Here is a 108,036-nt window from a genome sequence, read left to right as displayed (position 1 = left end):
ACCTGCAAGTCTTCACACACCCACAGCTCACTGCGTGCCGTTTGGGGCTCTAAAGCAACAAACTTAACTCTGCCCAGCTGTGTGCTGTGAAGGTCACTGCCCCACCTCGTCACCCAATTGCACACGTGGTGTTTGCAGGGCCATCTTGCTCTGATGGCCTCTGAACACTCGCTGCATCTAGGGCTGGTGTCTTTCACAGAGTGGCAACAACTTTAAAACTGCAGTGTGTGGCTTTGCACTTGCTGCAGTTATGTAGAAACCTGCGTGTCAGATGACCCACGTTAAGCCAAAGAGCACGTTATGGGAGTTGTGCTAACAGCACGAACACGCCAACCCAACGCTGACAGCCTGACTAGGCACGATGCTCGAAGAGGGCAGGGCCGCGGCACTGGGGCTGGAATTCAGCTTTAATTAGGCCATTACCTAACCTTCAAAGCGGGATTTTCGGAGGAAGGGCTGCTGGAGAAGACAGGAAGAGCCCTATCTGATCCTTATCGGGAGCGGACGAAAGCCATGCGTTGCTTTTTCCTTTTGACGTGTGCAATTAGCTCGGCTCGTGTAGAAGACCCATGTCAACGGCAACTGGCGCGCTCTCCCTCCCGCGCTGCTCCCAGCCGGGCCCGCCGCGTGCCGCCCCACAGGCGCCGCTCCATCACCTGCAGGCCGCGGCAGCCCCTGTAGAGCGCCGGCACCCCGACTGCGGCCTGCAGCAGCAGGGCCGCGCGGGCTCCTCGTAAACCCCTGAGTGAACCCGTGGGTCTCTCTGTGCGTTTGCCCGGTGCCGCTGCCCCCGCCCAAAGAAGCCTCGCTGTTTTTATGGGGCGATCTGTCTGCCGGTGGCAGACTACAGCTGCGGCGTCCCCGAGCGCCGACCTCCCCACCGGCCCTGAGCCTACTTCGGACATAAGGGTGACGCGCACAGCAGCGGCTCTTTGCAGTTCCACGGTGTTAAAGGTACTTGGTTTTTGTATTAAGGGCAAAATGGAGGTAGCGGAGGCTCCGGGAGCGAACGGCCAGCGCCGTGCCCGCTGCGGGCCCCGCGGGCCGGCGGTACGGCGCTAGGTGGCGCGCACGGAGCGGCGCTGAGGGGCCGCCGCCCCCCGTACATGGCCGCCCCCCGCACGGCGCCCCGCGGGGCAGCTGCGGGCGTCGCTTTGGCGTTCTGCGTTCAGGTTTCCGCCTTGTTTTAAGCAGAACTTTCTGGAGCTTTTCTGTGGCTGGTTTTAGCGGTAAATTGAGCCCAGTTACCTTACTAAAACGAAGGGCCGCTTTAAGTAACCACCCTGGTGTTGTATTTATGTGAATGAAGAATTAACCTTAAGAGGTTGCCCTTCTCAGAAAATGGATTGCGCGCTCGGTTCTCCCTATTGATTAGTTTGGGTATTTAAAGTGCTGTGCTTTATCTCCCAGCTGCACTGTGAGTTTGTCACGATGATGCTTGAAGGAGCACATTGACACTGTTTATTTTCCCAAAGCGTTTTGGCTTAGCTCTCAGCTTCTCAGTGCTCCTTTGAGCTGTATGGTGTTGTATGAAAGAGCAGTGATAACCCTTCTGCGTAAACAAGCGTGGGGTGGAATGTATCTCTATTGGGCAGGGATGCTGCACTGCAAACGTGCATTACACTGCAGCCAGCCCAGCGAGGCTGGCGGTCCTGAAGGATTTTTCAGGAGTCTTCCCATGTGAAAGGACAGTGGGAGGCTTGTCAGGAGATCTGCTCTTTCCAAGAGTTCATTTCTTGTTGGAGCTGCAGGTAATGGAGCTGTCCCGATAGCTGCAAGGATGCTTCTGGACTGGTCGGTGTCAGGGCTGTGGATGGTGGGCTTGTGCCAGGAGCAGGAGGTGCAATGCCCTGCCATGGCCAGGCCCCACGAGAAACACTGGCCCATGCCGGGCTCCTACTAACTCGGGCCATAGTCATGATGGGCACCAGGTCCACCAAGGCAGCTGTTTCAGCAGCTGTTAGTCTGTAACCCTCCCTCTGCTTCCCGCTCTGGTTTCTCGTTTACAGATCTGCTTTTGGTCTCTAAACGGGTGCCCGCCACCCCTTTCCTAACCTGATATCCTGCTCGGTGGTGGGAACATGCATGCTGCTTAAAATCCCCAAACAAAATGGAAAGGCTTTGGTTTAGTTGAAAAGGACGTTGAATTCTGCTCGCGATCTGTAATGCAATTAGTGTTATTTGACTTGGCAGCCTTCGGAGGGCCTGCGTGGGCTGCAGGCTGTGCGGGCCTGGAGACGGCTTCGGTCTAGGCAGCAGGGCTGGGGGGAACTGGGGGTAATTCACATTCCCAGTCCCTCAGTGCGTTCTCTCCCATCTCCTCTTCTGTCCGCCCTTAGTGCTGCAAGGCTGCAGCCCAACCCCAGCCCCTGGCTGCCTCCACTCGGTGCTGCCCCACCGGCAGGAAAACAGCCCTGGGTCAGAACCCACATCTGTGTTTCTGGGGCTAAATCATTCCTTGTAAGGGAAACAGCGTTTGGCTGGTGTATCTGGCTTGCTAATTGCTTTAACCAGCTGCAAAGATTTCAGTCTGTTCTTGAGCTGTCTGTGCAAACTTACAGCGTAGCCCGATTTTCAGATCCTGCCCTGCCCACAACCAGAATGTATAAACAAGTCCTGTTGTAGGAAAGCAGCACCAAGTTCTGAGTTATGCTTGCAGAGGTTATGAGAGACAGGAAGTTATGGGCAAATTGATTTTGGCGCTGGAAAACCAGGGATTTCTCCCCCTTCCCCCAAGTAATGACTGTAAAGCATGCTAATGCTATTCAACATTAGTGCATTAAAGAGTGGTCTTATTAATTCAAGACATAAAGGAAACAAAACAAGCTGTTAAATTTAAAATATAATACACACATAATGAGAAAAAATGTGTGAAAGCTTTATTCGAATGAAAATGCAGAATTGTTTGAGCTGGTGAAGTATCTTTTGTGCTGAGTTATGAGCATATGTAATAGATTTAATTATTAATTTCTCCATTGTTCTATGCACACAGACAGGGTTCAAGGCACAGTCATTCTTTGGCTTTCATAGATCTAATTTGTATAATTATTGCCTGAATAAAAGATTGCGCCAATTCCTAGCTCACTCCTTCACTCTCTGAAGCGCTACCTCGATGCTGCTCTCCAAAAGGAGAGCACCTGCCAGTTCTTTGGGAATCAGCTGATCCTCCCCGTGATGAGGCACGTTCCCGCTGACGCTCCTTTTTGAGCCCTTTTTGTCTAAATGAATTATCGTGCATACTTTTTAATTTTATTGAACAAATTACATTTGTCAAAGTCTAGCTTTGTAAATAAATAGCTAGAGACACACAGATGCATATTGCTGCTGTTCAAGGTCCCTTGTTCTATTTATGGAAGCCAGATGAATGTGAAACAAAAGAGAAACTTTTCTCTAAAAGCAATTATCTTTCCGCATTCCCATCAGTATAATTATATTGCTGAGAATTTTAAAAAGTCATACAAGTAGAATTGAATACTTAAAATCGTGGCTGAGTCATTATGCAAAAGCTGAGCAGAGCGCCTTGCCTCATGCTAACAAAGCACACCGGGACTGGTTGCTCTCTTACACCTTCACACCTGCGATGTGCGGATAAGTCCTGAATTTCTGTCAGTTTTGAAGTGCTGGTATTAGTGGGTTGAATTCATTATCTCTCAGGCATTTTGAGAGTTGAGGCCCCGTTCTGTGAGTATCTTTAGTCGTGAGTATTTTATTCAACTTTGGAGTCGTGTTGTGTCACTGAAAGAGACAACCATTGTTTATGGGAAGGTTTTTCTGTGTGGTGAAACGAACAAGATGTGGCACAGTTCAGCTGCATCTGTGAAGAAGTTTAGTAAAGTTGTCGTGTTGGCCAGTATCGTTTGGATGCCAACTGTTAGGACATTTTAGGAAACAGCAGTATCTACATGATTTGTAGAAAGTGCCATCAGTTTGGGAAGGAAGTAGTGAGAGATTGCCAAGAGAGATAATTTTCTATCCAATGTCCCATCAAACGTCAACTTTTATTGGAAGTATAGTTTTCTTGGGGAGGTGCTGTCAAACAACCAAGAGACAAGGTGTGGAGATGTTGTGTGGGTGCTCTACACTGCAGTCAGAGCAGCAGAAGCTGCAGGGGTTCTGCCTGTGAGGAGCAAGACCAGCTTGGCCCGAAGCCAAGGAGGCAGAGCTCCTGCAGCAGAATGTCAGCTGCTGCTCCGTCACAGCTGGTGTGAGCTGCTGCCTCGTTTTACAGAGAGCTGCTGTGGAAAGGTGAGAGCATGGTTGTGCCATTAAAGGCCGTTAGGCAATACTTGTAAGAGAAAGCCAAATAGAAGTGGCAAAGAATAAGCATAGGTTTCCAGATTTGAATTTGCAGCCTATATGTTAAAGAGTATACTTGTGTTTAATATGAGAAGTTAGCTGGATCCTTCTAGTATCCAGCATTGCCTTTTACCTGTAGTTTTGCCCCTTTTTTCCTCTTCCAGCCTGTCTGGGGTTAAACAGGACTACGTAATTCAAACATTTGAAACCCAGCTATGGAGAGATGAGGTATTCAGCCCAGCTTGGCACACAGCTCTGGCGAGTCAGGAAACAGTCATAAGTCCCCATACTGCTGCAGACGGCTAGAGCTGTGTGCTGAGCTGTGCCCATCCCATGAGGGAGCAGCTCCGTGCTGCACACCAGCATCAGCTGCAGCCCAGTGTTTTCTTTTCTGTGAAAGCCATTTTGACTGCCATCTGTTTGCATTTATTTCCTTTCCGGCTCCGTACATGACTCATCTGCATCAGGACAGAGGAGCAAGGGCAGAGCTGGGCTGCTGAGGAGCTCCTTTCCCTGCTTCCCAGCCCTGCTTTGGGCAGCTTTCTGCAAAGGTTTCCCTTGGCAAGGAGCCATGTGCTGGGCTGCAGGATTTAACCTGCTGGGTGCCCATCATCTGAACTCGATGTCACCTTACAGAGCAGGTGTGCCAGGGCTGTCCCCTTCCAGTGCCATGAGATAGAGACAAAAAACTTCTCCGTCTGTAAAGTGATAAGAAGGTGCAGGAAACCATAGTTCATTCTGGCTTTGAGCTCTGCTCTTCCCTGCAGGTTACCCTCAAAAAGTACAGCCACAGATCTGCTGCTCCTAGGTTTTAGTTCAATCCAAACCTAACCTTTTCTTCTTTCTCCAGAAGCCCCATTGGCGCCAGCATTTTCTTGTATTCAGCCATGGGTAGGAGTAGTAAGTGGTTTCCTCTTGCTTCCCTCTGGGATCCTGTGCCCGAGCAAGAGGTTTACTTCCATCTGAGGGTCTGCCTCAGGACTTCATGGGGGTTGTGTCTGAACCATAGTAGTATTTTAAGGGACTTTTGTTTTTTAGTAAATTACCCTCCAATAATCTGCAAATCTGGTACCAATCAGAATATGATACGTATCCTCAGCCAGTTCCAGTGGGGCCTATTTCTATTACATCTGGCAGTGTGTCCAATGGGAGAGAAAAAGCCTCAACCAGAACTAGCTGCACTGAAATCAACTGAATTTTGGATGTGTTCAGCCTTTTTGGCCAGACTCATTCTGGTTCATGAGAAGTAATTATCTCTTGAGCATCACATTAATATTAAAGATCCATAGGCATTAGTGTTTAGGCAATATACCTTCTTCTTAGCTCCAAAAAAAAAAAGATGTGGGATAATTGATCTGAACATGCTCCAAATGTGCATATGTCTTTATTTATGAATTCCAATGTGGATTGTTTGGGAGAAAAAGAAAGAATAAGGAAAAGCAGGCAGAAATGTCGATACTTCTCCTCTCCCTGGCCATTTATGTGAAGAATGGTTATAATTCCCTGAAAATGAGTTGTGAAAGCTAACAGCGTGTTAATAACATGTGTTACAAACATAAAATCCCTTTAGTTGGTATTTTATATTTATACCTTTTCCTCTTTCTTAGATGAGGAGCTCCTGTTGGTTGGAGCTCCTGCCGTTGGCTGTGGGCACGATGGTGGCCCCAGTGGCTCCTCCTCCTGCATTGGTGTGAAACTACATCCCAGCTTCTCTCTGCTGAAAGAGAAGTGGCCCTTGGAGCACCCAGAACACTGTCTCCTGTGGGCTGTTCATCGTTGGCTGCAGGGCTGCTGGGGTGACCCATCCCAGATGTGGAGGTGACAGTGGCTGCGCTGTGGCCTGGTTGTATCCCCAAGACCGTGTACAATTGCCAGCCAGCAATTATGTGAAATAGTAGGGAAGCTTTTTCCTTACTGAGTTTTTTATTGTGTTCAGCTTCTCACAGTAGGGGAAAACAAGCCTATAAAGGTGCCGCCAGCTTGTTTCAACTTCTGCACGTGGCATGGCCCTCCTTGTTTTAACGCCCTGGTGAGGGGTGTCAGCACAGCCCGAGCGGACACGCTCTGGCCCAATTTCCTGCAGAGCACGGCAAAGGCCACAGATATCAGCTTCAAAGGTAAACAATTACCTTTTATTATCACACATGGCTTTAGCTCCACCAGTTTCGAATAGCACATAATCACAAGTCTGTGATAACATTTACTCCTGATGAGAGAAAATTTACCAAGTACTAAATTGCTGCTGAGATGACGGGAACACGAGCCAGGCAGGAATTAGCTCCGATGATGAGTCAGCAGACGTTAATGTCTTGCACCATGCTGGATGCATCTGCCGAGCCGTCCAGTGTTGAATCATCTTAAATATTTCTGTCTTACTGCCCTCCAGGAAGAGGCATCGGAGAACTTTTGTCTGTCTGTGTTATATATGCATAAGCTATTTTAAAATAAATATATGCAGGTGTATAACAAGTGTATGCGTTTAGGTAGGTAGGTAATTTTCAGCTACGGGAAGGATGAGCAGCCGGCAACTATTTAAAGTAAAACATGCATGGAAATGCTAATAGCAATTGCCTACACTTGGGGTTTGGAAAATGATAGCTTTGCTCAGCTGTGGCTTTGATAAGCCTGGGAGGGTGACCTGGCATCCATGCCACACACCCTGGGCCTCCACAGAGCCCAAAATGAGAGCTGCAGGTTCAGTTGGTGCTGTGTGTGTCAGAAATTATTCCCTCCTGATCCAATGAGGCAGCTGCAGAGTGCTGTGCTCAAGTCTATCTCCTCTTCAACTTTTTCCCCCATACACCCAGAATGTCAGTGTTGGATAAATGTAGTATCTAGGTCCAATCAAGAACATCAAATGAATTCAATGGAGAGGGGCAAATAACTTCTTAAATGAGATCCTTTTTCTCTGAGGGCCCACAGTTGGACCATCATACACTGCCCTTGTTCTGTGGTGGATGTTTAGCAGATGTAAGATGTGCCATGTAACTGAGGATGCAGAAGGGCTTTACTCTGGACAACGCAACTGTTGCACAAAGGAAGATGTAAAGCTTTTATTTAGTAAATTCTGTGTTGTATTTTGCTTAATTTATTGTGGCAAAGCAAATCAAGTTGTTCCAAAGCACATTGTCTATTCTGGCCTTAATGTGTATATGTCATTAACCAACTGTATGCATGTGAGAACTGCAGTAATTTAATGCACACCATGCAGAACTGCTTTTCTGTTTTGAAACTCTGACTCTCTGAGGTACAGAGGTCAAAAGTTAATTCTAGTGAGAAATGTGAGAGTTGTCTGTGTTTGCCAAAAGATTGTTGTTTCAGGCATTCTGCAGTCTGAGTCTCACCACTCCAACTCATGTTTTTAAAGTTTTCCCACCTCTCCCTAAGTTTCAGATGCAATTTAAAAAAAAAGCCAACAAAACAAAACCCGTTAAAAAAGCAGCCAAAACAGCCAGTGTTTTAGAAAGCTTGGTGAGGACAGTGCTTGGCTGTTGCAATTGGAGGTGGGAAGCACAGACTGACTTCACGGGACAGTGGACTGGTACAGCCTCCCAGTGTCCATCATCCCTCTCCTGCTCTTCTCCTCACTGCCACTGACCTGGGGCTCCGCCTATGGTCAAAGCGAGCTGGTGGCCATCTGCCATGCGTTGAAGGTGCTTCCATTCACCTCCCCTTTTTCCTTGGATGGGTGCAGGTCCTTGCTGGTCTGAAGACTTCGGGATTTCTGAACGTTTTCAATATTAGGTGCTTAAAATAGCCCAAAGGAAACAATGTGAACATTCCCTGCACTGTGAGTTTTGCACTCCAACACTGTGTTTTTCAACAATTCACTCTTTTTGAGATTCTCTAAAATAACAGCTTAGTATTTAATGAATATTAAGGGAGAATTAAATTAGTCTAAACAGTAGCTTGGTTTCAGGCTTCTCAGTAGTGGCTGCACAAAGGTAAGGCAATGTTTTTGGAACAAATAAAAAATCCATCCTTTGAGGATTAGTTTATAGTCCTCCAAAATTTTCCACGGGGTTAATAAGCAAGAGAAACGTTCTGGCGGAATGATGGCATTCCTGCTACTGCCCTGCCATTAGCACGGTGCGTCAAGAGGTTTTGAGTCAGTTGCATAATTTTTCTTCTACAGCTGAAGGTGACACATCTCCAAACCTATTTGTAAATCTTTCTCCCATTTTTCTTTGCATCCTGAGCTTCTTGGGCACAGCATATTAGCCCTTGTTGAAGCACAAAATGAAGACTGGAAGTGCCAGAACCTTTTAGTCAGTGATTTCCAAAAACTATGGAATTTCCTGCCCAGCTACATCAGATCAGCCAACAACTTTGTAATTGCTAAAAACAGCCTGTTGATTTTTCCTCCCAAGTGCTTCAGCTGGCCTGGCTGAGCTTTCTCTTTTCCACTGTCTTGAGATGTTTCTCTCATTGTGCACTACGCTGTATTTTTATGGTCAACATATCCTATAGCAAACAATTTCAGGCTGATGGCGGAAGGGAGATTGGATTCAGATTGGAGATTTGAGCCTGGGATGGGGAGCCAGGAACGCCTCAGTTCCTGGACCAGATCTGCCACTAAATCAGGAATCCACATAAAGCAAAGCCACATGACGAGCGACTGCAGGATGATTTGATTTTCTGTGCAGAGGAGGAAGCGAGTGTTTGAACGCAGCTCTTGCCTTGGCGCACCCGCTGCAACCGGAGCTGCCATTACAGGTGGGCCGTGAGCTGGGGCAGGTCCCAGGGCACAGGGCTGCGATGGGACGGCTGCTGTCCGGATGGGGACTGCGAGCGCTCACTGGTGCGGTGCTCAGGCTGGCGTCTTGGTAGTAAATGCAAATAAATTAGTTAAATGCACCCATATGAAATTTTCCTGCTGAAAAATTCATTCTATAAAAACATTTATACTGTATTCTTTATTGTCAGCTAATCCTGCCCAAACTCATTAAATGGCAGTGTGTGGGTTACTTGCTGTCAGTGAAATTATCAAAGGCATTTTTCAGCTGGTGCACCGGGAAAGCATGTGCTTCAATGCCAACTAAAACAATAACGAGGAAATGTTATGATCAGAATTGACCAAATGACCTTTCCCATTTTAGATTAGTTCTTAATTTCAGCACAAGGGTCATCCTGTGAGAATACTCACAATAAGTCACTGCTCACCCCTCACATGAAAAAGAAGTGACTTATTAGAAATCTCACTGTACTCATTGCAGTTAATGAGATGTGGAAAGCTTTGTAATTTGATTTGCTGGACCATATGCTGTAAAGGGATACTGCTGATTTCATTCCTCCACGTTTAATTTAAGCAGTATGCAATGGCTTCTTCGTATGGCTACTTATATAATAAAAATTAACTTGAAGTATAAAAAAAATACACCATTGTGGGGTTTATTACTCTGTGGTTGAGTTTCAAGTGTTTTTCATTGAAACATCTGTAAGTAATGTGTAGGTCTAATTTTAAATCCTGGCAAATATTTTCCATTTAACATTTGGTTTTTACTGACAGGCTTGGAGTGGAGGTTTTCAGAGCTTGTCAGTAACAGATACGTGTTTTCAAAGATAAACATTTTTTTAATTGAAGATAACTGTAATTCAGTGCTCACTTTTCCGATCCATCCTGTGTTCCAGCAGCAGTGCAGACGCTCGTCCCCTTTCCTCCAGACCCCTGCAGCAGCCGGCCCGTTCCCGCGTCCCGCTTGTCCTCACTGGCAGACTTGGGGCCATGGGGTGATAGTGGGGTCAGCAGCAGCATCATCTTTCGGGGATGTTCCTTCTGGATGCCCTGTGTGGGGCATTTCACTCCAGAAGGTGGATGTGTGCTTGGTGCAGGATGAAGCTTGGCAGGGCTTGGACCACAGTGGCTCACTGTCAAGGCTGTATTTCAGGTTATTTGATTTTTCGGCTGCAGACAAAATGAAACAGCTTGAACAGACAGGCTGGGCTGTGCTGCCCGTAAACTTGGAGACCGGGCTGCATGGTTGGGGTGTGCTGCCCTGCCATGAATGGTCTCCTGGTGGCAGTGCTTCGTGAGAGAGATCCAGCCGTGGCTGAGCAGCAGGCAGGATGGACATGCTGGTGTGAAGGGCCTGTCTGAAAAATGGACACCACAATTGTTTTCAAAAGGAAGCATTGGAAGCCTGAGAATGCCAGACACTCACTGATTTCAACTGAAAGTAATGTTGTGGCATTGTTTGCAGTTATGGCTGAGGTGTCCATTGGTTCTGAGGACTGCACGTGATTTAACCTGTTGGTTAAATCTGACACCAAGCCAAGAAGTTCTATTTGGAGAAGTGTGGTGGAACGTGATGAGGGAGCTGGGAAGGCCGTGGTCGTGCTGTGGCAGGGTAGGTGGGTGGAGATGGCCATGCTGTGAGGTGGGTGGGCACGTGGGGTTGGTGCCAGGCAGGCTGCTGCTGTGCTGCATCTCCTACCATGTGAGCTCTGCTGGTCTCTCACTGCATTTTAAAAAGTTGAATTCTGCTTCTATTGAGGAATAATAATAGTGAATTATTTCCCTTCAACCAGTATTGTCGTTTTGTTGAACCCTGAACCACAGCTGCAGAAAATTAGGCCTGGGAGCAGAGGGATGAGCAGTGGTGGGGAGGCCTGAAGGATGCCAGCAAAGGCACTCTTTCTTTACTACTAAAGAAAGCCCATTTCTTTTTGATTTGAAGACTGCCTTTAATGCTTGGTGAATGAACATGATTTTGGTTCAGCTGCTGTACCAAAGACAAAGGCTCAAGTCAGCTCTTTGGGAGCCCAAGGTTCAAGCCTGCCTTGGGTCAACCATGGCCCTTTGTGCATGGAGCTACAGATTAAAAAAAAAAGTAACAGCAAAATCAGGCTTCATTTTTAACATGTTCCTGTTTTCTTTCATCAGAAGTTTTGAAATGCTTCACAGGAGGCTGTTGATAGTCATAATCTCAACCATCGTGATTTCTCATAAGCACTGAGAGAAACTGCAGCTTTACTGAATATAGCGTCTGTTTTAAATGGCGGGTGGTTCACTTCTTTTTAATATGAGTTCAAGCACAGAGGCAAGTAAAACCTAATGAAAGTGCCTAGAAGATTTTGTTTTGATACCCCACAGCAGCCCTTGTTTATACTGAAGGGGGAAAAGATTTCTTTATAGCCAGGCCTGCAGAAGCCAGAAATTTAATCTTTCTATACAACTTATTTTATTGCAATTTTAATTTTCTCTTGCATTACTATGACCCTTTTCTATAGCTTTTGACGCCTGGTGCTTAATTACTTATCATTAGCAGTGTACATGGGGGCCTTCCTGCATATTTAGAAATGTGATCATTAGTACGCGGGAAGACAAAGACTTCTTTAAGACCGTCATTAGTTATTCTGTTTTCATAGAAATGTTCATTAGAGAAACTACCCACCTGGTTAAATAATTATAATTAAGAATTGGTAATCTCCTTTGCATTTTTAACTCAATCTTCGGGATGTGTGTGCATAACTAAAGGAGCCTTGTTTGGCCATCATACTATCTTTTCTTTTCAATTTGAATTTTCAAGCAGGTTTAAATGCTGTGTTTTGAAACCATATACCCTAGGAATGATTTATGGAAATATAGGTTATTAACAAGAAAAAGAAAGAAAGAAATCAACCCAGCAATTATCTCTGAATTCATTAACTGTGCACTGGCAGTGAGAGGTTGTATAAGCCATTTACTGTTATGCGCAGTATGGAGTTAAAACAAAATGTCACCAGGGCCTGATTTCTCTGCCCCATCTGCAGTTCTCACTGCAGACACCCAGTCTGCTGGGCTACGCTTCCACAAGGGTGTGATTTCCATTTTCTGATCGGGTATTGCTTGGAAATGCTGACAGTGAGTGCAGTTGTGTTGGTTATCCTGCTTGCGGCCGTCATGGGGAGCTGGTGGGAAACCCTCCCCAAAGAGGTGTGTGTGCACCCATCCACTGTGTGGAAGGGAGCATGGGCAGAGGGAGGGCTCACCCTACTGAGCCACAGGGATGGAAGAGCTCGTCAGTGGCATAAATATCATCTGTAAACAATTAAGCAGCTACTGCTCATTCAGGGCAGTTTTGAGAAGCAAAGGAAGTCTGCAATCAGTTATATCTCCAATTACCATAAAAATATATTAGCCATTCATTCATTTATTAATGATTCATCAGTTAACCACACATAATGAGCAAATAATTAGCAATGCTGTACGGTTGCCAAAATTGAAGAAGTGTTGGCATTTTAAAGATGAAAGGTTGCATTTATGTAAAAAGTCGGGTGGTGATAAAGTTAATGCAGAAGATAATTATAAAAGTGACTGTCCTATTTTAGAGGCTGAGGTCCTGTAAAACTTGACTAATTGAACTGAAATTAATATTCTTCAAAAGCACGCATGTTACGGCATACTAGCTGCTGAATTTACTTGGAGATCTCCCTTCAGTGAGGTACGTCGCACAATACAAGTTAATAAAATGCCAGACAGCAAGACTGCCTTCTTTGTTTGCTTGGTTCAGGGCCTTGTGGAAAACAATAAATTGCATTCATGTCAGCCGAGGCCCATCCCTTTGCTAATTACTGTTTGGTGCTGAAATGACTTCTGTGAAATTGGGAGCATGAAGAAACACACAGCCGTACAAGGGAGGCTTTTCAGACTACAGCAGTAAATGTGAGATAGGCCTTAGGCGCACAGATGTTAAAACAGTGAATTCCCCTACAGATTACACTAATGGAAACCCTGTCAGGGTAAGTCAAATCCGGGGTCTGCGGTCAAAATCTAATTAACGTTTCTGTACTTAAAAAGAATATGAATGCCTGGAGGTGAGGAAGAATGTATAAGAAACTTGCTTGTTTGTAAAATTGCTCATGCGAAGGGCAAGCAGCACCGAACCCGTCCTTATGAAGCAGCACCTGTAGCCAAGCTGCTCGTGTCATGTAATGCAGCACCATGGGGCTCGGCCCCTATGGACAACAGTGGCTGTTAGTGGCCATGTCCCTGGTGGGCACTTCTTGGCATCTCGAAACGCTCCGTTTGTTTGGCACAGTCGAGGTCTCTGTTTGGGAAGTACTCCTAGCTGAAGCTGTAAGACAAGGCCAGCGTCTCTTTGTGTGAGAAATCAGGCTGCTCCATGTAGGCTGGGCTTGAGGACACTACTGGGGCTCTTGCAGCGCTTTCACAGCTGCACTGTGTATGGCCTGTGCTATAGCAGAGGAAATTAATTTATAATGCAACAATCTCTTCGTTTTCTCAGCACAAAAATTCCCCAAAATACTTAAAATAACACTCAAAGTGGGACAGACCTTAAATTTTGAATAAATGAAACCCTAATCCAATGCATTTCTGAAACAAGCTTGTTATTAAAGAAATAAATTTGAAACAGCAAGTGGTTGGAGAATTTTGGATTTAATTATTTAAATCTACTTAAGATAACTATCTAGCACTGTGTTTGGGTTTCCTGGTGAGAGAATGTTTTCCAGGAAAGGAATCCCACCCAGTGCCTGGCCAGTGTTAACTTCCTTCTGCAACAGTATTCTCAGTAGCAGAGACAAATAATTAATATTATAATAAGGCAAAGCATTGTATGATTATGTAGTGACATCAATTTCCTTGACATGTTCTGCCATGAAAGCTGCACGGAGCTATGTGTGGAGCTGGAGACACTGCCGCGCTCCTTGGCTAAATGGTACAGCCATTTAGCTGTGCTCCTTAGGTACCTGAGAGGGAAAGTCCCTCTGCAGTGCTGCAGAGTCAGTGCAATTGTTAACACCTAGCTTGGGATATTATGTGTGGCCACTGAATAGATAAATGTTGAGTATTGGATTTTGTTCATTGGCGGTTGTTGTACACATGAAGAGTTATACCTGCGGATGTGCGTTTTGGTCAAAATCTATGATGTTGTCTTTACGATGCAAGATTGCTTCCCAGCATGGCATAGATAAAGAAGGCAACAAATCTGCCTTTTCTTTTACAGTACTGTAACAGGAGCTTGCTGGATCTTGGCTCTCTATTTAGAGTGAGAGTGAGAGAAATTGAGGATGTCCCTGTTCTGTGCAAGGCCCAGGAGAAGGACGAGAAGCAGGAGGAGTTGCCTGTCTCCAGCCGAAGTGCAGGCACAGGGGACGGAGGCGCACCGAACAGCCACTGTGGCACAGCTGACTTCCTCCACAGCCAGAAGTGGTGGGAGAAAACTCTGGCGCTGAGTCACATTTCCTTCCTTTGGGCTCGTGCTGGGATGGATGGACATGCCTGCACTGTGCCAGCAAGGCCTCACTGTGTGGCTTCTGCTGGGTGAGTGTTGTATGTATGCTGCGGATAACATGGATGGTGTTTTTGTGTTTGTATGTTCTCACGAGTGAGTTAGTTCTGAGTTCTAAAATACACAACGGGTGCGAGGATGGTGTTTGAGACCAAAACCTACACGTCTGCTCTGTTCTCCTCATTCAAGCACGCTCACTGGCTTACCATATGGTTATTAGCAGCTTTTTCTTTTATAAGTCATTTTATATTTTCAAGAAAAGATAGTCCTATAAATATTCTTTTCTTGCAACGTAATGCCTATGCTTATGTGTTACATGAGGCAGATGCTGACTTCAAGCTTAGTTCTTGCTCAACAGATCTTTCAGCCCACCAAAAGGGGTTGATCAGTGTCCCCCTGCTGAACCATTTTTTTCCTCTGTTGCTTTGACCCATTGATTTAATTAAGGTCTAATAAAGAGAGGGCTGAAAGATTGTTAAAAATCTTTCCTCTTTTTTTCATGGGTCTGACCTATGCTGGTCTGTTGGTGCGTATTTGACTTCTGTGTGCCCTTTTTAATATGTAAGCAGAGTACCACAGAGCTTGTATTCCTTAGAGCCGGTTGTCTTTTTTCCTCAGTGGTAGATTAGATTTAGTTTTGGTTTTTACCAAAACAGTTGCTTTTCTGGAGACTTCTTATTTTAGTTAAGTAGTAAAATATTGAAAGTAAGTCACGGTATCAAAAGGAAAGACCTCGGAAAGCTTAGGAGTGACCCTTTCCTTTTCTACTTCCTTTCCCATCTTCCTCTTGCCAGCAGAGAAGGAGATAGAGAAATAAAAACTCTGGTTTTGCTTTCCAATTAAGTAACAAGAATGACTGAAAGCTCACTAAACATAGAAGTTTTTTCACCAGAAGTTCTTGCTGTTTTTTCAGCTGACCCTATTTCTTATAACTTTGTGTCTTACGTAGGTCAGTGTTAATGCTCAAGAACATGCTTTATGCTGTTTGTCATAGTGGCAGTCTTCCCTTTCCCTTTTCCTTTCCCTTTCCCCTTCCCACCAGCTCTGCAGTCGTTACTCTAGGTTGAGCTTTTCTCAGCATGCTAATTTTGCTTCTGAGCAGGCTCATCTGTATCCAGTGAAAGGGAGATTACCACCAACGTGCCCCCACTTCACCAGAGAAGTCTCCAGTACCGGTGCTCCCTGTGCTTTTTGGGCACACTGAGACTGCGCTGACAGTCATATTAAGAAAAAGGAGTGGAGAAAAGACCAAGCTGCAACTTCAGGAAATGGTTCTGACATGCTTTCTGTGGCTTGAAAGAACAGCATTGCTATCGAGAGTGGCAATTTGTGACTGTGAGCCCTCCTAGACAGCTCTTGTGCTTGAGTTTCCACGCTGCAGCTCATTAGCAGAAGAGCTGCCTGCAGGGCTGTGCAGGTTTGCAGAAAAGCAGGATGTGCACTGAAATAAAAACCTGGTTTGTGGGGCTGTGGTCCCGGAGCCGGCTGGGCGCTGGCACTTCACCCTGAAAGAGAATAAGCCACCTGGATGTTGGGACCACAGAGATGTGACACACCGCTTGCTGGGGGCCATCCCTGCCCTGTAAAGCACTAAAGCAAGTGTATAAATCCTCCTGTGTTCACTGGGATTTAGGCATCTGCTTAAAGTTAAGCACTTGTTTAGAGAGTTTCCTGAAGGAAAGCCTGACAATTGTGCCCAAGAGTAACTTTGAAATTAGTTTTAATTTGCTCATCATAACCAGCTGTCATGAGGCTGTGTAAAAAAGCTGATTGTGGAGAGATGAAAGACTTACCAGGCCTCCAGCTTTGGTGTCAGCGCCTTGCCCAGCACCCAGCCGGGTCCAGGCTGCACCTTCCAGCCCCAGCCTTGCTGGGGATGTGCTGTGCTCTGCTTGGCCCTTCCTGCAGGGAAAGCACCCAGCTGCTGCCCATCTGTGGCAACCTCTGCGGGCGATGGTGGAGGGAGGGAAGGTCATTTCTCTGTTTAGTTGGAAAGTGCAAAGTGAAGGAGGGCAGAGCATGCAAGGAGGGTAGGAGCTCTGTGTCCAGGCTAAAGGTTCAGCCAGACTTCCTGCTTGAAACACAGTCAGTGCCACATCCATTTGTGTCACCTGAGTCAGAAGCCTTCAAGACCCCTTGCTTTTAGGGTATATTTTCTTGGTAATCCCTTCTTTCTCAAAACAAATTTGAAGGTTAAACTTAAAAATGCAGCAATCAAAGTAAAAAATACCCAACACACACTGACTGCTGTTTAGCTCTGTATGTTTATATGGTTTACATGTGTCACTTAAGGCAAGCAGGATTCTGTCCATGTAGCTTGGAGATATCTTATTTTTTGATAAAATACATGGTTAATTTGTCAGGGGATTATAGCACCATTGTCTGGCTCTCAGAAAAACTACATTTTCAGTGAAGATATTTTAGAGCTTTTTTTTGTAGAGTGCCTAGGTAATTAATCTGAAGCACATGCACATTTCCATATATCCATGTGCTGGAGCAGTGGTGGTTGATGTAGTAGCTAAGGTCAGGTAGAAACCAGCCATGCATTTAGTCTCTTTTCCAGTGCTTCACTCAAAATTCCCCCAAATCTAAATTAATCTTCCAGAAATGCATAGGAGATTTGGTTTATGATGGGGAAAAAAGAGCCTTGCATTATTACCGTATCCTATCGGTCTTCCTCAGCGTGACTTTGTGTAGAAGACTTCTGCTGTGATAAAGCACAAAGCCACAACTGCTTCTGCATCTTAAAGCAAATGCCAGTTACAGGGGATGCTGAGCAGGGGGCATGGTTTATCACAAAGCAGCCTTTTTGGGGTATCCCCTTGGGGTGGAATGGGGCTCAGCCCTGCACTGCTGGGAGCCAGGGGCAGGCTGGTGAGAAGGGCCCAAGGACACTGGACACAGCTGGGTGTGATCATGGCTGTACTGCTTGTGCCCTGCCACAGCACTGCTGTGCTGTGATCCCTGCCCCAAAAATCCCCACTCTGGGCTGTGGCTTCCCTTCTCCGCCACCCGAAACCGCTCCCTCCCTTGCAGTTTTCATTCCTTTCCTCCTTGCCAAGAACGCTGACTCCAGCCTGATCTGAAAGTTAATTTTAACAAATAACATCTTGGGCCGAGCCAAGTTAGGATCTGGAGATAGGACACACTGCGGGAAGGGAGCGGGACTGGGACTAGAAGAGAGCATGAACACTCAGTCTTGTAATATGTGTGAGAGCTGATGCTCTCAGAGCAATCGAGTGCTTATTATTATTTCTCTTGGATAGGTCACCTGGGAATGGAGGAATTTTTCATTTTAAATTAAAAAGAAATCTTTTATAATGCTCATTTCTAAAAGGAAAAAAAGAAAAGCCACCTCATCATGGAGGCAATTAGATGGAGGACACATTGGAAGGAGTGACTAGTTGTTAATTTTTGAGCTGCTGACCCTGACAGAGGGGTTTTTTTGACGTTTTTTTTTTTTGAGGGGTATTTCAAATGCCTACAGTCCGTGGTTACTTCTCATTCAATAGCAATTACCGTATATCCATTTTGTGCTAGGGACTGCTCGAGGTGGGTGCAGTGGTCCCTGTCAGATGTGTGCCAAATTGAAATGCCAGCAGCTGTGTGAGCAGTGGGATAATCGTATCTGCTGCTTCTCTCTTCCAAGTCCTGGTAAATGTTTTAGGGAGTAACTTCCCCTTGCCTTGACACGAGCTGAAAATGCAGTCCTCTGTTTTGCATCGCAGATCCCAAGTCAGCCGTGTCAAGGTTTGACCAAGAATCAAGGAGGATAATGGGTCAGATGTAATTAAGAGGCAAAACTACTGGTGTAATAGCTGCACATTTTGGTTTCCTTTATTTCTGCCCATCAGATTACAAACCTCGGTCCCTTTACCACTTTAAAAACCAAATATGTAACTGCAACCCCTGCCTAACTGCTCTATTTTATCAGATGGAACCCAACTAGCTAGACACCACAATACAAAAAATAAGCACATTGTACTTCAGAAAAATATGGGGCTGAAAACTGAGAGAAAAAACAGTCTTGTTAAAATATGGATGTGGTCCAGTGATGGAATGAGTAGAGAAACTTGAATGGATTAGAGTCAAAAAACACTCTGCTTAATTCTTGGGGTTTTTCATTCGCCATTCAGCTTACATCAGTGTTAACATCTACAGAGAAATGCAGCCATTTACAATTTGCAGTTCAATGTGTTACTTTAATTAGTATGAAAATTAAAGGGCAACTATAGGCCAATGTGAATGATTATGGAAATACATGTGCATCACATGCAGTGCTCTCATTTAATTAATCGTCTTGTAAACTATATCGAGCACTTTAAGTCAGCTGCTGAGTATAACAACTCTATTTTAAATAACCGCTTAATACTTAACAGGATGTGGAGAAAACACTGTAGCACACGACCGCTTCTCAAGTTTCAGCGTCTGAGATTTTTTAAAGCTGACCCAAGTCAACCGAAGGAATGTTTAACACCCCGTGTCTGAACACAAGAAACTCTGTGATGTGCAGACATTCAATTACATTTTTTAAAAAGTGAGAAGCGTTTTGTAAAATAGTGACTTTAGAAAACTAATTGGCAGCAGCAAACCGGAGAGTGAAGGCCAAAGTTAGAGGGGAACTTTTATTACAGTAACTCTAGTCAAGGAAAAGGGACATAAAGGCATCTTTGTTTCTCAGTCAAATTATCTGATTAAGAAATAAAACATTTTAACGTGCTTTAAATGCAGCATTAATTATTTATATGAAAAAAAATTAAAGCCAGCTTCCATGAATTACACTTTGTGTGTGTGAATTTAATGTTACAGGAATAGTAATCCTTTTACATTCGTGCCTTACTTCATTAGGCAAAATGAAATATTAAGGGCTCCATTCATTCAAAAAAATTCTTAAGCATTCAGGTCACACTTTTGCTGTGGCCTTTTTTTTTTTTTTTTTTTTTTTTAAGAGTACAATTTACAGCACTGATTTTTAACTGTGAGTCAGAATAAGCAATCTGCTCCTGCAGGATGGGCTCTAATAAATGGATGAGTTTGGGAAAGAGCAAAAGTACTGTGGTGGGTCATGTCGTCAGTGAAAAGGCCCAAGGTATGCGGTGCTGTGAGGGTTCAAAGCTACTTGAGTATAATAGATCATCAGATGCATTGCTGGCAGGGAACCTCTGAACTGCATGAACCCCTTTTCCTGTAAATAATATTCCCTCTCACTGACTGTTTGCAATGACTGGGCAGTGCTGCATTCAGGTGAATGAAGAACAGAGGCTGTTACAAGGGCGTATGTGTTCAGGGATGTACTTTTCTATTTTCCAGGCATTCCCATTTCAGCAGTGGTGTGTCTGTGTTCAGCTCCGCGGGAGGAAATCCATTGACTGAAGGCATGCTGATGCCTGGGGGATGTGGTTACATGCTCATCAGTCACCTGTCTGACTGCAAACCCACTGGTAGGGCGGTGGTGACTTAATGTGTTGTTTTGCTTATGGGGATGTGAAAAAACATAACAGAACTCTGATGGTTTATCATTTCTGTTGTTTCTTATTTTTTTGTTTCTTTTTTTTCTTTTTCTTTTTTCTGTCTGAATGGAGAAACAGCCAGAACTGTGCAGTGGTGTTCACCTCTAGCTTTCAAAATATTTACAAGATTCACTTAATGTTAAAATAATCATTTAAAAAGAGAGATGGGGGAAAAGAAACCCAAAATCCAAGAAAGAAATGATGAAAAAAGGCTTACCCAGAAGCTTGCAAATCATCAGCTGGCCGAATTTATATAAACTTTTGGGAAATATAGGAAAATGGGACAAGGCGTCAGATGGTTGGGTAAGATTGATGTATTTAATAGTTCAGTTAATATGGATCAACATCTGCATTTGGTTACATCTGCATAAGCGCCTAGCTTTAGCAGAGTTGTGCTGTTGGAACCGAATTTGGACCAGTGTTTTTAAATAGGCCCTGGTGCAGAATACCTGCTGAGAGCTCAGTGCTGTTGTGCCCGGTGGCCCTGCAGAGAGGGTGTAATGCAATCTGTTAGTGTTTCTCCTGTAATTTTTAAAACACGTTGAGGAGTAATATATTTTTTTATAATAGGGTACTCCCTGTCTCTTTAAGTAACTGTCAGATGTATGATGTCCTCGTGCCAAAATGCTATGGTCTGCTCCCTCTGAGCAATTGTTAATTAAATCCATCCCTTATTGTAGAGCCTGCCTAGTCTCTTACCCATTCTGCTTATCTGTGACACCAGATGATGCTCAGTAATTCATGGCCAACATGCTCCCACCTTCAGCAGGGCCTCCTGTGCACTGACCTTAGCCAGCTTCACCTTTTCCTTATTCCCAAAGAGAATGCAACGCTGTAGGCAGCAGTATTTATCAACTTCTCCTGCTGACCAGATGAAGGCTCAGTGATAAATAAACGTCCTCCCACCCACTGCAGCCTCCCAGCCCTCACCGTCCCCCACTGCCCACCAGGATGCAGAGCAATGGGAGAACAATGGACTGTCCTCAAAGAGGACCATGAGCTGCATTGCCGGTGGGGAAGAGCTGCTTCTACTCAACCAGGTAATGTTGCTGTGTTGGCTGGAAACTCTGCACTGGTCCTGGGCAGTGCCACCTGCAGATCCCTGCACCTACTGGTAAGGCTAATACACAGGAGCTGGTAGGAATACTTTCATAGCTGACAAGCTGTTTCCCATGAACAGTGTCAAAGATTTAAAAGCCACTTCTGCAAATGGGACTTTCTGGCAAATACACGCTAAGCAAATCTTTTATTATTACCATATGGCTAGGAATACTCCCAGAGTTCTCCTGGAAATGGGTACTGTACCAGCAGAAAGCAATATTCTGTTGGCCTGTGCATTGCCTCAAGGGTATTTACCATGGTAATAAGATCAGTAATTCATCTCCTAAAATCACTGGGAGTACAAATGCTTATTTAAGTAGATGGTATCTTGATTGCAACTGAGTCAGGAGAGCTCTTAAAGCTGCCTATTTAGGCTACAGATCTTCTGTTAAAGGCAAAGGGCTGGTAGTTCTTGGTAAACATAAGAACATTGCGTTTCACAGCTACCTCACATTTTCAGCAACTCAGGGTAGATGTATAGTACATCCCTTGGTGAAATGAACTCATACAAATCTGTTAGGAAATGATGCCTCTTGCTTTTTTTTCCCACTATTTTTTGTTTGTTTTTTTACTTTCTATAGAAATGTAATGGGAAGAGATACAAATCTCTCCATCCCCAAGTGGTTTGTTAGAAGAAAAGAGGCAGAGAGAAAGCCATCACTGCATATATTCCAACAGCATCTGGGGTCACCTGAACTCCACTGCACTAGGTGATGCAGCACCAACAGAAATTAAGAGGCAGTCTTGGCCCTGAAAGGAAAAATCTGGGGAGTAAAATTATTTACTTTGTCACAGAGTAATCCAGTGCCAGGGAGTCTGCAGACTCAGTGGCCTCTGCTGCAGAAGTCCTGGAGGCTTCCAGGCTTGCTCAACTGCTTTTATTTTGTGTACAAAGTTGATGAAGAGAAAACAGGTTTTTATAACAAAGGCATACAAATGAAAGTTGAAAGACCTGACTTCTAATCCCAGACTGCTGCAGGAACTCTTCATAGAATGAATGATATGATCCAGAAATAGACAAATTTGTCAAATTGTTTTATTTGAGGAAAACCATAATGTGTCCTCTGAGAATCCAGAATGAGTGCCTATAGCCCTATGGCAGGAAAGTCTCAGGTGGTCCACAGTGATTCACATTGGTGATGTGGTAATGGAGGTGAATCACAGAAAAACTGAGCTAGAAGTGCCTGAACCAGATGTTTTCTAGTTTGCCAAGAAACCTGAGCAAGGATTTGTGGCTGAAATGGAAAGCATTAGGCATTTTCCTGCAGAATGCTTTTCTGTGCTTTAACTTTGTCGATACTCTTCCTTCTCCTTTCAGTTATTAAGCTAAATATCACTGAGGCATGTGCAAATTTGATGAAAGAAATATTAGTTTGTACTCTCTATGTGAGAAATTAAGGATTTTTCAGCAGGCACAATTCTTCCTTGTAAGACAGAGTTTTCGCCTTAATTTTTTTTCTGCAGTCATAGATCATAACAAATGTTTGAATTAACTTTCACCCGTTTGATCACTGTTGTCAGATAGAGTATGTATGCAAATGAGACCAATACATTTTGGTGAAGTTCTCTGGATTCCACCAGAATTCATAGAATGGTATTTCATTATTTAACAGTGCTTAACACTTTAGGTAGCAGTTTCCATCCTCAAGCTTATTAATCAATGTAACACTTCTGAAAGGAGCATTTCTATGTACTCCAATTAGAATGAGAAATTTAAAATGTATGGATGCGTTCTGAAGTGTTGGTCAAACAGTGGAAGAAACCCAGGTTTTGAATTTGGGAGTTTGTGGTTTCTGTCCTCTGCTCAGGCCAGACTCCTGTGGCACACAGGTCCCTTTATGTGCTTAATGGATCAAGCTCTGGATTTAGAGCCACACATCAGTGTGGTGGTGCTCTGACTTCGAAATATAGTGATAACAGAACTGATTTTTATAATTGCTGCGTAGAGGACCTGAGATGAGAACACGGCATGCGGCTGCAATTTGCTCTTTCCAGCTTTAACACTTGCAGGAGCTGGAAGATTAGTTTCTAGTGCGCAGTAAGTAATGCAGTGCTAAGTGACCTCTTCCTTCTTTCATGCTAATAGGTGTTACAGTGTTGGGTTAACAAAGAGTTCAATCCTGATATAGCAACAATAATTTTGTCTGGAGTGAAATCTGTTGAGTTCCCTCATCTCTTTCCTATGCTTGCTATTGTAGGACACTGACGGTACTGCTGCTCTATTCTTGTAGCCAAGACAGTGTCAGATGAATGTTTTCTGCAAGCAACTTATAAAAAAATGTATATTTTATCCAATAAGCTTGATTTAGGAAACGAGGTTTGTTCACTGTTACCACCATTCAAGTGCAGCAAAAGAGGCCTCCTGTAAAGGGTATAATGAAAGACAAACCATTCCAGTTGGTTACTAGAGGCATATCAGTAAAGATTATCTCCTGCATACATCAAATGATTGATAGCAAGTTTTAAAGCTTTTCTAGTTCTCTGCTAGCGCTATCCAACTGCAATAAAACACAAGGATTTCTCTTATACCCTTCCATATAACCCCCCTCATGCTTCATGTAAGAAGAGCTTCAAGAATAGTAAAGAATAAAAAATCTCAACAAAAAGGTACAAAGAGTTATTACTTTTAAGTAGCTCAGTCCATTGCTTTTAGGGTTGACTATCTAAAGAATAGCAGGAGAAGAACTGTTAATATGTTGTTCCTTTGCTCTTGGTAGGCAAGCCTCTGAGGCCTTGTCAGCAGCCCAACATAAATCAGCTGCTGTGGCTAGCAGCCCAGAACATGCCCTGTTGGTGAAGAGAGATGATCTGGGGATGACCAAACATCTCTGGCAAAAGCTCAGCAAGCATGGCCCCTGTGCTGGTTGCCTTTATGGGACAAAGCAGGGCCACAGGCTAAATGGTGATTTCTCCATCACACCTACCTGTGAGGTGCAGGTTGCAGTCTTGTTCTTTCTCCCTGTCTCCTTGATGGCTGAGTTGCTGGTTCTACCCATGAGTAGGGCAGAATGTCGTAACTCTCTAGGGGAATCCACGTCCATCAGACTCCAAGACCTGGGAAGCACCTTGAAAATACTGAGGCTTATCTGCCTCTTACAGACACAGCCTGCTTGGAAATTAGCCCCAGCTACTAGATTTGGAATTGGATCTGTGTCCAAATATCCCTTAAATTTAAGGGATATTTGTCCTGTTGATGTCAATGATATTTCTACCATTGACATTACTGGCTGAGGGTTCTAACACTGTGTTTTAAACCACAGAACTATAGTTTGATCTATATGTAATGTAAAGATAGGTATTAACTGGGAAGTCTAAATTTCTGGAAGTCTCTCTCTAGTAGTTCTTATTAAATTCACTACTCCAGCATAATGTATCTTTCTGTTCTAATCATAGCATTGCTCTACTTGGGCATGGCACATCAAAGGGGCTACCTTGCTCTTGCAGCAGAATTCTCCTTAGGTTCAGTCACTCTGGGGACCTATACCAAATTTCCCCAGTTCTGTGCACAGGCCAGATTTTCAGCTGCCTTTTAATCTTTGGCAATTTGAATTTATATAGAGAACTTGCAGGTGACAGCCTGGCTACATTGAGACAAGTAGGATAGAAACCATGTCAGAACAGTCCCTGAAAGTCCTACAGTGTGCTTAAAGCATTTCAAGAGAACCCTTGATCCAAAGTATCAAAGGGTTACAGTAAGATCAAGAAGAATTAAAACTGATGGTGTGCCAGAAATCACGTGCAGCACAAGGTCATTACTCACCCTCGTTAAAGCGGTCTCAGTACTGTGGCCTGATCTGAAGCTTAATTGAAAAGTTTCAAATGATGCATTATAACGAAGACAAGACAGCCACTGCCCATTCCACGACCTCTGCTAAAAAAGGCTGATCGGTAATAGGGCAGAAATCTAAGCAATTGCTTGAGGATAATCAAGGCCTAATGAGGTATCCACTTCAGTCTTTCAAAGGCATTGGAACCTCTCCCTGATGCTGGAGAGAAGGCGAGGGCTGATGTGAGCAAGCTTCTGCATCCAGAGAACAGGCTGCCTGGACAGGGTAGTCACAGGTCCTTGACATCAGAGGGAATACCAAGGGCAAGGCTCTGTCTGCAGTGAGGGCTGTCAGCTGTGTAAAAGGTTAGTGGCCTGGCCTAGATCAGCCTCTTCTCAACCGCTCTCTTTTGCAATCATTTTCTGTTAGCCCAGACTGTGAACCAACATGGTAATTCAGGCACGATGGACTCCTCATGATCAAGTTGTGCTAGGAACCAAAACAGTGGCAATAGCAGATAGCTGAATGCTGATGTTATCAATTCTCCCTAAAAATTCAGAAAAACACGTAACTCCTTGATGCTCCACTTGAGCATGATAACAAACTGCAAGTCACAATTACTTAAAGAAATCAAATATCTCCTTGGCATCTTCCTCTTTTTTTTTGTCCTATTATCTGTTTGGCAGAGAGGTCAGTGCCCATATCCATACGATTATCTCCACATCCAGCTGCCAAATTGTGCAAGTTGCTCTTCCTGGGCTACCGCTTGAGCAGCCATATTAAAAGGCCTGTGCTTGCCCCTGACTGATGAGCACTCACAATTTGGGATCACCTTTCAGTCTGCAGAAGCTGAATGGTTTTAATCTTTCTGAAAAAGTCAGCTCAGCCATTTTAACCTGTATTTGTAGGCTCTGCTTTTGTGAGGAGAGGGTGTCACAGGTTCGTATCTGTTTGCTAAGCAGGTTTGCTTGCTGTTCCTAATCTTCCCTGTCTCTCTTGCATTTTGAGATAAACTAGCCATGGGAAGTTAGACCAGACAAAAACATAATATAGGCTTTCAGGTTCAGTGTCAGAGTACAGCTGTTAATGGTGGACTTGCTCAAAGGCATTGTGCAACTTACCAACTTACAGAAATTCATCAGCAGCGCAGACCATTTTCTTTGGCTTTCAGATTCCTCCTTGATTTTAAGTACAGTTAAAATCTGAGTGCTGCTTTCTTTGTTATGAAGTCTTCTTTTTCATGTTATTTTCTTCAACTTTGAAGACAGACTGAAAAAGAAGGCCGAAATAAATAAACAGTTAAAGGAAAACAATCACAACCGCATTTATGCAGTCATTCAGGTAGCTGTCTTAAAGACCATCAGAGGTATAACTGGCCGCATTGGGACACTCTTGGGCTGAGCATCATACCAGTGTGTTTTGCTGAAGTAAGACCTCCAATGTCTGACATACAGCACCAGCTCTGCAAATAGCACCAGCTGGCAGGAACCCTGCTCCTGTCTGTTGCTTGCAAATTAATACTGAGTCTGTGCAGGGAAATAGGTTGTCATCACCAGTGCCTGTGGTCACTCTGGGCTGAACCGACCAGTGTGGAGACGTCACATCTGTACTTTCCTCTGTGTGCTAAGCTGCTGCTGCTATACCCATGAAAGCTGTGCCCGAGCACTTCCACTGTGCTGTCCTGTCCTTAGGGAACTCTAGGCCACCCCGTTGGGCTGAGCACTGCCAGCTGTTGTGTGGGGCTCACATAGCAGCCCACCTGGCTCTATGTTGGCTGGTTGGCCTTCCCCGCACTGCATCAGCAGGGTGAGCAGTGAGGGGCAGGTTGCCCGAACAAGCCCAAAAGTACAGTGTCAACAGGCAATTCATGATTGTTAAAGGCTATGCTTTTGCTGCTCATCTCAGCTGGGCTAATCTTTTTGACTTCAGGGCTGCATTTTCCTCATCTGTTGCTGGGAACATGCTGGCTCACACTCACTGTGGGTTGGTGAGGCATTTAGAAGCAATCTGGGTCTTTACTTCCTGTACAATATTTTGGCCTACTCAGGCTGACCTTAGTAGGTCTGTTCTGCAAGCACTGTGTGTGTGTGTTGTGTGTGTGTGATGCCCCATGGACTGATCATTCCTGGTTTGGCTGTGAAGGATGAGGAAAACTTCCAAAGAAGCTAAATTTGCTATCGAGTGGGAAAAGGGGCAGAGGGAGTGAGAGAGGAGCCAGTGAAAAGCTGTATGCAAGCCATTGGCTCAGCTGAGTTTTAAGTAGTGATGGGAGAAAGATTCTGACATTTAAAAAAATGTAGATGGCATCCATGTGGCAAGAAATAGGGCAGTTGAGTTATCGGTATATGATGAGAATATGAAAAAAGTAATTATTGTACAGTTCTATTAATGAAATTGCACCGCAGCACAAAAGAAAAAAATCACAAATAAAGGCCACTGAGTTACTTCAGGGGAAAAAGAAATCTTCTATTATATGAATAGCAATATCATCTCGTTAGCTTAGCAGAGGGCTCTGGACACTTAAGAAAATTCTAAACATTTCCATATATCCTAGTCCAGGATGAAATTAAACTGTTGTAAAGCTTCCCTGGAAGCCAACGTTTATCTAATATGTAAGCATATTTAGATTTCATTTTGAAATGGCTGTTAAATGCTATCCTTTGGCTGCACTCTATCCTTCACTGTAACTTTTTTTAAAAAAATTATTGAACACTGAGATTCTGATGCTTTAAAAAATGTGCTTTCAGAACTAGAAATGCCTGAATGACCAGTTACAACATGAACTAACCCTGAGAGATATCCGTTGAGTCTGCTCTCCTCCTTCAATTTGCTGGCTGTTTCTCCAGTCATGCCTTGCATTAATGTTCTACACTTAGCTAAACTGTGTGTTATATTTTAGGTCTATTTTTGTTTTGTCTAAAAAATTTCCAAATTGGCATTAAGTATTCAAGATGTAATCTCTGTAGCAGAAAACTAGTTATCAGATTCGTACAAAACAACTGGGCAATAGAAATAACTCTGAGCAGAATGCATTTTTTCTTAGAATTAATTTAGAGAGAATATAATGGCTGTGAAAGGTGCTGGATTGCAACATCAGAAAACCGAAGCTACTATTTAACCACAGAACGGTTACAGGATGGGAGATGGCTTTACAAGATTCTCAATGAGGTTTGACAAAATAGTTGTCTCTGGTTTGGTGCCTTTCATCTCACTGGAACAGGCAGTCTTTCATGTGGCACTAGCAGTCACTCTCGGCTTGTTGGCTTCTGCTGGGGTAGTGGAGGAGCCCTTCTGTAAAAAGAGAGTGATTTTGCTGTGGGGATTGCTAGCTAACATTTGAAGTGTGGTTAAACCTTAGGGTGGACACTGTGACCTGCACCCCAGTATACAGTCTGCCACCATCTTTGTCATGTCCCCAGGTACCACAGGCATAGCACTGGGCCCAAGCTTTGCATCTTTTGCTCTCTGAGACCACCTGTTTCTTGGAGGAAGGAGAGAATGGACATGAGGTGCTACTATTGCAGCTACAGCAGAATCAGGGCCCATTTGTCATTTTTCCCATCTATTTTTTTTTTACAGATCCAGAATAGTTATCTCTGAAAGCCATGTGTGATCCAAATGGTTTGAGTGTCAGTTCTTGGTAATCAGTTAGTCAGGTAAGAATTTATCAAAAAGTTGGCAATATGTTGTATTCTAACTGGTAGTCTTGCCAGCAGCAGGAGCATTTTTCATGATACACATTAAGCTTCAGTTTATATTTGCCACTTGGTTCATTCTTGGTGTTGACGGTTTTTACTGACTTCGCGAGGAGTGGGAGAGCCCTCAGAATAATTTTTACTAATTTCTCTCAAAGGGAGAGGCTTTCCATGGTCCAGTGTGCCTCCCCACAAGCTCACCAGGGAAACAAAACCATCCTTGGGGTGCTTCATGTGTGGAAAGGAGAGGGGGCCTATCCAGTGGGCCCTCTGCCATGGGGAGGCCTACAGAAGCACAACTGACAGGCCGGTTACCTCATTGCAAAGCTGACTCGTGCACTAACCCACTAGGAACCAGTTAAAAACTTTCCTCCAAAGCTACATTCTTCTGCTTGTTGCGGTATGTTGGATAGGAGGCTGCATTCCCTTACGCTGGAATTTCCTGAATTAGCACTGCACAGGAGTGGATTTATTTTGTAGTCCTTGAGATTTGAGCTTCATGGATTTTACAGCCTTTATGTGCCACAAAACAAAGATTTGGTTTCTACCGAGGCTTTGCAGAAAGGATTACCATCTGCTGACTTGTTGGTCTACCAAAGACTGATGCTCTCCAAGACTGCAGGTGACCTTGACCAGGATTATCTCACTGAAGTGAGTATTATTGATGCTGCTCTCATATAGCTTCTGTTGGGTTTGGCATCAAATGTTGCTTTTTGCACTGATTTTTAGAGCTAAAGAATTTTTTTCCCTTTTTGTTGTCACTTTGCAATGTAAACTGCTGAGGGAGCTCATGTTGCTTTTGTTGTAGCAGGAATATGTTGATTACAATATGTACAATAGGGCAGAGTGTAAAATGGAAGAGTGTAAAATGTCTACCTGGTTTTGGAAATACTTTATAGTGTTATTTAGATGCCAGATTTTTCATTAGGCCAGAGTATGGACATCCTTCTTTGGTATTTTCCATCCTAAACAATCCAAGTGCTTTCTGGGAGTAAGGGTTCAATACCTTGAAAGAATTGTCATAGATTCATCCTGTATTTGGGGATTTTACAGATGCCTATGGAGTCTTACCCTTCTTTTAAACTTACCTCAGTCCAGCCCTGCTGTAGTATTCCCACTTCTTGATTTAATCAGAATTAACCTTCAGATATGTAACTCCTAGATTTATAGCTTCAATGAAATGGAAGCAGGTTATATAAGACATTCTACGTTAAAGTGTGCTGTGTGTTATACTCTACTTGTGGAAGAGTGTAAAATGTCTGCTTGGTTTTGGAAATACTTTATAGTGTTATTTAGATGCCAGGTTTTTCATTGTTCTGATAACGTCTTCCTAATCTGCAAGTTTTAAGTAGCAAATCATTAGATTGTTGTGATTTTTAAATATATGTAAGAGATTTTGCACTGTGGTGTTGATTCAGGTCTTAGACTTGCACAAGAATCATGTGGGAGCTGTGATTCTGTCAAACAGGTTTTCCAGAATTGTCTAGGCCCCTCTTTTCACTCACCTTTCTTTTATGCTCTTACCTCTTTCACTTCCTTTCAAGGAGCCATTTTTCTACAGACTCTGAGTGACTGCTGCCATAGACTGTTTCCTTTGAAAATTCAATTTCCCTAATATTATTTGTACTTACTAAGATAAATTATTGATTCAGGATTTTCAAAATCTAAGTAAGGATACTTTCCACCTTAGTTGCATACTAATTAACATTTTGCTTTGTGGAGGATTAATATTATACAATCTGTAGCCCTACTGTAGCCACCTCTCTCTTCTACCTGTAATCCAGAAAACCATTTTCTTTTGTCCAAAGATGACTGCTGTGCTTCCCAGTAGCCAACATGTGTTTTCACAAACTTGTCTTAGAGCTCCATGAAGAACAAGTCTCCACCCAAACATTCCTCATGGAGTCTTTCTTTTATGCTGTTACAAGCTATGTGGTTAAATTAGCCTCAGTAAACAACACCTACTAACATTTGTGGAGTATCTCAGGTAAGAAATTTAATGAGACCCTCCCTTAGAGAAACACTGTCATTGTATCCCTGCTGCAGCTCCTGGTTGCAGCGCAGGAAGATGTTGCAGTGCTGGCTGATGTAATCTCTTGAAAGCATTAATTTCATTTGCAAAATGCTGTGGTTTTTCTGAAGTGTGTGAACTTTCCTTACTTTCCTTTCTTGAAATGTGAATTAATGCTTTGTTTTCATCTGTATGGCCTTGGTATGTATCCTGCCTTTGTACGCAAGCCTTTAAAACTGTGTGGCTAGGATGGCATGTTAAAAAAAATCACTGTTAGAGTAATTAAGTTTTATTTTCTGCAAGTCCTAATGATAAAAAATATCCAGTGGTTCTCACTGCTGGCACCCACGTTGGTGCTCAGCTACCAGCCAAGCCACATGTCAAAGGACCAGCTCAGCCACTGAAAACAAACTGAAGGTAAAGATGAGCAGTAGGAAACAGCTTAACCATAGTATACCCTCCCCTGCAGATGGTAATTCAGACCACATCTTGTGTGCTTGGGCTGTGTGCTGGTGATGTGCTGCAATGTAAACACAAACAGAACTGTGGTTATATTTAGAATTGTCGTTGAACTCTTAGTTGTTCCTCTCCAAACTTCATCCTCACCATTCGTATTTGAAACCATATGGCCTTTACTTCCAGAGTTAGCATTGATCCATGCAGTGTCCAGGTTGAGCTCTTTGAACACCCACGATTAAAGTTCCCCTTGTTTTATAATTTCAGCTGAATTAAATGTTAGTCACTCCTTGTCGGGAGACGTTGGGCTGCTCGTCACTGAGAAGCTTCAGTCTGGAGGCAAGTCCGCTTCAGTGCCAAGGGAAATAATAACCGGATGGATGGAAAGCATCTGGGATTGATGTGGTTTAAAGGTGCTGTTCGTGCAAGCTATTATCAAGGAAGGAGTTAGGGAAGAGATTCACTCTTAAAATGCAGGTGCTCTAGTGCTTTCCCTGACAGATTTGTTCCAACAGTGTTTTGAATTCTGTTTAAAATTTGAAAGAGCTAAACCTTCAGGCTCTTCTCTTCCTTTCTTAAATTCATTTCCCTGTTTAGATGAAAAAGAAACATTTTGCAACTTACTTTAAACTTTCTTCAAAAGACCTGCTGGAATAGGAACATTCGTGTGCAGCAGCGCACAAGCTGTAAACGAATGTTAAGCACAGCAGATGGAGCGATTCTAAGTGCACTAATGGGCAAGCATTAGACTGCAGGAATTTACCTAAGAGAAAACCTCAGGTGAGGAGGGACTGCCAGACGGGGATAAAGCCCCAGTGAATGCACCAAATGATAGAAGAGTGTTACCAGAGTAAAGAGCTGCATGTGTAAAATAAATATCGAAATGGGGAAATAGTGCCAACAAAGATAATGAAAGGTAGAGAACATTTTGGTTAAGTAACTGGTAGAGCAGCATGCGCACACAGCCTCTGCTGCTCCCTATGGGATCTTAGGGTGTTTGTCTCTCTCTCCCTCCCCCTCATTTTGGCATTTTTTCTCTCGCTAATGACTGCAGCTTAACAGAGTTAACAGCATTAATGGGCAACTCTCCTTCCATCCAAACACGGAACAGACTCTTTTGTAGCGCTCTGTCAGACGTTTTCAGGTGCGTACTTGCCTCTAAATTTCTGACAAACTGTTTTCCTCATAATTTTTGACTAATGCTGTTAGGATCCTGGCTGCTGGTTCCTTTCCCTGGCGCTGGGGAAGTAACAAAACAAATGGGTTGAGGTTTGCATGATTTGTGAATATGAAGGAAAAAAAAGATTTGTGTAAAAAAAAAATACCCCACAGGAAAGAAATAATGGGCAATATGTTTCCTTTTGAACTTTTTTCAGAACAACCTCTGGAAAAGGTGTCATAAAGCCCCCAGAAATGAGTAACAGCACAGGGACAAAGAAAACTCTGTTACAGATGTCTCTGCAAGTCTATGAGCAAATTGTTTTTTCTAAATAACTCCAGAACATTACATGGCCTTAACAAGTTTCCCAGGACAGGAACTCCGAGTTTATTACTTACTCACATTGTCATCAGAAATTAATTTTGTCCCTGAAAGACAAATTGGCTGGTAGCTTATGAAGTTAAATGGAAAGAACAAGTGAGCATCTGTTTCTTCTGCATTTTGTCTCCTTGGTGTCTTACATATAAATGAATCAGAGTGTTCAAACTTAAATTAAGATCTTTGGCTAGATAAACAGTTAAAACTGGTTCCCATAGCTACCTCTCACACATAGCTGTGATTGCATTATAATCCCCTAGTAATCAGGTCTAAATGAAAGAAAGATGATAAGGGTGCTATTTTCAGTTTTCAGTACTGATTTTTATTAGCGCTCAATCAGATCAGGACTGCTTTGCCTTTCATCACATTGTGGCAGTGTTTGTAGAATCATTAGAGTAATAAAGTGTAAATCTTACTGAGGTGCATTTTTCTTGAGGTGTTTTATATAACGAAAACTCCAAAGATTACACTGGCGGGTACAGGAAAGATTTGTTTCTGCAACTGAAGTGAGGATGTAATGTGTGCTATATTCATTTATTCTTTACCCAAGCGAATACCTAATGAATTACCTCGCCAAGGTAAAACAAAAAATAAAAATGTCCAAAGAATCAGCCTGTCTGAACATGGTCCTAATATACCATATAGTGCAAGTACCGAGTTTAGTCATTTTTTTAATTTGCCTTATTATCTTGTATCATATCTCTCCCTGTGCATTACCATGCAGAAATGAATTACAGGCAAAACCACAAGCACTGCTATTACCAGCCTGCTGTTTTTAGTAAACTGGTGCAGCCCAATAAAACATCATGTTGCAGCAATATATAAGTATTTATTGTAGAGTAAATTTCAGCTGAACAAAAGCACATAGGGAGGCCTGATCCTGCTTGTTCCAAAAGCAGTAGCAAAGCTGAAGCTTGGCTTATGCATCATGTGTGCTCACCTGTACCCTTGGTTTGCAGTGTCCTTTAAGGTGAATTTTACTTAATAGCATTGCTGCTGAAAGTCTCCTGACTGCCAAATTTAGACCAGCCTTCACCCAGCCCATAGAGGTGTTCCTGGGTGTTTCTGCATGCAGACCTATCCTTTAGCACAGAGATTGATCTGTGTAGTGTTGCAGGAGTGTTCACAGAGTTTGCAGGTGTGCCCCACATTTGCAATTAACTCTCAGTTTCATACTGATTTTACTTTCCCATGCACTTTTTTAAAAAATATTTGGTGAGTGTTTTGATGTATCATTCTGTAGCATAACTATCAATGTCTCCCCATTTTAAATATTCAATGCCTTGTATATTTGAGGAGTAAACTGTCCTAATAATTCAGTGCTAGATATTTACAGTCATCCACACAACTGGGGGAGTATAAGGTAGCAGCAGAAATTAGTTCCAACATTATTTTTTAAATTATTTTTTTTAGAGCAGCAGGCAAACCACTTTTCTGTTTTTAAGTGTACCTGATGTAGGGAACGATGCCAAATATTAGCAAGCTATGCTTCCTTTCTTTTCTTATAAAAGGTGATTTTTTTGAGCCATCAAACAGTGCTGTTTATGAAGTTACCGAAGGATTGAATACTGTCTGATGTTAAAACACAGAGTATTTTAGAATGGGGACCATTTCATACATATAAACTGATATTTAAGATAATTAGCTATTGGGATTCACGTCAGGCAAAAAGGAATAAATCAGTCCATATGATGTTGTAGATAAGGGAACAAAATTTATGTTTCAAACTTTAATCTGTTAAAATTTACAAGATGCAAAGAGTCTCTCAGTCTAAAATGATTAATTTGCTACTAATATTTTAAATTACAAAAAGCTCCAACTCAAATGCTGTTGCATTAGAATTTAGGCAGACGGTATTTTGGTCATAAAGGTTTTGTGTGCGTTTGTATGTTGACACGCAAATGTACTATGTCTAGAAGATGTTGCTATGTCTAACGACACAAAAGAGAGTAAATTGTAGAGCCTGATTATCAACAGATAACAAGACATACTGTATATAAATAAATGCTCAGCATCAAAACCCATTATTGGATTAGCTATATAATCATGTTTCAGGCTGTAAGTCTGTGCTGACAAATGAACACTTTTCATTTGGCTCAAGGTCCTCATCAGCAACGGAACTAATTTTACATTCTCACCCATTAAGTGAATAAGATGTGGAAAAAGCTGTCTGCTTTTTGAAGTGTAAATTTGCTGCTACAGGCTGTGCAGACCAAAGCTCTTTTGAAGCAGTGAAATGAGATCATCTCTAGGGACATGTGAACCTGACAAAGTTTAGGTCATTTCTGTGGAAGGTATGGTGAGGGGGGAGAACCATTTGGATATGGTTTCAGTAGTGACTTATATGGGGCAATTTGGAAGATGCTGAACTTTACAAGGTTTTTGTTCAAATTTGTGAGAGAACTTGAACTGGAAGCACAGATGCAAGCTTTCAGCCCTCAGAGAGAAACTTCCATAAACATCCAAACTGGGTACATGGCCAGCACAGTTTGGGAACACTCAGCAGGCTGCGTGCTGAGTTTCTGCTGCTCAGCAGAATGTAACCAAGCAGTTGTTAGGGTCTGGATGCTCCCCTTGCTTTCTCCACTGTACGTATACCCAGTGGAGACTCAAAAACGAACTAGACCATAACATCTCCCTTTCCACTCCTGGGAAGTCCTTCAGGAAAGAGGAAAATCATGGCTCTGTTTCTCATCCAAACACCCTGGCCCCCTAAATCATAGCCTGGCACCTGTGTTGGCTCACCCTATAGAAGCTCCTGGCTGTAGGGGAGCACATCCTGTGTGGCCAGAAAGGGACAGGAGAGAGGGGCTCAGCAAAGGCCCTCCATCAACTGATGCCTGGGGCAGGTTACAGTAGGCCTTAGATAGAGCACAGCATCGTCATCAACCACAGCAAAGATGATGAAGACATTGCTGACACCAGCTTAGAAGAAAAGAATCTCATGAAAACCACTTTTTTTTTAAGATTTCCAGACACGCAAAGTAGTGTTAAACCACTTTTTAGGATCATGAAAAAAATATCCCCAGGCAGTGCTGAGTGTCTAACCACAGTGCTTTTCATTTGCAAACCAACTAAAAATTAAGATAGGCTTTGATTGTTCATTCGTTAATTTGATTTTACCCCCTTCTCTTTCTTTGCTCCTTCAGTCTTGCTTGAAAAAAAATTTGAAGTTGTTTCATCCACCTCTTTCTGATGTTTTATGGCCTACCAGTGGTTCATGGACTGCAAGCTGAGAGATGCTGGCAGAATGCTGGGTAGTGCTGTGAGCGTGTAATGAAGCAAAAGAAAATTACGGGAAACATAGCATGAAAATATCCATCCTTGGAATGCCCGTCTAAATGGGACTAGTTGAATCTTAGTTCAAGCACTCTGAGCATATGGTTTTGAAATTGTTTCTCTAAGAGTAATGGCTATCAAAGAGTAAAGATGTTTGTCAGGCTCTTCTGTAAGGAACAACAGGTTTTTAAAAAGATCCTCTGGGAAAATGATTGAACTGCTTTCTCCCATGGCATTTTTAACCAGAGGTATTAATGTGTATTGTAGGAACACCTGACCAGAAGAACTGAGCAGAAACCTAGGTGAGAAGCCTCACTAGACTCCTCATCTGAAAAAAAAATGGAAATAACATGACCCAAAATAAAGTGAGATGAAAGAGAGATTTTGCGCTCTCTTCCTGAGCTCACCATTCTGAATTTGCTGCTGCTGATGTCCTGATGGAGCCAGTGCCTCGTGCCCTCAAGCAGGAATAATTCTCTGCTTTCCTGAGCACTTTAGCTGTTGAAATAGCTCTCCTGCAGTCAGTGGTGATTATTCAGGACTTCTTCTTCAGTTTCCACATCAAAATAAAGCTATTAGTAATATTTCTATACTTCTCTGGCATATTATGAAAGTTAATTAGTTAATGTCTGCAAAAGACTTTGAAAGTATAAAATGGTGTGGAAGTTTCAAGTGTGATGCTGTGAGGGTCTGTCTCCCTTTCCCCAGCTGAAGGCAGAATGAGTTAAAGTTAGCCAAAGGGGGTAAGAGAAACAAGAGAGTCTTCATGAGTGTATCAGGGGAAAAGAAAATACTGGAGAGAAAATAGACCCATTAGCAAATGAGGAAGGAGATGGAGTTAATTATAATTTTAAAATGGATGAGCAATACAACCACTTTTTTTCTTTTTTTTTTTTTTTAAAGAAAAACTCAGTCTTTAACAATAAAAAAAGTAAGGCAGAAGCAAAGACCTTGTGAAAACAGGTGTTTGATTAAAAAGTGAGGGGGAGAAAACCTGTAAAATGGGAATATATGTAAATGAGCAAGTCTAGATGAAACTCATCTTAAGGTCTTAAGAGCAATGCGAAACTAATGCATTTTTTAACTATTTACAAGTAGTATGGAAAAAATGTGGCAGATGGGGAAGAATCATATCAGAAAAGAAAAAGTAACAAGCATAAAAAAAAAAAAGCTAATTTGTTTGGAAAAATGATACCAATGGTTACTGACTAGTAAGTATTCCTCTGTTGTGAAAGTGAGAAATAAAACTGGAGTAAGCAAAGGAACACCGCATCTGTTGGGTTATAAAGCCACGCTACACAATGGAAGTTTCATGACTGGGTTACAAAGTACAGCAATGAAGAGCCCAGTACATATGTTGGGTCAGATTCTGAGCTGCTGCTCTGCCCCTTTACACCTGCAGGTCTATGTGTAACATCTGAACTTGAGTAAGTTATTTGACAAAAATACCTTGCAGACACATATCTGAGAAAAGAAATCCGAATGAGCTTTGATAGGAAAGGTGTCATTTGGACTGGGAATGGCAGTATGAGGCCAAACGAAAGTGATCTGAAGATTAAAAAAAAAAAAAAAAAAAGTCTGGTTGTAAATATATTATGATTATTTCAGCACAAAGAATGATTAAGACATAATTATAAAAAGAATACCAAGTTCTGTGTGAGCAGCAGAACTAGGGCACCATGGCTCCCAGTGCGTTCAGATGCTTGTATTCATTTGTATTCACTGGTGTTGTACAGGTTTTCTCCATGACAGCCCCTCCACAGTCCAGGCAGGCTGGAGTCTTGCTGGGCTATGGCCTGTGGTGGGGACAACCCACCTCTGCCCACCAGGGTCAGCTCTGTGTCACCTCCAATGGGCAGTGGTGTTTGAGTGCTACACAGCTTTCAGATGCAATCAAAGTCAAAATGGCCAATTTTCCCAAACTCAGAGAGTAATCACATTTCCCATATCTATTTATTGGGAACTCAAATTTAAATATCTTGAGAAAGGATAAATTCTGACTGAAAACTTGAACAGAGCTCAAGTTACAAGCGAGCAAAATGCACTGTATTTTGAGACTCTGTCCCTCTCCTTTATATCATGTCCAAAACACTGTGTCTGATCAGGTGGACTGCATATAGGTAACGTCTTTATTTCTCAGATACCTACTTCTTAGATACTATTTTAGAAGTTTCCCCCTCCCTAAAAACACTAACTATTTTTCCAGTGAGCTACCTACTCCATTTCAGTGTAAAGGTTAAGGAAACAGGGAATTTCTAGACTGATTATTTTAGACTATGTTATTTTTTAAAACCACTGTTCATCTCTGACTGTTGAACATCCACACACATCTCTGGTCAGTAAACACTGCTTCTTGCAGAGAATGAGGCATATAAAATTTCAGACAGGTTAAATATGCCTCTCATAGAGAGGGGACCAAAACTAACTTATAATTTATTATATTCAACCTCCAGAATAATGGCAGGCCTGCAGGTTCTGCAGAATAACAGGGTAATGTCTCCATTGCTGTAGTAGAAACTGAACTGGTGACAAGAGCACTATTTCTTGTCTGTAAGCTGAAAGTATCACTGAGTTAAATGGAGCACCCAGTAGCCTCTTATATGAGGACAGAAGAGCACAATTTGATTTAAAAATATTGGCATAATATCATAGTGCTACCTTTTTGTGTCTGTTTACTATTCTTCTCTGTTCATTAATACCAAATTTTTGAGAGGATTCTAACACTATTCAGTTTCACAGGAAAAAAAAAAAAAAAGGTGTCATACGTGGTTTCATGGCAGCAGGGAGGTGACAGCACACATGGGCTGAGAAGCAGAAATCCCCTTAAACAGCAGAGACTATGTAAGTAACACCTCAAACAAGGTTTTGAGAAGAGTGACCTAGCAGTTTTCCTAGCTATAAAGCTGGCTCACAGTTGCATGGAAATCTATGTAGAAATATGGTGCCATGTTTACCATCAGGATTACAGAGCCTAGAATGGAAAATGTGGAAGGAATAGTGTGAAAACACAGTTAAGCACATGTTCTGTAAGAGTGGTGAGGCTCAGAGAGCCCATTTCACAACTACAGCCCTTCCCATCGCTCCAGCCCAAAGTTGCCTTTGGAGCAGCAGCTTTGTGTGGAGGATCAGTGCACCCCCAGAGTCCTCCACCTCCTGTCCCTTTGGATCTCATTCCCAGAGAGCATTGTACACCTCTGCCTGCCTCTGACGAGCACAAGAATGCAGCTTTGTGCACACCAGTTCCTTCTGTGTTCCTTAGGATCCTGATTCCCATCTTTCCCCTGATTTTCTTGCTTATTGCTTAATACTCCAATGTAGTATATTATACATTTGCTGGGAGCCTAAAAAAAGCAACAGATTTTATCGTTTGGATAGTAGATATCTAATGCCCATTATGGGCTGACTAAATTTAGTAGAATGGCAATCCACCAGACTACTAAATGTAGTTAAGGCTGTCCAGTCAGATCATTTTACCTAGCTTAATACTGGACCTCATAAGATAGGGCCTATCAAACAGTACGTCTCCAGCTTCCCTAGCTGCAGATAACATTATTGTTATAGCTTTTCAAAACATTCATGCTGGCATTTTTAAAACCTTGACTTCTTTAATTTGTATATTATGTTACAAGTTTGTAAAGTTAGTCAAAATTCATTTGGTCTTCACTGAAAAGATCACTCCTCAGGGAAAAAAAAAAAAAAAAAGATCATGCTGATTTTGTTTTAAACAAAACCTTTCACTTTCCATTTTGCAATTTAATTTCAATTAGAATAGAATGAATTTTATCGTCAAAGGTAGAGTCCAATTTGTAGTGAAATTTTGCATAATATTTTTCATTGTCTTCATGCATTTCTAGTTACCGTCAAATCTCAATTCTGTTCCAGAGAGTAAAAAGCTTTATGAGAATCCAGACAATCTGGAATATGACATCTCATTGCAATAAACACAAAATTATCTTGTGCAGAAAATGAGATCTTGGTAAGGATCCCATGCACAGCAGCTGGAGTTATGGCTGTGGAATCTCATATGACTAAAAGAATAGTGTGTATACAGTAATCAGCTCTGCTGTAATTCTGCCATGGTATATGGAAAGGAAATTGCAGTAGCACTGTTCTACAGACTTTGTCTTTTTTGGTAGGTCTTGAAAGGGAGCCAGTGTCTCCCCATCCCGAGTCAACCATTCCCTATCTAAGTAAAGTGAACTGAGATCATCTAGATACTGGTCTTCATTTCTAATGAGCTTTCCCAGTAAAACAGGAAATGTTAATCTTGGAAGGAGAAAAAAATGGTCAAAAATCAGCCAGAGAACATTTAAAGGTTTGTTCTGTACTAGCAGAGCTAAAAAAAAAGGCCTGAGAAAAGTGTGTCCTGGGATCACTCACAGTTAAAGCACTGATTAATTAAGCAGAGGGTCATTCTTCAGAAAGACTGGAGGGCAGTTTGGGCCCTGGGGCTGTAATTTGGACACTTCTGGAGTTCTAGATACACTGAGCTATTCTACACTGGGCCTGTGAATATGTGCATTCTTTTGGCTGAACAATGGCATCTTTATTCAAATGTGAGCCACTAAGTAAGTGGCTGTCTCCTAATATGGGTGGTATTTCTTCCTGCTCTGCCTCAATCTCCGCTGCTTTCCCATTGCCTTATCAGTGCTTTGTAGCACAACTGACAAAATGGAATCTATTCACAATGCTAAAAACCTCCCCTTTCAGAGACACAGAAAAAAGAGCCCCAAACTCTTACATATCCTCCAATTCTATGGCAGGGTGTTTACTTCTTTAAATTTGGTTGTGCTTATCTGACACTGTTTTCGAAATTAATAAAATGGTGCCTGGCTTTTATTGTTTTGACAATGGGAAGGAAATTAACCCACAACTGTTAAAAGTGTTTGATGCAAACAAGCGGAGATAAATCCAGTTTCAAGAAGCCTCATTCTCTGTTTGTCAGGCATCCTATTGCACCTTACACGTCTGAATTATTCCTCTCACTTTTAGCAGCAACTATCTAGGTAGATGGTGCTCCTTCATCTTGCTTTGTGCAAGTATTTCTTCAGGGTAGCTTTATTTGTTGTACCTTAACCACTGTTTCTTCTTACTCACTGGCCTTAGCTCTGCCAGCAGGTAAAGAGGCTGTTTGTCTGAAGAAACAAGGGTGTGGTGGAAAAACTTCATGCTAGTCAAGTCGACCGAAATACTGAGTTACAAAGCATGCTGGAAAATTAAACAGAAGATCTGGGCCTGACCTGTGCTCTCCCAGGAGAGACCGAGAGTTCTGAGAGCTAGGAATGCACAGTTCCCTGCAGGTAGGTCTGCAGAGGGAGGCAACTCTGACAGTGCTTATGCAATGTTCCTTGGTACTAATAGTGAGTTGGGTGACAGCAGGCTGGCTGTGATATTGCACTGCAGAAATCTGGTACTTTGCTTATCACAGCTGCTGGGCTGTGATGCCATGCACACAGCAGACCCGTCCCAAAGCCCACCGGGAGTAACTAATTGCTGTTGGTGTCATGGGGATCAGTGTGACAAGACCAGATATGTTCTGTGCTTCCATCACCAGCAGGGACCAAGCATCTCTGGCTGTATCTGCCTCCACAAATAGCTCTTCCTAAGTTACTTCTGACTGTCCTGTATCTGTATAACCACCAGCTGACACTGTTCAGAGTCCTGAGCTGGTGTTTGCATGACTGTGATGTAACATACCAAACAGACCATCCTCACGGTGGGGATCTCCATGAGGGCCGAACACTGAGTGGCAGCCACTCCCCACACAAGCCCTGCTCCTCTCCAAGCTCTGGAGCGCGGCAGCAGCACAAGGCAGCACTGTGATACTCAGTTGTATGAGTTTTCACCAACCTCCTGACTGAACCTCGATGGAAATATTTGGCAGCATCGGAGATGGGGACAAAATGGGAAGACAAATGACTGGGGACGTCCTCAGCTGCTGGCTGCTAGGCCCCTCTGACCTGCGGGGTGTTGTGTGTGAGGGTTCTGTTGGCCTGTGCCTACTGGGGATAGAAGCTATGAAAGGGCCACGATGGAGCCCTGAGAGTAGAAGTTTTGCATTAGCAATGAGCTAGGGTAAGTTACCCATGTTTAAGTAATACTGAGCTCTGTGGAAATTGAGATTCAGACCTGAATGAGATGGATTGGCAAAAGTCTGTTGTTACTGTCGCATGTCTGACCTCTTGAAAATAACATTAATTCAGAAGTTAAATTTGTTCAGCTGACAGTGATGGAGTGTTTGGGTTAAGGAGGAGATTTTTCAAAGGCACAAAATCAAGTTAGCTGTGTGTTAGGGCTACACACTGCTATCCTGCAGTAGACCGAGTGCAGCAGGTGTGGGCTGCCAGCTGCCAGAGGCACACATTGCACTGAGGGATGTTGGGTGATACCTTCCCAAAAGAACTGCCGTTCCAAAGGTGGTTCTGAAGATACGTGATCTTTCTAGACACTTTAAATACAATTACATAGGGAATTACTTCTCCTGGTTTAGTATCGAAGTGGTCAGTCAGACCTGGCAGCTGCAGACATGGATCTCATAGCAGGCTTGGATGGGAGAAAGCATTGTTGCCATGATTTGGGAGGTATCCCTTTCTTTTCTAAACTACACTGGCAGCCCATGATCCCAGCATGTCAGAATGACATTCACTCTCTATTATGCAGAGCATATAAAAGTCTGTGTTTACATTGTGTCTCCTTTGCCCTTTTCAATTTTGCTTTATTTTTTTAGTTCTGTAATTTAAGCAGTACATATTTGGGGATTTTTTTTTCTATGCCTTGTCTAGCTTTGTGGCTTGTTCTGGCTGAGGCATCCTTACATGATTTGATTTTACAAGAAATATAGGTTAGTAGATATGTATGTAATTGTTCCACAGTGAACCAATCTGTCTGGAGCACTGAGGGAAGATGCATATGAATACTTTTTTTCATGCTATTTACAAATAAAATATGCTAGAACTACAAATGATGCAAAGTATTAGGAACAGCAACAATAAGACTTGTGCTAGTTAGCAGGAAGCATAAAAGTAAGCCAGAGAAAAACTCATCAGAGTAATATTTTCATCAGAAATAGAATCTATTGTAACCAGAGAGAAGCATGAGTAGGCAAAACTGACTATGCTTAGAGCCAGTATGCAGAAGGAGCTACAAATCACACACTGCTGAGTGAAATCTGAAAAGCCAGTCTGTTTTTTCTACCAGGAGAGTCTTGCTGATGTGCCTGGGTGTTGGGCAGGAGGCAGGCAGTGGTGTCTGCTAGGGGCTGCTGAAATACCCTGCATCAAAAGCACAGAGCAGCCCATAGGAGAGGTTAAGTCATATCCAGCTGCGGGTGACCTGCCACGTGGTCCTTATGCTGGTGGCAAGTGGTCCCCTGATACCAAAGTGTTGAAGCAAGCAGCACAAAGCCACTTAGATGGAGAGCAGGGAACCTTCATGGAGTAGCTGCTGAGCCTTTGCCATACAGAGAAATCTGAGAAGGCTTTGGTGTTTCGAAGTGGACCAGTGGAGAAAACAGGTGAGAGTTGAAGCTGATGCAGAGCAGGAAACTGCTTAATAGAGGGTGCATTGCAGTGGTATCAGCAGTGTGGTGTCAGGGCTGCAAGTGCCGTATACTAGGGCTTATTTAAAGTGGCTACTGTAAAAGTCTTCAAGCCAGTTAACTACCAGTTTTTGTTGTGTCAGAAACTCCTTGAGTTAAAGCAGAAAGAAACTGTTCATGAATATGTTTCAGTTCCGTAGTTTAATGGGACAAATTAAAAAAAAAAAAAAAATTGTGGGGAGAAAAAAACTGATAAAATGATTTAGCTCATGGAAGGACTGAAAAAGCTGAAATTACATACTATGCCCCATCTACTCTTGTATAAGCCATTGAAATGGCTGGAGACTTAATTGGACTAATCTTCCATTGCAGTTATGCGTCAGCCTTAGGGAGTGCATGGGGTGCATATGGGCCAAAGCACCAGCCTATGAAAGCAGGATAAATTATCCAACAGCATTTTTGAAAATAGTAGTGTCCAGGTAAGAACAGCCAAGAGGCTTGACTTGCATTTGAAAAGCATTAATGGCAAGTGAGAAATTTAATTTGATTTATTCATCCAGTGGACTTTAAGAGGTGTGAAAAAAGGGTAGAGGTGACTTCAGGCAAGAGAAAACTTTCAATGGAAAGCAAAAATCTATAAAGGACTTTAATATAGACTCATTCCCTTCTTGCTTACATTGGTTTTGTTTCTCTGCAGCTCCTAGTTTGCTGTGAGGTTACTGATAGACCTTGCCACTGCAAGTGGATTCAGGCCTCAAAATTCTGTCTGGTCAGAACAAAAATGATATTGCACGCTGCATACTGATTCGAACTGCAGATATTGGAGCAAATGAGAGTCTCATGCTGTCAGTATTCTACAGACATTTATTTTGCTGCCTTCCACTGTTTAGAACACTGAAATCACCAGCACATTTACTGAATTGAGGTTTAAAAGCAGCTCAGAAACAGAAACGAATCACAGTTTTTAGCACTGCTGAAGGTTGGAAGAATTCTATTACCAAGGGTGTGCTTTCTGCATGCATTTGAAACCTCTGAAATGACCCATCATGTATAAAAGTGTCCTAGTTTTTTTCACAAAGACAGTTTGTTAAGAATTAAACCTAACTCTTGGGAGAAAAAATGAGTTCAGCATACCAGAATACCCATCTTCCTAATTCTTACCACGCTGCAAACTGAAATCCCAGACCTGCCTGTATATTATGAAACTTCCTCCATCTTGAAGAAAGCTTTTAATATGTAGTGTCTATAAGCACAATAATACCTCTGCATATTGAGACAATGCAGAGGATACCAAACCCCACCTGTTAGATCGTTTCCTCTGTATTGGTGACATCTTCTTGGTTCTGATAAACATCTTGGTGCTTGGTTTTCCAGAAATCCCCTAAGACATAGAATCATAGAATGTCTTGGGTTGGAAGGAAGCTCACCCAGTTTAAACCCCCTGTCTTAATCAGGATTGCCACCCACTAGATCAGACTGCCCAGGGCCCCATCCAGCCTTGAGCATCACCTGGGACGAGGCATCCACAACTTCTCTGGGCTACCTGTGCCTGTGTGTCACCAGCCTCTGAGTAAAGAATTTCCTCCTAACATCTAAAGTAAATCTCTCTTTCAGTTTAGAACCATACTCTCTTGTCCTATCATTATAGACAGTGTAAAAAGTTGGTCTCCCTCCTCCTAATAAGCTCCTTTTCAATACTGGAAGGCTGCAGTGAGGTTTCCCTGGAGCCTTCTCTTCTCCAGGCTGAACAAGCCCAGCTCCTTCAAGCTGTCTTCATAAGAAAGGTTCTTCAGCCCCCGATCATCTAAGTGTCCCTCTTCTGGACCCACTCCAACAGATCCATATCCCTCCTGTGCTGGGGGCCCCAGGCCTGGACACAGTATGTCAGATGGGGCCTTACAACGGCAGAGTAGAGGGGGACAATCACCTCCCTCTCCCTGCTGACCACCCCTCAAGTCTGTTGGCCTTCTAGGCCACAGGAGCATACTGCTGGCTCATGTTGACGTTCTTGTCCATCAGAACCCCCAAGTCCTTCTCCACAGGGCTGCTCTCAAATGAGTTCTTCTCCCAGTCTGTACACATAGCTGGGATTGCCCTGATCCAGGTTTAGCACTTTGCACTGAGCCGTATTGAACCTCATTAGGTTCACAAACATGGCATAGATGATAATTGTGTGTGGTGTAGGGCCAACCACACTTCTGTCATTTCTGCCCCCTCTTTTCAGGGCTAGTTTCCTGCCTGATCACCTGAGGGCTCTGCTCAGTCTGCCAGAGCCCCTCTGCCACGTGCCGAGTTCCCAGAGTTCAATTTGTGAGGTTTTTGCTCTGTTGTTCTTTAAAGTGCTAGCTTGGCCTTTCTAATACATTTTCAATGGTTGGGATTAGCAAAGCTTGTAAGAACATAACAGACCTGTCAGGTCTACAAGTCCACTTGCCACCTCCACCCACTTACATATATTTTTAAATAGCTAATTAGGAGATAATGCCAGTGGAACCAAATACTGTTACAAGATAATGATCTCACACTGCTACAAAAATGTTAAGTGGGAATGTTTATTTTCGTGTGCCTAATCCTATAATTCTTAAGCAAGTAAAATTCCTGTAGATTTCAGCAAAGCCTGAGGTGACAACATCCTATTACTATGATAGTATTTCTGGATACCAAACGGCTGTGAGTGATGCCGTCATTTTCTCTAAATGATACTGGTGCAGTATTGGAACAGATGTTTCCCTTACCTTTATTAGTCTGTTGTATCTTCTAACTTGGAGGACAAATTCTGCATGTGCTTCATTGCACCAGCTTAGATGATTTTTAGATGTGCTTTAGGAAGCACTGAGCTGTGGTTTGGATGAAGTTATGCTTATTTTTAACTTCCTGACAGCTCGTAATGGTGATGCGCAAGCCAGTGTTGCCTCTGCAGGCTCCCTTTGGTACACTAAGGATTACCTAGATTTAAATCAGAGGGCTTTTCCTCAATCCTGCAGGCAGTTCAGAAACAAAGGCTGTGTTAAACTTGCCTTTCAGGAATAAATCACCCCATCATTCTGGAGGGATGAAGGAGTACACATGGACAACAGGCACAAGTCCATCAGCTGTTTTGACATAACTATCCCATGCCGCTCCTTCCAAGTAAGAGATGAGCTACAGTTTGGGGCAGCCCGACCCCTCTGTCAAGCTCATCCTGATGTCTGTGTTCCCATTATAGTATTGTTGGGGGCTGCTCCGCGCAAATCCAGCTCTGGGTCTTCTCTGGCTCTGCGGTGAGGCAGTGCTTATGGCATGGTTTCATCTGCCTTCACTGCTTTTTTCCTCCAGCCTCTCTTTAGATTCAGCGTTGTCCTACAGACAGGTGAACACTGCAGTGGGAACTTGAGGCAGGTGTAGAGCTGCTTTCAGAGAAAAACCTGTCAAAGTATGAAGGTTTATCCTGGATCAAATCTACTTTCATGACTTGTTAGTTACACTATAGGGAAGGTGGCCAGTGGTTTTTAGAAATTACTGCTGCTTTCACAATTAATGAAGATTCATCATTCCATTAGATCATCTCTAACCTGCTGTAATTGTTCTCATTTTTATTTTTTACCTCGTTCTTCAGTTCATGTCTAAATACAAGAAGATGTTTATATTGCATACATTCAGCTTTAATTGGCCCTTAAAAGAAGGTGTTGATTAGAATCTTCTCAACATCAACAGCTCGCTCGCACAACATTCTCTAATTACTGTTTATTAATTTAGTTCAAGTGGCATAGTTGAAAGCCCTGCTCAGATGGGAGAAGTAAATTGTCACTGGTATTGAATATGTAAATTATGTGCCGGGTAAGTTTCCATGAAGAATGTTTAAAGTTAAATGCTACGCACATAAAGCCTTCTAGTTTCATCTAACCCAATATGACAGCTTTGCAAGAATTGTCATGAAAATTTACCAGCCCTGGCAAAAAACTGCTTGCCTATCTTTTTTTTTATTAACATAATCATGATGATAGTAGCAATTTATTTGCTAGTCAAAAAATAAATAAAAATCATTCACACCAGCTGGATGGAGGTTTGCAAGGCTGCCAGTTGAATGTGAACTATGCGTTGCAGTAGTATAGACATTCAGCAGCCTGGATTTGTTGCCCTAGTGCAGTGACCCTTCCTTCTCTTTAATTAGCTTATAAAGTCAGAATTTCTTAAACAAAGTACTCATTAAACATTGCCTTGTTATATTACTTTAAAATGCAATTAAAAGTTTTAAGATTGCCGCAGAGTTTGTGTACCATTGTCAGTGCCCATGTCACTCGCTATCAATTTCCACCCACTCACATAGATTGGAGGCTTCCTGTTAAATATAGATGGCACTCCATAGCCTTTGTGTATAGAGTAGGCATAAAACAATGTACTGATGAGGATGATGTGACTGCATTATATACCTGAAGGAAGAAGGTAATGGAGGGGAGGATATTCTCAAGGAAGGAGAAACTGGGAGTTTTCATTGTCCTTCACTCTGCGCTTGTCTCTGTGTGTCCTTTTGCATGGGGAGTAGCTGTATGTTCCTGAGAAGTGCGCTGCTTCAAATCTTCCCAAAGAAAGTTGCATGGAAATACTTTGCAGTTATTGTATTATGCAACCAAAGCAATGAGACAAGACAGTGCTCTAAAAGGGAAAGAAAAATATCCAGTGCCTGAATTGTGCGTGGGCCTTCACCCAGTCCTCACACTCTTGCTGGCTGCTGTTATCATGAGCAGAACTAATCAATTCCAGGAAATCTCCACACCATGCATTATGTCACATGTGGTTACATCATTCTCTCTAACCTCTAGGGCTTCCTGTTGACATCTTTGGAGCACTTCTACTACCAACTGGTATAAAAAGAAGTGCCAAACAGTATTTTTAGCCATTTGAGTCTGCCAAAAGGAATCCAAATGTCTCCATCTTGCACCTTTCACCTGCTGGATCTCATCTTTGCTCTCAAAAACAAAGCAATGCTCTGTGGGTTTCCCCAGGTGTTTATATAAAGGATGTCAGGAGCTTGTGAGAGGGTTTTTGAGACAGAAGGTGCTAACGCCACTGCAAAATTTATTTATTTTTAATGCCTACCAGATTGCTAATCCAGCCTGTCAGTTGTGTAACTTCTGTTGTAACTTCCACTACAGGAGGTTATCTCTTTTTTTTTCTGTATTATTTCCTAGGAGATGCTACTTACCAATGTGAGTTATGTTTCGCTTGAGGGTTGACTTCCAAGTGCTGTTCAGTGGGGCATTTCCCCCTTCCTCCCTGCAGAGCCACCTCACAGGTGTGCAGGGAACAGCTATATGCTACTGCTTCTCCTGCCAGAGCCACTTTCCCAGCAGTTCAGTTGAAAGAGGCAAGGCTCAAACCCTATGCTACAAGATTATTCCTTCTTGAAACCACTGCAATGTCTCTTGGTTTGAGTCTTGTTTATTATGATTATTTTCTGGTTTATATCTTCCTTTCATTTGAACAGTTTGATTTTTGTGGCTGTTTCTGTGTTTGTTCAGTGCTGCAGTAGATAACAACAACATGATTAAATTCCAGCTCTGACTGTTACAACGTAAGCGCTCTGCCTTCATTATCCTTGGTGCCTAAAACTATTTGATCTCTAATAAGTTCGCCTGCAAGTGTGCCTCATTTGCATGATGAGGCTAACTGGTGCAGCCTGGTTGCATATTGGTCTCTGATTTCTGTTTCTCTTCAATCAGATGCATCAAACAGAAGGAACTATTAGAATTGCCAGCAACTGTAATTTTTTTCTACGAATCATGCCAGAATAGTAGGAGTCTCAGGCAGCTTTACTAGGCTGGACCAATAAAAGGCATGAGAGAGATTCTCATGTAAAGCCATTTACAAAGCAGGGCTGTGCTGGGGATTGCTGGCCTGCTCTGATGGCACAAGCTGTTAAGACCAAATCCAACAGCTGGGCACCCTCCTTTGGTAAGCAACACTTCCCATAGCCACTGGCCTGAATGAGGGACGGAGCTGTGTCACCTAGCAGAGACCACTCCCTGTGCCCAGCACAGCCAGGTCTGCCTTCAGCTTCTCTGAGGGTCAGACTCTGCCCCAGCTTGTGGCCACCCTGCCTGGGTGCTCAGACCCAGCTGACACTTACTTGGCTGTAGGGGCTCCTTGGCTTTCACTGCCCAAAGTTTGCAGGGAGAGAAAACATTTTTTCTTTCCTCAAGCATTTGGGAACATGACCTTTCTTTGTGAATAAAATTGAAGCAGAAAAGAGCTAAATGCAAATAGAGAATAGAGGCTCAACGGTCCTGAGATTCATGGCAATAGCACTGAAAATGTTTCAGGTTGCCTGTTTCCTTTCAGGATCATGCTTAGGGTAAGCTGGTGGGTTCTACATAGTTTTCAGTATTATCTTAAGAAATGTGATTTGACCCCTTGCAACATCTCTTGCTTCTCTGATTACAGAATTTTACTTCTTAAATGTTGTAATGTATACCAAAACCTGTATTTTCATTTAAGGCCATTTTTAATTGAACTAATGATCTTTGCGAACAAAGAAATGTTTCTTATTGACTCGAATTCTAGATTGAGTCTTCATTTCACACATAAGAATGACTGCTTTCTTTTGTTCTTGGGATAGGGCAGATACCAAGAAACCAAATGGTGCAGAGGCAAACAAAAGAACCCTGAGGATCCCATCAGCAGTGATTGCTTTGCATACAAACAGTATTTCTTTCCTAGCATATACTTCCAAGAATTTTTTAAAATGTCATTCATATATCATCTGCCCTAGCAGACAATAGTTGTTCCAGAGAAGCTGTTGCTCTCTATTAGGTCAATGATCAGTGAACTAAACATTTTCTACTTAGGCCTTCATATGATAAAAGCCTAAGAGCTTTGAAGGAGCCATTACAGACTATTGTCTAGAAGAAATATCCATTTGAAAATTCTGCAATTATGTACTTCTATAATAGCGTGTAAAAGGAGCTCTGGACCCATTATGGGTTATTGAGTAAATAATGTATTTTTAAAAATGTCTAAGTAATTTATACAATAGCCTATATTGGCAGCAAAGAGTGATTGTAGAATAAACATTGTGTCTTCCTTTTAAAAAAAATCTCATTTAAATCCCTAAATAGCAATTAAAAAAAGAAATCCCTGATGCAGTTTCAGTTTTTCGATAGTAGTCAGTAGCTAATGTCTCTGACTTTACTCCACCATTTTGCACTGAGCCAGTTTTCTCTGGTCTGACATTTTTTGTGTTTTGATTGGATAAAAGAGGAGGCTTCATTATCAAATACAATACAAAGGTGTCCAGAGGCCTCTGAGAGGTCAGATCTACAGTCATCAGATGTGCTTATAATCAGGAACAGCCACTCATCAGAAGAGCCAAGAGTCCAGAGAGAGAAGCCATGAAGCTGTCAGTCCCTGTTTCAGTGAAAAATTGAGAGGAAATGTGTTGTGTGAGATCACACAGGAGACAAACCTCTACTCTCCTGAGCAAGTTTGGTTTTCTGGCTTTATGTTTAGACCTTCTGTAGAAAGGCACCATGTGAGGATCTGTGGATCCTCAGTGCTAATGCCTGCAACAGTTTTACTCCTTTCTAAGATGTCCACAATAGCTTTGCTTTAGACCACTGCGCTTTCAAGCACAGACGCTGGTCAAAGCAGATGTGAAAATAGTGCAGTTCAAAATACCTATATTGCAACAACAGTGCTAGAAAGCAAACTTCTATTCTGTTCCTATGTGCGGCGTAGTCCTTCATTTTATTTATCACATTACTATCTGCTGTGGTGGGGGGAGTTTATCTTCACATCTCCAAATACCTGTTAGGCCAAGCAATTTGGAGCTGCCACGTGGAGACTACAGTATTTATATATACTTTAAAATCATACAGTGATCCTTACCTGAGGGTACAGAGTTCTCTGCTTATGGTGATGCTCCAGCCTTAACTCTTTTATGCAACTTTCCCTGGCATAAGTTAGAGATGAAGTCACTTAATTTGTTGTTCTTGAATCTGTAGGTCCAGACCTGTAAGTGGTCTTGCTCAGAAAATACCCTAAAAATCAGCAGGAAGCAGACATATGTTAATAGGACTGCCAGGGGTTCTGAATTCCCTTTTTAGAGGCTATGTAATACCTATTCCTGCTGTATTAATCCATGTGCATATTTAGAACAGATCGTGTGCTTCCCATAGCTGTGCTGGTCAGTCACACTTCAAGAACATAGTCTTTAGATCTAAATTTGAGTCATTGTATACGAAGTGTTTTCAATACAATGAACAGAAATGTGGCTTTTTGGCTGCCCTCTAAGGAGATTACAAGAGATAAGTATCTGTAGCAAGGCCACCAACAGATGAGATTCTCTTTTTTAATGTATTTGGAAAGCAAAAAAAGAGGAAAGAAAGAATAAATGCAAGGATGCCAAATTACAGCTCAAAAGATACAAATGAAAAGGAGTGCCTTAATGAAGAGACAGTAAGGTGGCAGGAAGAGAAAAGATGAAGTGAAAAAATGGTGAAGGGGAGATAATAAAGCTAGAAATTAATTGAGAAGAAACAAGGTGAAAGGCATAAATACATTTAAGTTGTAAGCAAGATGTCTCAGAAATAAATCAGTTTCTCACTATTCAGCTGTATTTGTTACTTAGGAAGTGTTGGGATAATTGACTGAAGAGGTGATGAAGTCTTCATCAACTGAGGATTTCAGTGACAAAGTAGTTAAAAACATGGGTAATACTATCAGCTATTGTACCTTCTATGATTTCTTCCACATCCATTTTCTACAACCCCACCATCCCAAAGAATGTATTAAACTAGGAATGACAGTGGTACCTCAGTTGTGTGATTATGGGAGACTTCTTTCTGGCTCTGTTAACTCCTGGCTGAAGTTCTGCAAGGTCACAGAGTAAATACAGCATATACTTTGAGATGAGGAAGATGAACATACAGGGTAAAACCAAGAAAAGGAACTGGTTGATCCAAAAACATTTTCTTCTCAGATGTGGACCAAAGGCCACACCCCTTACACCTTCCTACTCATACTGAAGATCTCTATTCTGCAACAAATACATAGTTTGGCTTTGATACAAAATCAGAGTCCTCATAACATGAGACAAAAGATCCTGGGCCCTTCTTGCAAGAAGAGAGTTATGAACTTCTCTGATGTGCTTTTATCAAACCTAAATAATTCTACTTTTTTTTTTTCAAAGAAAATTCCTCATAGTTTTAGCCAAAATCATTCTTTACTTCCTCCGCTGGCTTCTCTTGAATGGTGGGTGAAGAGAGGTCGCAGGTATGAAGCGATTATTGATTATTGATTATTGATATGCAAACCAATAGTCACCATTGCAGACTAAAACAAAATGTTGAACAGGCTTTTAAAAGTAAGTCTGGGCAGGTATCATTTTAAAGGTTAATTATCCCATTTTGTTCATCTTTTTCAGGGCTTGCTGGGAGGACTGACCAAGCCTCAGTGTGATAACATCAGTGCTCCTCACCTGAAAGCAGGAAGTGGATTGCTCTACTATTGCCATAAGAAGGCACCGACTTTGGAAGCAGAAACTCGTTCCTCTTACAAATTTGCAGTGTATTCTCCTTTTTTCCATTCTGTACCATTGAGCGTGTTGACGGTAACTGAAGGAAACTTTTGTTTGTTTGTTTCTGTTTTATTTTTCCCTGACTTTATTTTTGAGATTATTTGAGGGTGTGTATAAGATTCTGGAAGCACATTTTACATCTGCTGTGCTGTGAGATATTTGGTATGGTATTGACTCATCCATTGGCACCTGAGAGAGGTTTGGGGAATTCAGCAAGCTTTCAACAATCCAGTTTGAGAGATTATACAGAATTATGGCTCACTCAAGTTTGTCCTAATTTTATTAGATTTCCACCATTTCTAATTGCATAAACATATGCAGCCAAGTATACAGATGGGGACTGGGAAGATGTACAAGGACACTCAGAGTCTGTAGTCAGCTAATTGGTGGACTAAGTAATAGGGCACTTGGAAAGACTGATAATTTTTTTCAGAGCATTTCAGGAGAAAATTCTGTCCCCATTAAAACTGTAGCAATCAAGAGAAGAAAGATTTTAACAGTAGGTTTTTTTTGGAAATGGAGAAAGAGATGAGCGTAAAAATGTGATGCAGAAAAAATCCAAGATAAAGTATGTTGTTATGGGCAAGAACTGCTATTAGCCATAGGAACAAAGATAGAGTGTCTCAAAAACATAGAACTGGCTTGATCCATATGGTAACATCAGAAATCTTTTGATCAGGGCTAACAGTTTCAAATATTGCCTGGGTAAATGAGAAGTCATTTTGTATGAACACTGTTACTGGTAGCAAATGCCAAATTGTATGTTTTCAGAAATATTTTATATTTTCTTTTAGAAAATAAATGTTTTTGCTAGGGCTAGGAAAGGTCTTGGGCCACAAATCTCATTTCTGGTCAAACGATACCAGCTGAGGTAATGGCTGTTTATATGAGTACCTTCACATAAAATAACACTGCTGTCCATTCTTGTTCAGGAGACGCTGCTGTTGGCTTATTCCCTACCATCACAGCAGACGCGGACAGGAGGGAAAAATCTTTGCTCAGTTTTTTGTTATGAGCCATCTTCATCCATAATACGACATCTGCACTATGGTATTCCCCCTGAATGAAAGAGAATGACAATGTCTTCACCTCCTGAAGACAGGGCACAGTTCTCAGACAGAATTAGCCGCAGCTAGATAGGTTTTTGAAATCTCCACACTTATCAGACCTGGAAGATTTTTCCATCATGCTGGCCTGGGCTAGGCATTTGGTGGGTGAGTAAATTATAATTTCTTTTGGTTTTCCTTATGAAGTAAGTGTAGAATATGCCAAACTAGCTGATCACATATTTGGACCTGGGCTTCTCACAAAAGTTCTGCAAAACCCTCTCAAATTTCTGAATATTTACTAAGTAGATCATTAAATATTTTCCAACAACAAAAATACAAATACAGAAATACAACAGAATAATCATTTTGGGATGTAGTTATGTGCTAATGACTTTATTTTCTTCTTCCTCCTGTTCAGGCAGTAACGTGCAAACTGACCACATCACTGTAGTAAAATTGCTGATTAACCTTTAGGCTCTGACAATTGGGACTTCTCTTAACACCACTTGGTAATGCAAAAGACTATTAGTAGTTAATACTGGGACACCCCATCTCCAGATTTCAAAAGGTTAATGAAAAATCAAGTATCTTGCTTTTACTTGGAAACTTGGAAACCTTCCCACCAAACATTTCATTTTTTGTGATAAATAAGCCAGACCGCTTCAGCTGAGAAAGACGGGTGTTTTGCTAATGTGTACAGCTGTTAATTGAAAAAGATTCTGTTATGCCTGTTCTTCTGGATATAGATAAAAGAGAGATTTGTTGTTGAACTTTCGTTGGTCCTGAACACCCCTTTGTCCAAATACACTACTCAATAGTAACGCTTTGTTCTGTCTGTAACAGCCATGGAAGGATTTTGAGTAGAATACTCATTTTCTTTAAGTCATATCTGCCAGTGATCATTTTTGGCTTAAGATCAGCTGCCATTTATGTGTTTTATGAAAATATAACACCAGTTTTATGCTCAAAACTATTCTTTTTTAGGTAAAAGCTTCAGCACAAACTGGTTCCCCATATGTACCATAAGTGCTATTTATCACAGGTTTTGGTCTTTAAAACAGAAAGATAATGTTAAAACATTTTCATTACCCTTTCCTTACAGCTATCATTCACAAACCATCTTTTATAATTACGGTACTAGGACATTTACATAACTGGGAAAAAGGTCCTTAAACTACATTTCTATTATGTTTGGCACTTGTGTGAAAGGATATTATATTCATGTGCATTAGAGATTGCTTATAAAAGATCAAGACAATAATAGCAGATCAGACGATAAAGGTTCCCTTTTCTCCTCCCAGACAGGCTGTCTCTGACAGAAGAATACAGTTCATCAAAAGTGTCTGCAGGTTGTCAAACTCAGTGAGATTTGGGGACACTCGGAGGCTGTCATGGCCAACAAGAAGATTTTCTGTAGGGTTCTGCCATCATTCACCCTCAGGAAATAATCACTCACTACATTCTGCATGCTCTCATGATAGAGCTCTATTTGAGAGAAAAGAGCCATTTTATCAAAGGACAATATATCCCTTCTCTTGGTCCATGCAGCTTCCATTATCAGACCATAATAAATCATATTTATGTTCTCAGTTAATAAGACTGATTACAATGCAGGTTACAGGCATGGGAAAAGCAAAGCAGGTGAAAAGATGTTTTAATGAAAATATGATAAGCAAACAGCTTCTTGTGAACATTTCAGGCTGTTATTTGTAATGATCACAGGCAATTTTTGATACATCTTCTTTAGCAATGGTTTAAGCTGCATAAATTGGCTTGCCACTTTATATGTCGAAATAGGAAGAATCCCAGTGTCCTTCTTATGTTGTCTAGAATCATTATATACATTATAAGCATAAAATGAGTTTAATGTATGTGCTTTGAAAAGAAGGGGAAAACAGAAAATCAGGGAGGACTGATTTTAATGCTGCTCAAAATGATTTTGAAATTTTCTGTTCATCTTTGTTACTAACGGTGCATTTTCCATGAAATTTAGGAATGACATGTGGTGCTTTCATCTCCTTAAAATTAATGTACTTTCTGTTTTTCTCAATTTCTTCAAAATTCTTTTTAGAATACTGTGCAAAGAGACAGAGAGAAAATTCTCCACTCAATGTGTGAACATATCTGTTATTAATGCTGGGGGAGTTAAGTGTGTGCTTCTAGAGGACAATATAACCCTACATTAAATATTGAAATAAACCGTATTAAAGAGGTGCAAGGATATTTAGCTGCAGCACACCTGATGCATTCAAGGGCCAAATTCCTTAGGATCTTTTGAAGTGATTAAGATCTCTTCTGTTAAGAGTTCTCCAATGATTTTAGAGTATAACTGTACCTAAATAGCTGATGAAACGTCCTGCTCTTGTCTTTTGAAAAGCTTTCTTTTATGTTTTATTGTTGTTTTCTTTTTTTTGTTGTAGTCATTTGGTTTATGTTGAGCATCGTACTTTCAAGACAAAGTTAAAAATTTAAAGAATAATTTCCTCCTGCTAGCACGTAGTGCTGACTAAGTATTTCAAAATCTACAGCACTTGCAGATTAAAAGCATTATGCTTATAATGTATATAATGATTCTAGACAATATAAAAAGGACACTGGGATTCTTCCTATTTTGATATATAAAGTCGAGCAAATGCAGAAGTCTCCATGGTGTTGTGTGTCTGCAGGAAATGTTCTGGTCACTGATACTTCTAAAACTCTCTTAAACAAATGTTAAAGCTCTGTAATGGACCTGGCAATGGAGAATGACCATGAAATTCCCTTAACCCTTTTAGGGCACTTCAGCAGGAGAAGTGATCACACAAGAAACAATAAACTGCTCTTCAAAGGCAGTATCCTGATATGACAACAGACGTAGATAATGCACTTCATGATGGAACTGCTTGATATAGAAAAAAACATGTTGTAACTGCCTTCAGTGTGAAAGGAGTTTAAAAATGCTGCTTGCCAACTCCAGAAAAAACAGAGCTGCTATTTCAGTTAAAGGCCAGTGGATTGTATTTTTCATGTCAGTTTTCACTAACCTCAAACATCACTGTTATGACAGACTGTCATCCAACCAAACCAGCACTGTGATGCCATTCAGGCAAGAAGGAAGAAAGCAAACACAAAGGAAACTTAGAAGTCCAAATAGTAAGAGGGAGTGTCTATGAGTGCACTTTTGTGCAGTGATACTGATTACTGAAAATGAAACACTTAAAAGAAAATAAACTCAAAAAAGTGCTTTCTGAGCCATTGGTGTTTTCTTGCCTGCCCATTTCTCTTTGTTCTGTTTCATGACATCAGCCTCAATGGTTGAAAGGATGTTCTGGGCCAGATGTCAATCACTATGTCTAACATAAACAAAAATAGCTAAAAAGACATGCCAGCATCTTCCTTTTGTTTTCCCATTAGCTCCATTTTTCTTTTCAGAGGCTGACAAAAAATTACTGCCTCCGAGTGAATTCAGTAATGTCACTATATATCTAATATCTAGGAGACCTTTTGTTTTAGCTTTACTGGGCTTAACCACAAAAGACACTTGACATTGACAAAGAGTCTGTCAAATACACAATGATCAGCGCAGTGAAATCTCTCATGACAGAAGGGCACTATTCTGCACCCCCAGCCTGCAGCAGCCTGTCTGAGCAAAATGTGCTGGAGCACACGCAGCAGCTGAACCATTGCAGAGCAGGCCATAAGCTGAGATGTGTCTTGTTTAAAGTGTCATAGTATATTAGTGTAATTAAAACCGCCAAAAGAATAGAAAAGATAGATGGAAATGTTACATTACTTGTTTCTAGAGATTAACCTCCAGCCAGAACTGAAATATAGAGACACATTTTGCATGTCTTAGAACTCTGATATGGAAGAAAACAAGCCTGAGAGTATGTCTCTTGAAGTGTGAGACATGAAGTCATAGTTCCTGTATTTACACAATAAAGCAGAAATAGCATTTCAGACAGGCACGCTGTTTTCTCTCTGATTACAGCTCCCGTTGTGGCTGTACTCTGCAAAGCAGCTGTATCATCTCTCAGCTACTTCCCTTTTACTCTCTCTGCGTTCATGCTTAGAAGGTCTTGAGGACCTGTGGGCCCACAAATGTGCTGGTGCCAATGCCTTCTGCTCCCTTGGCATCTGCCAGTGCTGTGTGGGCCCAGCCTGGAGGCAGAACACCCTGTCTATACTGGTGGCTGCAGAAGCCAGCTCCAGACTCAGCAACACCCAGCTAGGAAGATGTTTGAAGAATGGCTTCGATCTGATCTTTGTATACCAGGCTGCGTGCTTGCTTCTCTGTTGAGTCTATAGATAAAACTCTATGGCTTTCTGAAATTGACCCTGAAAATTATGTTCCTGGCACTGTATGTTTTCCTTCCCATGCATAATTACCTGTGATAACTATTCAAGCCTAACTAGTTATGATCTCTGTTTCTAAGCATGACACAAGTTATATCTGGTGGTGAAAAATTTTTGGAGTTTTTATGGACCTGTTCAGCTGTATAGGCTGAACCTTGGTTTATCCAGAATCTGGAGAGGACCTGATCTGGCTTCAGCAGTTCTGAAACACTACAAAAGCAGCATGGCTTTCTTCTAATGTAAGTCATACATGCAAGGAGAAGATGCATTAATCAGGTAGGTCTCATTCATTTCTTCCACTATAAATGAACTTCAAGGCCTTGTCCCATTAGTTGATCAGTTTGAAGTCAAGAGATGTTAAATATAGGCCTTACATTTTAGGTTTCTTCATACATCCTCTATTTCCCAGTTTTAAATATCAGTTAATGACTTCTCCATATAGCACTTCTCTTTAATTTCTGGTCAGAGGCTGTAAATGTGCATTATTAGTCAAAAATATGTTATCTGCATTTAGTGTTGGCTCTGGAGCCCTCACCACCAAGTTACCTCGCAGTTGCATCTCTCCTCACATGATTTTCTGAGTACTGCCAGGAGAAGAATGGAAAATAACTATGAAATAAAAGCAGATTCTGCTCCCATTACAGGCAATGAAAACTCTGCTTTTACGTCTACTTACTCGTAATAGTGGGGGGAAAAAATGAAGTGGAAACAAGCACAACAAAACACCTCTGCCAGCTATCTATAAGCTAACCAGGGCTCCCACTAATGAGGTGGTCTGGCATTTTGAGAAAGACAGGTTTTTCCAGAAATGGAAAAAATATGCTATTTTTTTTCCTTCGACTCTGAGAGCATAGTGAGAGAGTAAGAAATTGTATTTCAAAAAGCAAACTTTTAATGCTGTCTGTATTGTTTAATACTTACAGACACCAGTATAGTTTCTTGTCACTTATATGTTTTTGCATATTTGTTTGTTAAATTACTAAGTACTTTCCTAAAAACTAGTTATTTGCTGTATTTACAGATTCATCTCAGTGACTGTGAAATTCCTAAGGATGTTATTACTTTCAAGTCAGATTAACAGAGTAATTTCCAGGTAAGATATTCTAGAAGATAATTCAATACCTTGGACAATTGCATTGTCTATTAAACAGAACAGTACTGTTTGTGGAAAAGATAATAATCTAGATCACAAGATAGCACCAGATTTTATGTTACAATCTCCAGATGTCTTAGGGAACTTAATGCACCCAGGATTGGTTCAAGTCTAATCTACATGGCAGAAATGGGAGTTCCAGTTTCCTTTTCTCTGAGACTGTGTGGGGAAACTCTGACTCCCCAGGGACTACAGAGGACAGGCTGCCGTGGTTTGGTTGTGCTTTGGCAAGAGTATTCACCACAGCTGCTCCTGGAGTACCCAGTAGTATCAAGCGCAGAAAAGAAAAGCTTTCACCTTTACTCAGACAGTGGGGGGTTCAGGCCTTTCTAATGTATACCCATCAGAGCTGGCTGTATGTTTTCCTGAAGACCACAGATGTCCAGGAGGTTCTGATGAGTCACATCTGTCTCTGAGCTTGACGCGGTGTTAGCTTCATTGCCTATTTTAGGTAGATGGTGGTACAGGTAGACAGTGGTGGTTAATGATGCAATGATCTGTGAGTGCAATTGCTTTTTCATTTCAGCTTAGTTTGGCCAGAAAGTAAGAAAGAGCTCCCAAAGCAGAACAAGTGTCTTGACATGACACCGCAACGCCAAAACGGCTTACAGCTACGTTTCCTTCATGGAAATCTGTACAAAAATTGACAGCTGGGGACTTCGTGAGTTTCTGTCTGGAGTCAAAAATTCAGTGTAAATGCACAAGAGAGTGTGAGGAGAGAGCATTTCGGCTCCTTCATCTCTGTGCACAAAACCTCTCAGGGCTTCAGATAGGATTTTAGTATTTCTCACGGTCTTCAAATGTTGTGCTGTGTTAGGATGTGCTTATACATAATTTTGTAATTGAAATGGCATGTTTACTGTTCCATTTCATGCTTGATTGTGTTTTTTAAACACCTTTACTCATGCTGCTAGAAGTGGGATTATAATTAAAATGTCCTGTTGAACACCTTGTTCAGTTCAATGAAGGCGTAATAGAAGTATAAATACTCGTTCTCATTGACTCTATGATGTCAGCACAACAAATGCAGTACGTGTCAGGAAACTAATCTCTTTTTTACCAAGGCATCTGCAAAGAGGGAAGGGGAAACAGAATCTGTGGCTGAGCAAAGTGGGGACCTCTCTACAGGAGAATAGGAAAGTTTTTGAGATACCGTTAACCTCTTAGGTACAGTGAACCTGAAGTTCCAAGAGGCTTTCTGAGTGTTGGCAGACATACTAAAAGAGTTAAAGGCAGCAATATTATCCTTACATAAAGTCTTTTCTCTAAAGATTTCAAAGTATTTTCCAAGCATTAATAAGTCAAGCTTTAATAAGCAGGTTCATGTTATTATAATACCTGTGGTATATATGTGTTAACTAGGCAATGGAATGTTTGAGTGATTAGCCAGTTACTGGTGAAAATTAGGCAGGAATTTGTTTCTCTACTCACAGTCCCTTGGCCTAAACACTAGGCAGTACTTTCTACAGTAGTTACTAGAAAAAGCTGAGATTGGTTGTAAGGTGTGAAAGAGTAGTATACTTCTTACTATTTCTGTTTCTTTAAGATGTGTACAGTTATGCAGACTTGATGTCTTTGTGGTAGGATTGAATTACAACGCAGAGTTCAAAATGTTTATAGTTCAAAGTCCAGTGGTTACAGCACTTTAGCATGGCAATAATGGTTTAATTTTCTTATACTCTTAGTTACCACCAGTGAAGAGATTCCTACCAATCCTGGCAGGCAATTGTTCAGTCTTATGGAGCTTCAAATAACTTTACAGCTTGAAAGTCTGAGTAAGTAGGAAAATTTCAATATTTAGTCTTATGTTTGATGCTTAGTTGGGCAATTTACTCAATACTTTGGCTAGTACTCTTCCTCTGAAAAGACAGGGAAAATAATGTCTGTGTTCATTGTGCTCTTCAATTGCTGTAATAGTGTTTTTAATATACTAGATACTAGGCTTTACACTGTACATACACCATGAAACTTTATGTTCATGTCCTTTCACTGACTGAAAGAGGGCTCTCAAAACCAATCCCAAGATGTCTAACGTTTCTATGCCAGAGCAGGACACACTCACCAGTAAGTGGCTGCCTTACAGGGAAATGTACATGAAGCAGGTAAATAAGCAGATCCAGAGGGTGTGCAAATTGCCTTCTGTGCCCAGTTTCAGTTCCATCAACTATAAGCTCGGCAGATGTCATGCAGAAAGGTGGTTCACAGGATTTCCTCTTAAGAAAAGCTGTGAGAAAGTAACAAAGTGGGAGATTTTCCTTCTGGGACAGGGGAAGAAGACGGTACATAGGACAGATCAACCCAGTGCTCAGAAAGATTCACTGGGTAAGTCTACTGAACATGTAAGACAAAATGTACAAGAATGTTTTTGTCAGATGGGATTGCCGCAAAACTTAGTGCATTTCTTTGAGTGTCTCATTATAAGTACAGGTGCAGCTCTACACACCCACACGTGCTGTGTTTATTTTAGTGTGCGATCACATAAATACCTGCAGGTGTGAAACTGAAGAGATAGCCGTGCTGAGGCATGAATATGGAGTTCCACATCTGTATTTACTGGCTTTTTCACACAATGAACTAGTGCAGTCTGTGGGTTCTCTTCCCACCTCCTACATGCACTTTATAAGTAATCTTGAAGGAAATTCAGTCCTGGTAAATACATTTAATAGATGGATGTCAAGGTATAGAATCAAAATACGTGAAGGTAAAGGAGTGTGGAGTTCAGTGTATTGCACATATATATACAACATTAGAAGAAGACTAATTTCAGATAAAGAAGGTCACGTCAGGTTAATATAAGGTCAGAAACCCATAAAATTGGAATTTAATGTGCCTTTTGAGGCATCTAAAACTTCTGTTGGCCTTCAGTACAGTGGCTGGTTTCTCTGTTCCGGCACACACAGATGTTTCCTTGTGTGTAATACTGTCATATAGTCTGTAATACGTGGGGTACAAATCATGGTTACTGCAAAAACCTTTGAATTCACTGATTCGTGTGCATGTAAAAATCTCAGTTGTGGTATTGCATTTATGCAGCTGTTGCATTAAGTATTCATCTGATGCTAACTATCTGGTTACTAAGGCCCTCTTCAGTGTCAAAAATAGAAAACAGCTAAAAGATATTAACTGGGGACGGTATTTTGCATGTAATGGTTGCCTGCAGAGGCTTAATGTTCTGAAAGTTTCACACTTTTTGTAAGGCCTTCAGTGATAACTTGTTTTTCAAAGAGAAAAATAAACCTTCCAAAGTTCCTTTGAACATTTCTGCAGCCTTTCATAGTGTTAGCTGTGAAAGTTACGGTGTCACGTTCTTAATAAGGAGGTATGGGAACGGTGTTTTAGTAGTCTCTGCTGCTTTCTTTGTGAAAACTATCTCAGGATGCTTTGGGATTATTTGGCAATAACTTCCTTTTGCCCCATGATTCCACAGGGATCTTCTCTGTTGTCTTCTGTTCATTATATTCATTTGAAGATATTTTGGAGAAAACATGGAACTCGAGAGATTCAGGAAAACCCTGTTTATGCCTCTGACTGGCTAAAGACAGGAAATGAGTTTTTCTGTGACAGTAAATGTGGAAGAACCACATTGCTCAAAATTCAATTCAGCAAAATTTTTTTAAATAGTACTGCAAAGAAAGAAAAAAATAGGACAAATTTTTGTTTCTGATGTGAATGTCTCTGCTTTGTCCAGAGGAACCACAGCTACCATCTGTGACTCATGATAGCAACTGTGCTTCTATGCTATGGAGAAAAGGACAGAAGCAGCTAGAGCAATAGAAGAAATAACACTGTGTTAACAAAGACTTCAGCTGAGGCAAATTTACTTCCCTGAGAATTAGCCGGGGTATCTCTCCATGACACACTTACTTTAGAATCACAGCATGTTGCAGTTATTAGACTCTGGCAGGCTCCTAGGTAGGAACCGTGTCCAAGAGCCTTTATTTCATCTGCTCCAATTGAGAAGAGTGTGGCAGTTTCTTTTGGTTGAGCCTTGCTATAACGATCTGAGCTTTAGTCACCGTGAGGCTAGCACACTGCAAAGCATTCAGCTGGCGTTACAACCAGAGACAACTGAGCTCCAAAAGTGAGTGCAGACTGTGTCTATCTACTTATTAAGTGACGGGTCATGCGGAGTGCCCATTACCCAGTAATTGGCTGCCAGTTAGCATTCAGTGGGACTTGGCGCATTTGTATAGCCCTTACAGACCAGAGTGGCCTGGGATTGTTCTTGCCTTATTTGCTGCAATTGTAATCAGACGGTGGCTCTCTGCTTCGCAGATCTACCAAACTCAAACTGAAGGGCACAGGGGAGTGTGGGATCTCCCTGGAGAGTTCAGCCAGAGGGATGCCTGGGTCTCAGGGCTCTGTGGTAAGGCTGCACTCCAGTGACCCCTCTGCTTTCCTTGGCTTGCAGGTTCCCTCCCTGCACCACAGGAGAGGGAAAGGATGGAATCTGTGGTAGGTGACACAGTGCCTACCAGATTATGCACAGCTCTAAGCAAGTCTTTAAAGATGAGACCCTTGAGTGTTTTCTGGCCTCGTGGAGCCCACAGGCTGCACTCAGATGAGGAATTCAGACACAAAGATGGGGAAGTCTTTCCAGAAGGGACTGCGTAGGCAGACACACACACACACATATTGCTGTGTAAGGTACATGCTCTTGCAGCTTTGGTTTGGGGAGCCCTTTTGTTCTCAGGCTGCCAACTGCGGGCACTGCTCTGAATTGCAGCAGGCTGCGGGGGAGCGAGGAGGAAAGTGCACGCCGTCCTGTGGGTGAGCACCGGGTGCGATGACCTCGGCACACATGGGAGCAGGATGGGGCTCTTTTCACACCATTACTTCCCGCAGTATTACGTTTCTTTTTTAATTACAGAGCAGAGCGGCACTAGCCCCACAGGTTAGCAAGGTGGTGATTGAGTGCATGCGAGCGGCGTGCGCTCTGCAGTCCCGCGATCGCGGACCCCCGCTCTGCGCCGCGCCGGCCCCGGCAGCTCTGCGCCTGGCGGCAGCGGGCGCGCTTCGCCGGGTTGCCCGGGAGGTGGCGCCCTTGATTGCAGAGTGAGGGGCGGCGGGCGGGCCCGGGAAACACATCGCCTCCCCCCCCCGGTAATTTAGGAAGTATTATAGCCGAAGTGTTTTCAACTGATTATTATGCATGAGTAAAAATTCCATGAATGTGTAACATTTTCGCCTGTATTTCCCTCTTTTATAACATCATTTAAATTCCTCATTAATAATTTAGAAATGTTCTGGATTTTAATCACTTTTCTCATCACCGCCACCTCCGCGGCAGAGCGCTGCCCGTTACCTGAAGGTGACATGGAGGCAGCGCTGCCTCACAGGCACTGCCCGGCCCCGCTTCTGCCCGGCCCAGGGGCCCGCGCTCCCTCCTTAGGCAGACCAGCTTACAAACACCGAGGTCTGAGCAGGTCGCTGTTAATAAAAATTGCAAAAAAAATCAGGATTTTTTGTTCTTGCATCTGAGTTTAATTATGGTGGTATTTGTTTGATAGCTTGTTACTGTAAATAAAAGAGATAAAAGCAGCCCTTCACTCGAGTAGCTCTAGAGCTGTGAAATATGTACCTAATTAAAACTATTGGTGTAAGAGGCTAATAAAGTACATGTGCCTACTAGATGTCTTATTCTAATGAATCTCGGCTAATTTGCTTTGAGTGATGAATTTCGGTGTTAGTAGTAAGGGCTGAATAATGATGGAATTTATCACGAGGTACGGGGACTGCTGGAGGACCGTGGGGGCTTGGGGAGAGGCAGGGAGAGCCCCTGGGTGCAGGGCTGGCTGCGGTGCTGCAGAGCATCAGGGCTGAGCTCAGCCTCAGCCTGGAGGCTGCCAGTGCCCAGCCCGCACCTTGGAGGGCTCCGAGTGGTGGCATGGCAGTGCTGGTGAGTGCCATCCTCCCATCCTCCCCTTTTTTCTGCCGGCACTGGTGAGGAACGGGCTGTGGCATGCTTCTCCAGACTCCCAAACCAAGCGCAGATGGGTTATCTAAAGCATTTCAGATGGAGCTTTGGTCTTGTGCCAGCAACTAATCAAAGTCTTAATTCTGGAAAAGACAAAGGCCAGGCTTTCCAAGCTTCCTCCCTCTGTTTTCTCACAGAGATGTGGCACTTCTCAAACCCTTCTTGCCCTGTGCACTGTCTGCGTCATTCAGGCTGTGGAGCTGTCTGTGGGCAGCAGGCAGCTTGCACCAGTCTAGTGGTTGATGTCCATGAACGTGTGGACCAACAAGGGCCTGCTTCATGTGGGCCTGCGGGCACCTTGTCCTGAGTACACCACAACAAAGTCAGACAAGAATGGTGTGCGTTGACAGCCCCGGCCCTAGACTGCCATTGGACTTGTTCACAGAAAGAGAGAAGCTGAGATAATAATAAAGGGGCTGGTTAAGCAGAGAAAAAGCCTGCAGTGTAGCACATATTTTTATTGCTTTTCTGCAGTACAGCAGAGAAAACATCCCAAGGCTAAATGTCTATTGGAGACCCCAATGGTGAGTATTTAAACAATCACACGTGTGCACGTTCTCGCAGCTCCTTCCACTTGTGACACGGTGAGAGGGTGGTGGGGCTGCCATTCTGGCATGCCCAACTTTAACTCAGGGCTGGTGCAAATCTGCAGGGCCCCAACGTCATATCTCCTTGCATGTGCCATACAAGGGCTTTATTTATAACTCATCAATGTGGACCATGCTGTCTATGCTGGAGTTAGACCTGATGAGTTGAAGTTACTTGCTGAAAGTGTGTGATAGTTGCAGCTGTTGAAAGCACTCCGGCAATTTCTGATATGCACATGGGTTTGGATGCTTTTTTTCCACAATAGCTACATCTGCAGTTTTTCTACAGAATGAAATTTTCACTACAGCTAATACTAGCTGGATAGACAGGTGGAGCTTGTTATTTTTCTCACAAAGCCTACCTTTTCAGAAGGAAGAGATTGTGTTTCATGGTTGTACAATCTAATAGTGAGGTTGATTGAGAGTAAGATTGAGGAGAACGAGACACTCACTGTTTGACCTTAGGAAATTCTCTTTGTTATTCCAGAAAGTTGGTTTCTCTGTCGGTAAAAACAGAGTAATAGCCAAATCAAAGAAGTCAGTCATCAATATCCAGAAGTTGCATCAGAATTTCAGTTGGAATTGTTGAATATTGTCACAGAAGCGGAGTCTGTTTTGCTTTCTCAGAGACTTGCAAGAATTGTTTTCTTCTACTGATAGAATTCTTTCCGTGTTGCTCAATCAATGATCATTTCAATATATTTTTCTGCCTCTCAGTTACATCTCAGATATTTGTGTCTGTGCAATTTTCATGGTCTCGTATCTTGTTTCTTTCTGTATAAAATGTGTGTTGTGAGCTTGAGGGAATACTTCCTTTTGATTTCTTTGTAATTACCAGAAATAGTTTTAACCTGTTAAAACATCCTGGCCATCAGCGTGGTAAACCTCATTACTCTACAGCAGACCTTCCTGTGCATTGTGTTTACCTGCTGATAATGTTTTTAATAAGAAGCCAAACACCAGTGAAATGAGGGAGGTGCTTGCGTCCGGTGTGACTTTGCGTAATAAAAACATAAAAGAACAAATGACACTCCTGTATAACTAAGACAGAGAGAAAGAAACATAATTAACTTGTTTCTGCTGGCTTTTCTTTTAGGAAAATAAAGCTTGTTTTCTGGACAGGCTTTATTAATACTGTGATCTGATACAGGGCAGCAGGGATTCCTGTGCCTGTGCAAATGTTTTTTGATTTCAGTGTGATACCACCAAGAGACCACTGCACAGACGGCTACCCTGTTTTAGAGGACAGTATGCTAGAGTCCTCAATGAGGCCTGGATGTTAGTTACTCTGAACTAGAGTTACACATATTACAAAAGCTTAAGAGCTAAACTGAGTTACTATAACAAAGCCTGAGGCTGCAAGGAAGCTTTCCACCCAAAGGACATTTCCTAAATGTTGCTAGCAGATGGCTCTCCTATCCCACAGGCTGGGGATATGCTGACTTTTCACTCTCGGTATTACTTGTCCTCACATCACAGGACTTGGGATTTTTGATTTTTTAATGAGCTTGATCTGATAAGCTAAAATAAACAGACTTTTAAAATAAATTTAAAATGTAAAGATAATTTATAATTTTTTTGTTGAGATTCACAGGCATGGTTAATATAATTTCCTTTTTCCTTTGGCACTTAAGCAAATTCTGGCCTATATTTAATTCTTCTGTTGGTAGATAGGGAGGAGGCTAATCACAAGAGACCAGTAGTGCTATTTGAATGACATGTCCTGCAATCTCTTTTTGAACGATCAGTTAACGTTTCAGCAGTATTATCTCTTTTTCTGTACCCTGCCTTTATTCACTAGCTTTATTCTACTTTTTTGCACTTTTACCTCACTCTTCTCAATGATGCCAGATACCTTACAATAGGTAGTCCCATTTCAGATTCCCTGCTCACTGAACATCTGTCTGATGAAGTCTGTCTACTTTCAGTTTTTTGCACAACTGGAGCAATGCTATGCTGCTGCCTAGATGAGTGTAGAAGTGAATTTGGACTTGTTTTAGTGGAAGGGAGCTGTTTATGAATGAACTCAGTTCACAGATGCATGACATCTGAGAAAAGTGAGTGCAAGACTTCATCTGTCTGGGTCAATAATCTTTGGGACAAGGCAAAGAGGAGACAGAAATTGAGGAGATGCTGCTCTTTTGGTGTCTGTATTTCAGGTCACAGTCCTGTCAGGTCAGCAGAAGTCATGCAGTGTGAGCAGTGCCAAGACACAATCGATGTTTGTGCATGAATATTTATCTTTTGCCTTTTTACTCCATTTTGCATATCTGACAGGCATTATACACCTTCTTTGAAGACCTACCAGAAAAAAAACCCAAAGGCCCTTTGTTTTGTAGTTCACCGTGCCAAACAGTGGATCTGTGGGTGCTTTTGGGTCACCTTCTTCTTGAGGCTTTCTTCTGACCATCTTTGTTTAGACTGGAGTCCTTCTGAACTGTGGGAAAGAGCTCTTCCAGCTGCCGAGTGCTGACCCCAGATATCATCCTGAGGAGATGTCCCAGAGCATCTGTCTGGACTGTGAGGTTGCTTTCAGCAACTTGTGCATTTGTGCTTTGAGTGATCATCACGGGAGGGTATGGATGGCACTCAAATCCTGACCTACGTCTCAAACTCTTGTTCTAGACCCTTGTGCAAGCTGGTAGGCCAGGCTGCCTTTCCCTCCTCCTTTTAACTCATGTGTAGTTCTTTGGCATGCATCCAAACTGAATGCAGTATGGAGGAAAAGATCTGCAGGTTCCTGGAGCATATATACACATGTGGTCAGATCCCCATCTTGTTAAATTAGCATGTGGAGTGGAGACCAGCTACTGATTTATGTTTTCATCTGTGAAAGGTAAATTGGATTGAAACTGTTTAACACACTGTTTAAAAAGAGGAGCTGAGATTCTTAGTTACATTTGATTTCTAAATTAGAAAGCACATGACTACGTTTCATGGACCTGAAAGAACTGGGTCTGAGTTAATATGATGCCTATATCATTGATTTCACTTGAGCCTTTTGTATCAGAAACCACATATACACAGAGCCTCACATTGTGAAGCAAGATTAATTTAGCTTTTGGAATATTATGTGCTGTATAAGAATGTTCTGTGAATGACTTGGATTGCAAATTTTGCTTCTTAATATTTGCAGTGCAAAGCACTGGTAACATGAAATACTTAAAGGTTTCAGCTGAACTTTGCAGAAATGAGAATGACAGGCACCCAAAATAAGAAGATGACATGGTGGGGAACTAAGCAACGTAAGGTCTACCGAGTTAGATATTTAAAGCCTCAATCAAAATGATAATATAGATGTGAAAGTGGTTACAAAGAGTTTAGAGCTGCAGTCCTACTAAGAACAAAAAGAGATGGCCCCTCTCTTGCAAAAAGTTAATCTGTTATTACTCTCAGCTCTAATTATGAGGAGCACAACAGAGTGAGTTACCAGAAATATTTCCCTGTTATATTTAAGGAGGTTACTTTAGTGTATCAAAGATGTATCCACATTTAGAGCCAAAATTCTTGTTCCCTCTCTTTGAATTGTTATAGCAATAGCTGAAGTAGAGCAAGCTTCCTACGGTGAACCCACCTTAAAGAACAGTGCCACTTGAGGTAATAGAAGTAAATTAACTGTGTGCAAGCTCAGTTTTTGATGTGCTTCCTAGCAGTACCAATTCACCTTATCCAAGTTCCTAAAGGAACATGGAAATTAGGCTATTACCCTGAAGTGAAAGCCGCTATATATTGTCCTAGTGATCCCTTATGTGCAGTTGCACTTCAACATTACCCCCTTTTATGTCAGTAAAAAATTTGACTACTTGGCATTTGCAAATGCTGAGTTTATGAAGCTTAAGTAGCATAGATTACAGCTTTATACTGGACCAGAGACAGTAAAACCATGGGTCTCCTCTGTTGTGGTTCCTGCTGGTTACCAACCAGTATCTGTTATTTTTCCCAAGCACGTAGATATGCTTCTGCAGAAGTTATCCTTGCACAGTAGTAGAGATAGTAAACAAGTTCTTTACTCATAGTAATGAGACGCAGAAATATCAACTTTTCTTGAACTCAGTATTGCTGATAATAACCTTTACTCTTAGAAATTTGCATTCTTCCATGTGTCTGGATTGATTCCAGTCTTACATGTTCGTGTGCTCTCCTAGACCAAACAAATTTCCTCCTCAGTGCCTCGCTGAAAATTACACCACATTTTGCTGCCTGTTTGGTCCTTGCCCACAGAAGAGGCCAATCAAGCATTCCCTAATGTACCGCAGGTAAAGCCAGCCTGGTTAGCTCATATCCATGTTCATCACCGGGTGAAATGAATCTGACTGACTTAGCTTAAAACAGATTAGAAGGCAATTTGTGATCCCTCTCGCTAATGGAGCAGTATGCCGAGTACCCAGACGGCAGCAGCAAGCACTGCAATAGGGCTATCACCTCCCAGAAGAGCTTACATGCGGTCTCAGGTTTTCTCACCACTCCCATTATTAAACACAGTCTCGCACCCCTGAACTTTCATGCTTTTTCTACATAATTTCATTTATTTTTACCTTCATGGCCATAACTAAAGATATATTTTGACATTTTAAATGAGTCTTCTCTGTTCAGCCTGCTCTGCCTGTCTTTATTAATTAAACTTGTGTCTTCATATCAGATTCCTTGAGCTCATATCTTTCCGTTTCAGCTCTTTGCTTTCCATTTGCCTTCATTATACCCTTCCATCCTTGAACTGCACTGAACTTTTGCTCCTTCCACGTCTTCCTGTACAATACTCAGATCTGCTACATCTCTGCCTAATTTTATCATGGCTGATGCAAAATCTTAGCTGCAGAACCAGCAGTAAGGGAACAGACTTTTCTCTTTGCCACATTTGTTCTCACTCTTCTATAAAATCTCGGCTGAAAATGAAGGACATTCTCTTCTGTGACCGTAACTCTGCACTCCTCCTTTCCCTGCTCGTCTTCCTTCTGGGATATGTTTTAATACGTTATCATCCATGGTAACTGCACTGTTTATATCTGTAGCTTTTCAATATGCTGGGAGTCAGGGTTTTCCAGGTGATTCATGTATTAAGATTTAATCTAAATCTAGTCAGATAATATTGACCTGCGTTGAAAATGCTGTATGAATGAGATAGTAGCAGACAGCTTGAAGTGCTGAGTGAAAAACAATACCCCAGAAGTTTGGTGGCAGAGAGCATATGGGACATTTCTTAACGGAAAAGCTTCTTTGATTATTTAAATATTATGATCTATTTTTAAAACTTTCCCTGTCTGTTGAAGGTTTGCTGGGCTTTGCCTGCTTTGGCAGCGTGCGCAGCATGGAGCTTGCAGGAGCTGCTTACTGCTTGGTAAGCTACCACATGTTGTTATCAACTTTAAGGCCTCCCTGTTTTGCTGAAGTAGACTTCCCCAAGACTGGAACAAATAAGAACTGAACCCAAGACTTCAGCTTCCTGATGCACCTCTCTATGCCCTTTTCAGCTGTATTTCCCACTGTTCAGTGTTAGCAGTCATTAGGAAACGTGTATTTTGTTTCCAAACTCAGGGTCTCCTGAAACAAATCCCTAGGCATTGCGGTATTGCTGCAGCTTGCAAGCCTCATTGCATTAGGACCACAGACAATGGGTTGGACTTTTCCCAAACAGCTTTTAGTCCAGGTCATGGATATGAGGGATAGACAAGGGATGCCATTTCCACATTTATCTGAGTTGCTTTGGCTAAATGTGATGAATTATTTTAGCAAACATATTCCAAATCTCCCCCATTGGTTTTTCACAAGTTCCAAATTCAGACATTGTTGTCAGTGAAAAGGGACAATTAAAATGCCTTTCTGAATGCATTTGAAATGAAATAAGTTACTGTTTTTTCACTGGCAAACCAGCTCTTTGGAGGGGGCAAAAGTTGCAAATGGAAAAACAAATAAACAAATGAGTAACTGTGGGAGATGCTGCCAGAATCAGAAGCAAGTCCGGATAGAAGGGGGAGGAAAAGGCCCTTGTCTGCCCTGGGACAATTCGTAGAGAACAAAATGTGGGAGAGTTCAGCAGGAAATAAATTCACTTTCTCTTCTTTTTCTTTCTTTCTTTCTCTATTTTTTCTTTTAAGCCAGGCAACCATGCAACGATGTTACCAGAACTCCTGATACTACTCTTAAAGTGGACCTCTCTTTGGATACTACTCAAAAAGTGGACCTTTCTTTGAGAAAGAAAACGATTCCATCTTTTTTGATCAGGTTCTTCCTCTACAGGAGTTCCTGCAGCTACAGGACCAGGAGGTAAGACCCTTGGTTTCAATCGTAAACGGGAAGAATGAATGAGATTGCCAGATACACTAAGTTTGCAGCCAGTGAGCTGAGAAAAGCATGACTGCAAGCTACCTTTCTGCTTTCCAAATCCTGGACTGGTGGAAAATCAAAACATTGTTTAGGTCAGCCTGCAGGTGTAGAGTATACTTCACCTCCCATGAACTGGGGATGGAAAGTAAAGGAAGGACTGTTGCAGAGCTGCTGGTTCTCCTCTCTCCAAAGACTTCCTGCTGAAGAGAATCCTCAGTTGTCCATTTAGGGTAGTATTAGAGCTGAGCTGAACTGCTGAGGCATGCAAAGAAGCTGCAGATGGGACTGGGAGTACAACTCCACACTTCTCTGTTGAGCCACTCAGTTACAGCAAATGCCTGATATAGGTGGGTACTGAGGCTGTTGGTAATGGCTAGAGGCAGAGAAATGGGTCTGGTTTTAATAAAAAGGTAGTTTACGAACAGCATTTTTCTTATTTTAATGATAAAATGGATATGAAACAGTTACACTCCAGGCCCTTATTTTTCAGTGCTATTATTTTTTTAGAACATTGAAAACAAAATAAGCAGAAGGAAAAAAAAAAGGGGGGGGGAGGGGGGCAGGGAAGAAAACTCCCTTCAGACAACAATCACCTTTTGAGTTAAATTCTCATGCTTGGTCTTAGCCCAGAGGGATTTGTCTTGAGTGAAGTTTGAAGAAAATCCTTTCAGCAGTTTTTGAGTTATTTAAATGTAACCATGGAAGTTTGGGTTCACATGCTTTTTTGCACTTGTATAACTCAAAAATAGCTTTGCTTTAAAACTTCTAAATTAACCCTCCTTAACTTTTCAACTTGTCACCTATCCTACTGTATGGCTTGTAAAATTTTAAAGGTAACAGTATAACAAACTCAAATAATGATACTGCAGATGTTCAAATGAATCTTGGGAGGAATAAATTATAGAAGTCACAGAAGGTTGATTCTGAAGAAAGAGCAGCCGTGTGCTTTAAACCATGTGTTTTTGCTGGTTTGAAATAGGTCCAATCTCTTTTACTGTTAAAAAGTGTAAGTGTGTTTGGGTGTGGATTTTAATACTTGGTTACACACATGAAATTGAGCGCCTAAGTCCTGTTCCTTTCTGTCTTCCTCACAGCAGTGCTTCAGACTTGTCAGAAGTTTTACTGTTTTTTTTTAACATGATCCTGATCAACAGGACACTTCAATGCCTCCTAAATATTATGGACTTCAGAGTCACTCAAATGCTCGGTGATTGTATTACTGTTATTTTATTGCCAGAAGATCGAGGCAACACCAGAAGTGACTTGATCAGCCTTGTTTTTTCCCCTTTTTCTTTGTCCAATCCTCGTGTTTCTTATGTTTCTTCTGTTTTGTTGTCTTTCCAGTGTTTCTGCCTCACTTACTGTCCTGTCCTCACTGCCTGCTATCTGTCTTTCATACATCTGTCTCCATTTATTCTTCTCTAACAATTGCACTAAAGAGTGCCCATGATAGAGAAAAATGATTTTTGCCTTGGCAGCAGCCTTTTCCTTTTATCTTTTCCCTAAATGTCTGGGATGGGTCCAAGCAGCTCTCCCCATGTTCATCATCCTTCTCCACATCCCTAGTGCACTTGAGCTCCAGCCAGCAATTTGATGTCTGCCACAAGAGCATCTCCCATTGAGCCACAATCAGATGAAGGTGTTGTAATGCTTTGTGCTACTTTCTTTGCTCGCCATGCTTGCTCAGCCTCTTTCTAGGAACTGGACACTCGCACCAGACTTTTCCTACAGAATAATGGCAGATAGCACTGCTGCCTTTTGCACGTTTTGCCCCTGCGCTCCTCTGCCCTTTTTTCATTAATAGACTTTTGTGGTTCAGTCTGCTGGCTTGTGCTATTAAACTGAGAGACACAAGACTTGTCTTCAGCTCTGCTGAGGGCAAGGTAAGCTGGAATCCCTTGCTCACCTGAGTCAGCACTCTACCCAAGAGATTATCAGCTGTTCTGCCTGGAGTGTGTCCTTGCAGTCCTGAGTGTGTATGTCCTGAGTCCTTTCTTCACGTGGGAAAGCTTGGGCTAGTCTTATCAGCTGCGTAGTGGAAAAACATGTCTGTCAGGCCCTACCCTTGGAAATACAAAATATGGAAGTATTCACTAGAAAAGGGAAACAGAACCCCCAGAAACCAGGTTTTCCTGCTCTCAGTAATGCTCTGAGAGCAATTATTCCTTATAAACTGGAACAGCTCCAAGGGAATGGATCAGAGAGAGCCCCTATTCCAGTGGATTCTTTCAGCCTGTTCTGGTCTCACTTGGCTGCTGAGAGTCAAATAATGCGAATGGGTAGTGAGGAAATATGTGGAGGCTGTACAGGAGGGAAGGGAAAGGTGCTTCTGAACATACTCTGTTATCCATAGTGACAGGTCCATATCCTTAGCAGACACACACACCTGTCGCTACTGCCTCTGTGACCATTCTGAGCAGGAGTGACAATGAAAATGCAGTGGAGGGAAAAGAAATCTGCTAAAAGACAGGGCAACAGACTGGGGCACTGTAAGGGTGATTGCTTCTGAAGATGAAAATACAACAAAAACAGACTAAAGAGTCTTAAAATGCAAAATCAATGCCAAAGAAAGGAAGCCAAAATGACTTCCAAGCTCGTCTGCAGGCAGTTGTCCCACAGCACAAGCCAGATTCTGTCAATAGGTGGGAGACATCCAGGAATTTTCTCTCATACAAAATTATTGGGGATGTTATATGTCTTAACTCGAATGGAAAAACTGGACCTCTATAGTGCTCAGTTCCAAGGGAAAACACTAGCCAGTGAAAGAGCTGTGGTACCATGGCTTGGTGTGTGTGTCTGTGTGGCTGCTCCCTTTTCTCTTATCTGTTCTATAGCTTCCTTCATTCTTCGCTTCTCTCATATTACAGAAAGAAGGTAATTTTTCCTGGCCATTTACTAAAGCTCATTAAAGACTGAAGAGAACAAACAATGCTACTCCTTAGAGACTACCATTCAAAGTCATTCTACAATTCTCTGTTCTAATACTTGAGACAAATTAATTATTCCTTAGTGAAAAGTATATAATTCCTATTCTTCATTTTTGGGGTGGGGAGTGGGGAATAATAATAGGAAGTTTATATCTGAGTCGAAAGCTGTCTGTGCTGAAGGGAAATGAGAAAAAATGTGTGTTCCGAGAAGAGTAAAAGCAATTATTCTAATAATAATTCTAGGGATATTAATGTCTTTTTAAAATAGATTGCTTTCAAATAAACACCAAAGTTGAAGGGATAGGAAAGGCTGGTTTGTTTATTAATCATTCCAAAAGTGCATTTTTCTAAATGAACAAGTGCATGAGCAACTTCACTGGCACATATTAAATTTAGTTAAATGGCAACTTGTAAATGTCTAAAAACTTCTGTAACCAGAGACTAATTTGTTTAACGTGTTGAAAATGTTATGTGGATGTGAGGAACTACATATTAAACTTCAAAGCGAAATACTCCAGAGATTACACCATCTTAAAGACTGTGTATTGGAAAGGCCTTTATACATTAAACATAAAGGATTTTTAATTCTCTTCTATTTTGAATACTTGTCAATCTGCGTGACTCATGCTCAGGACTGTAAACTGTCATTTAAGGTGTGATGTCCAAGTTGAGGCCTGGACCACAATTTGCAAGGGGCTGGCTTTTCTCTTTCATCTCTATTAATTAATCCTGTCTCAGTTTGCCCAGAGTACACTGCTGTTGACATCACCTTTTCCATATACTTTAAAGAGTCCCCCGAGAGATCTACTGCAGAACAAAAACTGGACAGAGAATACATTTGGAAACCATTTTATTTCTCAATTACCAACCAAAACGTATGGAAAAGATTTACACTCTATCTGATTTACACAATAATTATACTCTGAAAGCTTAGAAATAAATGGCTTGATCCATGGAATCATTAGTTACTATACCAAATGTAATTGGTGTAAACTAATGAGTTTACTGGATGGCTGACCCTTAATTACTGATTATAGTTAAATGCTAGCCAATCAAAAATGAGTTTACTTATAAAAGTACAGTGTAGTATTAACAAGCATTACATTTCCAAGTAAGCAGCTTTATGATTAGTTGTAGCACACAACTCAAGCCTGTTCAGGGCTATGAAAAGCAGCTTTTTAATAATAGTGCAGTAAGCAACCATCACTCTCTTACCTCAGCATCTATCAGACAAACAGAAAGAAACCACATAATTAATCATCTCATGCACTAGAAATAAAGTGTCTGGGCCAGATCCAGGCAGGATATACACAGCCATAGTCAGAGGAGCTGCAAGAGGCTGAGGATTTGCTTTAAAATAGGATACCTGACATGGGGAATTCTGTCCCCCTGTAGTAACGATGTTAAATATTGATTGATTGTACACAGTCCTGTGTGAGGTGGAGAAGCCCATCAACAAGGTTGGTCTAATAATTCCTTGAATTGAGGAGGATTCCTTGAGCAGATTCTGTATGTGGTGAGAGGATACCCACTCACTCTACTAGCAATCCTCAACATGCAGAAATTCACAGCTCATCACTACTTATTATGTCAAATCAAGAATCAACTTTTAAATAAACTAGTAAATGAGAAGAAGATCTTTGTATTTGTTTCTGGCTGATCCTTAAGAGTTAATGTTTTTACCTAACAAGGAAAATTCAAAATTCTTATTAGAAAAAATTGAAAGCAGATTTGTATAAAAGAGCATGATTCTAGAGTTGCAATTTTAGATAGATACAGCAAATATTTGGATAAAATCATAGGACTTTACAGTAGTCACATTCTTAGAGGCACTTAGGTAAGTAACGACAGTGTTTTAAAGATGTGGAAATTCGCCATCTCCTCTAACTTTCCTGTGAATCCTCAATTTCAGATAGGAGACTGCTGCGGTGAGGCATGTACATTAGCAAATGAAGTCTGATACATTGCAGCCATCAGGATCAAGTTGGAAGTGTGCATTCACTGGAGCTCTGTAACCCATGTGCTCTTCAGATGACCTCATGCACCTCACAGTTGCCAGGATTCATCCTGTCTGGATTACAGGTTTCTCTCATTTCTGCGTCTCTCTGTGAAGTTGTCCTCAGTGCTCACCTCACATAAATAGCTTAGGCTCAGTGGAGGACCATCCTCATCTGGTGGCTCTTTGGCAGCACAAGTGCTGTAACACTTGCTCATTTATTATTAAAAAAAATCTTATAACTCAGAAGATGAAGAATGAATTAATTCTTGGAACGTCTGCATATGGGTTAAAGAGAAATTCACGCGTTTACTGAATTCCTGTTTTTCAGATGTCTGAGGTCAAGAAAAGGTTAAAGTTGTTCACTGCTTTCAAGCTCTGGCCTTAGAAGTTAATTCAGTGCTGTGCTGCGAGAGCTACAGAGTAAGCCCTTGGAACAGTGAATTGTTGGTTTGATATCAAGGTCTGTGGGCTTTAATAATATAATTAGTTTGTTTTCTAAGGAAATCCTAGCAGGGACATTATGGTCATATAAAGTCATTATACTGTTTTACAACATAACTTTAACGATGTTTTGGAATGATCAGAGTCTGTGGGAAAGGATTCTATTTTTTATTACTTGTGGGATATCTTTAAACTGTCATAGCTACAACAGTGCCGCTTGGAATAGGTGCTCTACAGTTCCAAAGAAAAGACAAAAGATATTTAGAGGCATAAGTTAGGTTGCTGGAACATATCTGTCCAGAGAAAGCCTGAAAGTTAAATTGTGTGGTTTCCACACCCTTCTGACAACCAGCTCCTGTTTTGTAGGAGGTGGACATTTGGAGTAATCTAGGTATTTTATTGCATTTCCACAAGAACAGATAGAGAGCCTAGGATGCTACAAGTTTTGCTTTTCATAGTTCTCTGTCAAAGAATTCAGGAGTGAGCAGTTTTAAAAGTTTTAGAAAAGGAAGAGAGCATATTTTCCAAAACTTTGGTATCCTGTGAACTCAAAGGCAGAAAAAACATTAAACTAGTCAATTCTGCTGCCATTTGTGCTCTGCTAATGCTGAGGCAACACTCTTTGCTGGAAGAGAAGGGAGACAACCATTAATTTGGCATGAGGGGAGCATGCTACAGAGAGATTTCCCTGTGCCATGCCTGTGGTGCAAAGCGGCTTCTGGATGTGCTGAGGGATGGGTCCGGTAGGGCCTCATTTTCTTCCTCCTCTGTAAACGATGTCTAACAGCTTCAGTGAGAGAAAGCATCAAGCCCCATCTTGTTCATAGAAATACAACATATTTTAAAGCTGTAGTTAATGGATAAGCTGCTTTCTGATTGGATGAGCTGCACAATAAATCTCTCCATGAGCCAAGTGCAGTGCAGCTTGTTCAGGAACAGTGAAATGAGCCACTGTCACTTTGCTGCACTCTCATACATCAGGCAAAACGCTTCCATCTTCATCAGTCTTTTAGTAAAACAGAAATAAAACAATCGTAACAGAATGGTGTCACTGGATCCGTGGCACCTGCTTTAAAAATAAATCTCTGAGCTTTGTTTTTGCTATTACTTTCAATAAATGTCCTAGCATTGCCACAACATTTATCTAGCAGCAGGAAACCATTATCCTATGACAACAATCTATTCCATTAACATTAGCTCTTAATTGTAAGATTGTGTATAAGACAGCAAACACTACTGAATTATACTAGAATGATAAAAAGAGTTATGGTCATGGAGTATAGCAGTCACTCCAGATCTGAAAAACAACTTTAGAAAAGTAGAGAGCTATATTTTCATATGAAAAATAATGTAATATTTGTATGCAAGAAAATGTTTTTAAATAATATATTACATCAGCAAAATAACTCTTAAAGAGTTAATTTTAAAAATTGTTACTGAGAAGCTTTTGGTTTGATAAATGGCCTAACAAAAAAGCTGAATAGAAAGCTTAGAAACTTGCACAGTTCTTCCTGAAAGGCTGTACTGAGTCAAACAGGGAAATCATAGTAACAGAAGCTCATTTGTGTGGGGAGTCAACAGAAGGAATGTTGCAAAATTGAGATATGAAGAATCTGACTGCAGAATAGAAGAACTGTCATTCTGATTGTTTGTCATTATTGTTTCATGTCCAGTTAAGTGAACTTCGAGTGACAGTTGTGTCATAACTACTGGCATCTATGTAAATTTCAAATCACATGCAATAGAGGCAGTTCTGCCAGACACAAGTCACCAGGCTGCTTTTCCTCTTTACTTTTGTAACCCTCAATTTTCTTATACTATGCTGTTAGCCCTTAAATTAGAAAGACATCTTCAACAAGAGATCCCTTTAATATCTGCTTTTCAGATCTCATTCCATACCTTATTTTTCCCTCAGCTCTTCTAAACAATAGCTGATGTCAACATTTCTATCAGAAACAATCACCATAAACATTTAGATATATTAGCAGAAACTGCTTCTTCCCATCGGTCACATGCACCAAAATCCTTGGAAACTCTTAAGTTATGGACTTCCTCTGAAAACCTATAGAGAAAATGGTTCAAATGAACACTCCTCCATTCCTTCACTGGAGCCCGAGTCAGTTGTGACAAGCATCTGCTCTGTGGGTAGGTGCAAAATACACGGCGAAAATATTGGCTGTGGATCCCTTCTGTAAATAATAGCCTCATCCAGAGGTTATGGGGCCTTCACAAGGAATACCAGTTGTACTCCTCCATGGCAGTGTGTTACAGTAAGTAACTTGCTTCCTGGATGCACTTGTAACAGGCAGATATTCTAATGGCACAGGATATGCAGACATGTCCAGGTCTTTAAAAAGTCTTCCAATGCAATTATTAAAGTATTACGTGCAGATAACGCCACCAAAAACATTGAGCATGCTGCTCATTCAATTGAGCATGAAACAACTTCCTTCTGAATATTTTGAACATACTTGACTAATTAATTAAACAGTTAATAAGGGCTAGAGTTAAATTTCTATTTTTCATTGTAACAAATTATTTCGGAGCATTGTTTTAACTAAATTCTGCTAGGACTCTTTTTGGAAACCACACCAAAATGCAGCTATGATGTTTAAAAAACTGTTCCTTTGACAAATGAAATCTTAAAAATGGCTACAAGAAAGGAAAAAGTCAGCTCTGAGTGGAAAACATTTAATATGCTTTGATGATTTCTTATCTCAGACAGAAGAGAAGACAAGTTGATTTTCTCTGCTGAAACTTTTTGAAGTGACTGAAAAGATGTGGTGTTTTAACAAAAACATATTGTTATAAAACATGATGTATGCTTAGAAGCATTAATGTGTACCACTCTGCTTCAGGTTTGAACATTTCTGTCCATTGAACTAGCCTGTTTCACTTATTTTTTAAATTCTCATCCAGTTGATCTTTTTTTGCTGCTTTGTAAGTTTACAGTAGTTCAATGGCTGCTTTTATCTATGATTTGGGCTTTCAAACAGCACCAAACTCTGCTGTCCCATCCTGTAATCTGTCCATTTATTATGGTGACTAGTGAACAGAGGCAACATGTTAGTGCAAGCACTATAAAAATATCTGTGAAGAAAACGTTCTTTCACTCTAAAGCATAAGAATGTATATTCTTAAGTATTTGCAAAATACTTAAATATGGTACGGATTTTTCTTGTTAAAGGTGGTAATATCCTAATTGTAAATATATTCTTGTTTATATGAGTGACAATGTATCATCTTACAGATTTGTAATCACAGAATCAATTGCTAGAATCCATTTAAGAAAATCACAATAATTTAACAGATTTACTTAAAAAATGCCTTGTTAGACTATGGAATTTAAAGTCCTCTTTCAAAATTAAGGTTGTTTTATGTAGTGAACTTATTATTACATACTACATTCCAGTGGCACGTAAAGACTTCTGATTTAAAACATGAATTCTGTGTAAGTTCAAACTGATGTCTTTGACTTTAGTTCCAGAACTCAATTTCAGGACTTTCTGCTGCTGGTGGCTCATGGCAGTATATCAGTTCTTCCAATAGGGATGTGCTCAGGACAAATTAGTGAACATAATTTTAGCTGTATGAGGTCATTACAAATATAGTCTTAGCTCTTCCTAGAGTGGACTTCATTGTTAATATAAATATATATCTATAGTTACTGACATTTATGTTATTTGGCTCCTGTCCTAAGTTATGGATACAGTGATGATAAAAGCCCTTACCTAAGTGAGTCATGCTTACTAATTACTTCCATGGTACTGGGTTCCTGTAAATAAAGTTACTCATGTATTTATAAGCAAGTCAAAATTTATACATATGTTTCTAAGAGTGAGTTATCTTTCTCTCTGGGGCAAACAGCACAGTCTGCTGTTTGGAAAAGAATGCTGAGAGTAAGGACATCCAGGGTGCTTCCTTGCTTCTGTGAGGGTGTGTGCTCTCCCCTGGAGTTGGATATCCAAATAAAATACTTAATTTGGTCACAGTTTTAAATTAAGACCCTTCTGCATTACATCAAGGTAGGGAATGGCTGTTGATTTTTCCTCGCTGTTTCCAAAGAGGCTGGGGTAAAAGAGACTCAGTCTAATTGTTTGTTCTAAAAATGTAGTATTCAGGACACAAAGCTTAGCAGTGTGACATGGAAGATCTCAAGACAAAGCAGCAGCCTCGACATTTCTCTCTAATGAGAACAGGAAAAGACAATTGAGATCCCGTAGGAATGCAGTATATTTAGGAGAGAAGCAGAGCTCCCTTCATGAATGGAGAGAGAACCCTGGTGAATGCTGAACTACCTGCTATCTCTGGGTGTGACTAGGTGAGTGAAGGATTTGGATCACAGCCTGTAATGTTTTCCAGACATTTAGATTGCAACTACTACGCCAGCAATTTTATGCCTTCCTTTCCCTGACTCCAACAGTACGCAAGATAAGCAGCCAGATTTTCTTCTGCATTGTGTTTTTTATCCATTCAGCCAAAATTAACAGTCTTCAAGGATAATGTATGCCAAGTGAATTTAAATCTTGCGGACTCAAATCGACCTAAAGTTGATGGATACATTCATGCCTACTGCTGAAATCTACCAATTACACAGAACTATGCTAACTTACCATAGAAACATCTCATCTAATAGCACAGATGATGTTGAACTAACTAATTACATTATGGCACATAGACAATGAAAAACATAACGAAGATGACAGCACAGCAACAACAGATGCTGCACAAAAGAAAAATTAGAAAAATATTGCTCTGCAAAATGCTGTCTGTTAAGGTTTCTTCTGTTAAAATTAATCACAAAAATTAGTGAAGATTAGATTTCAGCAGAAGATATGAACATTGGAATGCTATTTGGAAAACGTCATTAAACCATTTAAAGTCCTACTCCTTCAGAAGGTAATTCCCATTTTTTGTATCGCTATCAGTTTTAAGATGAGTAAACAGTTTAGTGCCGATGGCAGTTTCTTGGGAGAATATCTTTCCCAGTGAGGAGAGGTCCTGATGGCTCTTCCAGAGCTGTGTTTGGTAGCTTCCAGCCATTAGAACTTAGATAATTAGGCAACTCAGATTTTATTTTAGCTTGGCATTTGCTCTGTTCTGTGCTCTTGGCTGTCAGTGACAGCTGATTATCTGTAGCGTGCCTTGTTACTTTATATATTTTAAACTGTAACAGATCCTAAATACCAAATCTGAAACTGCTGAGTATGTTTAAATGTAATATATACATGGGGATTACATCCAGATGATACACTTCATAGACCTGTGATAAAAAAAAAGCATCACTTCTAGCCACCACGCTGGTCCTCACTCCCTTCCCCTTCCTCCTCCCCATCCTCCCCACCCCCCTCGCGGTAGCTTTCCATGAGCTCCCGGCTGCTTCAGCACCAATCCTGAACGTAATCCAGCTGATGGAGGGAGACAGAAATGGGTTTTTCCGCTAAATATATATTTCCTCTAAAAACACCTCTGATGCTGCTCAAGTTTCAATACCTTACTGCCTTTATAAGAAAACAAAACATATTTGATATCATGTTTCTCCTAGTTTCTTTATTTTTTAGAGAGACACTTTTATCTCTTCAGACGTGCGGTTCCCGGGCGCGCAGCTGCTCGTCCGGCGGCGGCCGGGGTGCAGGCACGGCGGAGGCCCACAGGTGGCGGTGTGGTTCAAGCACACCTGGGCTGTGATTGCGGAGCCGCGCGGCCGGCTGGCCTGCCGGGAGCGGTGCTCCGCTTCTGCCGCCTGCGCGTCTGTCTGCAGGGGAAGATTCCCGGCTGAAGTTCCGCGCACCCGAGCCGGCGTGCGCCAGCCTTCAGCAGGGACAGAAACGTTCTGTCGATCCCGCAACGGCTGCCGCACACAAAGGTGCCTTTGGGTCACCCGGTGGGCGCCGAGTGTCGGGTACGGCGCTGCGGTGCCCCGAGTGCTGCGGCCAGCCTGGCAGCCCCGCGCTGCGCCCATCTGCGTGCTCTGTGTGACGGACGGCTGCACACCCTCTGCACGTCGGTGCCAGGCAGCAGCGGCTGCTCGTGTCCGCACACGGCCGCGTGTGCCGAGCGCGGCGGGATAGCGCCTCGTGCGTAAGGGTACTTTGAACAACGTTTCGAGGGGCTTTTTCACCCGGTTACGCACACAGTTGTCGTGCGCAGCACACTTAGGCCTCAGAAGCGTGCCGTTAGTATTTGTTCCACTTCTAAGAGTCCCTACGGAGCGTTACTTCTGATTCACCGCCATCCCCGGGCTTCCCTCTCAGAAACCTGTCTTCTCAAGCGTCCGTCCGCGGCACCGTGACCCTCGCAGGGCACTGCTATAGCGGCGAGCCGTACCCCAGCGCCGATTTCCAGCCGCCGGTTTGGGCCTGCGGGGTGCGGTCTGCCCGGCAGAAGCCCACACGTCCCCCACAGCCCCCGACCCGGCGCGGGAGAGGGCCGCGGGCAGCGCGAGGCGCCGTGCCCAGAGGGCGCCACGAGGGCCGGTGCCGCAGCGCTCAGCCGCGTGCCGCCGCTGCGGGCGGGCCGCTCGGGGCGGGAGCCGCCAACTTTCTCAAGTGGTGGCCGCGAGCGGAGCGGGGCGCGGTGCCGTGACTGCCGCCAGCAGCGCGGTGCTCTCACGGCCGCGGGCGCCGCTGCTCAGCGCCGGGCGGGGGCGGCGGGCGCCGCTTCCCACCTGACTCCCTCCTTCCCCTCCATTCCCCTCCTCCTCTCTGCCCCCCCCTTCTCCCTCTCTCTCTCTCTCTTTTTTTTTTTTTTTTTTTTTTTCCTCCTCTTTCACTCATTCCTTTGTCTTCCCCGGGATTGGCAGGTTTTATTATTCCGCCTGAACAAGCCGGGGGCGGATTGGCTGCGGCGGGCGGGCGGCGGGGCCGGGCCGGAGTGTAGTTGGGATTCTGCTCTGTCAGTAACACATGTGTGAGTGAGGGGCAGCGGCCGCGCAGCACGCGGGCCCCGCTCGCGCCGCGCAGGGACACGCGCGCCCCCGGGCCCGCTTCGCTCTCCGCGCCGCGGCGCCGCCTCCGCCCCGCTCTCGGGTCCTCCGCTCTCAGCGCTCGGCGGGCCGCGGCCGCTCGGCTCCGCGCCGCGGGAGCTCGGCTGCCGCCGGAGCCCGGCGGAGAGGCGGAGGTGGGGGCGGGGGGAGCGGCGCGAAGTGCGGCCGCGGCGCCAAACTTGCGGCGGCGGCCCCTGCGCGTGCGGCTCCGCGGGGCCGGGGGGCGGCGGGCGCCCCTCAGCGCCGTCTCTGCGTTTCTCCGGCCCGGCCCGGGGGCCGCCGAAGGGCGGGCGGGCGGCAGGCGCCGCGCTCGGTTCGCGGCGAGGAAACCTCCGCGGTGCCCCCGAGCGGCGCTGCCCGGCCCCGCGCACCACCGAGGGGAAGCAGCAGGTAAGCGGTCCCGCGCTGCCGCAGGGCCCGGCGGGCGGGAGGGCGAGGCGGGGGGGGGAACCGGCCCCGGTGTCGTCGCCGTCCCCGCGTACAAAGCGCGGCCGCCGCCGCCCCGCGCCCGCGGCGGGGAAGGGCCGGGAGGGAGCGGGAGGGGCCGGGGAAAGGCTCCGGCGGCCGCGGGCGGAGGGGCCGGGAGGGCTCGGGTGGCTCGGGCCCCGCGTCCCCGTAGTAAACACCGCTCCGAAACAGCGGCAGGAGAGATCAAAGTGCGCCGCCGCCTCCTCGGCAGTCCCCTTCCTGCCCCCCGCACGGCCTTTTGTTTCGATCCGGGAGAAATCCGGTGAATCACCTAATTAAAACCGAGACGTGAATTAAGCATCCATTTTCGTCCTACAAATTGCCAGCTCCCCTCGCGTCCCTCCCTCGGTCTCCATTAAAAAAGCGCCGGGGGGGCCGCCCGCTTCCCCGCCCGCAGACGGGACCGCGCTCTGGCCGTGTAATTACCGGAGTGCGCCTATTTAAGTTAAAAGCTTTTCCCCCCCGACTCCAAATGAAACTTGATGAGGGCCCGTCCTTAGTTATCAGGGGAGTCACTTTCTGGTCAGTCCTCTTGATTCATCTTTTTAGATTTAATCAGCATTAGGGTATTGCTTGTCCTTAAGAGCTTTAGCTTAATGGGGTTACTGGATGCCGTTCTCGGCGCGGCGTTTCCCATTTGATAGATATTCGCCTCCGACAAAGCCGGGCTGAGGTGGTGGCACCGAGGCCGGTTCTTTCTTTTAAGAAACCCGAAGTGATTTAAGGCGCAGAAGACGGCGTGAGGGCTCGGAGCAGGAAATGCAGATTCATTTGGGTTGTAGCTGGAAACTGTAACAAAAGGCAATTCCCGAGCAAATGCATCAGAAATCAATTTACATAAAGGTATATGATGCGTTCGGATAAATGCGATGCTAATGGCTTTTAGAGTGGTTTTCTTTCCAAAGTCTCGGGGTTTTGTTACAGCTTAATTGGTGCAGTTCTCCGCTTTATTGTGCGGTTGCTTCTCGCACCTCCGGGGCCGGGCCGGGGGCAGAGCGGGGTGCGGGCATTGCCCGGGCCGCTGCGGGGACAAAGGCGGCGGGGCGGGCAGCTCGGCGCGCTCGGAGCGGGCAGCGCCGGCAGCTCCTTGGGCTCCGCGCTGAAGGCAGCGAACTAATCGGGTTAGAGTAAGCTTTATGAATTGATTCCTGTGCCATCTCCCAGTTGTCCTTCTTGCGCTAAGCGGTCGTTAGAAAGTGAGGAATGCCCTTCGATGGCAGTCCTGCGGGCGGCCCGCCCGGGGGGCACTGCGCTGCTCCCCTGCACTCGGGAAACTTTTTTTTCTTCCCTCAGAGTAACCGAGCTTTAGCGTTAAACTGCTGATCGAGGGCGGATTAGGAAGACAGAAGTTGGGTCTGTTTGGGTAGGAGGGAAGTTAGCAGGCGGCCCGAAGTTCAACGATCCGGTCTTGGGGCAGCGTCCTCAGCCCGCAGTGCTTTCTCCGGGCGCTTTCGTGTCTCCGAACCGAAAAAGCCCGATTGCGGGCAGCCCCCGGCCCCTGCCTGCCAGGCCCGGGGACCGTCTGCGCTGATAAACCAGTTCCGCAACTTTCTTTTTCCCCACTCCTCGCGCACTTCTTTCTCCCCCCACAAGCCAAACGCAGCCGGGGCTGCTCCTTCCTCGCTGGGAGTGCCGCCGGCGGGGCCGGGCTACGAGCACTGCGGGCGCTGCCCGGCCCGAGTCGCCCCTGACCCGCGCCGCTCTCCCGCAGGCCATGGTGAACCCCGGCGGCAGCGCGCAGCCGCCCCCGGTGACGGCGGGCTCCCTCTCGTGGAAGAGGTGCGCCGGCTGCGGGGGGAAGATCGCCGACCGCTTCCTGCTCTACGCCATGGACAGCTACTGGCACAGCCGCTGCCTCAAGTGCTCCTGCTGCCAGGCCCAGCTGGGGGACATCGGCACGTCCTGCTACACCAAGAGCGGCATGATCCTCTGCAGAAACGACTACATCAGGTGAGCCGCCCGCAGCCCTCGCCTGGCTGCGCTCCCGCCCGCGGGCACGGCTCGGCCCGGGTGGGGAAGGGCCGGGGGTGGAACGCGGCCGGGACTTTGTGGCGGCTCGTCAGCACGGAGCGGGTCCCGACTAAAAATAAACAGCAATCAGAGAGCTAAATTAATCTGCTTTGTTGTAGTGCTGAAGGAGAAGCGTGCGTATCTGAACGGTAAATGTTAAAATCGTAGGGCTTAAATAAGGCAGCTGCGGAGGTGCTCGGTAATGAAACGTCTGCCTCTAGTATCTGATTAATTATGATATTTACATAAGCACCTTTAAACTCCTCCGGGTGGAAACAGAATGAGTCATTCTCCCTTCTCCCGGCGAAGGAGCCGACCGCTGCTCTGGGCTCTGCGCGCAGCCTCTGCGGAGCGGCTCCCAACTTCCAGCACGGAAAATGCGGGCGGTGGGAGAGCAAGGCTGTGCTCCCAATCCCCCTCCTTTCCGCTTTCTTTTCCGAAGCTGTTTGCTTTAAGTGGTGCAGAGTTGGAAGGGGGAACTAAGCCTTGCTAATCCCGCATCTGTTGGGGTACGGGGAGGTTGGCCCTTCCAACGGGTTTCCAATATAATTAATAGAAGGAATTCATGAGGTCAGGTGCCCGTACGATCTTTTCAGGTGAACTCAAGCTACTTAAACTCATTAATTTAAAAGGAGGCATTTTGAAGGATTACACATTTAATTTGAGTAAATGGCTTGATAGACTGATGCACATGAATGCTTTAAGGAGGTGTTCTATTTCAACATTCAGTAATTAAAAAAAACAACAAAAAAGCCCCATACCATCCCGGTGTAACAGGAACACTTGGCTAAAACAAATCGTGTTTTGTTTAAGGGCTTCTGGCTTCTCATTTACAGTAAATGTCAGGAGTCAACTGTTTTTCTTTTCCCTTATGGCTGAAAAGTTCCAGTTTTTTCTTTTTTTTCTTCCTTTCTGCAAATGTGCCCGGCCAGAAAACCCTGCAAGTTTGTTTGTGCTGTAGAACCTGACCACTGTTGGAGGCTGAGTGTGTGCGTGAAGGCACCTTGGTGGGACGGGATGGGGCCACTGCAGGGCCGTGCTGTCTGTGTGCCATCCTGCTGTCTGTCCCCATCCCACTGCACGGCCCTGTCCTGCTGTCTGGCCTTGCCATCCGTCGCCCATGGGGCAGGGCTGCAGCACTGTGTCTTTGAGCAATGGAAGCCTTTGCTTCTAGGAGTGTTGTGAGAGGGAAATGTTCCACCATCACGGAGGCACACGGAGGTGTTCAGTAGTTCTCTTTTTGGTCATCCTAAGCAGCAAGCCAAAGCCCAGCAGAATGGTAATTAAATAGAGTAGAACGGTGCTGGGAAGGAGCCTCATTTGAACTGGAGGAATTGACACCGCTGTTGGGCTGCAGAGTGGTACAGTTCCATCACTCAGCAGCACCATCAAACAAACCTGTGTCTGATTACTCCTAATTAAAGGGAGAAGATGTGTCCACCGCGTCCCAGAGGCAAGTTCAGGCAGGCTTATCGCAACCCTCCGGTTTCACGTTGCCAAAAATTAATACTCGTTTATTTTAATGTAGGCGGTTATAAATAGGATGCTTTATCAGATGAGGGATTTGAATTGATCTCCTCCTTGTATCGCCCGCCTTCCCTTAGATCCGTGCCATCTGCCTGCAAACACGCCTGAGCGCACGCTTGCTGGAACTCGACCGGGCCGTGCGTGCCCGGGGCGGGGCAGGGCCGGCGGCGCTCCCCCACAGCCCTCCCGCGGGGTGCGGCCCCGGGCCGGGGCACGGCGCTGCTCCGCCGGGGCCGGTTCCGCCCGCCGCGTCCCCTGGCAGCCGTGCCGGGCGGGAGCCGCGGGCGCGGTCGCGAGGGCGCTCCGCTCTGCGGGCGGGAGAGGGGCCGCCGGGCCGCCGTGCGGAAGGGGCTCGGGGCGCGTCTGGCTCCCGGTGCCGTCCCTGCGCCCGGCGCTCCCCTCCCCGCCCCAAGGCCGGGGGCGGCGCGGCCCCGCGGAGGGCCCCGGGCGCTGGGGAAGGAGCGGGGGCGGCTCTGCCGGCCCTAGATGGCAGATAGAGCGGCGGCGTGGCAGCCGGTCCGCACAATTAAAAGCTTTAATTAGTGTCTCCTCCATTTTCTCTTAGTTCTGATAGGTTTTATCTAATGAGATCTGGTCCCTGGCTTAGATCTGCTCGGAATGACGTGTCCGAAATGAATGAGAGCCGCGTCGCAAACAAAACATTTAATTAACGAAATTGGCCTCTAAGAGAGAGCTGGGAGTGGTGGGGAAGGCGAAGGAAGGGAAGGGGGGGGGGAGCTGCCCGGCCGCGTCTTAAAGGGGCAGCGCCCGCTGCCCGGCCCGGCCCCTCCCCGCCCGCCCGGAGCGCGCCGTGGGCGCGGTGCTGCCGGCCCTGCCCGGCCGGGGCTGCGGGGGCCCGGGGCGGCCGCAGGGCCGAGCTGGGCCGGGGAGGGGGCCGCCGAGCAGCGAGTTCATTTCGCTGGTAATCAGCGGCGAGCTGCTATATTCGGGCAATGCTGTCCCTTTAATTGAACAGGCTAGGTAATTAAATGGCACTTTTCCAATAGGACGTGCTAGGTAAATCTAATAGTTGGTTATTTAATATCACTTTGAAGTCTGCCCACTCAAGCACAATGACAGCGCAGGAGCATGTGAACTATTAGCTAGGAAAAAAAAAAAAACCAGGATCTCAAAAATTAATTAAATCGCATGCAATTTAGGGGGAACGTTTATCTTGATTTGTCATAACAGAATTAATTCAAGGCCTCCAATTCACTTGGGGGCAGATCTGTTACTCTGAATTAACCAAGCGTAATTTGGCTGTTTTTTTTTTCCTTCCCCTTCTCTAATGCAGTACTTGCCATTATGCACAGCCCCCCTTTTAAGTATCAGTAGCTTCTGGTGCTTTTAAGGTGCTTGGTCTCCAGTTATTCTGAAGTACCTTTAATGGACTTGGCTCCAGGCTGGTTTCTGTGTTGCCTTTCTTTGTTATATTTAATATCGCTGTTGCAGAATTTAGATTAAATGTAGGGAATGTACAGAAACACCAATCGCTTCTGGACCAGTGGGTCTGGATGTGCGTTTCTCTCTGGTAGGGCTCGGGTGTAATTCTGTGGGCACAACAGGCGCTGTGCTCTGTGTGTTCTGGAGCTGCTAAGCCTGATTAGCTCCACGATTTTGGAACCAACTGGAACCTTGCTTTGTTGGTGTAAGTTGCATGAGATGTGCTTCTACTGATAGTGAATTTTGAGTGGCAAGAGGTGAAAGGTTGGGCTGGGAACGTTTCTTGCTGCCTTTGTTCCCACTCTTGTGAAAGTTATGGAAGAAGATTAGGAGAGTGTGCATGTATTTGGATGTGGGGAGTGCAAAGCTGGAACTCCACGGTAGTCAATTTAAGGTGGCTCGGTAAAAGGCTGTTAAGTGTAGAAGAGCTGCCTTGTCTGTATAGGGAAGCTCTTGATGTTTGTGATTGATTGCATTGCCCAAATGTTGAAATATTAATGACCTTCTTGGACTGAGGACCCAAAGAGGAAACTGAAACCAATTCTGTCATCACAATTAAAGAGTCCCCTGGCTTTAATTAGCCTGACCTGGGGTATCTCTACCCATTGCTGCAGTTAAAGAGAAAAGAGCCCATTAAAGTCCAGTCTGAGACCGATAGCTACTTAATTGAGCACCTAAAGCCTGCAGCCTTTTAAATCAAATACTGTCCTGGATGGTCCCCCCGGTTAGATAATTAGCTCTCCAGCCGCTCAGAAGCCATGTGAAACAACTTTCTCAGTAAAGAATAGTTACTGAAGTGGACTTCCTTTACTGGTAAGAAGGAATAATATTTATTTTTAAGGATAAAACCTTTTTCCCATTAATGATATCAGAAAACAAAAGCATCCATAACAATAGAGAAGGAAAAATAAGCTTTATTGTCCTAGTTAATAATGCAGAGCACTGGAAGGTGTTCTAACTGCGAGTAATTTTCAGGAACATCAGCGGAAGATTCAACTGCAGCAGCCTCCCAAAGCAGAGCTGTACTGGAAACACGCACAAGGAAAACCCAGGAAAAGCTTCAGAATTAGTTTGGCTCTGTGTATTAAAATGCACAGACGTTCAAGGTGCACAACCACTGCTAGTTAGAGCACGTTGTATAACAAGTGAATGCTTAATGAAGACAAGCATTGCAGTGAGATCAGCGTTCCCGGAGCCGTGCGTTCAGGTGGGCGGTGCGGTGGCACAGGGGCTGTGCGCCCACTGACACTGCTTGTGTTCTTAGGGCAAGTGGCACTGGCTGCTCACCTGCAGGGCTTTGCCTTTCCGCCCACCCTGCCCGAAGTGCCCTTGTCATCACCCAGTGCCCTAGATTTTTGGATCTTTGTTCTAGAAACGTGGCAGCGTCTCGCAGCCTCCTTACAGCGCTTCCATGCATCTTTTCTGTGTGCCAACTTCACTGCTAGTAACAATGGAGGAAGAAAAATGCATATCATAAAGCTTGGGAAGAAACCTCAGTGCATCGTGCAACTGCTTGGAACTGCTCCTGGTTTAGAAGGTGCCCTAATAATGGACCCTTCGTTTCTAGATAGTGTAGTCCTTTTGGCTGGAGGTCCTGACAATGTATTAGTTCAGCTTTCCCTTTGTAACCGCTGTGATTCTGCAAGAACGTGTCAATGTGTCGTGGATCTCAGACTAATTAGTTTTGAAATGGAGTTTTGATTGAACTCTTCAAATCGATGCTGCTGCAAAATTTGTTTCTCAGCTTCCTATTAAAAGCCATCTTAAGGGGCAGTTTTACTACTCTCTCTGTCGTTCAGTCGATACATTTAATAACAACTTACAGGCTATTTTCAATAAAGTGGCGACAGCAAATTAGTAGTTTGAACATGACAAGCCTCCTCTGCAAGCTCAGATTCTGAAAATTCAAAGCAATTATTTTTATACAGAGGCACACTGCAATCATTCAGATTACGGGTATTCTGTTGTAACGCGTCTCCGAGGTTGACACAAACAAAATTTTATGACTTTATTTGGACAGGAAGGAGATGTAAATATTAATATTTATTATGACACCAATACGCTAATTTGTAAATCCTATTACCGTGTTTTACATCGTGCAGAAAAGCGGGTCTGTGACCCTGCCATCCAGTTTGGTTTCCGTTTTTACTGTGAAATGACTGTGGTACTCTTTCTAAATATTTGTGCATGTTAGAGGGACGCACGGAAAGCAAATAAAGCTTTTCTAATTCTAGCTAATGCAGTCAGGAAAAGTAGAACTCAATAATCATTATTGTATTATATTTTGAATCGATGTGTTGTGCCTTTAAATGGATTTGAAGAATTATGTATATATTTTTCTTCACCACTCTTCTGCCTACTCCCCCCTCCCCCCGCTGCCTGTGCCCCCCCAACCCAATGGCAGATGTTGTGGTCTCATTTGATTGCATAGGAAAACTGCAGTGATACAGCAAACACCCAGAGAGATATGATGACAAATGGGTCCAGATCCCGGTAAATTACTTTCTGCTCAAATCGAAATTTCATTCAGTTTGTTGCTAGCAGAGATGAAGTAATCTAAATTGTGGACTCAGGAGCAGATAGAGGGAAGTTGGAGCAAGCATTTCATTATCAAGAGAGAGAGAAGGTTAGGATGAAAGAGATGAGCAGAGGCAAATCTAAAGTGTTGACACCATGATTGAAAAGGTTAACCCATACACATTATATATCAACCTGGATAGCAGAGAGTTTCTAATGGAAACTCTGCACTGATGGAGGTTTACTGGAGTTTCAATACACTGAGCATGATGTCTTCTTAGATATACAATCAAATCCTCTTAACCCTTTTGATGACTCATATCTCAAGATATGATTAAAGTACAAAAGAGTTCTTCATATAATTTCAAGGACACAATGCATTTAAACTCCAGTCATGAATTGTATCTTTTTTTTTATGATGAACCCGGTAATCTGATAAAACGTGTGTAGTACAGAATTGTTTGTGTTTCTTGAGGTGTAAGTCAATATTTCTGATTAAATCCTGTGTAACCACATCCGAGGTAGGGTGAAGCTACTAGTTGTTAGACAAAAATACACTTTTTCATATTACAGCGTGTAAGCAAGTTGGAAGACAGGGGTCAGAAGTCTAAAACAGTTGTGTAATAAACCATTGCAGTGATGCGCAAAAATGCTTAGAGCCTCTTGTGTGTTAAATTATTCATGATCATCACCTCTGTTTCAGGTTATTTGGAAATAGTGGTGCTTGCAGTGCCTGCGGACAGTCCATTCCTGCTAGTGAGCTGGTCATGAGGGCACAGGGCAATGTCTATCATCTGAAGGTGAGAGGCTTTCTATATCTTTTTTTATTAGCCGATTAGAACTGCCGTGCTTCTGTAGTGTAAAATCTGCATCTACTTATGAATGAAGTGTGAAGCAATAGCTAGAGATACGAGTATGTGTTATGAAGCTGCCCTCAGTGTGCAGCTTTGTTCCCTCATAATCGGTAAAACTATACTTGAGTTATGAACTGCGTGGTCCCAACAGGTAAGGCTAATGCCGTGTTCGGAGATGCTAGAAACCAAGCAGCTTCATATCTCATCTGTGCTCACAGTCTCTGAAGTGTAATTTTCAAACCTGCAGCATACTTAATTTGTGCTGTAGTTTCACTTGCTGTCTCTTTCCTTTCTCAGTGTTTTACATGCTCTACCTGCCGGAATCGCCTGGTCCCGGGAGATCGGTTTCACTACATCAATGGCAGTTTATTTTGTGAACATGATAGACCTACAGCTCTCATCAATGGCCATTTGAATTCACTTCAGAGTAACCCACTACTGCCAGACCAGAAGGTGAATACTCCACAATTACTAATAAGCCTTATTAGAGCTAAATGAAGATCAATTTATTTTCAGTTTAATAGTGGACATTTGCCACCCCTGCAACAAGACCTTTAAGTAACCGAACTTAAGTAACGTAGGCATGGGGGATGGGGAGGAAATGCTAACCTTTAAGGATGACATACAGAGTGAGTCAGTTTATTTTGGTTTGGGCATGTGTATCTGTACAGCTGTTGAACTCTTCACGTACAAATTGGAATGGAGAGCAGACGTTAACATAAACTTAACAAAGAGGAGCATTTTATTTTACAGTCTTGAAATTAAGGGCTACAAGAGAGCAAGTTTCTGTGGGAGGAAAATTACATCCTTTAGTATGGAAATAAACGTTTTGTGAAGAGAAGATTCCTGAGCTAAAGCAGTGTAAGGTTGCAGTTGAGGAGGCATGCTGGGGAGCTTTTTCAGAAGTATTTTCTCGTCTGCTTTCTATGTCATAACTGAGATTTAAAAACTAAAGTGCTATTTTCTTATCGCTCCGTAACAACAATAGCTCAGCTAGAGATCATGCATCTCTGTGGCTGATAGCTCTTGGTTTGTACCTAAATGAGTAAATAATGACTGCACAGATCATATAGAGAAGAAGAAAAAAAAATTCTGATCAACAGTTGTCCCGTAACTCTGAAACGAGGTAGTTTTAGATCTATTTTAATCTCCTTAATAAGTCCTAAAGCTATGCAAGTGAGTGCATTTTGATAACTGCTGTGCCTAATTTGTAACAATTACTGTCAACCTTGAGTTAAGAGACTGTTCATTCCACCCTGGTCCAGAAAAGAGTGAATGTATGACTCTCGCACATAATTTTATTCACATCATATTTCATACTGATTATGTATTGATGACATTGATTCATTTACTCTTTACAGCGCCACTTGCATGGATATTAAATCTTATTGACCACAGATGAATTTTAATTTCAGATTGGTGATAGATTTTTCCATCAGCTCTGATAGTATATTTGACTTTTTCATCATTAACCCAGGCAATCACACAGCACTGAGTTATTGCAATGAAACAAAAAGTGCACACTTCAGTTGGTAATTCTTTATAGATTTACAATAGGAACTTCATTAATGTCTGTAAGGATCACAAAAAATAACATTTATCCGCAAATAGGAATTTTGAAGATGAAAAAACCTGGGACAAACGCTAGGCTACCTATTCTGTCATGTGCGGAATAATTGGTAGTACTTTCACTTAGTGGAGAAATCTACACAAGAAAACACAAACTGGTTTATAAGTCCTGTGTTTTTCTTGTTCTGTTGCTGCAGCTCAGTGTCCATGTTAGCTTCTTCTTCTGTGCAAAAATTTGCTGATTAATTTTAGCATTCTTTCAAGTCTTATGCAGTGAATATTATTACATCAAAATGAGACGACTTTTTTATTTGCCTAATTTGTCAATTGAGGTGATGAGAGAGTTGAGTACAAAAGTCCTACATAGTTGGGCAGAACGAAGATAATGAGACTGGAGGAGAACTGCGTGGCCTCTTCTTGAGGAAGTACAAATACAGTTAAAGATTCATAGATTTATTCTGTTGTGAATTTTGATGACACAAGTCTGTGATACAGCATAGCTAACAGTGACTCTGTTAGATGAATATTTGTAGGTGTCCCATTTCAAAATACAGGGTAAAACCATTCATCTTTATACGCTGCAGTAAAAGCTTTACCATTCTGAGAGCGGTTTATCCACTTGTCTACTGCAAATGTAAAGTTTAATGTAACTTCAAATAGGTGTCTAAATTGCCGTTTAGTTTTATCATTTTCTTACCATGCGTTACTAAACCACAAAAATGATTTAGTTAGAATAAAAGCAGTAGACATGATGAGGAATGCAGAATGTGGAAAAGCAGTAAAGTGGGGCTGGGCCTGCAGAGCTCACAGCTGAAGCCTCCCGGTAGAAGGTAATGCAGAGACGATACTGAGAACGGGTTTTTATTAGTTCTGTCACTACTTACCACGTTGCTGCGGTCAAGGATGAGGCAAAGAGGTATTGGGGAAGACTGGAGAGAGAGAGATGATAGGGTTGTTTTGTTTTTATAATGTAATCTCTCTAGGAAATGTTCCAAGTTCCCCTACCGGTTTTCCAAGGGGAACTGTGGAGCATCTGAATTTCAGAAAACTGAATTACAGTCAAGGAGACAAGTTGGTAATTCATAGGTTTGTCAGGTGTCTGCAGTTATGGAAGCTGCAGGGGCAGGTGACAAAGATTGCATTTAGTGTGTTAGCTTTTTAACAATCTGAAGATGTAAACATCACAGATGTTTTCCAGAAAGCCGCGTATTTTAGGGCCAGTAATTAAAAATGTTCTTCCACTATGACAGAGTTGGCTGTAACAGATCCTCTTTATTAAACATTAAAGATCAATCAGTCTCCAGGTTATACTGCCACTAGAGATTATAGACACAGCAGAATAATCACAAGGTGGGTTTTTTTTTTTTTTTTTTCATTAAGCTGAAGAGATTGAGTCGTACTCCTTGCAATAAAACACATTTTTGTTGTGTTTGTGAAGGTGACAGTTACAAACTTACGATTGTCTTCATATTAACTTGTAAACTATATATTTATTGGTGATCAGTGCAGGCAGAAAAGGTTGCACAGCCTAACTTTCAGCACTTGATTTTCTTTTCAAGGAAGTGAAGCAGTAACGTTTGCTGTTCCTGCCTTTTGCCTCCCTGATTTGATCCACATGTGGAAATTGTAGTTTCTCATCACTTGCTTGGAAAAAACCAAACACCACAACACTGTCTCACCTCTGCTTGGCGCTGCTTGCCGGCACAACGCAGTCCTCAATGCTGATGTCCTGGGGGCCATTTTATTTGCTGGGGTCGTATCATCCTCCACAGAGAACTGTCTCTGTATTTTTGACAGTGGCAGTATTCCTGTAGCATCTCTTGTTTGCCAACAATCTTACCACCTACTATAAGTGTAAATTCTCTGGCTGGCAGCATTCATAGCGAACACTTGTCTTCAGCTCCTATACTTTTAAATAAAGTATGAGTTAGATTACATCTCTCAGAGAAGATCTGAAAAATCTTCTAGTTTACATATCACTCAACAATTCCCTTGTAGTTACATAATTGGTGTTGTCTGTGTCCATAGTAGAAGATATTTGATGCTCATTTATTAAATATGCTTGCTGGCTGCTCCCTAATCTTTGTTCTGGACAGACAAATTACCTTTCTCACACTGAGCTTCAGCTCTGGGGAATTAAACCTCCAAGCCTCTACTACTTTAATTAGCTTGAAAGTGGGGGGTTGCAGTTACTAATAGACCTCAGGCTTTTAGTAACTTAGAGAAAGGGTGGAAAAAGAACTTCCTGGGAAGCACAAAATGTCATTTAAAAACCATAAAATTCTCATATATATTATTTCATTTTGGTAATTGCAAACAGATTGTATTTGAAGACTATGGATGATCATTTCTATTTTATCCCGGAAAGTTTAGATTTTTATCGACGTAGACACAGTTAATTATCACAATTCATTAACACCAGTGTGAGAGCACGTTTGACTTCATATGTTAAAATGTTTATGTAACATTAACTAACACACCAGATGAGGAATTTCAAATGGGGGGGAAAAATCCTGAAATATCTATATTTAGCTCTTATGCAATGTAGCATATTAACCAAAGTTGCCTTGGGAGGATATTGGCTGTACTTTTTATTTGCTTTACACGCTATTTCTTCCAATTATAAGATCATATTACTGGCTTCTTCAAAGGCATGGCATAATGTTTCTTCCCTTTTAAAAAGGGGCCCAGAAAAGCCACTTTATTCACCGTACGATTTGCTACCAGCAAGTACACTTATTTATTGTTGTCGTCTCTCTTTATTCTTTACTGTCTGTTCTTCTTAGTAGTGATACTGCAGAAAATGCTTGCTTTTTGCTATTTGAAGTTGAAACGTTAGCACTATGAATGGATAGTGTAGAAAGCCTTAATCAAGTCGCAGTTGGAAAGTAATCTAATAAAAAAGAGATTAGTGAATAAGGAAAAGACAAAAGCAGTCATGTTGTAGTTTCCTATCTCAAATTTAGTATTCTAGCTAAGATACCCATTTTTATTTCTTGCAGGTCTGCTAAAAGGTCAGAGTATTGCAGAATGCGTGCCTTCATCTCAAATTTTGTTCATCACAGATGGATCCCATGTCTCCAAGTAGACAAGTCACCTTTGTAGCTAGCATCAGTGCCAGCTCCATACCATTGCACCTTCTTTATTCTTGATTGCCCTTCCCACATTTATTGGTGTATTAAAATGACTGAATATGAACATTAAGGACTCCATGAACCTGGGCTAATGGGAGACTGTAGAGAAAATGAAAAAAGATCCACCGGAGGACATCTTTGGGGGGGTGGGTGGGGAAGATGACTAATGAAGCTAATTAAAAGAAGCATTGAAATCTGCTTTCTACCCTCATTAACAATTAGCAGGGCACTGGCCAGTTTGTACCCTGTGTTTTACCTTAACAACATTCTATTTGCTCTTTGTATATTTAAGTGTTGTAAGGAAATGTGTTTCAATCAAACTGAACATGAGATAAAGGAAAGATGTGGCTTTTGTGATATTCTATCACAAACACTTTTATTGTATCTCTGTAAAATACAATGTATGTATGCATGTAAGTGTTTTTGTCCTAATGTTGCTACTTCCCATGGCAAAAAAAAAAAAAAAGGAGAAAAAGGAAAAAAAAAGTCAGGCTCATAGCAGCTACTGTGTAGAAATTTTCACCTACTTCTAATTTGCTGAATGAAGAAAAATCTTTTATTTGTGATATTTTCAGAGACATTTGCTCTAGTATGGTGTATTTAAATAATAAAAAGTAAAACAAAAACCACTGAATTGAGTTTGGGTTTTAGAAATGTTGCTGTTTTTTTCTTAAAAAAACAAAACAAAACTACACTCAAAATAGTGCTCTGAAACAAGGTCATTACCTTAATTGTCAATTTCCTTTAAAAATAAGGTCTTGGTTTGGAGGTTTTTGATGGATTCTCTTTTTGTTTTGTCTTACGCCACTAAAGAACCTGTTAAACTACTGTGTTAATTTTGGTGTGGATACAGAGAGGCGCTGCTTCAAAATGATCTTTAGTTTTCATTGAGACTCTTGCTTCTAATAACAGCAAATACATGACAGTTCAGATTGCATTTAAGTGTGGTACACATTATAGGTATTGTGGTCTCTGCAAAACTGCCTATGTTAGAGGTACGCGTGTGTCTGAGTGTGCAAGCATGAGTGTGTATGAACACACTTCAAGAGATTCAGAAATAAAAATAAAAGCAACAGAAGATGTGTACCTCATGCGGAGCACTAGAATTGAGCATTCATAAAGAGGAATACAATAGCTGTTCTGATCTGAACAAAATAAACTGGAGTTTGCTGTGCAAGCAAGAAACTTAAAAGAAACTTTTAAAACTGATAATCTTAAGGAAAGAAAAACGAGCTTCCTGGGCTACTTCCAAGGACAAACTGATGGCAGCAATGGTCTGCTCTCTGGAAGGAAACAAAAAAACAACGCCCTCCAAAGTAAGAAAACTTTCTCTAAGCTTAGAAAGAGGGCAGCTTTGTTCAGTGGGCCTTTCCCTTCAGGTCTGTGCAGGCCAACTCTGAGAAAAAAAATCCTCATTTTTCATATTTATAGCAAGAACAGTAACATGAATCTATGATGCATTGTATGCCCTCAGTCAGGGAACTGCAGGCACCCAGAAGGTGCCTCTGTTGCAACAATCAGCATTACCAGCTGTTTGACTTTTATCGGAGAATAACACATTTGAAATACAGTGTGATTATGTTTTCTTTTTAAATTCTGTTTTCAAGAAGGTGTAGCTTGTTTGGTTATGGAGTGAGCTTCACTTACTTTTGTTGCAATGCTGGTGCATAAGAAGCAGATTTGTAGATTTATCTGTCTAAACAACCAGTAGCTAGATATATTTTGTTTCAGGTTCTACTTCTTGGCCTAGTGTGCTGAGGTCTCTTGGATTTCTTCCTTTAGCACTTCATTGCCTGGGCAAAAATAGGACTGTTGAAGAGAAAAGAAAAAGATATAACATACAGTGACGGACAGTAAAGATAACAGAATACTTACATATCATATAAAGTGATAAAACTAGTGAAGCTATGTATTACTTTTTTAATTAAATGCACTTATGTATTTTTAAAAACAAGTTTCTAAGCTTTTTGATCTTGCATTACAGTCTTTAGGTAAGAGTCTTGCAAATTGTGTGGCTGGAATGTCTTTGAAAAGACACTCGAAATCATACAAATGTGGAATTCAAGTATTACTGAGTCTGTAGACATCCTTTATATTATTCCAGTATAAGCACTCAAGGTACCACGGTTAAATCTAACGTACAGATTTTTGGTTGTCCAATGTAACCTAGAAGTGCTAAGAAGATACCTAATAACTTCTAGTAAGTAATGTAGTATAGCGTTTAGTGATGTAGAGGTTGAAGTTCATTAATGGCTTTAAATAAACTATTATATGACTCGTTTGTAAAGCGCAGCTACCTTTTTAATAGCTTACTTTAAAAGCATTTCTTAAGTTGCAGACCTATAAGATTACAAATGTCACTCATGTTAGCATAATCCACATGCAAGTGATGAAGCCTTTGCTTTGATGTGCTAAATTGGAGGAGGACTAATGGAGCTATGAATATACAATAGAACATGTTTAAGTAGTATTCTTCCTTTAGGTAAAAGACTTTCTTGAAACCAGAGGCATTTCAGACAATAAAACAGGCTCTAATGGGGACGCTGGAGGGAAGGCTACTGGAAACACTTAGATTTGTCCTTATGTGAAAAATCAATTTTTTTAGGAGATCTGTAAAAGGAAACATGTACTTGTTCACCTTTTGTCATGTGCATTTGCTATGCTGAGTCTGAAATACACCCCCTGCATTCAGTGCTGCTGAAAACTCATACAAATAATCAGTAAGAGCTTCCCTCACTTTCAAAAATGAGTGCTGTTAAAAAAATCAAAGGAAATATTACTAATCTGAAATCATCCTAGTGAACCTGGATAAAAGGCTCTGTCTATACTGCATCTAAGCGTCTCAATCATATAAATTGTCACTCTTATTAATGAAACAATTTTGTAAAAAGATTGCCCTCTAAATGGGTTTAATGTTTTTACCTATCCAGCTGTCTAGTTACGAGATTTACGCATCCTGGCAGGCAGTGGGACATTAAGCCTTTCCAAACCAAATTCTGTTTGCAACAAGATACTGTCTTTTCAGTCCTACATGATTTATCTTTAAATATTTTAACAGGTTATGCAGTATCTTACAAAATGTAAAATGAGAATGTCTTACCAGAATGAAGCCTATGAAATTAAGTCACATCTTCGGAATATTAACCACACTGAGTTTGTCTCCCTTTCTCCCTGTTAGTTAACACTGATAAAATTTGCATCATCTAGTTCTAGGAGAAATACAATAAATAAAAGAAATCAGATATATAGTATGAGTTGCTACCAAGCATTTCAAAAGATCATTTTAATATTATTTTTTTTACCAAATTCTTTTCCCGGTATCAAGTGTCACGCCTTGTGCACGTTACCTGTGTTCTGAACAGCTCTGTTGAAATTGAAATTGAGATCAGGACACATATGTCAAATACCTTCAGAGTATTGTGTTTCTTCAGTGTGAGACGTGTTCCAGGACCGGTTTCACTTCCTGTGCCTGCAGAACATGAAGTACCAGGGAGCCTTTGTTGTTGCTTTTCAGTACCAGGTGTATGCCTGTTGTCAGTCCAGCGAAGCCACAGAAGAGCTCATTGCAATTAAATAGCAATTTGTTTCTATGAAACTGCAATTAAAGTATTACTGATCAGCCATTTTAGATTGGCAGTGCTTTGCCTGCATGTTAAGCAGCGAGGAGCTCTCGGTTCGGTCCGTGAGCCGTGAGCAGCACTGAGCTCGCTGTGTTCCTGCCTGGGCCGTGAATCCTGCTCGCAGAGTGTGCCCAGGGCAGCGGCAAGTCGGGGCTGAGCCCTGGGCCTGCAGCGCTTCTGCTCCTGCCCCGTGTGAGCAGGGATGTGCGCTTCCTGCAGGGCCGTTCCACTTGGCTGCTGCTGAGAATGGACTGTGCGTTGTGGGCCGCAAGCCAATAACGTGCTGCAGGTCCTGACTTGTTGGAGATGTGTAAACAGGGCTACTGTAGCTCCTTAATCACAACTAATAAAAGACTAGAAGAAAGCAATCAATTACCTCGTAAGTTTTTTCCTTTCTTTTTTTTTTCTTAATAGAACGCAGTGTGTGTCTGACAGGGCTCCTCTGCACGCCTGCCCTCCAGGTGGGCCATGGCACATGGACTGCAGCACTGCCGGCCCCACACCCAGCTGACTGTGCATCTGCAATGTAAATGCTCAGTGCAAATTAAAAAGTTGTTTGTAAGAACTCAGAGAGGCATTAACTTCGTAGTGGTAATTATATTTCTTAATTATCACCATATTTTAACAAAGTCTGAGGCACATTAGCTTCAGTTCCTGTGTTTTTGCACGGTGGAGGCTATAGACATCCTCGTTCCTTTGCCAGAGGGGATGACATCACACCTGTGGCATGCATGAGATAAGCGTTGCTTGTTTTGCGGTGTCTCAGAGATGTTCCTCAGGGGGCTGGCCCGGTCACACAGCCGTGTGCCATCCGTGGGGCTGCTGGGCTGGGTGGCAGCAAGGAGGCATGAGGGCTGTGGGGCAGCCAGTGCTGAGGGCAGGGAGAGGACCGCGCTTCAGCCTCTATGCAGCCAGCAAGGCCGTCAGCCAATAACACCACCCACAGGGGCTTGGGCCCATGCCTGAGCCCAGGGCCTGAAAAAAGCCCTGTTTGCTGGAGACAGACGAGGCTGTGTTGAGGATTTTTATTTTTTCTCTCCCCCTCTGTGGGTATTTTTTAACAAGCCGGGTTCTGTTGTTGTGTTTCCTTTAGTTACATCCACAAAAACACTCTTGGTGTGCAGGGAGGATGTTCGGCTCGATGGGTTCGGGAGCCATAGCTGTGTGTTTTGCCCTTGCCTGTCTTGGTGTCACATGGTGCTTCCCTGCCCCTGCTTGCTTCTGGTCGCTGCTAAAGGGTGAGCCACAGCCTGGCTTTTTTTTTTTATTTTTTATTGTTATTTTATTAAATGGAGCTTCTCATTGCTGCTGTGTGAAAAGCAGAACTGTAGTGAATGGAAAGCCGAAGCTGTGCCAGGCTGGGCTGGCTGGAGGAAAGCTGCCCTGGGATCCCCAGCACTGCAGGATGGGCCGTGCAAGGGGGCAGGGGCTTCAGAGGCAAGGCACACACACCCAAAAGGCCAGGAATTTTAGTAACCCTTAAAACTTTGAGCTTAAACTTCTCTCCTGTTGACTGGTTAAACAGATCTCCCAGAGCACTGTGCTATTTTGTACCCTTTACTCCTGTGTTTTGACAGTCAATTTATCAGTGTAAGTCTTCTGCCTGCCTTGTTAGAAGTACGCCTCAGCTGACAAACACCGAGTTTGATATTCTGACTTTTCTTAATGGTTAGGAAAATAATAAAGTGTTTTGCTTCATAGGATGCTTGGTCACTTCTACATACTTAACGGCATCCAATAGCAAAGGCAGCAACACACAAGGAATGTGCATGGATGGGGCCAGCCCTGATGTTCCTCACCATCACCACAACCGCTGGCCCTGTCCCTTGCTGCTCTTAAGGGAGCAGTGGCCACCAAAGTGCCCATGTCATGCAATTGGGTTCCTTTGCAGCCGGTACAGCTGCTGCTTCTTTTTCACATTGTTGGAATTCACTGTTAACTACATTTTGAAATATCCATGCACTTTTCCTCTTAGGGAATCTTACACGCGAGCCTTTTGCTAACAACGTCAGTGGTTTGCTGTAACCTCTTGGAATAATCATCGGTTCCATTGAACTTCTGCCGGTTGTTTTGTTAAACTAAATGAAGAGAATAGGGCCTATATTCATTCTCGAAAGGCAAGAGATTGCCCTGTGATTTGGGGAAATCTTGATTGCTTACAGAAGAATAAATGAACAGGGCAGATATTAACTTTACACCTGACTTCAATTTCTTTGAGAAGCAGTGAAGAAATGTCCGGTAGGAGGAAGAAGATCCAGCTAGAAATCATAAGCCAGCCAATAATAGTCTAATTTTATTGTGCTGTAAAATCATCACTGCTTATAGAAAACAAAGGGCAATGAATGCCATATTGGTCTTTTATCCTTACAAAAAACCTTGAGATCAAACAGCCCCTAAAAGACTGAGCTGATATGCATCCAAGTTATGTATTTTTTTTATATCCTCTGATATTCATTCCACTGATGTATTTGATAGGTAATTATATCAGCCATATCAAGATGCTGATAGAAAATAGTGGAAGACTTCAGTGTTTTGCCATAAAGCTCATACCCCTTGTTATTGAGCTCTCATCAGGCTCGGGATCTGCAGCAATAATTTGAAAGCTGCAGTTGATATTTCTATGCTTATGCCACATTTAAAAATTATTATTCTTGCTTCATCAATTAGTCTTTTTAGATGGGTTGGAAAAAAACATTGCAAATGAGCTACTATTCTTATTTGTTTTTATAAGGGTAAGCATTGAAGTATTCAAATGGAACCGATTATACCTTTAATTACATCTAAACAGGATGCTGAACTGATTTTTTTATTTTCTGTTTAATCGCTATAGTTCAAAACAATATTGCAAATTTGTAAATGAATTCTTTAAGCATGGCCTTCTGGCCTCTGTATTTACAAAAGAAACCATAAGAAAAAGAAAAGAAGAATCGAAAGGGGAAGATTGCCACTTACTTCTCTAACAAAGAAGTTTGAACTTCTTGTGGGAGGCGTTTGATCTGGACCAATGCTGTTTGTCTTCTGGGAGCATCCACTGAGTGCCACCAGCTCTGTGCACATCACACAGCTGCAACGCGTGCCCCCTCTGAAGGGACGCCCTTGGGTAGCACTGAGCTGTTCCTTTTCCAGCGTGCTTGCATGCCCAACCAGCTGCCGCTTCTGTGGATGTGCTCGATCTCCATTCTCCTACATGCAAAATGAGAAGAATGAAAGCAAACACAATTCATCACTTCTTAAACTAAATATATTTCCATTTTGTTTGCATGTACATGTGCATATATCAGTCACCGTATATATTTAGAATATGTACTGTGACATTACAGCCAGTGATAAATCCTACTCACTTACTGTATGTGTTATTTGCTGCAACATTAAGCTCAGTGAGAATTTTATATGTAACTTGTACCAAAACTAAATATATTGTGGAATTGATGCACAGTTGTAAACAAGAGCATAACTTCCTAATGCAACACAGTTGAAGGTGGCAGCTTGTGTGGCAATTCCTTTGTAAACAACTGCAGACTTTCCAAAGAATAAGCCAGTTAATTACATTTTTAATGACATTTTTAGAAAATAGGATTCTTGGGGGGGGAGGAAACCTGTAATGCCAACACCAAAAGTAAGCCTAAAGCTTGTACTGTATCAGGGAGTACTACAGGGGAAAAATTGGGTTATGCTGGGCCCAAGTCTTCGCTCCCCCCTTTTCGTTCTTTCTACTGAAGGTGCACCTATGTAGAAGATTTTTCATAGCTCTGTGATAATTTCCGAGCAAGACGACACTGGCATTTTTTTTTAATGGATTATCTTATTTCATTATTATCTGTAGTACTAAGTACGTGCTGCCCACTTACAGAGCTGATGCAGTGCACAGTGAAGCTCAAGACATCCTCTTAAATATGCACAGCTTACGTGGGGCCATGACATGAGCAGGCCTTACCCAGCAGCAGTGTTGGCAGCACTGAAGGGCTGATATGATAGAGCCTTATGAAGCATCACAGGCAGATCCAGGCAGAAGCTGGACCAGCCAGAGTAAGAGCAGTACACAGCTTTTATTGATGAAGTTCAGGGGAAAGAGGCACCCGGGGCAGCTGTATTAATCCCATAATAACTTGAAATATAATTGAGCCATTGCTGGGGGGATAGGTAGGATGGGAGGGAGGTGGAGGTGTCAGGGTTTAAGTTCACAGGCTTCCCCCATTCATTAAAAAGTGAATCAATCAGGGAAGCGGGCTGGCTTTTCAAAGGGCTGGCAGTCACATGGGCAGGCAGCCGGCCTCGTCCTCCCGCCGGGGCTGTGGACTGGGCAGCCAGCAGTGTCGGCAGACGGCTGTTTTGCCCCGCTCAAGCAGTAAAATGTGTTACAATGTGCTAGGGGAGATTCTGGCTGGATTTTGAGGACTTAAAAGCTAGGCAGAGTCGGTGCTGTGGGCCATGGAAAGGTGACGCTGATAGATGTTTACAAAGGAAAAAAAAAAGTTGTGTTTTATGTTTTCTGGAGTGGTGGTTTTACCAGCAGGCAAGTGGGCAGAAGGAGCCTGCCTACAGGACTCTTCTTTGTAGGCAGCTGGTACAGTAATTAGTTCATTACTATTAATTTTTGCCATCCCTGCACCAATCAGTGACGTATTTAAAAAAAAAAAAGAAATTCATAGTATCTGGTGTTGGCATTTCCTGCATCCTTTTGATGAAGCTGGTGCATTTACACTGAGCAGGAGCAGCCTCGGAGAGCAAGATGCTCATACCCACAGGTGCTCAGAGGGTTAGGACAGAATGCCCTACATTTAAACAGGATTTATTACTTTTTAGTTACTGCACAATCCAACAGGGCTCAGTGAGAACACATGGTTTGGTTATCCACCGGAGCACCATGGTTGCTCACCAGCAGTAGGGGAGCGTGGCAAGCACCGGCCTGCAGGTCGCAGGAGAACAAGTGCCCACCTCACACACAAGTGAGACCTTTGGCAGAAAGCATTTCTGTACAACCTCAGACCAGCACTAAGAAGGTAGTATTTAAACATCAGTGTCATGTGAATGGTAGACACAGGCAGAAAAATCGTCAGTGCTGTAAGGCCGTGGTGTCAGCCTGACCTGATCATTCCCCAGGTGGAAGATGTCCCTTTGCAGATACCTTCCTGGTGACACAAGTCTAAATCTTCACCAGCCCCCTCGCAGCTCCTCTCCTGCCCCTGGGTCCTGCTGTCACTGAGGCAGTTAATGCCTTACACTAGGAGTGGTCCCATGGATCCTGGGCTGGGGGAGCTGTCAGGGGAGAACGCACTTTTCAATGTAACAATAAGAGAGGTAGACTTTTTTTTTAATCACCAGTTGCTTCTAAATAATTTCAGCTTTCTAAGATGTTAGTAACAATACAAAAAACCCAGTGTAGTTATTTTTCTGCCAATCGTCTACACAGGCAAGGTTTGGCAAGAGCATATTTTAATCCCATCCATCCAACTTCACTGCACATTACTCTGGACTGGCCAAGGCCTTCTCTGGATGTGCATACTGCCTGATCTGCTCCTCATCTATGTGTAGAGTCATGAAGCACAGAGCAGGCCAGCCCAATAACCACTGCTGAGTGTGGGCAGGTCAATCAGAGGACTGTCCCTGAGCTGCAGCCTCAGGGCAGTGAGCAGAAAGAACACTTTCCATTTTAGGCTTTAATTTCCTGTTTAATGTTAGCCCCAACCACCTTCTAAAAATGGTGATTTGCTACGTCAGCTCTCTCTGCCTCCCTCCTTTGTCTTGCTCCCCAGCCCAGCCTTGCTCGTGCCCGCCTGCTCCCAGAACTCAAGTTCCAGTGGGTTCATCCAAAACCTTACCATAGTGGGGCAGCTCCTCGAAGTCTGACCCTACTGAACAACATCCAGCTTGGCAGAAGTGGCTGAGCCCGTCTCTGACCACACAAAATGTTTCTTTTTGGAGGACTGCACATAAAAGCAGCTGAAGGACAACCAGAGAAAAGCAGAGGTGTCTCTGGGGCCTCCTTCTCACCACCAACCCCTATGTGATAAACAGCACAGGTCCTCATGCCTTTACCCATGGAGAGCAAGGCAAGAAGACACAGTTTACCCCTGCTGCCACCATGCAGGGCTTCACACCAGCCCCTCTGATGAAAAAGGGACCCGGTCCCAGCTCCACAGGAACAG

General features: G+C 42.8%; 2 protein-coding genes across 14 annotated transcripts; both read left to right on the top strand.

Moving 5' to 3' along the window:
* The first annotated feature begins 319 nt into the window (after positions 1 to 319).
* On the top strand, positions 320 to 82,502 carry LOC146543714 (uncharacterized). 11 transcript variants are annotated; one of them, XM_085231087.1, is made up of 8 exons: positions 320 to 954; positions 52,822 to 53,007; positions 53,907 to 54,188; positions 55,329 to 59,451; positions 61,197 to 61,286; positions 71,343 to 71,410; positions 72,168 to 72,336; positions 77,236 to 82,502. In XM_085231087.1, exons 1-3 carry the CDS (start codon positions 817 to 819, stop codon positions 54,039 to 54,041), a joined length of 459 nt encoding a protein of 152 aa, XP_085087213.1. In that variant the 5' UTR covers positions 320 to 816; the 3' UTR covers positions 54,042 to 54,188; positions 55,329 to 59,451; positions 61,197 to 61,286; positions 71,343 to 71,410; positions 72,168 to 72,336; positions 77,236 to 82,502. The 11 variants fall into 11 exon arrangements, 7 of the variants coding, with proteins under 7 accessions (XP_085087213.1, XP_085087212.1, XP_085087214.1 ...); XM_085231086.1 differs by having other exon boundaries at positions 55,325 to 59,451; XM_085231088.1 differs by having other exon boundaries at positions 53,907 to 58,634; positions 59,380 to 59,451.
* A 2,498-nt stretch (positions 82,503 to 85,000) lies between these two features.
* LMO4 (LIM domain only 4) lies at positions 85,001 to 98,899 on the top strand. 3 transcript variants are annotated; one of them, XM_085231083.1, is made up of 5 exons: positions 85,471 to 86,059; positions 86,928 to 87,166; positions 93,417 to 93,513; positions 93,865 to 94,020; positions 98,139 to 98,899. In XM_085231083.1, the coding sequence occupies exons 1-5, from the start codon at positions 86,033 to 86,035 to the stop codon at positions 98,145 to 98,147; spliced, it is 528 nt and encodes a 175-aa protein (XP_085087209.1). In that variant the 5' UTR covers positions 85,471 to 86,032; the 3' UTR covers positions 98,148 to 98,899. The 3 variants fall into 3 exon arrangements, with proteins under 3 accessions (XP_085087208.1, XP_085087209.1, XP_085087207.1); XM_085231082.1 differs by lacking the exon at positions 85,471 to 86,059 and adding an exon at positions 85,001 to 85,138 and having other exon boundaries at positions 93,865 to 98,206; XM_085231081.1 differs by having other exon boundaries at positions 93,865 to 98,206.
* Positions 98,900 to 108,036: the final 9,137 nt, after the last annotated feature.

The sequence above is a fragment of the Meleagris gallopavo genome, chromosome 10 (genome assembly GCF_905368555.1).
Source record: "Meleagris gallopavo chromosome 10, MGAL_WU_HG_1.1, whole genome shotgun sequence".
NCBI lineage: Eukaryota > Metazoa > Chordata > Aves > Galliformes > Phasianidae > Meleagris > Meleagris gallopavo.
This window is presented reverse-complemented; position numbering and strand designations above follow the sequence as displayed.

What these genes read in the sequence shown, in the direction of transcription:
- LOC146543714 (XM_085231087.1), top strand. Translation starts at nt 817, where the DNA reads ATGGGGCGATCTGTCTGCCGGTGGCAGACTACAGCTGCGGCGTCCCCG. An exon ending in GCAGTTCCACGGTGTTAAAG is followed by an intron (nt 955 to 52,821) that starts GTACTTGGTTTT and finishes CATCTTTTTCAG; the next exon opens with GGCTTGCTGGGAGGACTGAC. An exon ending in TACCATTGAGCGTGTTGACG is followed by an intron (nt 53,008 to 53,906) that starts GTAACTGAAGGA and finishes ATTCTTGTTCAG; the next exon opens with GAGACGCTGCTGTTGGCTTA.
- LMO4 (XM_085231081.1), top strand. Translation starts at nt 86,033, where the DNA reads ATGCATCAGAAATCAATTTACATAAAG. An exon ending in AGAAATCAATTTACATAAAG is followed by an intron (nt 86,060 to 86,927) that starts GTATATGATGCG and finishes GCTCTCCCGCAG; the next exon opens with GCCATGGTGAACCCCGGCGG. An exon ending in GCAATGTCTATCATCTGAAG is followed by an intron (nt 93,514 to 93,864) that starts GTGAGAGGCTTT and finishes TTCCTTTCTCAG; the next exon opens with TGTTTTACATGCTCTACCTG.